The 121,896-nt window shown below is 37.9% G+C and overlaps 4 protein-coding genes across 4 annotated transcripts in view; 2 read left to right on the forward strand and 2 right to left on the reverse strand.

The window, feature by feature from the left end:
- Nucleotides 1-8,877, forward strand: part of LOC134534104 (uncharacterized) — a 15,974-nt gene extending 7,097 nt beyond the window's left edge. Inside the window, exons 2-3 of the mRNA XM_063372155.1 lie at nt 2,536-2,660; nt 5,102-8,877. Coding sequence (XP_063228225.1) covers nt 2,536-2,660; nt 5,102-5,216 — 240 coding nt within the window. The 3' untranslated portion in view covers nt 5,217-8,877. The remainder of the gene's footprint in view (nt 1-2,535; nt 2,661-5,101) is intronic.
- Nucleotides 8,878-12,238: 3,361 nt separating this feature from the next.
- On the reverse strand, nt 12,239-32,700 carry LOC134534103 (heme transporter FLVCR2-like). The gene is made up of 7 exons (XM_063372154.1): nt 31,916-32,700; nt 30,496-30,720; nt 27,465-27,606; nt 25,115-25,329; nt 22,902-23,005; nt 18,519-18,629; nt 12,239-14,691 (listed from the first exon to the last, which is right to left on the reverse strand). The coding sequence occupies exons 1-7, from the start codon at nt 32,198-32,200 to the stop codon at nt 14,421-14,423; spliced, it is 1,353 nt and encodes a 450-aa protein (XP_063228224.1). The 5' UTR covers nt 32,201-32,700; the 3' UTR covers nt 12,239-14,420.
- Nucleotides 32,701-40,711: 8,011 nt separating this feature from the next.
- On the forward strand, nt 40,712-57,371 carry LOC134534105 (enolase). The gene is made up of 9 exons (XM_063372156.1): nt 40,712-40,820; nt 43,845-43,938; nt 47,362-47,538; nt 47,974-48,128; nt 49,937-50,061; nt 51,715-51,952; nt 53,211-53,397; nt 55,139-55,372; nt 57,051-57,371. Exons 1-9 carry the CDS (start codon nt 40,729-40,731, stop codon nt 57,171-57,173), a joined length of 1,425 nt encoding a protein of 474 aa, XP_063228226.1. The 5' UTR covers nt 40,712-40,728; the 3' UTR covers nt 57,174-57,371.
- Nucleotides 57,372-64,070: 6,699 nt separating this feature from the next.
- On the reverse strand, nt 64,071-119,789 carry LOC134534570 (facilitated trehalose transporter Tret1-like). The gene is given in 7 exon segments (XM_063373052.1): nt 64,071-64,604; nt 64,606-64,938; nt 66,084-66,353; nt 69,338-69,546; nt 94,882-95,017; nt 95,965-96,136; nt 119,656-119,789. Coding segments are annotated over 7 exon segments (1,689 nt in total). The 5' UTR covers nt 119,691-119,789.
- Nucleotides 119,790-121,896: the final 2,107 nt, after the last annotated feature.

Consider the following 121,896-nt stretch of genomic DNA (forward strand, 5'->3'; position numbering starts at 1 on the left):
TGCTGCCATCTGTGCTGGGTGGCGTGAATCAAATTTTTACAAAGCCAATGGAAACTTTATAGTTTTAACTGTGTAATGAATATTTACAAGAGGGCCAATATATTAATAACAATCCTTGTCGAAAATTAGGTTCATAGCCGGGGTTTGGTAAATTTTCAAGTATTTTTCGCCTTTATCGGAGCCTTTTCTGTAGTTTATAATTTTGGTCTGCGAATGGAATGATTCGATACTAGACGGTAACTGCTCCGGCAGCGAATTCTAGCGGCGGGTGTGGAAATTACACGTGGTTCGCTCCCAGAAATGTAGTTGAAAATCTAATTTGCTTATATTCACCACGCTCGACATTATTTTAAAGAATTCTGCATCTCTTGCAGGCAAACACGTTACATTGGCAGCGTAATTTAATTTCAGCAGGTGTATAATATTTAGCTCTTATATTTGGGCATTTGAACTAGCGTTTAATTTGTTTTCCAGCATACTATCTATTTGATCGTCAACTCTATATCCCTATGTTTTCTTAAATTATTTGAAAGAGAAGGCGTGAATCGACGTATTGCCAGCTACAAAGACGTAAAATAAAAAAAAAATAATCAATCACAAAGGGAAAACTGATGTTGCCAACATATTTCACTGAAGTATAGACAGCTTTAAGCCTGTTTCGCGAGATATCGCTGACCTCTACTATAGTTACATAGTTACAAAGCATGTATTTTGTTTGTAGCGTACGATAGTTGTTTGGAATTCTAATGTGCCTCTCGCCACTATTTCATCTCCTTTTCTGTGGCAACACTGGTGCCGTTCAAACAGCCTCCTCATGTGTGTAAGAGGGGGGGGGGGGGCGGGTAAGGGGGGGGGGGGGGGTTCCACAGTCCATTGAAACAGCACTTTGTCCTGTCCCTTGACGTAAGTACGTAGCCTCGTGGCAGTCCGACGACACATGGCGCAGTCGTCTCGCTTGCTTTTTTTTTTTTTTTTTTTTAATTGGAAATATTTCGGTCTTGCAATGACAGCCGCCGCAGAAGCTTTTAAAACACAGACACAACGCCCGCCAGATACCAAACCACTATAGCACTTTCTTTTAAACGTCGTTTAGTTTATGGAGGTATTACTTATTCTATGACATGGGTGCATATTATGCTGGTCAGAACATATCGTAAGTTTATAAAGGTTAATAAGACTAATTTTAAATCAGCCGTTTTGCACACACACACACTCACACACACACACACTCACACACACACATATAATTGTTTTTAAGGGGTGATCTATGTTGTACCATTTTGATATCTTGCTTAGTTGAGCCAATTTTTCAAATACCTAACATGTAAAGTTAGCATAGTAGGCCTACACATTTTATGACTCGTGACGCTTGATTGAATAAATAATTCTAAGTATAAATAATAGCGAAAAATCAAAAATCGTTACATCCAAGACGGGAAGGCATAAGTTTGAAATGGCCGCGATCAGTGGCGGATACAGGAATTTTTTTTCGGGTGTGGGTTTGGGTTGTACTGGCGGTTGGAACGTACTCGCTAGTGATATGGAACATCTAACCTCGCTAACAAGCAAATTCGTGTATTCTCAAGCGTCACATAACTTATAATACGAAACGTAGACGTAACGTATAATTAATTAAAATAATTCCAAGCGTGATAAATATACATACATTATGTTTAAAGCTAAATTTATGGACGCGAATCACACGTAGTTTCCACACCCGCCGCTAGAATTCGCTGCCGGAGCAGCTACGTCGACTATCAAATAAATCATTTGATTAGCAGTCCGAAATTTTAAACTATGCAATGAAACGGTTCCGATAGAAGCGAAAAATACTGGATGAAACACTAAACTCCGGCTTTGTACCTGATTTTCAACAAGGACTCTTATTAAAAACTGCCCATCTTGTCAAAATTAATTAAAAAGTTAATACTGTAAAGTTTCCCTCTGAATATGTGAACTTAGGTTGCAGCACGCCGTGGTTGTTACACATTAACTTTTCTTGACTTCCGTCGCATTTAGGATATTACTCCCACCAACTACGCCTTATACCGAGAGCTAAGCTGTAAAAAAAAAAAAACTTATCACATAGTGTTAGTGTCAATAGTAATGCTAGCTTTTTTTTTGAAACACATGTTCAAATTTTGATTATTTTTTTATGGGCCTACGGAAGTAGCTGTAGGTGACGAGGCTTCTCACACAGTCTAGATCGCAGGTGTTGCAAGAGCTCACCTCAAGGGCGTCGCCAGCCGATGGCCTAGGGGGGGAGGGGGGGTCAAGTTGTGGGAAAAGTATGTATTTTTTTGCATTTGGCTACATTTTTTTGAATCTCTAGGGCTCTAGGGGGGGGGGGCAACTGCCCCCTACCCCCCCTGGCGACGCCCTTGGCTCACCTTGCATCACCCAAAATAACAGATTTCTTTCACTGCTATTTTGTAAAATTTTCCCTGACTTCGGGGGGAAGGGGGATATATATCCCCCCCCTCTACGTAGTGCCGGGCGCCGGGGCTGAGACGTGCTGTTGTCCCTTGTCCGCAGAGGTCGGTGGCAGACGTGTCCTCCAAGTCGGACACGGAGAGCCGGATGTGCTACAACAGCACCCCCTGCGGCTGGATGGTGTACGTGCCCTTCACCCGCCGCATCGACTACTTCATGAAGAACACGTGAGTGCCCAGCGCAGAGTTTCAAGGCTGTCGGGGATTCGATCCGTCAACCTTTGGATTGGTAGTCAGCGATGCTAACCGCACGGCCACGAGGCCATCTTGGAAAAAATATATTTTAAATTTCCCGTTCACCACCATAAAAAATATAAACATGGAGGCCGATGCGGCTTGTTTAAATACACCGCCTAGCACTATAAGAAATAAACATGGCGGACTACATACGGTTTTTGAAACTTCAACACAAAATTTTTATAAGCATATATACATCTGAAATTATTTTTCCAAGATGGCCTCGTGGCCGTGCGGTTTGCATCGCTGACTACCAGCCTCCACATGACGTCAACAACCATCTCAAGATTCCCTCCACGTGGCTCCTGGCAACGCCCACCCGGCCACGTGGTGCCACGCCCATCTCCTGCCACGCCCACCCGGACACGGCCTCAGACAACTACCTGTTTGATTGTTGACACTGTCCCAAAACGCCTACGCTCTCCCTACCTAGTTTCATGAAGTCGCCAGCGGACTTCAGACCACCAAAGAACTGCCGATTGTGCTATCAATACTGTTTCTATATACCCACGTTCTTTGGTAATTATTAAGGCTAGTGTACATTTTATTAAATGAGAATTAACAATAAGAATTAGGAATTAGTAATTAGTCCTGCCATAATACGAGTGCAATGGTTTATGATTGTCGTGCATTCTAATGACAGATTTCTAAGCAGTGTTATTTAATTTTGTTTTTTACCGTAGTGCGAGGCAAATATTTTGGTCTTCCGGCCCGAGAGACTAAAATGTTTTCCGCATGTTAGCATTGTGATTAAATGAAGAGGAGATGGGTTTGATTTGATTAGGTTTAACCACTACGAACACAGCATTATTATGGGGCCTACTAATGCTTAAAAGGTTGGGTGCGAGATATTTTTCACGTCCATTAACTAACTGGTTGCATTCAGTCTCATATAACATGTATTTTTATACTACGAAACTTTCCAACGTTCATCAAGAATTTCTGTTTATTTTTTTGTTTCAGTATGTTTTGATTTCAAAGGCGTTCATATTAGTGAGAGTAAACGATTGCCCCCCCCCCCCCCCCGGACTCTTAGTTACGACCTTTTTGGTAAGGAAGTTAGTGACATATCGACCACGTGGGGAACCTCATCGCACAACACGCCTCTAGCAGACTACCTTATAATAGTTACAATATTAAATCCTCTTACGCTTCAGAGTTTTTAGTATGTGACTCGATTTTTTTCCCCTAACCTAAATTAAAACTAAGTGTGTTTGGGAGGGGTCTGGGTTAGGGAAAGAATGTAAGTGCGTCTCAGGCCGAAGCCTATGCGCTCTAATCATGCAGGGTTTAAGCCATGCGGGAGAGGAAGCATGCATCATGTGCTAGGAGGGGGATTGGCCAGGCATGGCAGCGATTGGCGCCATGACTAACTACCCTCACTGACTATTCTAGACTAAAAACTAGATGAGTTGGGCCCAGGTAAAACCTTCATAGGGAAAACCCTGGGCACTTACATGCGGCATGCAAAAATTTCAAGCATTTTTGACAAGCAGGTTGATTACAGGAAACAGAAGGATGGTTCCGAAAGAAGAGTTGGGCAGAGTAGAAATAAACTACTAAGCAAGGGGCGGGAACTTGGACATTGCTGTCCGTTTTGGTTTGGATGGCGCTGGTTGTTTCGGGGGCGACATTTTGTCGTTTCCCGCCAGGCTGCCAGCCAGCCAGCCTATACCTAAATCTAGGTACTTTATTATTAGGTTGCTGCCTATATGCTTCGACCATGCCACGCATTGCCACACTGCAGGCCGCCTCCCTACGCAGTCGGAGTATGATTTGCCTGTTAACCAGGGGCTCTGCGCTGAATGGTATCCAGCCAGGTGCATTACTATTTGTATCATTCTTATTCTAACATGCCACGTATCGCCGCATTGCAGTAGTATGTAACTCAAATAAAGATAAAACAAAATGTAAATAAAAGTATTGTCTTGTAAGGGTATTTAATGCTCATTATATATTTTTTATATATATATTATGGGATTCATAACCATAATTTTTATTTTCATCGCTAACCATTTGTAACATACACACTAAATTAAAATTTTGTAATTGTATTTACCAATTATCGTTTTTTATTTACGTTTTGTCGAATCTTCGAAGATACCAGGATTCAAAATGGCGGTGTTCACATTAGTACAACCAACTGTCAATAGGTGGTGTTAGCAGTCAAAGTATTCGTATACCATGCGTCCTTTACTTTGTGGCTACATTTGCTAAGGGATTTAGGGATGTTTGCGCTATGGACGAATACCCATGGATTCAAAGATGCCTCTAATGACACCGAACGTCGACCAGACGTTTGAGTCATAATTCATTTATTAATTTCTATAAGCACGAATGTGATAGTTACTGCGATGTTCTTTTGTGTACAGGTGCGACTGCCCGAAAGGAAAGACTTGCCAGCAAGCGGAAGACGACCTGTCGGTCAGCGCGTACATCTACCGGTGCATGGACGCCGAGGCGTCCTCCAAGGCGACGGATTCGTGAGCCTGACCGCGCCCTCGCGCCTCATCAGCGAGAAATAAAGACCGGCAATGCCGCTCCGGCGTCAGCTGCTAAAGCTACCTTCTTCAGTGGCGGCGTAACCTCGACTCATTACAGACCTGCACTCAACGCCTTCCCGCCGTCGAACCTTACATCACAGCCAAACTACGAAATCGCGTATCTACTACACGCGATCGTCGCACTCTCCGCGAGGACAGAACGGGCTAGAAGTAGCAGCATTGTCCGCAAGATGGCAGCAGCGACTACGCCATAGCTCGAGATGCTCCTCCTATCTCTCGGTGAGAACGACAAGCTAGATCGATTTCTCTGCTATCTCTCGACGGTAACCAACTTCTTCGTGCTAGAGTTATCGCACAACAATGTACTTTTTTAGTGTGTAGTGGCCGTTGCTGTTATTTATCACGGTTATTTCATTCATATTTAAATATTTGCCAAGAATAGATGGATTCACAACATTCGTAGCGTACGTACGTATTCGTAGATTCCTTTTATGCAAACTTATGATCATGAACCTATAAATATATAAGAATTATTTCGGTAAACAAACACTCACACATAAGTATAATTCAAAATTTCCCTAATTACAAATTATATTTAAATAGACTTTGGAGCGGGGCCTTGCCTGGTGGGCATGAAATAGTTCCCAGAAAAAGTGGAAAATTTGAAAAATAAACTCTTGTAAAATAACGCTTGTAAGCCAACCTGGAACTTAAATTACGAAAATAGTTTTGTTAATTTATCTTTAAAAATGTAGCCTAGATATTCTTTGTTAATAAATTATTCCCGGGTTAGTTTTATAGTTGCTAATGATCAAATTCCTTTGCAATTGTGTCATATGAGGCAATACATTCTTTGAAATTTTTCTATAATTTAAACAATTAAAGTGTTATTTTTACCATTATAATGTCCATATTTTTCACAAAGAACAAGAACTAGATGAATAAAAATATGAACATAAATATCTGGCACGGGGCCCATATTAAAAAATTCTACTCAGATAATATTTTGAAACTGAAATAAATTTTAATCTATTCTTAAGTTATTTTGAATTAAAATCGCAAAAAGTTTGAAAATTGGTTTGAAAATTGCCTCTGCAGTCACTTTTTCAATCAATGGATGATAAGAACTGCATTTAAGATATTTGCGTGTGTGTTTCCTACCCATGAATGGCAGAATCAATACTTACATCACTATGTGTAGGTTGTGAATCCAGCTTCAATATAGAAATATTATCTTACATAAAGGTTCTCATCTAATATCAAACATTAAAGAAATTTACAAGTTGGTATCTTACCTTTCATGAAGGAGAAAAATAAATCTGAATCTCTTAAATAGTTATTGATTCTATTAACGTATACTCTGTGTGTTGTGTGAGCTAAATACTAAATACTCATATTGCCACAGTATTTATACATCAAACAAATCAAACTTCACACATGTTAAAAATAATTTGCATTGTAAAGTTATAGGTTATAAGTGCCATAATAAGTAGGATTAATTTAATGATATACATAATGTTTTTTACAGCATTTATTTTTTATGACAGCCACACAGTTCATTTATGGTTGGTTAGAAGGTTCCTTACTAAACTACTACCAATATAATAAACTAATTTTTTTTAGGGTTTGATCCAGAGATAATTACTCTATTTATATCATGGCTAGATAAAACACTGTGTGTACGTAGTGTTTTATGCCCATGCAACATTCAAAAACTAGTATGTGGATTTTACCATTACTCAACATACCTCCATTCAACACTTAAACAAATCTCCATGGTTAAAATTTGTCTGGATTATAAATTTATTAAATAACCAATTTCAATTGTTGTATAAGAAATTTTATTTGCAATTATTTGTACTAAATTTGTTTACTGCAAAGTTGTTGACAAGGAAAATATTTTACATAATTATTTATTTAGTTTGAGGTGAAAACGTATTGGCATCATTGGTTAGGCTAGAGTCTGCCCCCACACCTTCCACACTACATGTCATAATTCCTATTGTAAAAACTTAAAATGAATGACAATGTAGTTCAAGCACTATAAACCTTATCATTATAATGAATTATTGTATTTCACCAGACTAATTAAGTCTGATAGTGAAATAAGTAATAATTGTTTATAAGGATTATTCACTTAATTTTTTGTGACAAGTGATTTTGAGGATATTTAAGTTCTCCCCCCCCCCCCCCCACCCATAATCCAGTGATGATGAATGCTTTTGATTTCAACAATTACTTGGTAGAATTTTTAGTACTATTGATTGACTAATTTAAGAAGATCTAATATACAGGTCTTACCAAAAACATTATTATTGCCATATGGGATTTTTTTTTGTGTTTCTAGAAAAATGTCATTGATATTTCAAGTGATAGTATTTTATTTTGGTTAGTATACATGCTAATAGTTATTGGTATATTTAATTGCTAAAAAAACAATACTAACATAATCATTGTGGCAATTATCATCATCAGAAATATTATATTACACTGCAGAGGGAAAGGAAAATTTTATCTTATTGTTTGTAATGCCTTTGATAAAATATATTGTAAGTTCTACAGTATTTGTACACACATCAGTTGTGGTAATGGGTTAGTGTGTCAGAGAGGTAGTGAACTAAATATTTTACAGCTCTTTCACTGTTATAATAATTAAAATTTAATATTTTCAAAATAGGTGTGTATTTATGACTGTTATTTATTTAGTTTGAGCTACTGGTGCCAAACCCTGAATATTTTTAAACTTTTGTAAGAAATATTTTCATAACTGAAATCTTGAATATAGATTTTATCCTGTTGTTACAGTATTGAAGGAATGTACTTAAATATTTAAACATCACCTTAATTTGAACTGTTCAAGATATTTAAGCCTTTTTATGAGTGTAAATTTGTAAATAAAATTATTAATGATTTTATTTTTGTAAAATAAGCATTCACAATCATTGAGGTATGTAATGTTTTTTGTCTTATACAAACATTACTACATATAAGGCAGTAAAGTATAATTTTGAACACTTGTTATTTTGTCCTTGATGAGGCATAATTTATACAAACCATAATATTTATTGCTTAGTTGTTTTGAATTTGTATTCGATAGATTTAGTTTTTATTGTGTCAGTTTACAAGATTATGCATGTCATACTTATATAAAATTAATCATATCTTGTTTACAAAAATGTCTTGCTATAGTAAACGTTGTTTAATGTAGTCAAATGAAACTATTATTCATTAGTCTTTTTTATTGTTTTAAAATTAACATTTTCATCACTTTATTATTATTATTTTTTAAATTTACAGTTTTGCACAAGGGCATATCCAGATAAAAACAGAAGGGAAGGAAATTTTTTTGTAATTCAACAGAAAAAAGGGAATTTTTTTTTGGAACTGTATATTTATTTCATGTGGTTCCAGAGAGCCATATAATAATAAACAGTGGTTAATGATGTTTAAATTGATGTTAAAAAATTCTTTTTTGCAGCTTCTGGTTCCATGGTTTTCTTCAGAAAGGAGGGGTTAACTTCCCCCTCCCACTTTTTTTTCCCCTTCAGTGGATAAGTCCTTGACTTTTGTGTTATCAGATGTTCAAGAATCAGGTTTAAAGTTTTCAAAAATGTTGAAAATATCAATAAAAACAAACACCATAATCAGATTTGTTTAATTTTTTTTTAATTCCTACCCATATATATATATATTTATATATTTATTTATTTATTTATTTATTTATTTATTTATTTAAAGCCTCTGAATAAGAATCCTAGATGTGTACATACTGGACCATAATAACATGTTTCCAAAAGTATCTATTTTAGTGTAACTGCACTATAACAGTGGTCTGTGGGTGAAGTAGCCTAGAACTGTTGTTCATTGAGACTACAGATGGAATAGAAAAACTCCTGGCTCATAGATGACGGGATTGGGGATGTGTGAGGCAGTTAACCTGTAAGGCTATAGTGTTAACACTTTCGTAGTCTCTAGAGCACAGGCACGGATCTAGACTTTTGCTCGGGGGGCAGGGGGAAATTTTAAAAAAATGTTCTACTGTCCAGAATATCCATTCTGGTTTTGGAATTAGTGTGAGTGGAAAAATAAAATTGAGTTATTTCTTAAAGAGGAAGAAATTTTCTAAAAATTAGTCTTATTGCTTAATTTTATGCTGCAAATAGAGTTTTATGCACGGGTGCTGAGACCTATGCCATCGCCATCCTTGACATTAATAATTAAGAAAAAAAATTGAATTTATTTTGGAAGTAAAAAAATACCATACCTTATTTCTCCAGTTTAAGAACATTTTTAAAACCATTTTTCATTATAGTATTAGGCCATGGTTGATTGAGAAAAAGTTGAAATGTACATCTTTGCTGTGAATATTGCCAAGATATTAATTATTAAAGCTTAAAAATCTAGTTAATTCACTTATCAGCACTAGAAATAAATCAACATTTTTACTTTTTTTTTTAAAAAGCTAATACTCACACCTACTATTAATAGAAATGGTGATACCCAAAAATATATAACTTTTTTTAATATGATATAAACTTTAACTGGAAAATTTGCATTTTGGTGGATGTATATTGACTTTTGGTCAGAATATTTCCTAATCAAATAAGAGTACTTTTTCAGTAAAAGTAACTTAAGCCCTGTCTTGGGGGGGGGGGGGGGCACAATTGCAAACATGGCCCCCAATCCCCTGGGAACCATGGCTGATTGGGCTTGTGTTTACGCTGATGAAATGAAAATTACAAGACTATTGTTAAAATAATTTATAGGAAACCTTACAAGTAATTTAATATGCACACATCACATTTAGAGTAATGGCAACAGCAACATATAGTCTTTATTTGAATTGGAAATTTTTTTTGAAAATGAAACAGAAATGTTCATATTTTTTTAAATTTGTACATTTACAGCATTATCTCAGTACCTCCAATAGTTGAAGTTATTTGTAAATTGTTCCCTGACTAGCTTTCCAGTATTAACTGTGCACATTAATAAACAAATAAAAATATATATATAAAAAAATATTCAAACAAAATAAAGTCCAATTATTGATTATTCAATAATCTTCCATGGTTTTAAAAAAAAAAATTTGTTGAACGAAACATCTTTTCGAAAATTGTATTTCATATATGCAAAAATAACCTAAGCCATGTGTTGTACAAAGTTATAGTATCTTTCTTGTGGTATTACACACTGTTTCTTGGAAACTGGTTTTCAAAGGAATCTTTTAAAAGTAACAAGAATTTAAATTTTCTAAGTGGGGTTTGAAAAGCTGTAGACATTGAATAAATTGGCACGGGCCCGAAAAAATTATTTGACCCTGGGACTTTCGGTTTAGCTTGACAGTCCTGCTCTAGAGTGCCACTCAGCATACCTTAAGGCGAGCAAGCCTTCAAACCATCCCCAAAAATAGCACCTACTGACCAGAATTTGTTATTTTTTTATGTAAAAGAGTTGTAAATTGATGCTTTAAAATTGTACCTGTTTGTGGTTAAAAAAAAAGTTTTTAAAATATTACACTTTAAATTTTATAATTTCGGTTTTATTGTGTGTTAGGTTTTTAATTAACTCTTCATTATCCCCTTAATAACTTGTATTTGGCAAGATCTGTACCATCTGCACAACAAAATAACTTATTACGAAAGCGATAAAATCAATTTCCAAATGTAGGTATGTTTTAGTCCTGAGTGTCACTTGAATTAAGCATTAATATTTTTGGTAAAAACCACAATCTCTCAATGGAAAATTTTTGCAGATTTTGTTAGTTGACAGTTTGGAACAGAATCTGTAAAATATAATTTTATTCGATTGTTTTAATAATTTGTAACATATAAAACATATCCAATTTTGTAACACAAAATTTTATTATATTTCACTTGCCTACAACACTCTTCTCTTGGACCGTAGAGGGTTTAGAGCGGTGATTCCCTCCCGAATCCCCATCTTCAGTTCTTCCAAGGTGCGAGGATGATGGTTGAAAGCCTTTTCCTTGCGGTGAAGCCCAGTGGCGTAGCCAGGATTTGTGTATGGGGGGTGTTAAGAAGCATGCCCCCCCCCCCCCCCCTGTATTAAACCGGGGGTCCTCCCCCGGGAAAATTTGGATTTTAAGGTGTAAAATAGTGCTATTTTAGCAGTTTTCGGGACTTAAATTTAAATATTGAAATGGTAAAAATTTTATTAATTTTAATATGTAATTTGTTTGAGTGATGAATAAGAAATTAATTAAAGATTTGGTGCTAAGGGGGGGGGGGGGGTTTGAACCCCTAACCCTCCCCCCCTGGCTACGCCCCTGGTGAAGCCACGTGAAGAAGTCACAAATGCTTAGAGACCGGAAAAATTAGCGGGTTAAATGACCTCCAGGATAGACTCCAATATCCTCTGCACACTCGGGCAAATGCCAACTGTTCATTGGCTGCTGACTTGTGAGTCGTCTCGACTGGGTGGCCTGTGATTCGACACTTCTATGAGTGAGGGTCTCAAATCGGCCCTCAGTCATCCAGATGAACAGTGAACCAATGGCAGAAGCAGCACTAAGGTATAATTGTTTGAATTTTAGCATAGCACGAAATGAACCCGCGAATTTTTCAGGTCCCTACGAAATGCTCCAATGCAGTGAGCACGGGTCACCGCACGTTATCTTAGCCGCGTGGCCCTGTTGGATGCAGGTGTCTCCTATACCTGCTTCCTCACTCAATGTGCCGAAAAAGCTGTCGAAGAGTTCCGAAATCGTCTTATCTTTAAAAGATTTGTGCAATGGGAGTGCATGACTTGATGTAAGTTTTTGGACATACGCAATGGCGTATGTCCAAAAACTTACATCAAGTCGAAATCGTCTTCATCAATGCATCGCTGCCAGGGGCGGATACAGGATCGACTTCTGGGGGGGGGGGGGGGGGGCACTGAGAGTCTGGAATTATTCCCCCCCCCCCCCCCCCAAAAAAAACCGGCTACCGGTGAAGCTCCAACAAAAATTTCTTTTAATGTTTACGAGTAGCCATATAAATACCATTTACAGTTTTATAAAACTTATATGTTTAATAAAATGATAAAGACATCAATACATTATACAAGAGCAGTTTAATTCTTACACACAAATTTAATCTAGTCTTAGGGATAGTTTTATTTTATGCTTTCTGGCAAACACCTCAAGAACTTCCTCAGCTGTCTTCAAAGATACAAGATCTTGGTGTATGTGTTCGCTGCTGATGGTCACCATCTTCCTGATGTGATCTTCAGAACTTGATAAAAAAATTGTCCCAATAAAATAAAATAAGTGCACCTTTTTGTCCCACACTGTAGGTATGTTGAAGTTAAAGTCTTCCTCAATGTGAATAGGATTCCAAAATGAAAATTAAAAACTTTTAAATGATTCATGCAATGGGAAATTTTGATTTAATGCAGTTTTTTTGGACATACGCCGTTGCAGTTTTTCACTGTTTGTCATGGGAAAATTCTGAAAATCATAGATAAATAAAGAAATGAAGACAAAAATTTACAAAACACAAGACAATCAGCTGATGTCGGACAAACGGAACCAACAATGACACTAAACAAGTATTATGGACAACAGAACGACGACAGCACGAACAAAAAATGTTCAACATATAATATACAGCACAAGAATTCCTTGAGGAACTTAGTCATGGAAAAAATAATATAACACAGACGAACACAGTGGGGTAACAATGACGAGACAGATTAAATACAGGCAGACAACAAACCTGGACATCACAGCAAACATATGAACACAGCGATGAAGTTAAACAAGCATTATGGCCAACACAACGACGATAGCACTGATGAACACAGAAGATTTTCATTTAACAACATGCACTTCAGCACTATCATAACTTAGAATCATCATAACTTAGAAACACGCAACTTAGAACAGGCATAAATTAGAAAATTCTAATTTGTGTGTTTTTCTAAATTATGTGTTTCTAAGCTATGACAGCACCCCAGTCCAGGAAGAGCACTTTTTTCTTTCTTTTTTTTCCGAAAAAAAGCTTTCCAGATCAGCTTTATGTGTTCCGTAATTGGTTGAGTTTCTTTCAGTTGTCTTCGGTCGGCAGACGAATCACGGAAGAAAACACGCCTTTTGATTGGCCCGGCCAAATAAGGCGATGGCTGCTCTTGCAAATGGCTGCCAAATACGAGAACGAAAACTATGGCGCTGGCATTTTTTGTAATATACAAGCATACATGTTTTATATTGTTTATAGATACATTTATATACTATATCCTGTGTCATACATTCTTTTTGAGGTTTTTGGGTCCGTGCCATTTTGAAAATCTTGAGCATCATGAAATATTCAAAAACATAAGAATCCTTATGTTATACTTTATGTTATACTATTTACCATAAAAATATATTGGTATGGAAACAATTTAACTATGAGGTTTTGTATAGGTTTTAGGTTGCAGTAACAAACATACTTTATACTATATAAAAAACAATTAGAGGAGACATGATTCATTTGTTAAATATTTCTTTGTGACAATTTTCTTGGATAAATTGTATTAATATACACACAAACAAGCATATGTTTCTCAATAATTCGTCCATAACAGCTGTTTATCTTCATCACTGTGTTCATATATATGCAGTGTTGTCCAGGTTTTGCTGTCTGTGTGCATTCACTGTTACTGTTTGCATGAATAAATTCCTTCCACTGAATTCATTCTTGTGCTGTATGAAATTTAAGTTTGAATGTTTCGTCTGTGCTGTCGTCTGTCGTGCTGTCCGTAACACCTGTTTAGGATCGTCTTTGGGTTTATCTGTCTGACGTCAGCCGATTTAGGGTTGTTCTCTGTGGGATCGTGTTTTCATTTTTTTTTATTTCTTAGTTTATGCTTTCTTGAATTTTTTTTTCCTTCTTTTTTTTCCATGACGAACAGAGCAAAACTGCAATTGCGTGTGTCCAAAGAAATTGTACATTCTCTCATGAACAGTGGCGTAGCATGCGGGTGGCAAGGATGGCCTCCGCCAGGGGCACCGGAACGGAGGAGGGGGGGGGGGGCGCTGCCGCGACGGTTTCGCGGTTACTGAACCACCCCCCCCCCCCCTTCTGGTTTAATCCAAGAGGGGGGAGCCATTTACAAAGTCTGGCCAGGGGCGCCAGTCACCTTAGCTACGCCACTGCTCGTGAACAGAGGAAACTGGACGTGAGAGAGGTCGGGGGGCTGCCCCCTAGGCCTTGCCGGTGTTGGCGGCCACGCGGCGGTAGTCCCTGCGCAGGCACGCGGCGAAGACCGCGCCCAGGGCGAGGAGGGCAGTCACTAGCGCGCCGGCCGGCAGGTACCCCCACCGCTCCAGCGCCCGCGCGAACAGCACCGCCATGGCCACCCCCAGCAGGTTGCCCGGGACGATGGCGAGCCCCCCCGCTGTGCTCTCGGACTCGGGGTGCGTCACCTCGGCGCACAGCTCCAGCGCCACCGCCACGTAGCCGAACAGGAACAGCCTGCGGGTCGGAGTCCGGGCGGGACACACTCGCAACATACCTTACAAGGGGCCATCAGTGGCGTAGCCAGGATTTGTGTATGGGGGGGGGGGGGTGTTAAGAAACATGCCCCCCCCCCCCCGTATTAAAGCGGGGGGTCCGGGGGTCCTCCCCCGGAAAAAAAGTGCTATTTTAGCTGTTTTCGGTACTACTTAAATTTAAATATTGTAATGGTAAAAATTTAATTAATATTTATATATGAAATTTTTTGAGTGATGAATAAGAAATTTTATTAAAGATTTGGTGCTAAAAGGGGGAGGGGGGGTTGAACCCCTAAACCCCCCCCCCCCTGGCTACGCTCCTGACGGGCATAACTTGTAATCATCGAGAAAAATCCTCACAACCTAGAACTTTCATAAGTCAAAAGGATCATGACTTAGATACACACGTAGAAAATCACAACTTAAAAACACACAACTTAGAACTCTAATAATTTAGAAAAAAACATAACTTAGAAACACTCAATGACAAACCACATAAATTAGAAACATGCAACTCAGAAATATCATAACTTAGAAACACGCAACTTAGAACAGGCATAAGTTAAAAAATTCTTTCTTGTGTGTGTGTGTGTGTGTTTTTTTTAAATTATGTATTTTTTAAATACGATAACAACCCCATGTCCTGGTAGAGCACGTGTAGGACCATGTAATTTTTGTGCAAAAAGGTTTCAAGATCAGCTTCGTGTGTTTCGTAATTGGTTGAGTTTCTTTCAGGTGTATATGTCTACTGTCGGCAGACGAATCACGGAAGAAAACGTGTTCTTTGAATGGCCCGGCCAAATAAGGCGATGGCTGCTCTTGCAATTACAAGAAAAAAAACCACTGGTGCGGGCGTCTAATGAGCGTTCAGATTTTTCTTGAAAACATACCCGCCCCTAAGCATATGCTAGCGAAAGTGAGGCCAAAAAACTGTGACTATTGCCAGGTAATGATCGGATAGATTCTCTTCCCAATAAGGTGGTTATTATATCTACTCAATACTTTTTTTATGGATGAAAACCAGAAAATGGGTGTTTTGGATTTGGTGCAGTCAACTGTGCTCCTGTATATAAACCGATTTTATGCTCCACCTGTGGTCGTGAATGATTATTGACCCTAATTGCTAAAGAATGCTGAGTAGGGTCACCATAACCAGTGACGTAGCTGTAGTGTTATACATGGTAAGAGTGAAAGGCCGATAAATATATGTTTTGTACAGTCTACACAATATTATAACATTTCTTATAAATAATTTTGAAAATAAATAAATAAAACTACATAATTTAAGATTCAGCACACGATTGTTTCAATTAGGTTTCTATTCCATAAGGATGAACGGAGGGTTTTTGGTGAAATGGGATATCTCCCAGTTAAATGGAGAATCAGAAATTTTGAAAAATATAATAGCCCTTAGATGGCTATTTTAATGCATTTCTTACATCTCGAAAAGTCATTATCAAAACTAAGGTTTTCCCTAAATATTTTAAGTTATATATTTTAAAAACATTTTCACAAAAAAAAATTTTTTTTACAAACAATTGAACTGATTTCAAAAGTAAGTTGCAGCCGGTAGTATATTATTTTTGTTAGTCCTTCCGTTGTGAGTGATATAAAGGATAGGAGTGGAGAAGGGGGATTTATTTTCCTATAGAACCGCCAATAATGCAAGATGAACTGTATTTTTGGAAGACACGGTATCATAAATGTGAATTCTCTTTGCTACGAAAATGTCTTTTGTGTCTCTGCTATTCCGCAGGATGAACGAGAAAGTGTGGTGAAAATAATTTACCTACTTCCCTAGTTTATTTTATTTCTCATTGATAGAGATCCGCCGGTTATTTATTTATTGAGATGTATTCGAGTACAAGCTGCATTCTGGAAAGAAGTGTGAGAGAGTCTTCCATTACTCGACAGTGATTTGTAAACATCTAACTTGGAAACGAGAAAATTCATGTTGCAAATAAACTTATAATACTGTTACGATTTACCGCGGGTTCGTAAAGGATAACCCAATTGGAGATTTTATTACACTACACAGTTTTATTTATTGCCACTACTTATGTCACTTACAAAAATCTTCTAAGATGGCAAATAATTAATTACACTTAAAGAAAGGCCTATTCCCTAGTCACTCGTTCCACACACCTCGCTGGGCCGCACCTCTGGCGCAACTCTCGCCGCAGCACCCCTCGTGGGTCTCCGCCGCGGGACTCCGCCGCCGACGACGCACTTCCCCTTCGCCGAGGATCCGCTCGACTCCTCGCTCGCAACTTCACTCGGGACTCCGCCGCGCCCGCGACTCTTTCGCCCGGAAACTCCGCCGCGGGAAAACTCCCGACTCCACTGAACTCACTCACTCCCTGCCCTGGAATCTTCGTCCAATGACTTCGCCACTCTGCCGCACCCGCGGCACTATCGCCCGGAAACTCCGCCGCGGGAGAACTCCCGACTGAACACTCCGAACTGACTCCATGCCCTGACGTCCTCGGGCATATATATAGGCCCCGGCGCAATTCCAGAACTCACGAGAGCGGCCGGGGCCAGTCGCGTCATCGCGAGCCGTCCCGACGGCAGAAATCTCTCGAAACACGTGTCGGCGGCTGCCAGCTGTGAGGTGACAGATGTCTAGCTATCAGCGCCGCGCGGGGAGCGGAGGGATGGAGGGAGGGGAAGCGGTGACCCAGGTGCGCGCGGCACATCTCATGTTGCGGCGGCAGCCTGTCAGCCAGCTAGCGCTGCACCTGCGCGTGTCGCGGCTTTGCTCACGTTCGTAACAATACAAAACTTGAACACAAAATTTAAAGTATAATTCTTTAAAATAATTCCGAGCGTGATACATTCACCTAACAGTTAATACAATAAAGTTTCCGCACACTTTAGAAGTTATACTTCTATGGCATTACTAAAATATTAACCTGAAACATTTTTAATACATATTATAACACAAACAATATATGTTTTTATATTTGTTTTTGCTTAAAAAATTAAATCAGTCTGTAAATACTTTCTACAAACAATTCTCAACATTGTTGGTCTGATTCAACATTATTATTATATTGTTATATTATAATGTTATATTAAAAAGTAAAAAAAATAGTGATGAGATTAGAACCACGCCCCTATACGTTACCAAGCACGCGCATTACAGCTTTGCTATTAAGCCTCTTAATACGAAGGGGATTATTTATTGTAATCGTTGTAATGCCAGCTTTCTTAGTTATTTTAAAAATTGTGATCACTGTTTACTATGAATATTTTAGCTAGCCAAATATATTCTATGGTAGTTTCACTATCATAAAGTTTCATTTTGCACACCAATACGTTTGGTATGTCCTCTAATGTTTACGTGACTACATACGGGTTTATTTTCGTCCACGTGGGTCCGCCATCTTTGTGACACATTTCCGTTCAACGACTACCGTTCCATTTTCACGAAATGACTCCTGCTAAATGCTGTTTACGGAGAGCTAAGATGTTACACATCTAAAACTATCTTGGAAATCGAGGTAAAGACGCGTCGCTGCTCAACTTCTAAAGCCAAGATCGGTGATTAAACAATGGCTGCAAAAGTCTGAAAAGTTCTGTACGCTGAAAATATACTATCCATAGAAAATACATAGGTGAAAAATTATTTTCTAAAACTAAATATTGTGATGTATGAAATGTAGATATATTTTTAAAACATATTTAAAATCATTCACTGAGTAAGCGAACATACACTTTCACAACTAGCCTTCCATACTAAAGTTGACATAGTAATAAAACAAATTAAAAATACACATGATGAAGCGTGCGTGATGAACTCACCCGACCAATCCTGCCGATAAGTACACAAGAATGGCGTTCTTTGTCCAGAACACCACAGAGAATCCTGCGGTGGCCAACACCGACAGGATGTAAACGCCCAAAGATATCTCCCTGTGAGAGAAACATTCATTGTTGTTACGTCAGGTAAAGCACATTACTATTTTTCACCCCACTGGTTCGTAAGGTTTTGAAATTAATACAAAAATGTTCGTGAAAATAATCGCACTTATTTGTTTTCAGTTCAGTTGGATCCTTAAATCTTGAATCAAATTAATATATTTAGCCTGAAAAAAATTTCTTATGGATACTTATTACTCTATGTTATGTACCAATACCTAAAAGTTAATCTTAAAAGAAAACAAATTGGAATAAATTTCTCTAGTCAGCAAATCGATTTCACACATACGTAGCATAGGAAAAAAAAATCTTGGTAATCATTGTGAATGTGGGAAGAGGAAACTATATGAGATTTGCAGGAACTTTTACATTTTGGTTCTATAATGATTGCGAATACTTGAGCAAAATTTTACACCAATGATAATACACTCAGTGAACATATGTTGATTATATTTGTGGCGGAACAACAAATGCAAGGGAGGTATATTCGTGTTAAAATTTCAGAAGTAGCCCTTAAATAATAGTAATGATGATGAAATTATGAAAAAAATTATGGCATGTGAGACGAAGCCTTAGAGAATTAAATTTGTGGGGCCAGGGGAAGAGGGGTTTCCTAGAGTTCTAAAAGAAAGCCCACTAGCGCACTGAAACTTGTGAAAAATCCTGGTTTGACCCCACTGGGAACAGAACCCTCTTGGTGGAAGACGCATTATTTCACCATTTTTTTTTAAATAAATTATTTATTCGTTATTTTTACATTACCAACACGCCAAGAATCTAAGTGACTCATGTTTGACAAGTTTAATTATAATTTTAGTTCCTGAAACAATATTTGAGACTTACTTAGGCAAACACAAATCCACACCCATGCGCTACCAGTATTTTTTTTTGTTAATGGAACAGAAATATTTATGTAAAATTACAGATGTCTGTAAATTTGTACATTATTTGCAGTAATATTTGTTTCAGATTTTTACCCGGGCATTTATGCTTTGTGTTTTCCCAGTATCTCCAATACATAAAGTTATTTGTAAACCGTTGCCTGAATAGCTTTCCAGTATTAACTGCCAAATTAATAAGCATAATAAAATAAGTCCAATTATGGAATATTCTATATATTTTCGTGGTTTAAAAAGCTGATGCTCGTATGAAACATCAATTAAAATATTATGCGCCAATTTATGTAAGAAATACTCTTGAAAAACGTGTTCCGTACATCCAAAAATAACCATACCTAGCCATCTATTGTACAAAATTTACAATATCTTTGTTGTAGTATTACAAGGTATTTATTGGCAACTGGTTTCAAAGGAACCTTCTTTAAAAGTATAGAAATTTTTTAAGTGAAATTTTTTTGATGGGAGGGCTACAATTTTTCGAGCATTACGAAAATTCCTATCACATGACGGAAATAGTTTGGTACGTGGTGGAGGAACCAGTGGAGGAGGAGACGGCAGGGAAGAGGTGGAAATGACACAGAATACTTGCTCACTCGCATACTTGTACACTTGCATACTTGCACGATTGCATCCTACATAGTTGCATACTTGCACACTCACCAGGGCCGGAGTTAGAGGTCTGGAGGCCTCGGGGCAACAGAGGAGCGGAGGCCCCCTGGCCCCAAATTATTTTCCAAATAAAATGAACAATTTTTTTTTTCAGTCGAGTTTTCCAATAAATAATTTATTGTGAAATCAAGTAGATTCTCTTAGTATTTGAAAAACATACATAAATATAATCGGAGACAAGAATTATATTAAATTAAATTTTAGTGTAAATGAATATTTCTGTTAATATTTAACAATAATATGATAATGTATGTACAAAGTGCTGTAGGTAAAGGTAAAACAGCGAAAAAAGAATATCAAAGGATTTGTGGGGCCCTCCGTTTGTGGAGGCCCGGGGGCTTTCGCCCCGGTTGCCCTCCTCTAAATCCGGCCCTGACACTCACATACTTGTACACTTTCACAGTAGCATACTGCATACTTGCATAGTTTCGCAATAGCATAATTTATCACTTGCATAATACGAACATTTTTTTTATCTGTGATCCCAGCCGTAGAGCATTGTTTCCTATACTTAGTAATATAATAAGCAAGAAGTTTCACTTCTGTCACGCGTGGACACCGCGCACTTTTTTTCTGTGCCGGATTCGAACCCAGAACCCCTCGCACCTTAAAGTCGACGTGCATCGAACTGCGCTACGGAAGTCGACAGCCACGCTGTGGCCCATTTCTACAGGAGGGGGCTCCGGAACACAGTGGCGTGGGACGAAAAATTTGCAGATATTACTGCACTGAAGATAACCGTGGAGTTAAGCTGGGCTCATAACGATCCGTCGTGTCCGTCCGTCATCCGTCCGTCCACGAACGAGCTGAGCGATTCACAATTATCCGCAGGTACAGCGTAATATTTTTATGCTCGGATGCTGCTAACTTTTAAAGCTTATGTTTTTGAGGAAATTTATTATCTAGTTTTAACCGGTTTCACGTTCATTTACGCTAACGATAAAACATTCTAAAATATCGATTTAAATATATTTTCGAGATACCGTGCATTATTAATTAATTTTATACTCAACACAAATTTCGTTTCAAAATTCAATCATAAAACATGTTCATAAGCAAATGAAAAACATAATACTTAAGCAGCTTTGCAAATAAACAAACTAAAAAAAACCTTTTAAAATAAAAATACATGTTGTGTTTATACATTTCATCCGTCCGTCCGTCGAAATTTAAAGCTTGGCAAGGTTTATTGTACGGACGGTTTGAATTTTTCGGGCCATCCGATTGGCCACTGATTACGTGATTAACGGAAGGACGGGTGACGGACGGAAAAGACGGATCGTTGTGAGTCCATCTTAATAAATCCGCGTCCTGTGGGAACTCCTTAGACTGTAGTGTGTATTTAAATTGGCATTTACTTTCTCTTTTCAAACCACGATTTCTGCCAATAGTGCAGTCATTGTTTCGGTGTGCTCTGTTGCCAGATGTACTCATAGAGCGCAAAGGGTCCCGACACAATTTTGTAAAGTAATGAAAATTTGTGTAATAAATCGGAAAATGTGTATATTGTAAGGTAAAATTTGGAATAAGAATTGTAAAAACATTTACCTGGTGTATTTGGTAAAGAGCATCATCTGATACTTTCCATTTTATATTTCTAAGGAGATGTACCTAATTGAAAGATACCATCTTGGTTTCAGACATTTTTATATCTTTTAATTTTAAAATGTTTGGCTATTTCTGATACACACATACTTTGTAGGAATGCCTTTTTATTAATAGTGACTGAGTGTTTCATGTAGTTTCTCCGGTGAAATATTAATAAGCATTTAATTATTATTTTTGTCAGAATGACTACAACTGTAATAATATTGTCAATAGACACTATTTTATGGTATTAGAAAAATAAAAAAAAGTAAAACTAACAATTATACTAAAACTTATTACGACTAACAATTGTATACAAAATAAGACTTTTTAACTTTAAATATCTGGGCAGTGTTAATCTGGTACCAGAGTTCGTCATTTACTCTGTACTGCCGGTATTCCAAAACACATAATTAAGGATTTAGGTGTTGATTTTGCTACACCTGTAACCAACAGTATTCCAAGTCCACGATAGGACATGGCCATTCCCTTATTTGTAGGGCACAGATTTTGGTTTATATCCATTGCCGAACTGTTGCCCAAATTCCGCACGTGAGCAGAGCTCACTTTTTCGTTGGTTACATACAGATGGCGGACACCATTAATTGATATATATTCAATTTTGAAAATATAGGGTGGCATACAAAATGTATTGGTTTGCCAAATTTAACTTTATGATAGTGAAAATATTCTGTAATACATTTTGAACAATTTAATGGCCATAACAAGAAATAATCGCTACGTAAAAAGACCTTGAGAAAATTAGAACAATGTCATGTACTTAATACGATGGTGTTGCTATTTATATTATTTTTGATGTAAAAAGTGTTTCGATGGTTGCCAAAAGTCCGTTAGAAAGCATTGGAACCAGTTTCTAACCCCGTGCAGGACATCGTTTATTAAAGCTTGCCTTTTTCTGTTCCCTTACAGGGTGGAAACATTCTGGAATACGGTCCGCGAGTTAGGTTATGTTGCATCCCAACAAAAGGCAGTGCTTATTCGCTATCATACTAGAATGTCTTGGAATACCGCCCTAAGTGTGAAACATGCTACAGGCACGAATGTGTCCCTGGGAACATAACTGCGCCAGTAGACGGCGTCTTGAACTCACTTGTACTTGTGTGTCTTGTCCATGAGCACACCGAAGAGAATGCAGCCCACCAATGACGACAGGATTATCACGAGCCCCACTCTACCAGCGAACTGCTGCTCGTTCTGCGCACACACACACACAAATTGATTAAGTCCTTGCTACAATGAGACGGTACTTAAGTCCCCTGTCACACAGTCGAATGTTTGTCTTAAATATATTTTACAATAGAGTTGGTGGGGTAGTATTGGACGGAAAATGGAATAAAATATTCTCCATTAAAAATTTCTGTTCAGACAACTCTTAAATATGTTTTAAATCACACCAAACTGTCAAAGTTTATTTTTGGTCTGAGCTATCCCAAAAAAAAATTAAAATCTTAATTCTAAAATGCATTTTATAGAATCACTGTGATGGAAACGGATGTCATTTCCGTTTTCGTTAGGCACGATTTTGTTTGGCCGTTTGAGTCCAACATCCAACCTATTTTAGAACCCGTTCTAAATGCCTAATATTTTATGGAAACATAAGTCATCCAAATTGTTAAACAAACATGGCTGCACTAGTGATGTTTTCGGTGACATCATAATCTTATAACTTTATTTGATACAACATATTGGAAGGTGTTGGAAGTGGAAGTTTGACAGTGTGACAGGGCTTTAAGTACTCTCAAATATCTACATCGCCTTAATATAGAGAAAGCAACGTAAATGTCACACGATGAGAGTATTGTGATAGTAGCCGTAGCGAAACAACTTTCGATTGTAATTATCAAAGTATCTACAATTCAGGGGGAGAGTTAGGACGCGGATCGTCATCTTGGTTGAAACGAATTTTATGTCTTAGCAATTTTCTGTCATTTTATTTTCAAATTTTGGTCTCTTTAAAAAAGTTAATATAATTTTATGGATTGAAAGTTTACAGTGACTGGCTGCTGTAAGTAATTTCTCCTGCGAAATTATTGGCGTTTAGCATTGAATTCATTTTTGAGGATAACTATAACTGTAATAAAACTGCTAATATACATTTTGTCATGGCGTTTCAAAATCTCTTTTTACGATATGAAAACAAAATCTCTTAATACGTTATGAATAAATATCTTAATACAATATGATATGACATGATATGAACAAAACCAAATCTCTTAATACGATACGTAATCTGTTACCTCCTAAAATAATATGAATTTTTTTTGTCTTAATACTATATGGAAAAATTTATCCCTTAATATGATATGAAAACTGTTATCTCTTAATACGTTATAAAAACTTTTATCTCTTAATACAATATAAAAACTGTTGAAAGAAAACAATTTGTAATCTTTAGGTTCCTATCTCTCCATATAATTCAAACTTAATACTGTAGTAAAATCGGGCTGAAGTCAACACGGACAATACTGGAGCCAGCATAGACGATCCTAACGTTTGAAGTGGGATATTTCTTCGGATCAAAGTATGAAGAAAGCTGAAGTGAAGATTTAAAATGGCACAGAAAGTTTATATCCAATGTTATCCTAAATATATATATATATATATATATATATATATATATATATAAAAAATTGGTTGTCTGTAAAGTCGGTTTACGGACGATAGTTTAACGTGACGTCATAACAAAACATTGATGAAATGATTGCATACTTTTATGAATAAAATTGAATCAGTTTTATTGAATTATCACTGTTTTGTATGGATACAAAGAAGGAGTGGAATGAAATCTACAATTTAATTGATAAATTTACTTTTATTTGCACTCATTAATTCAAATATGTTTATTACTTTAACGAACAGATTATTTTAAATATAACTTTTACGCATATTTGCTATTTAACTTCTTCCAATCTGTGTTATTCTGTTAAGGATAGGACGATGATAAGGAAAAGTAGGAAACGAACGGGAGTGTTTCAAGTTTAAATGTGCCTCGAAAAAAGGTCGAATCGATGGTAGTTCCAATCGAGCGGAAGAGAGATAGATGCGGCGCAAGCGTACAATGAGCGTAACGGGACACAGCGTAACGGGACAATGTGCGTAACGGGACACTTTTTCCGTGCGTGCAGCCGGCGTTCATCGATTTATTAGACGTTTTCACGTCAAAAAAAAATTACAAGGGGGCGTGGTCTCAGGAGGGGAGGGGGTGACCTAGCTGTATATCCTACATGTGTTCCGGAATGTGCGTGATCTCCCTACTAACTTCTGACAGCCGCCAGGTGCGACGCGCGCTGGCGCGGGCCTCACCGGGAAGTGCAGCAGGACCACCGGGTTGAGCACCGTGCCCACGACGTTGAGCGCGCCGCCGCTGAGGCCGAACGCGGCGAGCACGAGGCGGTAGTTCCTGTTGGCCAGCAGCCGGCCCACGCCGCTGAAGAAGTCCCTCAGGGTGACAGGCACAGGCGCTGAGCGCTCCCGCGCCTGCATGGGGCTGGGCGGCAGCTCCGGCCGCTCCTTGAACACTGCCCGCACACGCGCCTGGTCACTGGTCAGGGGCGCGGTGCTATTTTTTTTTTCCTAACCTAACTAAAACTAAGTGTATTTTGTTTGGGAGGGGTCTGGGTTAGGGAAGACTCTAGGTGTGTCCCAGGCCGAAGCCCTTACGCCTAATAATGCTGGGTTTAAGCCATGCAGAAAGGGAGGCATGCATCGTGTGCTTTGCTCGGGGATTGGCCAGCCATGGCCGCAATTGGCGCCATGGCTAACTCCCCTATCTTAACTCTAGTCTAATTACTAGATAAGTTGGGCCCAGGTAAAACCTCCATAGACAGAGGGAAAACCCTGGACACTTTCATGCGAGATGCAAAAATATCATGCATTAATAACAGGCAGGTTGCGTACAGGAAAAGAAGGATGGTCCTGGAAGAAGAGTTGGACAGATAGAAAAAAATTCTACTAAGCAATTTGGGAGCTTGGACCTTTTGTCCGCATTAGGTTTGGGAACGGCACTATTTCATTTCTACGACCTAGGCAGCTCACAACCGTTTTTTTTTCTCTCTCCCCACTCTGGGAGTGGGCTGTGGGGGCTGTGGGGGCTGTGAGGGGAAGTAAAAACAAAATGGCGCGCACTGAAATGCTCAAGCCAATAAGGTAAATGTTAAAGAAAAAATAAAAATAAAAATATCAACAAAAGTTATATAATAAAGCGTATTTTCGAGTAGTTCCATGTGAGAAAGTATCAGGGGACCAGAAGTCACAGAAAGGTAGTTAAAGCGCCCCTCTAACCAGGGTTGTTTTCGCGGGCAGTGGCCGAGGCTGCAGCTGTGTTCGCACCGCGGGGTCCCAGCCACTTTCCCCCTTCAAAGAAGTCACAACCCGTAATAGGGTGTTCCTAAACTTCCCACCACTGCTGCTCTAATAATACAGGATAATCTGCACAGGTCGTGCATCTGCGAACCGACCGGTGGGAACCAAGCGGGCCCAGATATGTAGGAGGAATGAGGCCACTAAGAAAACCTGTTCGGTTGAAAAATGCCAACATCAAAAATTATTTTTTAAATATGAGGAACACATAAAAAAAAAGACTTTAACATAATAACGTAAATAAAAAAGAATATTCACGAACAATCTTAGTTCAGAATTTATGGACAGGTGTATTAACAGATTGGCATATTAATTATAATGGCAAAATATTAACAAAATATAAATAATTTTAACATATTTTTTTATTGTTCCATATTAAAAAAATTTAAAAAATCTTAAACATTATACGATTAATATTTTAAAAGACGAACGACCACCAAAAAAAAGTTTCAAACAATTACTTTCGACAAGTGAACGACTTTCAGGTTGTTAGCTTGCCTCTAAATACTGCTAAGTTCTAGGATTTCCAAAGAAAATAAGAGCGTTAGTTCTGGCATTGAGTATTGCCACTCTTCATCTTCCTTGCTTTGTGTGGTGAGACGGGATGATAAGCACGACGCTCGCTGGTATTTTTAGCGCTGTGTCGCCTCCAAAGGCAAGGAAGGCTCTGAACATAGGACAACTATTATTTACCATGACATTACATGGCGGAGAAATGAAGACAAAGGCATAGTGCAAGTCCATCGAGTGAATTTCAAGAACCTCTGTTTTTAAAAATGATTCTCAAACGCGCGTTTTTTTTTTTTTTTTTTTTTGCCATTTTCACATAAACAAGTGTATTTGCGACATGAGAGATAACACGAGGTCACCGAGGTCAGATGTCGCACATCACTGAGGTGGGTAGGGTGGTGGTTTGGGCAGGGGCGTATCCAGGGGGGCGGGGGGTGTTTAGGGGTTCAAACACCCCCCCCCCCCTTAGCAACAAATCTTTAATTAATTTCTTATTTCATCACTCAAACAAATTTCATATTAAAATTAATAAAAATTTTACAATTACAATATTTAAATTCAAGTACCGAAAACTGCTAAAATAGCACTATTTTACACCTTAAAATCCAAATTTTTCCCGGGGGAGGACCCCAGGACCCCCCGCTTTAATACTACGGGGGGGGGGGGGGGGCATTCTTCTTAACACCCCCCCATACACAAATCCTGGCTACGCCACTGGGTTTGGGAGGGGAAGGGAGGGGAGGGGGACTGCGTCACCCGCCCTCGGAAGAGAGCCAGCACTCACGGAGGATGATGAGCACCAGCACTAGTGTGGACACCGCCGCCGTGGCGACCAGCATCCTCCTGAGGTCCCGCCCGATGGCGGCCGGGTCCTCGTGTGACCTCACCACCACGGGCGGCAGCAGGAAGCCCAGCGCGGCCCCCACCTGCGAGCGCAAGAGACAGGGCGTGTTCCGACGACTCCTGCGTCGTCAGTGGCGGGCCCAGGGCCAGCGCGTCCGTACAGGCGAACCAGGCGACCGCCTAGGGCGCCAAGTAGCCGGGGGGCGGCGCAGCACGACACATAACAGCTCATATCATATTATTAACGATTATTGAAACTAGATGAAAATGGTTTTTTTTTTGTAACAGTTTGGAATGTTTATATTGATATAAGTAATTATTTAAAGTCCCCGGTGAGCTGTTTATGATTTGTAATAAGTAAAAAAAAAAGTAAAAAAAAAAAACACAAGCCTGCTTACATTTGATTGTTGACAAAATCTTAGGCTTAGGCTTACGTGATGTATTTTGAGGCGAGGAAAATTTTTTTTTTGTGGTGTTTGGCCGGGGGGAGGGGGGAGGGGGGGTGTGCATTAAGGTTTTTCGCCTAAGGCGCCAATTGACCTTGCACCGGCCCTGTGGGCGGCCCCAGGCCCGAGCAAGCCGGGCGACCGCCTGCTCTTGCGCTGCACCGACGCATTTGAACATCGTTTATTCGGATTTCAACAACGCTGAATTCATATCTATTGTTATTATTTTTTTGTACTTCCGACACATAAATAAATTAGCAAAAAACCATCGTTAGAATTTTAAGTTCATTGTTGGCTTGAAAATGTTGAAGGGTGGGGAGGGAGGAAGAGAGGGGGTAGGAAGGGGAATAAGGAGAGGGAGGGGAAAGTAGAATTGGGGAGGGGAAAGGAGGGGAAGGAATGCTGAACAGTGTCGAACTGCTTCAATTTAAAGAGTTTATTTTTCAAATACATCTTCGTTCCCACTTTTTTTCTGAGGGCTTTTATAAACATCAAAAAAGGGGAGGGGAGCCTTTGGTGAAGCGACACTCCCAAATACTAGAGCCCCGCAAAGTCTATAGGGCCCACCTCTGGATACAGCACATTCAAGGATTGAAGTTGCTAGGCTTGTAATTATTTATGGCCGCGTCGAACGCGAAGATATTTCAACGACGTTTCGGTCAACCTCACAGTCGCCATATTCAAGGTACTGGAGTGCTTTTAAATGCCACCCCGATGATGGCGACTGCAAGGTCGACCGAAACATCATTTGACTCGGCTAGAACCCACAAGCCAACCAACCTCAGACAATGGCCGCGTAAACCTGCGATCCTTATTAAATTGTCGCACTTTTCAACGAAGAATGCGCTTTAAAAAAATTAAAGATGACTGTAACATCGTGGGAAAAACGCCATATTTTGACACCCAAATTCTGTGACATGACGTAAACAGTACACACTGAAAGTTTTTACTTCAAATGTATCAGATTTAGAATTTTTTGTTTTCTCTTGAAGATTACTCTTGTGAGTTTATGTCCAAATTTGTTACTAAACTCTTTACCCTTAAACTAACAAAGACATTCGTAAATGTATGAAGATTCCTGGTTACATATTTTAACTAGCACACTTTCTAAATTTAAGATGAACATTTGTAACACTAAGTAGGCTAAACATCTTGTAATTTTCCTTTACCTACTGGTTATTACGAATTCAGAGTGAAAGTATAGTAAGTGTCATATAACTTGTCTCAAATTTTGACAGTCCTTGAAAGTCTGACCAATGATCGACATATCCTTCTCCCAGTGTTGTTCTGGCAACAATGTTTGTAAACAATTACATGTCGTCAGTATTAGGATATAAACACCATGCAATGCTTTGCAAATGGCAGTTGGGAAATGGATACTACTGGTAATACTTCTGAGAACAGTCGAATTTGAGACACGTTAAACGACTCAGAGTTAAGGCCACACACATACCCCAGTGTCAAAAATATAATGTGGCTGTACGCTGTTGAAAATTTTCACTTAACAAAAAAAAAATAAACACTGGTTACAAATTATACAGGTATAGTTAATGTTAGACGTAAATTAAGGTGTACTGAGTTTACTGGATTTGAACATGAAGCCACAAGAATCATACTGGAATAATAACAAGGCCTTCAAAATCTTCCTGTTTACAATGGAACGCGCAACGGGGGTCGTAATCCAGCGTGGTTTGTACAAAGAGACAGTTTTCTGGAACGGAAAATAACTCTTCTTTTGTTTTAGGGGTGTACTTGGTTGAACATTTCGAAAATTACTTTAATTTTTTAACAGTGTATGAACAAACTTTCGGTGTCCATAAACCAATTTTTTTCTCTTTAATTTGGTTTATACATCAAGTTGACAAAGATACCATTAGAGATGGCGACACATCTACGAGACAATTCAGGAACGCCAGGTAAGTAATTGGCCCTGACCTGTTGTATTTAATTAACCATCCCATGATTCGAACCAGTTTCCTCCCGAATGCGATTCCAGCGTTTAATCGCTGTTCCAACCCTCGCTTTTCAAATGAGTCTGTTAACACAAGGACAAGAATTACTGCCGTTCTTCATCTGCCCATCGTCCCTCCTCTGGCACAGGCCGTTATACCGCATGATCTAATACTAAAAATATCAATAATTGTGATTGATTATAAAATAAAAAAAACGTGCACAACAAGCCAATTTTGAAAACTCGGCCAAAAAAAAATTTTGGTCCAAATCAAATTAAGATGTTTACAAACGGTATTGGCAGAACAACCTGGCAAAAGTGTATGTTGATCATTATAGGTACAAGGTACTGCTCAAGGGCGTCGCCATGGGGGGGGGGGGGGGGGTAGGGGGGTAGTTTCCCCCCCTTAGTGTCTTAGAGATATAAAATAATGTAGCCAAATCCAAAACAATTCATACTTTTCCCAAAAACTTGCCCCCCCCCCCCCCTCCCCAGGCCATCGTCTGGCCATCGGCTGGCGACGCCCTTGGTAGGCCTGCTGCTCCGGGAACGAGTCGCGCGGCACGGAAGCTGACCTGGTTGCCGAAGACGCCGACGGCGCAGGCCGTGGACAACTGGTCGGCTCCGAACCACGTGGCGGCGACGCGCGCCGGGGCGCCGAGGACGAAGACCTGCGCGGTGCCCACCATGGTCTGCCCCAGCAGCGCCAGCGGGAAGCGCGCAGAGTCCACGGCGACCACCTTGAGGCAGGCTCCGCAGGCCATCAGGAGCCCGCCCATCTCCATGCACCACCGCATGCCCTGCGCCCGCGAGGGGGGGTCACTTTCCCTCCGACCGCACGCACTCCCGACGGGCCGTCGACAGTGGTCCAACATGTCGCAGCCATGTCATTAATGAAATAGTTTTGCAACAGCTACTAGATTGGTGGTGGTGTATAACTAAGTTTTCAATTTATTTTACCGCGATGAACCTGCAGCCGAAGTTAGGCGGTCGAATTCAGACTCATCATGTATAAGCTTCTTGTTATCAGCGATTTGTAAGAATAAAGGCAAATATTCATAATTTAAAATTTTGCCAAATTATAGGTTTCTGAAACTAGGAAACACAAACAAAATTGTTTCTAGGCCTTGTTTGTATATATATATAATTAGTCAAATCTTTATTGGTTAAAATAGTCAATCTATAATTAGTCAAAAATTGGAGATGGTATGCGAAGTCGTGACATAATGCATGTTTTTTCCCCCCTGAAGATGCTTTGTTAACGCTTTTTAGCAATTAAAAAATAGTTCATATACCAGTTTAAAAAAAAATTAAACCTATGCAAAATTAGTGGCATGCCCTTTTCTCTTTTACTAAGTAAACAACAACATGTTATCGCATTTGGTTTAAAAAATTAGAAAGGAAGCCACATTCAGCACTGTTAGGGATGTATACCCGCCAAATCCTAAAAAAAATCTATCGTTCCCACCAACAAATGGAAATAATATGAAAGCAAAAGTGGTTATAATCTCTCCCCCTTACCAAAATGAATTTCTACGCATGTTCTTGTCGGCGTGTCTATTATTTCCTGTACTCGCATCACGACCACCCCGACACAGGGCCGGCGCGTCCATATAGGCGAACTAGGCAACCGCCTAGGACGCCAAGTAGCTGGGGGCAGCGCAGCACGACACACAACAGCTGATATCATATGTTTAACGATTATTGAAACTAGATGAAAATGTATTTTTGTAACAGTTTGGAATGTGTATATTGATATAAGTAATTATTTAAAGTCCACGGTGACCTGTTTATGATTTGTAATAAGTAAAAAAGTAAAAAAAAAAACAACACAAGACTGCTTACATTTGATTGTTGAAAAAATCTTAGGCTTACGTGATGTATTTTGAGGCAAGGAAAAAATTTTTTTGGGTGTTCGAGGGGGGGGGGGGGGTAATAAATCGCTTAGGGCACCAATTTACCTTGCACCGGCCCTGCGTCCGACAGAATGCTCACCATCTTGTCGAGCAGGAAGCAGCCGGGGACCATCAGCACCGACACGGAGACCATGTAGACCAAGGACGTCCACTCCACGTGCGCCTGAGGGACGCCGTAGTAGCGGGCCACCAGGTCGCCGACGATGGTGTACTGCACCCACTGGAAGGTCGTCGTCAGGCAGGTAGCCGAGAACAGCCCGAGGATGAGCCACCTCCTGGGGTACACCCTGATGGAGACGACGTCCGGAGACGCCGAGTCCTCCGGGTGCGATCCTGGCACCTCCTTGTACTCCACCTTCTCCATCGCTGAACCCTCCTGGAAGGTTATCCCCTAGTTGTTTCCCGTCCCGACCGAATGAATTGTTCCTTCTCGTAAAGTCCTCAGGCTTTCACGTCCATCGTCTCACTCGATAACAACATGCACCGGGACGTCGAAGATTATCTTCTTCCAACTTTTACGCAGCAAAAAAACCCTCGAGCCAAGGCAATTCGATTCAAGACGATACTTTACCCACTTACAGCTATAAACGTCAGTCTGGAGTGGTTTGGTATCCTAACACCGAAAGCGTTGGTTTGTGACGTCAAATCGCCAAGACCCACCAACCGCTCTTCGGTAGCTGGAATGTAATGTTCGTCGATGACTCAGAACATTTGGGCCTAGGCGAATAAGAGTTCTCTTCCTTCTCCACACATCCCAAACTCAGCCAAGTCGGTACGAACCAAACACCGCGGCGAGAAGCGGTTGGTTCGTTGTCTGCTCGCGAGTGGAGCTCCGTTTTCTGGCACTTCACAGCCGGCGCATAAGCCGCAGAAGTTGTGCTCGCGAAGAAAGGCTAATCCCAGAGCACACAGTGTTTGCCGAGCTGCCATTGTTCGTCGGCCTTCAGAGTGCTGTGTTTGCTTGCGACCATGCGGTCTAGCAGCTGACTATTTGCGTAATTAGCGATTCATAGGCGCGTTTTGACGTGCGCTCGGTAACATTTATCATTCCAGATGAAAATAACTTTCGTTCCCTTCAAGTGCTGTTGCTGATCACAGATCTGACTAACAAGGAGTGAAGAGTTAGTACGGAATATATATATTTTTAGGGAAATTCACTGGTCTGGCGTTTGCTTGGAATGAGGATGGTTAGCGTTACTAGAATTCCTCTTTTGCCAGGACATGTCCTTTTTTGTAGCCTCGTTCCTATTCCAGGAGAGGTTTTCAAGAAACTAGCAACGGTTCTCGTTTTACAAAGAAACTAATAAAATTCCTTTCGGCACAGCTTACAGCCGTAGGTATATTACGAAGTACCTATTCATTCTGGAAATATTTTGGAAAATTCTATAAACTTATGGAACATTTTTAAACTTAATATACATAACATATTTATGTTCTTAATATTACAAAAAGTATCGATTAAATATTTGCTCATTTTCCATGCAGCGAAAATATTACGAATATGTTTTAACTCAATTTATCCAGCATTGAATAACTTATTACAAATTTCATATTATATGCCAAATAAAGTAATTGTATAATTTTTTGACCTTAAAACACTATTTTTTTTATCCCTTGCACTAATAAATGGTCGTATAAAAATTTGCTTTGCACTAAGGTTTAAGATAATATTAAGATGGTTTAAAATAAATTCAAACAAATTTTATACAAACAAAGTTTTTACTGTAATAATTAGTTTCATCAAAAATTGTTTTAGCTAAATTTCTAGATGAAGTTTAGGATTTATACAATAAAATATAACGGATTTGATAGTATTATTTATTTTAAAAACTAATGATTATTTTTTTAACTTTCAAACCTTGTTATTTCCACCCCTTGTAGTAAGGTTGGTTAGTCAATATTAAGAAAAATAAACAAAATTAAGAATGGATTCGATAGTGTTCGTGGTAGGGAAGTTTGATTAATTTTCTTATTCTAGCCCCAAGTTTTTTCAACCCCTTGCAATAATGGTTTATATTATCAAAAAATTTTTTTCAAATTATATATATGTATATGTGTATATATATACATATATATACACACATATAAACTTTTGAGTTGGCGATGGTTTAGGGGTCTAGGGACCATGAAACCAAAAATTTCGTTCAGAAGTCATTTGGTTTGTATTGCTTTAGTTTTTTTTTCTTATTTTCTATTCAATTTGTTTTAAAATAATTCCCTGCAGTGTACATTCTGAATAACTACTATCAATGAAAAGTTTTTTTGCTAATATGTGGAGAAAAATGCAGAGTATAAAATTCTTAACATTTTACATTGTTGGAAAAAGTGCGGTCACTTTTTTTTTTTTAATCAGTTGCATTTGAGTGTTCTCGATTTGTGTGTTACTCTCCTGACAACTTTAGGATGGAACAACATGCTCTAAAACTATCCACACATTTTTTAATATTTAGCTTTAGCAACTACTCCGGCATATCTGAGATGATATCAAGGGCGTATCAACGAGTTTGCCCTTATCTTCTGAAGCGGAAAAAGAGGAAGGGGAGGATTTTTTATATTTCTACCAGTTGATTAAAAAAAAAAACGAATTACGAAATAGAGACAATACGTCATCTATGAGAAGTCATAAGACCCTTCCCCCATGAAAAAGGTCGAATAACGAAAAATGTTCCATTTTGAACAGGATGTGTCCTAGAATAAGATACGTCCTATATAAACGATTTATTTCCAGTAATTAACAGCGTGATTGCCTGCAGTCATTTAATGCCATTGAAGCACACATTCAGGTAGCTGGCTACTAGGGCGAATCAATAGTGCTGTTTTCGTCATTCTGCGTATCCTATTTTAAGTAGCAAATCTTAACTAAGTGGCGAATCTGTAACGAAGAAAAAGTTTTTAAAAAGTTTCGTAAATTTCAAATTTAGTATATTTAAAAATTCGTAAATTTCACTTTTGGTATATTCGAAAATTAAATATTAACAGTGCTTAAGAGCTTAAAAGTCCGTTTCTTATACAGGCAAGGGCACATCTACGATGGCCATGAGGGAGGCTGTTCCTATCTGAAGTGGTAAAACAAGGAAAAAAATTGCAACTAATCCTTACATACTATTCTTTTTTTTTTAATAAATGATAAGTCTTTATTTGGTTAATGTTTGTTATTATATGGCACCTTGGACCCGCCTCCCGCATGAAATACAAAAAATTCCTCTACTTCTGTTATGAGTTGTTTACGCCCTTTGTATAAAATTAACGAAATGTTTTAAAAATCATATTACTTTCTAATCTAAAGAGTGATTAATTTTTGTATTCAAATATGTATTGAAATTTTTTTTCGAAGTTCGTTTTTGAATTATGTTTTTCAAGTCATTTGCCGCACATTTCACATATTATTTGTAGACGGCGCCTTAGTACAGAAGTAAAGTGACCTTAACAATAAGTCTGCAATCAGCAGATAATAAAAAAATATCTTATTAATTATTACTACAGCAGCTGCCAAAAACAGTCGCAAAAATACGATTTAAGTTTCAAAACATGCAGACGATCAGACACTTATAATTACACTAGCCAAGTGCAAGTTATATTCTTGAACAGAGATTTTATTACAAATTCATTTAATTTAAGCAATGGAGTTTACTATATTATGTCTTATATTAAATACCTACACCAATTTAAATTTAGCTAAAAAAATAGTTAAGTTATGAAGGACTTCTCATAGCATTAAATTAAATTTTGTATTTAATGAGCTCTAAAAAGTCCCTGCATTCCTAGAAAGAAGAAAAATTTGAGAACTCTTTAAGAAAAAAATTTACAAACTTATAAGATAAAAGTAATATGCAGGTACGTTCTTTAAATGATTAATACAATGGGAAATTTTGATTTAAAACAATTTTTTGGACATATGCCATTGAAGTTTTGCACTGTTTATCATTGAAAAAATTCATAAATGTGAAACAAGAAAAACAAAATAAAAAATAAACCGACAGAAAATAAGCCTAAATCAGCTTATATCAAACAGATAAAACCAACGATGTACCTAAACAGGTATTATGGACAACACAGCAGCGACAGCACAGACAAACACATTCAAACTTAAATATCAGACAGCACAATAATTCCGTGGAAACAATTATTACAGCACAGACAAACACAGCGGAGCAATCACCATATTGCCAGCAGCATTGAAGTAGTTTTCCATAATATATATCATCCGAATCCGTTTTCATCACCTCCGTGGTAGGTCCTTCTCAGCTGGTCGCTTAACTAGTTCTTTAGCCCTCTTACGAGAGGTTTTTGCTTTTATGTTTTTCTGTGAGTTTTGCTTGATACAGACATGAGGTGTGGCCTGGACATCATATCATTAGAGACTTAGCCACCAGGCTGTACAGCTTCGCCCGAACAGGACGACATACTGGCCAACTGTGTAACCAAACTTTCTGACAAGTCACTTCCCCGGAAATTAGCAGCAGGTGTTTTACTTTCCACATTGAGGACCTCTTTCAGAGGCCCTTTCCCATTTTTCACACCCGATGGTTTTTTATTCAGAATCATTGGGCAATGTTTGTGTAAACTTGTGTAACTTCATTCTTTGCTCGTATAACATACTCTAGGGGCCCTCTGCCTGGAGCACTGGGTGCATCTAACTTAGTGTAATTCACCCATGTAACGGACTTTAGAACTATCTGTCATGTACTTCAACAGCCATGATCATGATCATGTGCCAAATCTTCGATGGACCACATCACTAGTATAAAGCCCGTGTAAACTGGTGTAACAGTTATTCTCGTCCGTGTAAAATTGCCAATCGTTCATAGTATGTCGGGACGAGCTCCAGCTTTCACACATGGCAGACTATGCATCAAGAGAGCACGATTTACAGGGGAGTGTTCTTACCAACATTGCAACCTTTTCTTTCATTGATAAGTTATGGGCATCCTAAGGGGTCGAATCCTCGGGGAATCTCTGTTGTACCCATCATCCGCCGCCTCTAGCAACATGGTCAACCACCCCCCTGAGAACTTACGTGAACTAGCGCACTGTAAAACCTGCTTATTGATGCAGGGCATACTCTAACTTTCTACAACATCTCACGGAGGTAGGCGAGATGATGCCAAAATATACATACTTATAGGTTTGATCTGCCATCACCTGCAGTCTGGGTTCGAGACCCAGGGTGGACCTAGTGAGAGCTGGCGTGAAAGAGGCTCGACTTTCTTCCGGGAGGGTGCCAGGCTAGCTCTTGTGGATAAATGCTGAAGTTTTGTGGTTCATCGGCCCCAGCGAGGCCCACTCGGAGGCTGAGGTATAATTAGCAGTTAAAATACACACTAGACACTCTGCTTCTTAGGTCAAGCTGAAAAGGTCTCTGAATGATAGAAGCATTTGGAACACAGGTGGGTTTATTGCTGTTTAAGCTGGCTGCAGTACACAGTGTAGGCATGTCATGTCCACCAGTTTGGCCTCGGCTGTTATGATAGCGCAAGCCCCAAGTGTGCCACCCATCCTACGCAATCTATGGGGAGGAAAGTTAATTCGCCACCCGCCCCTAGATGGCAGACAATGGATAATGTAAATTAAGGAAACTTTGTCAACCTGCCAGCATAATTCAGGACAAATATGTAAATACCCAGTGTTGTAACAAGAAGCCTTTGAATTATACAAGTGAATTTAAATATTATTGTAATTCTACTATGTATGCACAGGAATGGTACAGGTGTGCCCACCCTGATGAATATGTACATGCATTGTATATTTACTCTGGCTGAGCTAAGCCAGGCGGAAAGCTCTCCCCTGTAATTTCTGGGGAAATGAAATTGGCATAATACTTGAACAGTATTATTTAGATAGTGACCTCCCTGGAGGACCACTCCTACTCCTACCTCCTCTGGTAGGCAGCGACTTTTCTGTAGGACCGCTCCTACTCCTACCTCCTCTGGTAGGCAGCGACCTCTCTGGGGGACCGCTCCTACCTCTCCCTGCTCTGGGGCAGCGACCCCTGCTCGGGGACCGCTCCCGCTCCTCCACTCTGCCCCTCCATGCTAAAAAGGGCCGGCCGCAAACGCTCTCGCCAGCAGGGACGACCCCGGAAGAAGACATCGGAGGAGCTGCTGAAGCCATACGAGCTGGGCTACTTCACTGGGCCAGAGGAACCCAGCCCTAACTACCATCCCGAATCCCTTGGACAATACTCCCCTGTTCCCTACTCCCCAGGGCACTCGCCCTCTGCTCAATTCCTGTTCCCTCATCCCCCTACCCCAGTCTCACCCACCGGCTCTCCTGTGCGTCCCCTCATCCCCATCGAAGTTCCTCCTCTCCCCGACCGCCGCCCCCCGAAGCCCTATACGGCCGGTGACAGCCCGCGGCCGCAGCCCACCTCGGCCAGACTTGCTGCACGACTGCAAGAGTCTTCGGCCCAGACGCCTGATCGCGTCAATCATCGGGGGTTTTTACCCCCACCTGAACCACTCCAGGGTTCCCCGCAGAAGCCCGGGACAAGTCAGGCATTACACCGACAGGACAACAAAGCACTTACAAACTAAAATAGGCAAGTTAAATGATATGTTAAACGAAATAATTCACTAATCGAACACAATGCAGTTCAAGTTACACATTTGCATTACACCGTAAGAGTGGTGGCTGGCAAAGATACAAATACATTGGACGACACAGAAAACTATTTGTTAATATTTACGTGACGTTATTGAGAGTTAAAATATGCACTCTAAACTTTACATTACTTGAGATGAAACTTGGTGGCAGTCTTGCAAGTACCGTTAAATTGATGGAATAACAATAGACTCTAGCCAGCTGTGGTTAGCCGCGAATTTATATTAGTAACTACAAAATATGTTGATGTTGGCAGACGTGTGCTCGACTGTTAAATAAAATGGTGGGCTGGAGTCGGCCAGCACCGTAATTTCTGGACCACAATGTGGAAGGATCACACAGTCAGTGAAGTTAATGATGGCCAGGTTAAGCCCTACACCATAAATGTTAAGAATGAAACAACTTTAATTCAGAGGTGCCCACCCCCCCCCCAAACACTATGACTCACCCCCCCCCCCCAACCTAATGATGCGCCCCCCCCCGAAATTTTTATGCCATTTTCTCAATGATTTACTCAATGATTTTATAATATTATACTTTTTTAGTATTATATTTTATCAAATTTTGCATTAATTAAAACTGATTTTCTAATAATAATAATAATAATAATAATTTTGGTCATATCAGGTAATATTTCCATCCTGAACCGACAGATGCCAAACTGCTTTTGTTGAGGAAAGTGCGGGGTTGCCAATTTGATTTACAAGATCCCTTTCAATTATCAAAGCACCAGAAACGTATTTTCACATTAGAAGCTAAAATTATGTAAATAATATATTCATTTTTCTTGTCTTTTAAACCCCCCCCCCCCCCCTGAAATTTTAATGACGCAGTCTGCGTCGTTACCCCCCCCTTGTGGGCACCCCTGTTTAATTACCAGAAGTACTGAAGTCCGTGAGAACAACAGTGACAGCACCCTGTGGGACGATGCATTCGCCCCAAACCGTGGTCTGTTGAAGACTAAAGACTGCAGCGAGGTGGTGTTAGCGAGCGAGGGGGGAACAGAGCCGCTCCCGCCAAACCAAGTAAAAGGAACTAAAACTAATTTTACGTGAAACTTAATAACTAGACACTTCACAAATTCCTCGAATAAAAAATATAATGACCAATTAAGTTGCTGAATGCCAAAAAATGTGTTATTAAATATAATATTAAATATTACTAGTCAAGTTTGAGGCTGTCAGTGTTTGCTTTGAACTGATCCGTAAATATATTTAAAATGGGTTTCAAATTAAGATGGTGTGAACAGCTTAACTATGTATTAATGTTGGTACTAGGCATAAGTGAAAACTCTGGCGTTCACAGAATAGGGTGCCCTTAAGGGATAATTCACTTGTATGATGTATTATCCCTTGTGTGCACTAAAGGGTTTGATACACATTGCACGGGCGCACATGGAAATTAAAGAATAATTAACAACAGATGGCCGGTTACCACTACACTGGTTACTTCTCTTCAATGTCGGCATAGTTGTATCTTTGACTCGGGGAGAGGGCTGGGGTAAGTTCCGCCAATGGTGTCTGGTATTGGCGGGTTGGGGACCGGGATTTCCTGTCGCAGGAGTTACGACGTAAGATCTTTCTTGTCAGAAGATAGCATGCAGTGACGTTATTATATAAAATCACTCTTTACCACTCTATCACAACATTTTAACTACCAAAACGAAGTGGAAATAGTGCTAATCAACGTTTATTGCTGTTTCATGAAATTAATTAGAATTTCTATGATTAGACACATGCTCAGCTATAATATGCAGAGCTTTCAATTTATACCAAAATGAAAATACTAAAATTCAACCAATGTTTTGAGTGTCCCAGCCGACCTCAGTAGCGTAGTCGGATGCACACCGGCTTCCGGTGCGAGGGGTTCTGGGTTCGAGTCCTGGGTAAGGCATGGGTGTTAATTTACATTAAGAGATTTGATTGCTACGATATGATAAAGATTCGAATAATATAGTTTTGGTTGTGGGTGAAAGCCGTTAACCACACAAACAATTTTAAAAAAATTAAAAAAATATTTGAGTGTCCCCGTGTATCGCCAACATGGCGCAAACCATCAATTAGATTAAATACATATTCACGCAGTATATATGTAACCAAGTATGCATTTTATACATTTCTATATTCTGAAACAATTTTCATGCGTTTTACAATGTATACGAACATTTGAAGCAAACAATTAATGAATGGGCCGCAATAAATTCTCGAAATCGCTTCAGAAGAATACTGTTCTGCTGGAACACGGCCAGTATCGTATGCGATGGTAAGATCGATAGTAGTTTTCAATCCAATAATGCTATTCGTCCTTTCTGCTTTCAGAAGGTCATTCAGGTCGGGAGTTTTCTGCAGGAGCCAGCAGAAGTTAATTTGTTGCAGGTTATACAGGTAACTATTATAAATTATTTTAGCCTGTTATTTTAGTGTGACTAGCTTTTCTAAGCATTTTTGTATTTTTAAATTGTAAGTTATTGAACACTGAAAAATTACAATTTTTATTATGACATACAATTTAGAGGGAGGTACTTAACCGGCTTACAATAAATAATTGTTTGCGTACGTTATTGTTGTAAGAACGCTTTTTCAAAATTGATTCAGTGGTAAGTTTTCATTTAAGTTTTCCATTGATAACTTAAAATTTTACTATTTAGCCTATTGCTAATAACATTATTTCTTACCTGGAGGAGTAGGGTGGGGTTAAGAGGTACTAATTTAAGTATTTAACAAGGATTTATCATTTTTTATTTAGTTCATCGTACGTAACCCTAACTTCTTGCTTTCACTTAGACATTAGTAACCCGAACTTAATGCTTTCATTTAGACATTAGTAAACCCGAGGTGATTGAAAAAAAATTAAGTAGACTTATTTTTTTGATTTGGTTTGGTTTTCTTCGGTTGGCTAGGTTTTTAATGTTCAGGTGGTCTCTACATAAGGTTAGGTTCAATACAGGGACTTTTTAGAATGGAAAGAAAAAATTGGAAAACATGGCTTTCACACACTATACATGTCCCAAAATTTACCCTGAAGGGATATTTTGTAAATTCCTACTGGTTCGTTAAAAATAATATTTTTAATGATTACATTACGATACCTGTGTTTTCACATTGCCGTCGCCATTCATTGTTTGCCTGCGATCATGTGTGTCTTTGTTTAGCAAAACTGTGGCCAGCTATGGAGAATTTAAAAAAAAACTCTAATTTTTCCATTTCATATGTTGAATTTCAGCCATGGATCCTGAAGGTTGGATACTGATAGCATGATCCTGTTGTCTTGATCCTGTGGTACATGATGCTTGCTGTTTTAATTTATTACATCAGAAGTTCCTGTACTTAAAAAAAATACAAATGAATTACGATCATAAGTCAATTAAAAAGGATTTTTTTTTTAACCTACAGTCATATTTCTTTCATATGCAGTATCTTCCGACATACTAAACTAAAACAGCAAGCATCTTGAACCACAGAATCAAGCCAATAAGATCATCCCATCAGGATCTTTCAACGTACTGAATTTAAACAGCAAACGTATGTACCACAGGATCAAGCCAACAGAATTATGCCATCTAGATCAAGCCTTCAGGATCCAGGGGTAAACTGGGATATGTGAAAGAAACACCAGCCATATGAAACACAATATACGATGGCTGTGATCAAAGAATTCCTTGGAAATAACTCTGCAAAATTCAATGTGTCAGCTACTTCAGTGCACAGCATGTATTCCTCACAGAAAATGAACGACGTTAACAATTCTATTCAAATTTTAGGCTTCCATTAAACTAATTCGTTACGTGACTGAAAATAGAATGTACTTTAAATGCAATGTAACAAAACAAACGTTTTGTAACACAATTACTTATTCTAATAAAACAATTATGAAATATAAACATTAAAAATCCCTTACAATTGCAATACAGTCATTGTTTAAACAAATTTCATTATTACTGCAATAGCATGAATACGCTGGTTTGTAATGTCAGCTTTAAACTGTTATTTTTTCACAAACCAGTAAGAATTAAGAAACCATCCGTTCAGGGCAAATTTAGGGATGTGTGTAGTGTGTGAAAACCATGATTTCCCATTTTTTTTCTTTCCATTCTAAAAAGCCCCTATATATGGTTATATGGTTTTGTAGAATAATTAATAAATATATTTTAAAAATCCAAATGACATGCAAAGGTCTTGCTTAAAATTGCACTATTAATAAAAATCATATCCTTGTATGAATGTGCTACTTTAAAATAATTGTGCTGTATTTAATGAAATAATATAAATGTTGCAATGCCTCTTTACTCAATGATTAGGAAGAATATAAAAATATTCATTTTAAATTTTTGTTTTTCATTTGTTTCCAAGTGCAACTGTTCAATATTTATCCCATCATGCTATGTAAATTTAGAAAAATTAAATTGTTCACATGATAAAACTGTTGTATCACACTCCCCCGGTAGAAAATAACTGTTATTTCCTGGAGTAGATGTTCTTCTCAAAAATATTTCCTATTTTAAGTACTGCTTGTGTCGAAAAATGTTATTTTAAATATCGCTAACCCCATGCGTATAGAATATTTTACATAGGTAATTTTAAGATTAGTACCTATAGTCTGTGAATTACTGATTTCCAATTTGATATATGAGTCTCCATAAAAATGGTGAAAGTGGTGATTAATGTATTTTATTGATTTGTACAAATGACATATGATGCTACAGTTACAGTATACGTTCCACGTCTCCCTTCCATGTCGACACACAAGGAGAGTCACTCCAACCAATTTTGGCGAACATGTGGCAATGTCCCTCCAGGCCTGTTACAGTTTCATGACAGTGTCTTCCAGTTCTTGCATTGATGACGGAACCTGCCCTTTTGAATTTCTTGATAAGTTTTGCCACGGCATCATGGGCTATTCGTGTTCTGAGTGTACGGGCTACGTGACCGGTGGTACCACTCCCAGAGGACAAAATAATGTCGATCCATTCTTCCTTAGTTAGTGGCATCTCTTTTCAATTGGTTCACCATCCTGAAAACCAAAAAGAAATTAGTCACTGCTTGCACCATTTGTGTGGAGACTAGTGACTCTCCTGTACTATGGTCCTTAAAAAGTCCTTCATTTTTATTATCTCTTATGGCAGTTAAAGACAAACACCAGTAGTGTGAAGTCTCATATCAAGTTGAATAGAATTTTGAATATTTTCTGTGTTGATTAATTGTTACAAATTTCGAGACTCAATGTTTAGCACCTTCCAATTTCATTACAAATTCTGCTTCCCCCCCCCCCTCCCCCACCCCCTTTTTATTAAATTGTAAGACTGAAACCTTGCATGCTATGATCATTTACTTAATAATTCGTTAAATAATTTTTTCCCCACTGAACATTTAAATTATAATTAGGTATTGCTTTTATTACATTTGTTTTAGAAATCTATTTTCAACTCATAATACATCCAAAATGCCGCTGCAGAAGATGTTTGCACGTATGATATTTGATTCTCGAGGAAATCCCACTGTTGAGGTAAGTTAATACTTTTGAAATGCATATTTACATAGTTTATTTGGCTTCTAAACCAAAGAATTTTAATATATATATTGAGATCGGCCTACAGTGTTTTGGTATATTGTAAAATTGGCACATCTTTGTTGAGAATCTGGAGTGTGAATATAACATGAAGGATCTCATGATTGAATTTTTCATGAATATTCTGTCATTAAAAGTGCGGTCGTTTTATTTTTGTGGTAAAAGCCTAAAAATTGAGGAACTGGAAAATTACAAGGCTTTTGAATGTAAAATTATAACAATATTGGAGACAATTCATAGACCGAACATTTGGGGCGATGGAAGACTACCATACTGGAAGAGTACCATAATGGAAGTATTCCGCCTGGGCTCTTCGAAAAAGGCAGAAAACTACCATAACGGAAATCTGCCATAAGTTCCAAGGACGAGGCGGAATCCTACCATATTTCCTTACACACAACATGGAATGAGTACAGCTGCTTTGCTCTCGAAGTAATGTATAGAATACGTCGCTAGGTAGCAGTGTTTCTTAGCTGTTTCATAGGTTAACTTAAAGGGCTACAGATAGCGCTTCTGACGGTTACTTTCTGTAGTTCCAGTCATAAATCAACTCGACAGATCGCGCATAAATAGAATTAAGTGTTTCCAAAAATGGGTTATAGGAAGCAGTACTGTATACTTACAACAGCGATCTGTAAAAATAAAAATATGGTAGTTCTCCATATGGCACATTTCATCCTGTTTTGACGGGGGGGCGACGGAAGACTGCCATACTGGAAGATTGCCATATTCGAAGAATTCCGCCTGGGGGTGCTGGAAAACTACCATAAGTTAAAATGTTACCATACAGTCCTAATACTTGAATGACATGAGTAAATTATGTCTATTATCTTAGAAAGAATTTGTATAAATAAGCAGCATACAAAGTCTTGTGATTCTAATTAATTTTTTAACTCTAGGTCACTAGTTGAAATGAAATGCAATCTAGTGACCGAAAATCACAATTCCCTGACAACCGACGATTAAGTAAGTAAAATATTGCATTATTTATATCATATGTTTAAATGCCTTGACATATTATCACCATCTGTAGTCATCTATAGTACTGAGGTGGCAGTTCAATTGAGTTTATTTCATGTAATGTCTATCAAAAGAACAATAAAATAAACTTAAACATTAATGATTTCACAAAAATGATTTTTTTACATTACTATTTCATTAATAATACCCACATTGTTTCTGATGGGCTGTTGGGGTTCACATTTCATGGGCTGACTTCACTTCTACCTTCTTAATGGCTGTGGTGTTTTTGCCATGTTGGGGCTGTTACAGGGCATTGTGATTCCAACATTATGTTTTTAGCATGTGCTGTGAAAACCATTAGAAGAGTATTTTAACTTATAGATGTACAGAAAAAACAATTGCCATTACGAATAGATAAAAACAAACACAGCATTTCCGACCTGTGAATTCTGAATATTTGTTATACGTTACTTGAGAACGATTTACGTTAGCTGTTTAAGTTTTATCGACAAAATAGTTGTGAAATTAGACCTATATTTTAACTGCCTCAATGACTAAGAAATCATTCATAAATACTGTAATGATCTGGTTAAGTGAAAACATTTTAGAATATTAATTTATGAGTGCCTTGAAATCATTTTTGTGTATGTTTACCAGGGGAATAGCCTATTTCCTATATTATTTTTCCTCTTATTCTGAAATGCTTGCTTGTCTGTAAACAGATTAATTAGCGAGGTCAATGCAGACGGCCAAACACAACGCCACAGTAGAGCGACAACGTGAAAGGAATTAGCCATGATCTACAGTAAGGAAGCATCCTACCAATTTTCTATAAAAAAATCGGTGGGGCTGTATGGAGACTCACGGCCGTTGTTTTCACGTGAAACTTCTGTGTCAGCGAGTCGCTTCTAGTGTAATAGTTAAAAATAAAAACAATAAAAACGAAATATTAACTACGTACTAAAACTTTTTATTCAAAACAGACACCGAATGGTTCCTTACTATTCATTTCAAAAATATTCGACGAAAATTCTGTTTGACATAGGCCTGTGATATGATAAATGAGATACTGAAAGCATAATTTAAAAATTAATGTTTTTTGGTGAATGTACAATCTGTATTGCCCAGTGTTGTCAGTTCTCTATACACAATCACACTAATCACCGCGCTATCACCTCTGAGTCGTGAGCTACACTGAACAGAATTTTTTTTCCTAACCTAAATTAAAACTAAGTGTATTTGAGAGGTCTATGTAAGGAAGACTTGTGCGTCTCAGGCCGAAACCTATATAGTTAGGAAAATGTTAAAAGCCAGGTGATACAGACCTATTCGTCAAAATTTTTCTGGTACCCATATGTATCGCTGTTATTTTTAAGACGTTTCAGGTCAAAATGATATGACAATTACCAGCCGGTAATTGAACCTTTGTTTGCTGGAATACTAATATAGTGTCTTACGACTCGGTCCACAAACTTCGATCATGTATCTTTTCTCATCTTCAGATTGCCTTGTAGTGATTGATTATGCTACAGGCGAGAGTGTACAATCATTGCATAACAGTACAAATACATAGTTTGACTAGAGTACTCCATGTAGGCTATCATCACATGTCTTGAAAAATTATTGACATCTAATATTATAAGTACAACTATCAAAAATTACTGTTTCCAAAATTTTAATTCACGTCTTTTGAGTATATCGTGTACTAGTGCGTGTAACTACATGTGATTTTGTTTACACATTTAACCATGGGTGTAGCCAAGAAAATGTAAAATGTGGAAGGGGAGGGCAGAAGCCAGTCCCTTCACCGGAAACTATTTTACAAAGATAATGCTTGAAAATACATTTTTTGGCTAATTGACGATCCCTTAAAGTGCTTTTCGAAACTCCTGCCGTTGTAATTTTTGTAAAATAAAATTCTTTGTCTCTGGATAAATCTGGCAAACCTACCTTCCCCCCCCCCTCCCCCTCTCATCTTTTTACTACGCTCTTGACACTTAATTGTTACAGAAACAGGTTCCTCTTTTGAATAAGTCTCTTTCTGCACTCATGCATGTGCCTTTGCTAACAGAAGTGTAAACAAATATACTTACACACGTAAAACAAACAAAACACAAATCTGTTTTAAAGATAGTCAATATCTTAAGTGAATTTCAAAAAAATGGTGTATTAAAATACTAGCTCTTTTCATTCTGTCAGATAAAAAAAAAGTTATCTTTAAAAAGTAAAAAACATAATGTGCTATTATAAAATCCACGGCAGACAATGCCAAATATACGTATCCTTGTGTGAGATGATACCCTGGCCGCAGTGCTGCTCCGGGGCTGATTGCCCGACCGAGGGTTCCAGGCCGAGGTAAGGTCGGAGAGGCGTGCGAGGTGCAGTGCTGCCCCGCAGGTGGACCTCGTGACGGACCTGGGCCTGTTCCGCGCGGCCGTGCCCTCCGGCGCCAGCACCGGGGTCCACGAGGCCCTGGAGCTGCGCGACAACCAGAAGGAGCACTACCACGGCAAGGGGGTCCAGAAGGCCGTCGACAACATCAACCAGATCATCTGTCCCGCGCTGCTGAAGGAGGTAATGTTCCGCAACTTCACTACTGGTAGGGACCAGGGGCGTAGCCCGGGGGGTGTTTTAGGGGTTCAAACCCCCCCCCCCCCCCCAGCACCAAATCTTTAATTAATTTCTTATTCATCACTCAAATAAATTCCATATTAAAATTAATAAAAAAATTTTACCATTACAATATTTAAATTTAAGTACCGAAAACTGTGCTAAAATAGCACTATTTTACACCTTAAAATCCAAATTTTCCCGGGGGAGGACCCCCTGACCCCCCCCCCCCCCCCACTTTAATAGGGATGGTGTGTGGGGGGGGGGGCGGAATGCTTCTTACCCCCCCATACACAAATCCTGGCTACGCCACTGGTAGGGACTGGAACAAATTAAAAGGTTCAATGACGACGTATGAATGAATGAGGAACATAACACACGTGCGTGTATTTCCTCCAGACGTTCGAAGCGCACCAGCAAGAGGAGATCGATGAGTTCCTTCTGAAGCTGGACGGCACCGAGAACAAGTCCAAGCTGGGGGCGAATGCGATCCTCGGCGTGTCTCTTGCTGTGTGCAAGGCTGGAGCCGCGAAGAAGGGCGTGCCTCTGTACAAGTGAGTGACCACCCCACTCACGGAACGGTCCCTGGGGACGTGGTGGCTACCCAACCGGAAATTCCCGGATACCTTGATCGAGCTGTGAATTTATTTTTATTTTTTTTGCTGCTGGGTAATGTTTGAGAAACCCATTAAATTTTTGAAGCCACTTGGAGTTATCTCTGTCTAGCAAAATGGAAATCTTAGTTGGAAAACTACATACCTACTCAGCCTACAAACTGCTTTACTTGTGTCACATTTGACTGCTGTGTTGTATCTCACTAGATACCTATATTAGTATTTTGCTTTTGTTAAAATTATTTATAAGTGATATATTTGTGCTTGAGACACTTTGTATATACCTTAAAAATATGTTCAGGAGAAATTTATTATATTTTGATTGTATATTTATAGTTGATTTGAATGTAATGTTTGATAGATTTGATGAAATGACTTAGAAAAAACCATGAAAACTTGGCAGAAACCTGGAATTTTATTTTGCCAGCAGGGTGGCTACTCTGGTCCCAAATGCAAACTCATTTTGGAGTACATGGGCCTGTTCAGTGTTGTGGTGTGCAGCTTTGTAGTTTATTGGTAGTTTTTGCTTATAAATAGTTGGATTAGGGGGAAAAAATTTAATGGCATCAATAGAAAGTATGATTTAATATTAAAATCAAGGAATTGAAGAATTCTGTATTTTTTAGAGTTTGTGAATAAACAATTTATGTATTTTAAGTTTTCAGAGAGAAGAGTTACCAATGAGTTACTATAATTGGGTATGATCAAAATAGTGTAGACAATAATACAAAAGACGGGGCACAAAAAAAATAAAAAAAAATAAAAAAATAGTTCATTCAATGTTCCGACTACATGGTGGCCTTCATCAGGAGTAGAGATAAATGTACGTTTACACGTCCACATATATGTGTTCGAAAATTTTTGAATTACCTCTGTTTTGTGAGTTTATATATCCTGTCGCTCTTTGGGGTAATGTCTACTACAGTAATAGGTCTTTGGTCCAATGTAACCGCTCGCATTCAGACATTTTCGGGTTACCTTGGCTGCCGAGTCGTAGTTCTGCACTACTGGCTTTTTTGGCTGAGTTTATTGTTACCATCCATTTTAATTTTAGTTCAGCTCAGTGTTCCCTGTTGACTAACTTTTTTTTTTTTTTTTTCATCTTTTACATTTGGTTTTCCTGTTACAATTGTTTAGATATTCAATAATAAGATAAAATTGCTGAACCTGCTGGATTAAAGACTTTGCATTGTTTTGTAATGTTACATCGTTAATGCCATGCAAATCATACGTTCTTTTTGCTCCTTTCCTCTGCATTTTTAACTTCACTGTCAGGTTGCCTTCTGATTAGTAAATTATAGTATTTTTTTTTTCTTTTTTTGTTGTCAAAATAACTATCACACTGTTAATTGTGCTAATGTTAAACATGCATGAATTTATAACAGATGTGTATGTCATAAAAATATTATTTTTTTAAAGTCTGTACAAACTAAATTTAAAAAATTCTGAAACTGTTATTTTTTAAAGGTGTGTGCATATTATTTTCCAAGTGTATACACATAACAGTTAGTATATATATTTTTTGGATATGTAAATTGTAAATATTACAATGAACCATGTAGGTTACAAATGGCTTATTCCATAGCTGTTTGGTAGCTACCATAATTAAAGGCTCAACAGAATGTATGACGAAGTAAGTAAAAAAATAATAATTAAACACTGGCATCAATATGTAAGCCAGTGTTGTTGACTGATGAGCGCAGCTGTCGTGTTTGGAAACAGTTTGTGTATGGTCTTGGTTTGCCCAGGCACATCGCGGACTTGGCCAAGAACCCCAACATCGTTCTGCCGGTGCCGGCCTTCAACGTCATCAACGGCGGCTCCCACGCGGGCAACAAGCTGGCCATGCAGGAGTTCATGATCCTGCCCACCGGTGGGTTGAGAGTCGCCTTGACGGTCATTCCGTTTTACTGTCGTTACTATAGATTTGTCAATGTATCTCTTGCATATCCGCGCTCAGGAAACAACACCGCCAACGTGACTGAAAGCAAATTTGTCAGGAGAGCTTGATAACTTTTATGCCATGCTGGAACTGAATGATAGCCGGTATTAGAAAAAAAGACCATTCTGTTGGATTTTCATTGAATTCACTTTGTGAGAAGACACTAAAAGCTTGCGTTTCCATGGAGAAAAAAAAAAAACTAAATTTAAAATAAAAATTTAAAATAAACTCACTTAGGCAGTGTCGTTTATAAGCGATGATATTATGTTTCATCACTTGGGACAAGATTATATGATGAACTGCGATGAAACCGAAATGCAAGTTATTACACCATTTAGCACCGAAGTGCAGATTAAATCATGCAATCTACAAGCAGTTTGACAAAACTTGACTGAAATTACGAAATGCTGCTGAGGTAAAATGCAATTGAGTGCAGCCTGTTGTTTTGTCTGCGAGATGAGAAAATCTGTGACAAAAATGGTGAACATGATATGTATGTTTGTGTATTAACTGAAGTGCTGGTAAGTCTTGCATAACAGATATTAATTAGAATAATTTAATTATACAAGCACATGTGTTCCAGGCGAACTGAAAAGTATGAATATAAGGTGAGTGAAGTCATTGAAATTGTACAACACTGACTGGGTTATTTCTTTCTAAAGTGTGAAAAATTTATTTATTATTTTGTTCAACAGTTTTTAAAACTGTTAAAAAATGTGTTTGAGTTATGTGGCATTTTATAAAGGATATTTCTACAAATCATCAAATAAATGCTTTTTTTGATTATTATTTTAAAATATTATATCTGAAAACAATCATTTATTAAAAAAATTAGCTAAAATAGCATTTATGTTGGAAATTAGCAAAAAATAGTGTGTAAAGTGTAAATTAGCATCTATAGCAAGATGCTAAATTTTTCGGGCCCCTATACTTAGGTATTGTAATGTAAGCTTTAAGATGTCATTTTTTCATAAACCAGTAGGAATTACGAAACCATCCCTTGGGAGTAAATTTACGGACGTGTGTTGTGTGTGAAAACCACATTTTCCAAGTTTTTTTTTCTGTTCTAATAAGCAGCGACTTCTGATAATTACCCAATAACACATGTATATTTTGTTAGGCCATCTGTGTCCATATGTTATTACAAACATTCTCACTTGGCAGTGAAACTAATGATGACCTGTTTACTCCCATGTTTTTGGGTATCCGATGTGCCAAGTACCTAGCTGCAGGTAGGTGGGCCATTTAGTTTAAATTGTTGTGTCTCATTCGAACCAGCTTCAAATAAAAGCAGACACCTTAGTTGAAATAGGTATGATGCTGTAGGAATTTTTATACTTCATTAGTTTGTAGGAAGTAAACTAAAACAATTAAATGATATTTTTACCAACGTATTAATTTCCCCATTTACCGTTATTTTACGCTATGAATAGTGTGTTTTCCTTTTTTCTTGGTATGCATGTGTTCAGAGGTTGTTAAGGTCTAGCGCCTAAGCATTGTTGATTGTGTGGTGGTAAATGTTCAGAGGTTGTTGAGCGTTAGCACCGTAGTGGTGTTGATGGTATGGTGGTTTGTGTTGCGTAGGTGCCACCTCTTTCACGGAGGCAATGAAGATGGGCAGCGAGGTATACCACCACTTGAAGAAGGTGATCAAGGACCGGTTCGGCCTGGACGCGACTGCGGTCGGGGACGAAGGCGGCTTTGCCCCCAACATCCTGAACAACAAGGATGCCCTGGAGCTGATCATGGAGGCCATTTCAAAGGGCGGCTACACCGGCAAGATTGAAATCGGGATGGATGTGGCTGCGTCGGAGTTCTACAAGCAAGTGGGCTAGGAATACAGGATTACTGTTGAGCCGGGTGGTGCATTGATAGGGCTCGGGACTTGCACTCCCAAGGACCGAGGTTCGAATCCTGGACCCTTAATTATGATGCACAGTTTTTCAATGTTTTCTCGAAACCACTCCAGACGAATGCTGGGATGGTTCCGTGGTGTTGATGATTGTCGATCCCTTTCCTAAAATTCTTGGTCTTTGCAATTGTGTGTTACCTTCTATAATGACATCGCTGTTGCACGATTTTCAGCAGGAAAAGTTACAGAACTACTAGAAACAGCTACTAATTATATGTGTTCAAATGCAACTCATTTTCATAGCACAAAAAAATAATTGTTCTGCATAATTGTAGTACGAAGAATTTAGAATTGCAAAAAAATCTGATTCTATAAAATTGATCTTTTTATTTTATTATTTCAAGACATCCTTTACTAGCACCAAAAAAATTCTGAAATAGTTTTTAATTTCACATTTTGTTACTGGCATAAAGATTATTCATTATCAGTTCCAGCTGTGGATCATATAATGGAAGATTATCTGTAACTTTTTTTTTTGCAGATACTACAGATATTTCTTTCCAATAGTACAATATCGACCAATTTTAGCCAACTCCTCGTTTTTCATTAGCATTTATAGTTGTTGAATATTCTTATTTGCCAATATCCAGTCAACTTTCGATTCTACGACCCTTCACAGTTGCTGGGTTGTTATTGCCATTCGGACCGATTTTGACTCATTCTAAACTTTCAAAACCTAAATTACTTCTCTCACTTGTAAGCTTTTTTTTAATCTTTCCTAGCATGAAAATAACTCTGCTGAATTGAATTTCTTTAAATAAGTCAGTGTCGTTAAAGAAAAATAACATGCTATAAGTTCAAAAGAGTCTAAATTGGTTGTGCCTTGCTTGTTTTAATGAATGTGAGCAAAGTAAGTTTTCATTGGGTTCTTGCCATAAAAAACAAAGGATTTGTTATATAAATGCTTTCTTTGACAGTAAGAAACAAAATCTTTTTTAAAGTACTATGTATCTTTATTCAGAAGAATTTTTTAAAAAAATATTATATTCAATTAATAAATTGTCCTACTATTCATAAGCTCCTAAACATTCCTAATAAATCTTTCAACAGTGTGGGTTCAAATGCTTTAGTAGGCCAATGCAGTGAATATAGCATGTATATTAATTTTTTGATTTTCCGAGTTTTTTACTGTGTTATGATTAACCTTTTGGTAATGCTTTGTTTTCAGGAATGGCTTGTATGACCTGGACTTCAAGAATCCCAATAGCGACAAAAGTGCATTCCTGACACCTGAGAAGCTGTCTGGCCTATATCTTGACTTTGTCAAGGAGTTTCCTCTTGTCTCCATTGAGGATCCGTTTGACCAAGACGATTGGGATTCCTGGACTAATCTGACTGCTGGCACCAAGATTCAGGTGAGCTGAGTTGAGTCGAGCAATATTATCAAATTAATATAATGTTGCAAATTATTGCTACTCTATATTATCCAAACATACTAGAAGTGCCGGTCTTTTGAAAAAATGTTAGAAAATATCTAACTTTTTTTAAAAGCCTAAAGAAAATTAAGTTCAAAGATGCAATTGGCTGTTTGGACGAATCACGGAGTGACGTAAAAGAATCTACTTTGAAGAAAAACTGAAAAAAAAACATAACTCTGAGAAATGATACCACGGGACTAACTGAAAACAGACAAATTACAGTAGAATCTCGTTATAGCGAGCACGGTAATAGCGAGAACACGGCTATAACGAGGTATTTTTGAGGAATTTACGGCGTGATCGCTTGAAGCGCGCTTTTGTTATTTGTCTGCTTTATCTCCACCCCTCACGCTCGCCACGAGACATCTTGCCATTGACGCCTCTCACATTCTTCAGCCTTGCAGTTACCACCTAAGTGCGTGGCTTTAAAAATAGAATCCCATCCTTTCTTTCTTTCTTTTATCAAATTTCCGTTAGTTATCTGTGCCGTCTGCCGTGTGTAGACAAAGTTTGAGATTGGAACAGAAACAACGTAAGAAAGTATTTTTTACAAATTAGAAATATGTTTTTGTTTTTATAATTGCGTATTTTCACGTTTTTTGATTATCTTAAAAGAGATAATATTAAAAAGCCGCTCTAATGAGATTTAATTGTTTCTTGGTTAACAAAAACTATTAATTATCAAATATTGTTAGTTGTTTATATTCTATTTATTATTATTTACGCGACGGCATACTGTACGCGTACGCAATACGACTGAATTCGTTGCTGCAACATAACATAGCATGTTATGCGGTATCAGAAGTAACGAGTAACGTAACGATAGTAACTAGTAACATACGGGTACACATTTTTTCGTTACTTTTACACCTCTAGTAGGCACTACCGTATTTATTTCCGAATCGCTAGGGCAGTTTTCTTGTAACTTTTATTTCGGTCAGTTGTTGGGGTATCTGTCCGGGAAAGGGGTGGTGATGGTTTGAGTTTAATCCCAAATTTATTTTCTAAAAAAGTTGACAGGTTTCTTTAAATGAAAAAATTATAGTTTTCCAGCGACTATTTCGTTTGAGGCATACGTGCGTTGCCGCAGCCGCACTCCTGCTTTTTTGTAAGGAATTAAATCGTCGCGCTACACTAGCACCACCTGTTAGCAACATCCGAAACCAACATGGCCGCCAGCAGACTGCCCGCGTCGACAATAGATAGCAGGACAATGCTGCGTCGTCCGCGGGCTGAGATGCTATACTTACGTGGCGTGGTAGGGTATTCTGGTTATTTTGACGCAATCGGTGATCGCATCCGTATCGTTTTAAAGAGAATTCACACATCTGCTCACATAAATTAAGATTTCGTTAATATAACCTGTTATTTTCCAATTATACAGGTTTAAACACGATTTTTATGCTATTTTCGGTTAATTTTAATTTTTGGGGGCCAAAATTTGTCCAATTCGGTTGTAGCGAGGACAAGGTTATAGCGAGGATCAAACCCGGAACCGTGACACCTCGCTATAACGGGACTCTAGTGTACTTGTTATATCCATGTTGTCGGAGTTTTTGCTTACCTGAGGTTGCAGTGGTCTAAAACTGGATTATTTGGGACTTCACTGTATTACTGTTTCATATATTTTGTCCCAAGGGAATCCCCAGGTGCTGGAGTGTTGCCGGTGTGCTTGCAGATCGTCGGTGACGATCTGACGGTGACCAACCCGAAGCGCATCCAGACGGCGGTGGACAAGAAGGCGTGCAACTGCCTGCTGCTGAAGGTGAACCAGATCGGCACGGTGACGGAGTCTATCTGCGCGCACCAGCTGGCCAAGGCCAACGGCTGGGGCACCATGGTGTCCCACCGGTCGGGCGAGACGGAGGACGTCTTCATCGCGGACCTGGTCGTGGGGCTGGGCACGGGCCAGGTGGGCGCTGGTCACTTCTGTCGATCCTGTTTTTTTATTCCGATCAAATTAAAAAAAATTGTTCATGGACGCCAAAATATTTTTTCCAGTTCTCGTAGACTCCTGGTTGTGGTGTGTCCAGGGTATCTGACAGTGGTCAGGGTAAACCAGGACGTATTGGCGGAAAACGTTCACCTAAATACCGGGTTTCACATGCCAAGATGATTATTTATATTTCTTGTCATTGACTTTCTTTAGGGACTTTACAGTAAATTCAACGCTATAGTGCTCTTGCATATTATTTTTAGTTATAAATTTCCTCAACAAATGTCCTCTTTGAACTAGGCAACTTATGGGGATGGTGGAGGCTAGATTTTCTGTATTTCTTTCAAAAAATGGCAAAATAGGTAGTTTTTTTTTAATTTGTCAGGAAATTTCAAGCAACTGTGTGTATAAAAAGAGAAATTTATACAGTTTTATGTATATTAATTTAAAGAATATTTATTTTCATTCACTTGGCCATAATCTTTAATGTATCATTTTAAAGTTTGATAATGTATGTTGCTTTTGTTTGTTAAACAGTGTACCTTACTTGAGAAAACATTTTATAGTCATTTCTCTAGTTGGTTGAAATGTTTTTAAGCTATTAAATTATCAAAAAATAATGAGACAAGGAAAACAACTTAGATTGGCACAGGAAAAGCTCCCTTGTTGTCACTAGGCCTGTGCAATGTCTGTATTTTTGGGTTCCGGTTTCTTTTTCTTTTAAAATACATTATCTGGAGCCAAATTTTTAAATATTAATTTTCTGTCCGGGGTTTTTTTTTTTTGTTTCTGTTACTTTGTAATGTTGAGTGGGAAAAGTTATCTCATTCTTTATGACTTCCAATGTAATAACTCCATGAGAAAAATATGCCATATAATGTAGTTTATCTGTCACATTGAACTGGAAAGATGGGGTTCCCTGTGTGATCTCTGGTTTAAGACAAAAAATTTGTTTAAAAAATCTGCTGAAACCAATATTGCATCTTTAAGTTCCTCTGATAAATGGGTAGTACTGATTTTTTTTTTGTGTGTGTGTGTGGGGGGGGGAAGAGTGTGTGTTTGTTTGTTTGTTTGTTTGTTTGTGGGTATAAAATTAATATTTGTGAATGTTGGCATGTTATATCCCAACTGCTATGTAAACAAAACATGCAAGCAATCATTGCATTATAAAACAAAGCATTTTTGAATTTTAAACTATTAAAACAAATTAATTAGAATTGTAAGAAAAATATATATAAATAAATGCTTATAATGCTGAACCATAAAATGAGACTACATCTTTACTGTCAGGATCTACATGCCAGCAGCAATATTTAATATTTTTTTTAGGTTAGCTTAAAAATTTAGTTTTAGGGTAGTGAAAAGAGTGTTATTCTCTTTTCTGTGTAATTGAATTGTTTTCAATAACAAAGTAATGACCCAGCAAACCTCATTCATATTTTTAGTTTAGTACTTAGGAAAAACATTTTTTTTTTCTTTTATAAGAACTAAAGCCGGAACATAGAATCGAGGTTCTTGGTGTAAAACCGAACTGACCCATACAAACCAGAACTGCAGGGTCCTAGTAATTGCTGGAATGAGTGATACTGCAGTGGCATTGTTCCGTAGGCGAGTGGCTGGAATATAATACCAATACGTTGTTTGTTATCTCCAGATCAAGACGGGTGCACCGTGCCGATCCGAGCGACTGTGCAAGTACAACCAGATTCTTCGCATAGAGGAGGAACTGGGGGCGGCTGCGAAGTTTGCGGGCAAGAACTTCCGCAAACCTGTCTAAATAGTGCAGACCGCATCCCTCTCCTTGCATCACGTGCACCCTGAAGCTGCAGTAGGATCAAATGCTCCACATTGTTAATTTAGCTGGCAGGCTTCAAGGAAATGTTCCAGAATGACACAAAGACCCCTTCCTGAAAATTAAATGCCTGGTGGTACGCATGTATATCCACTTAATAGAATTAAACCTGTTGGAACCTTTTGTGATTCTGTCATTAATTAGGCGAATAGCAAAATCCTTAATGGAGCTCTGTTTATATGGTGGCAATGTAATTGAAGATAGCTGTATGTATAGTGTGTAAAAACTATAATTAGAATGTCTTGCATAAGCATTTATATTATAATTTTAACTTGACTCCCTTATCTGTTGCTTGTAACAAAGTAATTCACAAGAGCAATTACAACACATGGGTAGCAAACTTGTTTAGCCTATACATACATAAAAGCATTGTTAATGTATTTATTGCACATTTAAATGGGAAAAAGTTTCTTGTAGTTAAGATGTTTAGTGCAATGAATTCTAAAAAAAAATTACTAAGATAAATGTATTCTGTTGAAATACACTATAATGTTTGTGAGAAAAACTTTGAAAAACTTTGCTTTTTGAACGTTGTAAAGAAAGTTATGACCAGAAGGTACCTTCAAATGGAAAATATTGATATTTACGTGTAAAATACTCTAGAATGTAGGTAATTCCATCGATAAAAAGAATATGTTCTTGAAAGGAAGGTTGAAAATAAAGTGGTTTTGTCAGGTTGGTTGTTTGTATTCCAAGGGAATTACTTACAGTGGAGTTATGCTTAAATAGTGGACCGGTAGAACGTTGAATAAGCAAAAATGTCTCGTAAGAGGGAGGTTTTAAGAAAGTCTATTGTACATCAAACTGTTTTATAATTTTATGCATAGCAAACTTGGTAATCATGAAACAACCCGAATAATTACTTAAAAACGGATTAGATTTTTAAATTATAGTCGTGTGAGAGTCATGAGCACAAAAAATATAGTATCCCTCCCCTTTTTACTCACCCTTTTCCCGCAACTTGTCGCCAGTTGACTTTTTTTTTTTTGTGTAGTGGGATGTCGGTTAATAAAAGGAATGTCGAATAAGCAAATTTTGGATGAACATTTAGTGATTTGTTAAATACTTTTGTAGAAGTATTTTTGTGTCATTATCTGATTTTCTACAATACTAACGGCAGTAACAATCATGTCCCATCAGTGCATGGGCTTAGTACTCAATAATTCACTTTTGCATTGAGGTAGGCATAGTATCCATGAGAATGACTAATGTGATTCCTAACGTATGAAACACAAGAACCCTTTTTATGTTAATTCATTCATTTATTCATTGTCATTCAAATTGTAACCAAAGCTGCATTGGTTTTAGCACTTTATGAACTTAACCTTGCTTTTGAGCTGCCCTGCTAGGAAAACCTAACTGAAACGTGATAAATATTTGTAATGCACTCTTCCCTTTTACTTGACCAAAAAGACAAGATGTTAGGCAAAATTGCAGGTAAATACATGCAAGATTAATAAATTATATTGTTTCCATACTTCTGAGTGACTACATTTTCATAGTACAGTGAAACCTCATTAATAAAAACCCAATTAATATCAAACACTTATAAAGTGTTTATGTAGTCCCTAGAAATTATATAGGCATTTTAATGCTAAGCAGTTAAATATAAAATATGGTTACAGTGCAATACAAAGAAAGATGTCATACAGGGAAACAGTGGCATAGCACAGAAATACTAGTTAATACATGATATAGCACTGAAATGCAAATTTATCATGGAACTAGCTGCCCGACCCGGCTTCGCACGGCTATACTAATGAAAAAAAATTAAGCCATATTTCCCATTTACAGTAATGGTAAATAAAAAAAAATTCAGTGAAAATTTATTACAATGCTGTATAATGTACCGGAGAGAAAATGAATAGCACCGATGGTTTCCCGACTCGTGCACGCAACGTACAACTGATGTACCCGTACTTCGCTACGGCAGTCTACAGGCAGATCACTCTTGCGCCGCTCATTATACATGCCCCTCCTTGTGGGTACGCCACTGCCGCGCGATGCCCGTTGCCATGGAGACTCGGAAGGCATGAACAATGCAAAATCCTATTCTCATGCATATAAAGTACCCACTGTTGCCTGGTTTTAACCACCCATGGGATCTAATTATCGTAAAATTTCATCCTGCTTAACATAAGGAACATTACTGTGAAGTTATAAGTCTGTAAAATATGTATACTTGAAAAAAAGGGCAATAAAAAAAACAAATTAAACACAGAGAGGAAAAAAACAATATGTAGTTTAGGTTTGCGATTTAAAGTAATAACAAGTATTTAAATACTAATTGAACTCTTATGAGGGTACTGATTGCTTCGTTGTTAATATCACACGGGTGTTTTTTACTTGTATGGGAAAATTAAGAATGATAAGGCATCTAGTGCGTGGCAACAATGTTAATAGGCAATAGGAAATAAACTTCTAGCGCCTGCGGCATTGTAAACACACACTTCGTACGTGTACTGCATGTTGTATCTAACCCCCTCCAACGCATTTGATTCTAAATTGGACTTTTAGTAAGGATCCCTAATGTTATTGATAATATAATATATCAATAAATGTACTATCCAACACTGAAAGAATTTTTCAAATTGGACCAGTGGTTCCTGAGATTAGCGCGTTCAAACAAACAAACTCTTCAGCTTTATAATATTAGTATAGATTAAGCACCATTTAACCATAACTTAATTCAAATCATAAAAATATAAAATCTTTCTTAAGGTTTGAAATTCAAGGAATGTCATTATTTCCGGACAACAAATTGTACCAAAGTAAGATTATAAGAAAATTTTTTTTATTGCGCATCTGTTATTGAGTTAATTTGTTATAATAAATGCTTCCCAATTTATTTAAAATATATATATATATATATATATATATATATATATATATATATATATATATATATATATATATATATATATAAATTTTACATATATTTTGGTGAAGTATTATTACAAAACAGCTTTTATTAAAATTAAAATAAACCAAAATCCTCTGTTTTAAAAATAAAATAGAACTAAAGTAAAACCATATAATCTTGTCTCTCAATGTGGCAGTCAGTCATGGCACAGTCATAACAGTATTGCACATCATATCAGTAATAATGTTAGGGGCCAGAAAAATTAACACCATGCTGAAGGTGCTATTTATTTGCTAATTTATACTTTTATTGCTAATTTTGCTCATTTTCAACCTAAATATATAAAATTAGCAAAAAAGAAGCATATATATTTATATATGCCTGTTTATATGTAAATAGCTTAACTTTTTAAAACTACTAAATTTAAAGCAAAATAAGCATTTAAATTTAACTTATAAAGGCAGTGACAGAAACCTTTTTTTACAAAAACAAAAGTGTAAGTTTTCAAACATTATTTTCTTTTTTAACATTTTGAATATGTAATCTAAGGTTTAAATAAGGTGCATGTTCAAGGAAATTTCACAACAATAAGTAGAGACACGAGTATATGATAATGCGCGATAAAAAGAAATAACACCGAAAACCGCTTGAAAACACAAAATAAAACAAAATTGTGCGAAATCCACGATATGTCACGAAATCTCGTCTATCCTGATTATTTACGATTTTATTTCCATTCTGTAAGGACAATTCGCTATCTTCAGCACAAACAAATATTTCTGACAGTAACTAGCAGCCATATATATTATATGCGATGGTGATTCATTGAAGATTTTAAATGAAGTCTCGGAATTAACATAATATTTTTAATACAATGTAATCTTGTGTACCGTAATAATTTAAGATGTTGATAACTATGATACAATGGCCACCGTTCACTTTCTGTAAATACAAAAATAACAAACGTCCAAAAAATGTTTTTCTAAGATTACTTTTTTAATAATTAAAATATTGCACACTAAAGTGCATTGCTTTTACTGTTTATTTAAAATAAAGTACGAAGGGTACGAAAATAAAATTAACCCTGCTTAACGTAACGATTGTAAATAATAAATAGTACATGTTTATGTTGGTATTAATTTTCACGTACGTATGTTGGTATTCGGTATGCATTTGTATTCGCATCTATTCTCCATTGTTTTGATCTTTCCAGCACGGTAAGTTTTTGCGAATTAAGAGGTTAAATTCTTCCTATGTGATTAAAATTTTTTGATAATGCCTAAAACGAAGGTTTCTGCCAGTAACCGATCGAAAGAATTTTCAAGCGAAGGATTTTATGTCAGTGATAACATTTTAATGTGCAAATTCTGTAACTGCAGGCTATACTACGAGAGACGCGATACGCTTGTGAAACATGTCACTAGTGAGAAACATAAGCGTTTGAGGCAAAACTCATCGGTTAAATGACAAGTTTCCATAGTAGAATGCGAAAACTTAGCGAAAAAGGTAAAGGACGACAAAGAAGAGTTTTTATTAAAAACGACAGAAGCTTTTGTCTGCCAACGTGCCAGTGGAGAAGCTGGATCATCCAAAACTACGGGAGTGGTTCAAGGAGTTTGTGAAGGGTGGTGGTGATCTCCCAACCGCCGACTGGCTTCGCAAAAGATACATACCAGTAGTAGCAGATAAAAAACAAGAAGACATTAAAACGGCAGTAAAAGATAAACCTATTGTAATTTTGTGTGACGAGACCACTGACAGAGGGGGGTGTTATGTTTTCAACATCATATTTAAAACACTAGAACCATCCACAGCACAGTCAGTATTTCTCGCTGCATCTGTTGTGCTGGACTTTGCAGACTCATCATCTTGTGCCCATGCAGTTATTGACGTTATTCAAAAGTATGAGGTGCAGTATAAACAAATTGTAGCATTTGTATCTGATTCGGCACGGTACATGAGAAAATGTGCCACAACACTGCAGGGTCTGTTTGGGGATCATTTACTCTATGTTCAGTGTTGGGCACACAAAATGCATTTGGTTGGAGTTGTGTGGCAGACTAACATGGAGGAACTTAGGTAATAATGTTGTGGTGAAAGTGAAAAAAAGCTTTCCTCAACACAAGAAAGCGCAAACACCAGTACATTGAATTTCTAAAGGCAAAATATCCATCAAATGTTTCGAAGCACAAGTTATTTCCTCAGCCGGTAATAACTCGATGGAATACTTGGTTTGAGTCTGTTGACTACATTAATGAGCATTTGCATGACATTGAGTTTCTGGACAAAATCAGTAATGAAAACAGTGGAGTTAAATTTTTGAAAGAAATGACACTAGAAGAGATAAAAGTGACAGAACTACAAGCTTTATTTGTGTTGCAAAATTGTGCATCTTTAGTCGATTTGCTTACCCTTCTGTAAGGATCATCCTACCCCACAGCACATGTTCTCTCATCAAAACGACATCAAAACAAAATTTAATCTTTTGAGTGTTGGTGTATTTTCCTCCAATGCGAATGAAAAATTATCTGAACTTGCACAGTGAAACAGCAGAATGTGAAACAGTGCCTAAAGTTGACTTCACTTAAATGTGAAATGAAACTGGGTGAGCTTATTGACAATGATCCTTGTCTAAGAGAGTTTAATTTCATTAATTTGCTGTTCAACCCAAGAAATGTGAGTAGGGTTAGCATAGAAGATGCAAACCTACAGAAGTCTCTGCATAACTTGCCTTCTGTTTCCCATCTTCCCATTGATACATTCATACATGGCTATGTTGCTTTCAAAAAAATAATTGAGGATAAACTTTCATTGCCAGAAACAAGCCAAATTGATGTTGCAAAAGTACTTTGCTCCCTTAAAGGGGACTACAGTGAATTTGCTCAAGCCAGTTAAAGGGCAATCTGGTTCCCAACATCAAATGTTGATGCAGAATGTTCATTTTTCAGGTACTCACTGGTAGTTAGTCTCACACCAGAAAATGCGGAAAATTTAACTATGATAGCATTTCAATAAAACTGTCTTAATAGTAACTTTGGAAGTGCTTAATTGTGTAATTTTGTAGTGTATGTGATTGTAATTAAGTCGTGAAAATTTTAGTAGTTATTTAAGTTTGAATTTATGAACTTGCAAATGAACTTAATTGTAATTAGATCATGAGGTTTTAGTGTTTATTAATATTTGTTTTAATAAATTTGCATGTCGTACAGAAAAGTAAGAAAATTTTGCCGTGGGTATTTTGAGCAAAAAATTAAAACCATGTAACACCGAAATCTTTTTTTACACCGAAATTTGTCTTATAATATCACCATAAAATCTTGTCTCCAACAATAAGGCAATAGATGCTAATTTATAAAATTCTGATTTGGGGAAAATAGATACTAATTTTTCCAGTTCCTAATAATTCAATGGATAATTATGAAATTGATAAAAAATACATTTGGATTTAGTGAAATATTAACTAGTAACAAAACCATGTAGTTCAGATGTTAACTTCTGAATGGTAACTTACACTTGATAAATATGGAGTTTTACGAGGGAAAATTCAATTCAAATTATTAGTACTTTCCCCTCCCTAGTCATGTACGTGAGCTTCTCGTTCCACTATTTGTGTTATGAAATTGAATCTGCAGATGCATTTTAATAAGTATTTTTATTAAAATAGGTGGTACAGTTACATAAATTCATATAAATAGCAAACATTCTTTGTCATAAATAAGTCACTACAAAATACACTACACAAATGACTAGTAGATTCTACTTTTCTCTCATAGTTGACTATAATACACAAATGGTAAGTACTGTCCTATACAGACACTAGATAATTCTGTTGGGTAATCCTGTTTTGGTTCTTGCACTGGATGTAGATTGTGCGAAGAAAAATAAATATTTTTAATTTACGATACTTGAACGGTAACAGCAGGTTGAAGGCACAAAAGCGATTTTCCATCATCGATGTGCTAACATACTGCCGCAGCTTTAGCAGGTTTTCCTTTCTGTGGCGGCCTCCACAGGATGTTGTCCTGCCTGAAGTAGTACTCAACCTCCTGCAGCGTCTTGTTTCGCGTCTCGGGCAGGAACAGGTAGAGGAACACGGTGGTGAGTGCCGTGCACGCGCTGAAGAACCAGAAAAGGCCGTGGCCGCCCATGCTGCGCGACATGGCGGGGAACACCTTGGCCATGCCGAAAAGGCACAGGTTGAAGAGCATGAAGATGACTCCGCCGGCAGAGCCGCGCACGGACGCCGGCAGCAGCTCCCCGATGCACACGCCCGGGAGGATGAAGAAGCCGACCGTGTTGGCGGCCACGAACACCTGCAGAAGAACGGCGACCACCCAGGGGGACGGCTCGCCAGAGAGCAGCACGCCCAGCGCGAGGGCCGTCATCGCGGAGGCGCAGCCGGACGCCAGCGCCAGCGGCCGGCGCCCCACGCTGAACATCAGCCCCGAAGCCAGGCACACGAAGGCCAGGCGGACGATCGCCGTCAGCACGGCCGTGGCGAACGGGTCGAAGGGTGGCGGCTCGTCCCCCGCCGCCGGGCCCGGCCTTCGACACCAGGTCGACGGCATAGAAGATGACCATGTAGGTGCCGCAGACGGCCTGCGACAGCCCGAACGCCAGCACGATGAGGAAGGGCTTGAGGTTGTGCGGCTCCAGGTAGGCTCCGAGCGCGCGCGGCCTCGCAATCGTGTTCTTGATGCTGGAGAGGATCTTCTGGCTGCCCAGGAGTCCGATGCTGTTCTGGCTGCTCGCGATGTTGTGTAGGCTTGAGCGGCGGCCATTATCCGGTGGCAACTGTCGCAACAGCTCGGCCAGTTCTTGTTTCACCTGCAAACACATGCTTGTGCTGAGTGCCTTTAACTACTTCAAAATGTTAAAAATGGTAAGCTGTAATAGCAAATTTTTACTGTAACTAGCATTAATTTAACAATTGAAGGATAGTATTATATTTAAAACCTAAGAAATATAGTGTATTTAGAAAACCTGGTGACAAATTAGACGTTAACTTTGTCACTTGTGTGTAAAGAACGATGTATGCTAGTTACAAAAAAAAAAAACGGCACTTAACAGCTTCTCTCATTCACTACACACACTCACACTCACACTCAACACACACACACACACACACTCACACTCACAATCTACGATCTTAATGGAAGCCTTAGATTAATTTTACTCCAATCAGTCTCTAACATAAATCTGAAGTGGGAAGTATTAGTTTTTTTCCTTCATGATTTTAGATGTCGCTTCATCCATTCTACATTTATTCTCTTAAGTGAGTGAAAATAAATTAAGAACCAGAGGATAAAAATTAATATTTTAAAAACTATTTACGTATTATTTGTGCAAGAATCCTAACCCCACATAACTAATTTTACAAATCCAAAGATGCATGAACGCCACGGGATGTGCACTCATTAGAGAGATGCTTGAACAACGTTTTGTTTGTGTGCACGGCCGTAAGAGCGCTAGTGTGCTCACTGCTCAATCTTTGTTTACGATCCGTTGCCAAGGCTCATTTGTAATGGCGGCAATTTTTCTTTCGTATTTTTGTTTAGGACTTTAGGTTATTTGCTTGCTACTTGCTTATTGCTTCGTAGGTGGAAACTGGAAATTATCTGGCGTTTATTTATTCAATTATTTAGTGGCCATATTTTCATTGAGGTATATTGTTAAATTGAGTATAAAATTACATATTAAGTAAAATAAAATGCCGCCACGTGTACGAAAATGCTAGCTTGTGACATAGGTGGTTTTAGCATAAATAGCTACTTAGGTCATTCTTCCACCAATGTTTATACAAATTATTACTGTGCACGGCCACAAAAGTGCTGCAAATAGCGTTCTAGCTGTTATTCAGAGAGTGGCCTTTCTATCCCTCCCTCTCTTTTCTATGATGAACGCAGATTAATAGGGGGTGTGGCTTGTAGTAAGTGAATCTTAAGTTTTCTCTCTGGAGAGAGCGGAGAGACCTTTGTGGCATCGCCGCCGCGCAGCGTCAGCAGCGCCCGCCGCGCGCCCTCCACGCGGCCGCGCCGCGCCAGCCACACGGGGCTCTCGGGCAGGAAGCAGAAGACGAGCAGCGCGAGCAGGGGCACGGCGGTGGCGAGCCAGGACGCCAGGCGCCACGGCAGGCTGGCGCCCAGCGCGTACACCAGCAGGATGCCCAGCGAGTAGCTGATGAAGGGCGTGCCCGACAGCATGCCTCGTACCCGCGGCTCCGCCACCTCGCCCAGGATTATCTGCGTCCGTGGCACACACACACACATGGGGGTGAAGATAACTAAGAGACGCCATATTGGTTTCAACACGATATATGTAAAGACGCCATATTGGTTTCAACACGATATATGTAATAACCATTTCTTAATGTTAAATATAGGAAATATGAGTTATGAAACTTCAGGCCATTCCACTAATTTATAAACTGTTGTGCACCCTTTGGGGCATCATAGCATAGCCATCCAAGGTGTGCTCCCCAGCCTCGTTGTGTATCCTTTGTCCGCCATTTTGAGACAGGCATCACGCAGAGCAGCTTTTGCTTCGGAGTGAGGTTAGTTTTGTAGACCACGAAGGTTTTCCACACCTGCCAGGTTGACAAGTGTTGGATAAAACCCAGACACTTTTTTTTTTAACTCTTTACTGTTATTTTATCTACTACATGCAGTAAGGTAAGAGTGCAACACTTCAGAGCGTACAGGTATTAACTGCCATCATCTTGGTATCGTAAAAGTAAGAGAGAGACATCTATTTTGCTGTTGGCCAAAAAACTTAAATATAATTATGATTTTTAAATTTTTTGTTCATTCAATGGTAAAAGCTTTTTTATTTTTAAATTATAATTTGTAATTATACACGTAGTTGGTTGTAAGGTGGTTTTGAAAAATGATAAATATAAAAAACCATTTTAATCTAATCACTAAAGGCGTGTTCCACTTATGTAGCTGTATTTCAAAAGTTACTCTACTGTTATACTTCCATTTACTATTTTATACACATCTCTATGGTGTAGGCTAATACTTGTGCTTAATGATATGCGTCTCCAAGGTATACCTACATATCACTTGGGCGTTAAACGATAATGAAGTCAGTGATGAGCGTAACTATAAATCTGATTATACAGGAATGAAAACTTTTGAGTAATTTTGAGAAGCATATTTAAATATAGCATGCATTCAGAAAATTTCAGACATTATTGCAAAACTATTACATGGTTTCCGTACATCAAAGTTAAATTACGAAACAACTTATCTGAATATTATGCTAAATGGATTCCTACCCATTTCAATATAGAAATGAAGAATGTGACGGCCAACCATAAATTTATATCGATGTCCACATGTAGTATCATATATCATCCCAGCCGAAAAAAAATTGTGCCCACGTAGTCCACGCACGATAGAAGTGAAACGTCTTGCTTTTTAGGTATAGATAGAGATAAATTATTTTCATTTTTGATCAAACTACATATCCAAATAAAAATGAATGCTAGTTACAAAATTTATTGCACTAATCAATAACTCTTCCACACGAATAAATAAATATTAGATTCTTTAAATGAAATAAACTAAATATGGCATCATCAGTCAGCCGTTACGAAAGCTAAGGAGTAGACAAACACAAGCAGCGTTACGAGAATTCCGTAGCATCACTGCTGTGCCATTTCTACCTCTCCCCTGCTGTCTTCCCCTCAGGCTGTTATAACCAGCATATAGCATGCTCTGCTAAGTACCTATCCGCCCCCCCCCCCCTCCTCCACCACCTTGACATCTTCCTATTCGACCGCATGCAAAACAGTGCAAAACTGCAATGGCGTATATCCAAGAAATTTTACTAAACTACTAAGCGTAAATGTTGGAGTTCTAAAGGTGTACTATATTCCCTGAGATTTTAGTGTAACAATCAATTTTCTTCAAATTCAATTCCAAAGATAAGTTCCACTTGTAGTCGAGCCCTCCTCGTTCACAGAATGCCCGCCATGGCCCTGGAAGGTCATCCATTGGCGTAGCTGTGTTCATAAAGTTGGGGGGGGGGGGGGGGGACAAATAATGATTTTGATGTCATGTAAACCCATTCCCCTGTTACTAAGACGGGGGGTCCAGGGGTCCTCCACCGGAAAATTTTGGTTTTAAAAGTACAAAATAGCACTTTTTAAGCAGTTTTTGTATCTAACCAATGGATACATCGATGTTAAAATTATTATTGTTTCTTTAAGATAAAATTTGATGAGTGAAGAAATTACAAATAAAGTTGGGCAGAATAATATTATAAAATAAAAATATCACGGTCTAGAAAGTTGGGGGGGACAGTCCCCTCCACCCAAAAAGTTCAGGGGGACACGTCTCCCCTGCCCCCCCCCCCCGGTTCCTACGCCCCTGTGGAAGGTGCTGGAAGGTCTAGGAGGAGGGGGAACCACACATAACTTAGAAACACATAACTTGTAACAGCCATAAGTTAGAACGATCATAACTTAGAAACACACAACACAGAACAACATAACTTGGAACTATCACAACTTATAACAGGCATAACTTATAAGTAGGGGCACCTGTATTTCATGATTTCATTTCATGTCAAGGTATTTCACAAAACACTGTAGCTTCTTCTAAGAGTCATGGCAAATTGTGAGGGTGCAGCAGTACAAGTGACCACATTCTCATTGGCCCCGTAAAGAGCGGGACGACACCTCTCTCCGACCTCAGCCAATAACCAAGGGCGTAGGAACCGGGGGGGGGGGGGTGACAGGGGAGACGTGTCCCCCTGAACTTTTTGGGTGGAGGGGACTGTCCCCCCCAACTTTCTAGACCGTGATATTTTTATTTTATAATATTATTCTGCCCAACTTTATTTGTAATTTCTTCACTCTTCAAATTTTATCTTAAAGAAACAATAATAATTTTAACATCGATGTATCCATTGGTTAGATACAAAAACTGCTTAAAAAGCACTATTTTGCACTTTTAAAACCAAAATTTTCCGGTGGACGACCCCCAGACTCCCCATCTTAGTAAGAGGGAAAAGGGTTTACATGACATCAAAATCATTATTTGCCCCCCCCCCCCAACTTTATGAACACAGCTACGCCAATGCCAATAACCACGGGAGAAAAGCTACAGTGTTTTTTGAAATACCTTGACACGAAATGTGTTCGCGAAATACAGGTGCCCCACGTATAAGATTGTATCTTGTGCGTCTCTGAGTTGCGACAGAGGTACCTGGGAGGTACCTGGGCGGGCGCGGCCGTCAGCCCCACGGAGAAGCCGCAGACGACGCGCGCGGCGATGACGGCGGCGTGCGAGCGGGCCAGCGCCATGACGACCCAGCCGGCGGCGTAGGGCAGCGCGGCCGCCTGCAGCGCCAGCCGGCGCCCGAAGCGGTCGGCGACCAGCCCGCTCAGCAGCGAGCCGACGGGCGTGGCGGCCGAGTGGATGCTGGCTGCGACAACAAGATGGCGCCTCGTTCCGGGCTCCCGCAGAGTTAAGCTGGGTTTACGATTTATTTCCTTAAGAATTATAACTTAACATCGAGCACACGACTAAGTCAAAACTACATTTTCCAGTTTATGATTGACATAGAAGTCGTTAGTTCTAACCAATCACAGCACAAAACACATGGTCGGCCATTGTTCGAAACGGAGAATCAGGTTTGAAATAGGTTATTTACAAATGGGATATCTATTTTTCGAAATGGATGATGATTACAAATGACAAATATACGAATTCTAACCCGAAATACTGCCTCGCTCGGTCCAATAATAAGACATAAACATCCGGTTGAAAGGTTCCGGTTTGTTGTGATTGGTCGCTTCCCTTAAGTCTTAACGAAAAATATAAAATATAACCATTTCTGTTAAGTCTTAAGTCATCATATGGTTCGCACACGACCCGTCAAAATTCACACACGACAATCATAAACCATTCCACTAGTTTACATAGAGTCATCTGGTAAGTATCCGACTAAGTCTTAAGTCTTAATTCTTAATTTTCAATTTTAAACCCACCTTAACACACAACAACGAACGCAGAACGGAGACGGACTCAATGTCGCCAACACGACAACACGGGGAAACTCTGGCCAATTAACACTTTTACTGCGCTGCTTTCCGGAAGCCTTCTTTTCACAAACGAGAGAGTCAAAACCTGAAGTTCATGCTTTTTTTCCGTATCTTTTATGTAGCTATCCTATCCAAGGACGTCGGAACGTTTTCTTGAGTGGGAGGGCGAAAAGATGTATCACACTTACCACCGTCCTAAAATGGGGGGTCCGGGGGCCCTCCCCCGGAAAAATTTGGAATTTTAGATGCAAAATTGTGCTTATTTAATGAGTTTCCGAACCAAAATATTAAATATACCATTCCAAGAATTTGATGACGTAGTATGTATTAAATATGGATTAAAATATCGTGGGTAATGGGTGACAAATAACCTAACCCATGTGATCTACCCCTTAGCTTCGGTCTTGGAATTTAATGTCAATAGATATTGGGCTTCATGTAGAGCTGTTTTAGTGGTCAATGCGACGGCAAGTAGAGGTCAAACCAGTTAATGCAGATGAATGAGATTTTTACACATTATTGAGGAAAGGCATAATGACTGATCCCAGTTGTCAGAATGTGGTTAATGTTGTTATTAATAAGCAAAATTAATTAGTAAAAAGGTTTATATTAGCGCAAATTTGACAACTTGCATAAAATAAAGTAATCGGAATTACAAAAACGTAAAAAACTGAACGATTTATATGCAACATTCTTTTATAGTTTATGATTTTTGGAAATAATTAAATTCATACAATTGCGAATTACTTGCACACGCGTAAGTCACTGCACATTCTTGTTTGAGTCGAAAATTTGCCACTTCACTGTTTGGAGATAGGACACTTTTATTCCATCCCTTCGGCAAAACTCGAGCGCTGTAGATAATCCTCGCCATTAGAGTGGTTGGGTTCCGGCTGTTATGTGCGCCTTGTTGACGAATGTGGAGAAGGGGTGTATAGGAAGGTCTGGTTTTCGATAACACATGTCTTGTCGGGTTATTCTGCATTTCTCTTGTCATTGCATTCGCGTCCACCTCATTTACATTATTCTTAGAGTATTCTTTGCACATATATATTTTATAGTACCGTTTATTTACAAATATTTAACTGGATTGTGGATATACAATTAATAATTTTTAGTTGCTTTTAGGTTACTTTGCATACATATTATTTTCAACCAAATAATAATAGTTGTATAAATATTAAATGAACTAAATATACCGTGGGATATTACTTTGCAAGGCATTTATTGGGGGATAAGTTTTACAGATTTTGCAGTTCCAACACTAAAAGCACAGCACAAAATACGAATAATTACACACAACTGTAGAGCTGATTTGTAAACAAAATACATAAGTTACAATAGTTTACCTCGCGGTTACATACAAATTGATAATATACATAAAAATATTACCTACAAGTTTTCAAAGCTATCATGTTGTTTCATTACGTAGCATATAAAAGTATATCTTGTTTGTATCCAATTTAACACTAAAATGTATTTTATATAATGTATATTTCATGAATAGTAGTTACTGAAGTAAAAATAAAATACACAATATAAACTATTCATAACATAATTTATTCTTGCTTTTAGCATTCTCAGATGTAGTTTCTGCAATTGGCGTACTTTCTTCACTCTTTGTGCTTTCCTTTAACCTTAAATCGAGGTAAAAAAAAACACATGTTTTTATTAATAACACTGCCTGAAGCTATACACTGAAAACGACCCATGAATACTATAACTAATTTGTGTACTTACTTATTTTTCTCTCTCCAATTTGCTAGATTTTTACCTCTATTCCGTTTTATTCGCACAGACAAATGTAATTTACCACAAGCATTACCTTTTACAAAACGTGCGTTTGTTTTTGCCATTTATAAATGAACATCCATTCATATATCTCGAGCTAACACAGCGACAGCAAGGAAAACTAAGTCCGACTGCCTCGTACCCCTTTCGGTCCTTATCGTGGGACTGAGAAGTGTCGCCTATCGCGAGCAATATCGGTCTAACGTACAATATCAGGCGCAAATGTTACGCTTCAAGCAGCTGGAATTTCTAGTAGCTATTTATCCCACTCTTAACGTGTGAACATTGGTAGCTTGAACATATTATTTCTAATCAATGTGATCACCAATGCAGCGTTTGTAACTATTGGTTGAGAAAAATACTACTAGCACCAAACATTTATTCTGGGGAAAAGGAGGGGGGCGAAATGCTACTCTCGCCCCCCCCCCCCTGCATGCATAACAGCACGGGGGCGACTCGCCCCTGCTGCCCCCCCCCCCCCCCCCCTGTTCCGACGTCCCTGATCCTATCCAAATCAACCGTCCACAATGTTATAAAGTATTTTAAATGTAGCAACCTAATTGACCATTAGTATCCTTTCATCAAAACCGCCATATTTATTTACAATGAACCAAAAAAAACAACCGAAGATGCACGGTCGGGCTTTTGGCTCTCTCGTCTGTGAAAATAAGGATTTCCCGTTGCTGTGTGCCACTCCACGCCGCTAGATGCCACTACTGTGGACTACTTTCACGCACTTCAGAACGTAGGTACATTCCACGCCGCCAGGTTCGCTAGCATAAAATAGCCTCGCGTATTTCTTACCAGTTTCCCGTATTGTCCGATTGTCCCTATTAAAGTATTGGCCCGTAAGGATTAGATCGGCAATGGTGAGCTCTTTCATTTTCATTACTCCGCATGACCAATAGAAGCCGAGTATTTGTCTGCGGTGGTAGAAATGGAGTATTTGTCTGCGGTGGTAGAAATGCCTTTAATACTTCTTTTTTAAGTACAAGGATATCTAGTGTTTTAGTATTACTTTGTCACGTATTTTTATTCTTTATGTAAATTCTGCCCGTGCTATTATGACTTCGAAGCATAACATACATATTTTTCAATTAAATATATATTTTGTTACCATGAAATGCGATCTCATCGGTTGCCATTTGTTACGTTTGCGCGCATTGCGGAAGCGAAGCGGCAGACGCGATAGTGAAATGTTCCGGAAGATACGTTTCCGTTTACGTGATCCGGCTCCGTTTCCTGGCCATTGTAACCAGAGCCTTAAGAGTAAGCGACTGGTCGGAGGCGGAAGGAGGAAATGACAAAATCGTGGAGGAGCCACGGAGGCCACGAAATAGACTTGCAAACAGTTACAGAATCTTTTCATAGAGGGCACTGTCGTAGCTGGGTAGCTGCTGTCAATCAAGCAGGATTAGCTGCCGCCACTGTGTCTAGCTGGAGCGGTTGGGGCAGGGTTGGGCCGTTATGAAGAACAAAACAGGAAAGGTTGGGGAGGGGGAAGCGAACTCGTCCTGCGACGTAGCTGGGCTGTGTAAGGCTCAAGGAGTGTGTTTGCGCGTCCGCTATTTCTGATCTGTCAAACTCAACTCGCCATAAATCAAAAACCATTTAGTCAAACGACGTCCAAATTTTTCAGTATAATTGTGAACTGTTTTGCCAACAATAATATCCGTTAATCTTCTTAATGTAAATAATTTCATTTAAATATATATAATAAACCTACGAGGCCTTAGAAAAGCTAACCGTGACTTGATGTATCTGATTTTTCATTGCGAAGTATTTTAAATAAAGAAAAGAGAATTTTTTCTGCGTGCATAATATTGCTAAATTTATAGAAATAAAAATTGTATAAGTTTCAAAATCTGTTTTAAAATGCTGTAATTTAAAACAAAAATATTGCTGAACACATTTTATAGTTAGGTCTTTTGTTGCAGCCGATTTGGATAGAATTTCAAAGAAAATATACATGTTATAAGGCACGTCATCAGCAAAACGAAGAAGCAAATTTTGTTATTTGGTTTCAATTTGTATAATATTAATATATGTCTTCCAGGTAATGTAAAACACCTAACAACATTTGAATCGTTAAGTGCAGAATGTAAGTTAGCCACTTTATGCATTAACTTTTTCAAAGTGAATTTACTAATTTTCCAATTAAATTTGTTTTTATTGTGTTTATCATAATGCATTAGGAAACATCTATTTAAAAAAAGTCAAAAGATATATTTCGAAGATAATATATTAAAAGTTTGTATTGATATTAGATACCTTTTGAAACATATTAATTTGGAATTGGTAACTTGTTGACACTGGATGATTCATTTATGTAACTATCTCGTGTGCATCTGTAAATAGATATAAACAATCTATTTCAACAAAGCCTACAGGCGTACGTAGATTTCAAAGTGAAAGTGATTTGAAGATTTTTACAAACTCCTGGAACATTTTAAAAACTTAATGTACATAACATCCTATTATAGATATTTTACCCAATATTAAAAAATGTCCGACTAAACATTTTCTTGCATTCCAGACAGCGAAACTATTTTTAATGTTTTTTCACAACTCAATACATTCAGCATTTAATGTCTAAACGAATTTAATATTGTACCTACTAAGTAGTTATGTAATTGTTTTCAACCTTCAAACACTACTTTTCATCCTTGCCACTAATACGTAGTCGTACACAAATATCCTTTGGACAAAGGTTTAAGGTAATATTAAAAAAAGGTAATAAAAATAAAATTCGATTAAATTGATACTTATTAAGGTTAGGTATTGCTTTTTATAATCCCAACTTCGGTTTTTATTGTTCTTTTTATCAACAATTATTTCAGCTTGACGTTTTAGGAAAAGTTTCTAAAGTTTTATAAAAATATTTGTTAAAAAAGTAATAACATTTTTATATTTCTATCGTTTTTATTCCCACCCCACGCAGTAATGGTTTGTAACATAAAATTTAGAAAAATATTTGCAACACTAAAAATGTAAACAAAAACAAAAATTAATTCCATAGAGTACATGATAAAGAGCTTTTAATTATTCTCATATTCCATACCAAAGTTTTCAAAACCCCTTGCAGCAATGGTTTGTATCATAGAGGTAATATGGGTAGAGAGAGCGTGACGTCACAAATGCGTGTTCAACACGGTTGGCTCGAAAAACACGTGACTTAAGGACGGTTGCTGAGAAGAGTCTAGCGACAGCAACTACCTTCCTGCAACTGCCGCACCGCTAACGCTCGTTCCGGGGCCGGCTGCCGCATCGCTCACGCTCGTTCCGGGGCCGGCGGCACGATCATATATGTCATCTGAAACTTCCATTCGTTAAATATGGCCTCGTGGCTGAACGCTTAGTATCTTTTTCAGTTTTCCGAAGGATGAAAACCGTAGAAGGTTGTGGGAAATCAAAGTAAGACGACAAGATTTCAAAGCAACTTCGGCGACAAAAATATGTTCCAAACATTTCGAAGAGGAGTGCTTCGATATAGTGAAGTTTGGTGGTACATGGCTAAAGAACACTGCTGTTCCCACAATTTTCGATTTCCCTCCGCATTTGCTTACCACTCTAAACCCGAGGAAACCAGTCAAACAGTTGTGTTGTAGAGGAATGTCACGACACTAATGGAAAGAGAAGTAAACAAGGTTATGTCCGAGATACGACAAAGGCGACATACTCGTCCGAAACGTATGTGTCAACAGAGGCAGAAGGTAAAGAAATACATCACTTAACAAAGTTATAATCATATTTCACCTAAATGTGCAACAAAGTATTGCATCCACTTGGTGTGTAATCATTTCGGCTAGTGATCTCCGGATAGTTAATTGAATGCATCATTGTTATACATTGATATAATATGCAACACAATGTTGTAACCTAGCTATTCTATTTTAGTAAGTTATAGGCCTACACAAAGCAATATTTTTTTATATTTATTTTTATTAAATTCCTAAATAAATTTGGAGTACAAGTCTCATTGGATGTAAAATAAGTCAATAATAATAATAAAATTTTATATATATAACATCAAATAGGTAAGACAGATAAGTAAAAGATACAACATACAAAACAATATAAGAGTATACCTAAAGATGTAAAGGATAAATTAGTACAAATGTACATAAAAGAGTAATAATTATATAAATAAACAGACACGAACAGATCCTTTGAGAACTCCATGGTAAATGATCCGAGTATTAGAAGTTGAATTTGTTCATGTCATGTTATCTTTTGTAATTACACTTTGTATTCTAGAATTAAGGTAAGATTTAAGTAAATTTTTGAAATTATTTCTTATTCTATAGTATTCCAGTTTTTAAATAAGGATTTCATGATTTACACAATAAAGCCTTAGGTAGGTCATAAAAATTTTAATAACATCTTAATGATTATTTAGAGCTAAGATTTCCGTGGTTAGTTTAAATATTGCATTATCAGTAGATTTATTCTTTTCAAAGCCTAATTAAGACACAGTTAAAGTATTATAATGCATTATAGGTTTTAAAAGTCTGGTGGACTCAAGGAACAAATGTGTTACAATTTAAAAACAAAGAACATACATTTACAAATTTTTGGTACATTAATTAAATTAACCTTAAAATAAATATATTCCTTCTTAAGTAACTGTGTAACTACTTTGCAGATTTTTTCGATTAACAAGTTTTTTCCAGCCATGTTTGGTAAAGTATTTTCTCTCAAATTCCAATACATCCACCAAACCAACATTACTATAACTAGGTACCACAAATTAATTTAACTTACTGTTTTTGTTTAACTTCGTTATTGACATGTGACTCAAATTTCAGTTGGTGCTGATGTAGGATACCCACTACTACTACATCCTTGGTTTAAGTGAGCCTTGGAAGTTGCAGTTGTAAATTTCTGAGGGCATTTTAACTTTCATTATGAATTTACACCTAGAGTAAATACCATACTATGCTTATCAATTAGTATTACATCCACAATTGATACAGTGAAAATGTTTAACAAAACTGGTGCACTATTGATATTTTATTGATGACTTTCTTTATGAGTAGGCTTATGATAGTAGTGTTTTAATGCACACACGTTAGCCTATACTGATTTCATAGAGTGTGACTTGATATGTTTTGTAGAATTATGCATAAAAAAATTTCTATCTGTGGCACGCAATTGGGTTGTGGACTGCCTGGTTGCCATCCCCTCTTCTCCCACTATATCCTCCTTCACAGTACATTATCCTTTATTATGTCCACTAATGGCGTTCTAAACTTGTGTGCTAAATTCATGATTATCATTATATAATAAATTCTATCTGTCCTTGCTACAATGAATGAAAATTAGTCAATTTAACCCCTGTAATGTTTTACTAGATGGTGTCAACTATCATATAAAAAAATTTATTTAATTTATGTCACTTCTGTGTAGTGTCTGTTTTGTGTTATTTGATCGAGATGTGAGTTTTGTGTTCAAATTGTGTGTTGAATATTTTTTCATTAGTTGTGCTCTCAACAGGTGGCACCAGTTATGTTTCTCCAAGATACCAATACATTGGTGACTTAAATGAACAGGATATTCAGTCTCCGAGGAAGGCCAAGAAGTTTCTTGCTATTGTGAAAAATGGACTAAAGAACCACAGAAATAAGTGTAATGCACTGAGGATGAGAAAAAAAGACTTGTGAAGAAGTTTATAATTAAAACCACTACGAAATTGCAATGCATTAAGCACTAGCCTTTACATTAATCAGTAAGTTCGGTCTAAAGTCATAATATAACTTTTGCATCACAGTAATGCAACAGTTACACAAAGCAATATTATTTTATTTATTTGTATTACTTTCCATAAATCTATTTGTAGTACAAGTCTCACTAGATGTAGAATAAATCAATTATAAAATTATGCACAATTCATACAAAACTAATTCACAGATTCACACACACAATACAAGGCATAAACAAAACGTACACGTGGAAATGGTGAACTGCGCTATCACATCTATTCAAGGGCGCCCATAGGATGAAAAAGGGGGGGGGGGGGGTGAGCAGACCTTCAAAAAGTGCCAAAAATTACTAAAATTTGCCAAAAATCTTCAAAAACACCTAATTTTTTTTCTTTTCCTGAAAGCTATGGTGAGGGGGGCATGGCCCTCGCCTGACCATAGGTATGGGCGCCCTTGTATTTATTACAGTGCATTTTAAAGGAGCAAAATTATTCAATAACCTATCGCAGAACATTAAGGAAATAAAAATTTTTCAACAATTTAAAAAAAAAGTTTTTAACTTGCTACTTCAAGAATGCTACTACTCCACAGCAGACTATCTAAATAGAACAACCTTAACTTCCACTTTATACCTACTTTATTTTTGATTATTTATAAATACAATTTCAATGTTTACGAGATACAGTACACTCCCGATTATCCGCGAAATTAAGTGGCGGGGCCACAGCGGATAGTGAAAATCGCGGATAATCCGCAAAAGAGCCGAAAAAGGGAAACAAAAAAGGAAATATTAATTTCAACTTAATATATTAAAAATTTATTTACAGTAAAAGTTACAATTTACAGAAAAAATTATAAAATAATGCTAAAATTGTAGTATTTAACTGAATAATTAACATACAATAAATTTCACTGATGTAAACATAAAAGTGCTCGGTACTTACTTCGTAACAAGGATACAGTACATACTGTACGTACTCAGACACTTCATTAGACATTAAAAAGCACAACTCTTAAAATTTACAACTTTTTGGAAAAAAAAATCAGTCAGTTGCTTTTGTATCTTGCTTTGGAAACATCTTTTCTTAATTCTTGATTGAATTTCCGCAACATAAGTTTTTCAGCCAACTGCGCATCGTCGTCTTGTTCCTCTAAATAGTGAAGCAGTCCGACGATGTGTTGCAAAGCCGCTTCGTGAGTCATCTGCGCCTTCGCACTGGGCACATCTGTTGCGTTTTACTGTATACTGCACACAATACACTCGTCAGTAGAGTTCAAATTTGCTCACTTGTAATAAAATACAGATTTACATATGTACTGTATTTTTTTCGTAGCATGCGCGGATAATAGGGAGTTTACTGTAATTCGTAATTCATATCTTGTACAATATTTGTCTCTACTGTATTACTACTTTAACTTTATGCATGTAGTTATGTTAAGATATGTTTTAATTGTATTGTAAAATATGTAATTGTAACTGTACTACTACTGTTTAAATTGTAGGGCCTAACTGTATACAATTGTATTATTGTATCAAGCCTATACTTCTACTTGTATTAATGTTTCTGCAACCATTTTGTGTTAAACTTGTGTCAACTGTCAAATTTAAAATTTTATCTTTAGAAGCTGTATATGTACCTGTAACACCAGTTTTATTATTTTTTTCCCATGTCTGGATTTTTGGTATTTTTAACTTTTACTGTTTGTATGTTAAATTATATTTCTTGATGTGTCCTATACCATTTGTGCAAATGTCTGTATGTTCAGATGGACGAAAATAAATAAATAAGTTAACAATAAATTATTTTTATATATACACACACACACACAACACATCAGGTAAGACAGAGTTTCATTTGTATATGAAAAGTAGATTTTTAAGATCTTACTATATTTCACAAAGTCTTGATTTTATTTGAAGAGTTGTTAATGTTTTTACTTTTTCATTTTAATTTATATATTTATTTTTTTTTAATTTTTACTATATTTTTTATAATAAATTTTATCTTCAAGGAGACCCGTATTTCTAGATTTTAGATATGTCTCTTTTAACTTGACAAGATTTAGCTATACCCTTTGTTAACCTTGGACAGTGATGTAACCGGGGGGGGGGGGGGAGGTGTTACGGAACCCCCCCCCCCCTTTTTCCCTTCAGGGTTTTAAAACAATAAGAGCCAGTGAAATCAAAATAAGAAAATTATAAGCAATACACAAGGTTACACAGGGATTAATTTGAAAGTATTATTGTAATCCTCATAGCGGCCTACAACAATGCATCCCTCCCCCCTCTTCCCACACAAATCCAAAATATAAAATGTTTATCTGTCTTTTCTCTAGCAAAATCACTACTTTAATTTATGTGTGTAAGTAATGGACTTCTATAAGTGAATTGTTTCCTAAGATGTTAGTGTGACAGAGTTTTATTTAACTCAATGAAAAATATGTAAACAAAACTTAACCCACCCACCCCCCTTTTCATGAAAAACTGGACCCCCCTCCCATTTCACAAAATGGGACACCCCCCCCCCCCTTTCACAAAATCCTGGCTACGGCCCTGCCATGCATTTTGATATATAGATTTTTTGGGAGTACTACAGTATTTTATGGGGCAACAAGCATTGAAATGAAATAATAAAATCTTTTGAAAATTGTTATAAAGTTGTAAGAATCAGATTCAAACATTAAAGGCTCCCAAGATTTTGACTAAAGAAAATTATAGTAATTTAAGAGAGCTGTCATATATTTGTTTATATCTAACTTTTGTTATAGACTTATTTACATTACTTAAATTATAATTTATGCTCAAAACCTGTGGATCATGTTCAGACTGACCATTTAAAATAGCCCCTGTACTAAATGAATGATAATTTTTAGTTATTCTTAAATATATTACCAATAGCTGTTGCTGTTGAGAATGTTATTCTATTTGGAAAATTACCACATTGATCATACTGTACGTTAAGAAAAGAAAATTTAGCAATTTTTTTGTGAGTACTTTCCACCATATAATTCACATTAAATCACCTCACAAAATAAAATAAAAGTTAACTGAAAAAAAAATTACATTTATTTGCCAGTAACCCTGCTAGGTGCTCCCAGCTATCCCTCACAGAGAGGTGGGTGACAGCACCTCTAACATTTTGATTAATTAAATTAAGAGTAATATTATTTAACTTATCTTAGGAACTATTTATTTTACTCATAATTTCAAAATTATAATCAAAAGTGGTTTCTATTTGAATTTTTTTTGTAGAATCAAACTAGTTACTCACTAACCTATTTAAAAGTTATATTTTTTTGTATAGTATGTATTACAATTTAACAACAAAGAACACATGTACGTTTACAAGTTTTTTGGAACAATCATTAAATTATCATTAAAATAAAGAGGAACATCATCTTCCTTCTTAAGTAACTGTTTAACTACATTGCTGAATTTTTCACTCAAGTCTTTTCCAGCCTTATTTAGAGAAAATCCATGTTTGGTAAAATATTTTCTCTGAATAGCACATCTAACACTCCCAAAGGTATAAATACTCTCATTTAATGATCAGCGAACGCCTACAGAATCGTTACGTTCATGCTTTTGTAATTACGAATCTGAAACAAACTTTGAATTCCCGCGCAAATTATCCTTAAGTCACGTGATAGGTGTTGACCACACAGTTATACATGTCATGGTATAGTGAACGCTCCCTCTACCTATTATACCTCTATGGTTTGTATTATCAAGAATGTTCTTAGACAAAATGTTTTGGATGAATATTATAAGATTTAAGCACAGTTTGAACGGATTTTATGGTATGCCTAAGAAGGGAACTGTAATTTTTTTTAATTATACCACTCTTTTTTCAGTCCCTTGCAGCAATTTTTGTGTAATCAAAATTTTTTCTACACATAAGTTTAAGATTAGAATTATTAAATTAATACAAAAATCGTACGGATCCAAAGTTGTGCCCTTGCTATGATTTTTTTTCCTTCTCCAACTCTTGTTTTTAAACCCCTTGCAATATTGGCTCGTCTCGTAAAAAATAATTTTAGAACAAAATTATAAGTTTTACAAAAAATTTGAACTGATTTGATAGTGTTTCTTCTAAGGGAGTAATGGTTTTTTATAACTAACCCATATTTATATAACCCCTTTAAAACAGTTCGTCTAATCAAAAAATATTTTAGACTAAATTTTTAGATCAAAATTAAAAGATTAACAAAACATTTGAACGGATTTGGTAGTGTTTCTACTAAGGGCGCTTTATGAATTATTTTTAATAATTCGCCCTTATTTTTTGACCCCTTTCAGGAAACGTTTCTCTAATCCAAAAATGTTTTAGACAAACGTTTGAGATAAAAATTATAACAATAATACAAAAATTCATAGATCCGAAGTTGTGCCTACATTGGGAGCTATGATTTTTTTATTGTCCTCAAACCCTTGTTTTATCAACCCCCTGCAGTTATGGTTGGTCGTATAAAAAATAGCTAAGACCAAAATTCAAATTTTAATACGTTCAAACGAATATGATATTTCTCATATTATGGGAGTTATAGCGATTTTTCTGGTTTTAGGAAAACCTTCCCCAATTCTACCACTTTGGTCAGATATTGTCTATTAACGAACTTGATCGAAAATTTCCACTGTCAGAACTTATTTATCAGTTTAGAAGTGATTGGTAAAAAATTGCGGCAGTTATCGTATCCACAAATTGTATTTGAGGTCTATGGACCATGAAACGAAAAACTATATAAAAATTTCCCATAATTCACACCGTGGGTTCGGCTACAAAAGGTAGCATTTACTTGAAATTTACCTAATAACAATCAGTGTAGATCGTGTCAGTAGTAATAAATATGCTGTGAATAAAAATTTCGTGAAAAGTTGCGTATAGAATTAGGATTAAAAGTAATACGTACTACATAAAATATAAAAATTCATTCTAAAGGTAAAATTGTTTATTCGTCTAGCTCTGCAAATTATGCGTAAACAGTTTTGGGGGAGCATTGTTTGAATCCTATTTTAAATAATAATATTACTCAAAATAAATTATTAAAAGTTTACGTTTGTTTCGTTTTCCATTAAATCTTAAAACATCGACAAATGTGCATTTGAAAAAAGAAGGGGAGGAAAGTATTTTCAGTACATAGTTGTAAGTTTGTATTGTAAAAGTAAATACGCAAGAAAGACATTTTAACTGAATCTGTTTGTAAACACCAAACTGAATTTTTCTTATGTGTGGTTGGCATGAAATTGGCGAAGAAACATGTTAAGCAAAGATGTAACTCGTTGGATCACATATTGTAGAACCAAATGTATTGTTATCATTAGTTTTGCATGGATTTATCACAAAATTACATAAATTAAATATGATATATTTGTTAAGTAACATAACAAGTATGCTGACAATATTTAAATGTTCTCGTCGTATTGTTTTAAATGGAAAATTACCATGTTAGGTTTAGCCATTGTTTTAATTTAAAATCGTAATTTTTCAGAGTACACCATCGTGCCAGTTATCAATTGTAATATATTGACATAGTTTGACATAGTCTGTAGTCTTGTTGTAAACGAAATACGTTAAAAAAAGTTTCTGGGCATAAAATTTCATAAACTGAATTCAATTTCTGTGTTATAATAAGGACATGATAAAGAAAGATAAAAAAACGCAAAGGTCTCGTTGGGACCTCAGCTTATCATCCTTAATTAAAGTAGTAAAGTAACATACCAAAAATCGGTGTGTAAATAAATGCATTTTTGTTGTCAATTCCATTTGATTTTTTCTAGTGTTTTAGTTGCAGAGCAAATCGAAAACAAAACATCATCATTTCAATAGTCAGTCTGCTAGCAAAAATCTCCCAATTGTAAATATACGTGGTAAATTATGATATTGTATTAACACAAATAATACAAATAATTTGTAACAAAACGTATAATTAATGATGTGGTAGTTAAATTGCGTGAATGAGCCTATGGTGAACCTAGCATCCAACCAAAACGTGGTCAGTACACACTTCGAACTTTCTTGTACGAAAATGTGTACCTTTAAATATTTCGAATGCATATTTGGAAGTTGTGTTTGAACCAGTTGGAGTTTATTCGCTCAATATTAATTGTTTAGGCATAAGGTAAAATAATGAAGGCAAAAATGGAAATATAGTTGTTAAGAGGACTACGTCATTATTTTAGCGACATGATGCAAAACAGGCAATATTTCTTCGAAAGGCGATCCGAGATTTTTTGCATTCTGACGTTGCCGGGGATCTCCCGTTTCCCCCGCCCTTCTCATTCCGTCGCTTCTGCATCCTTCAGGGCATGCAGATGACAACGGGCGCCCAGTTACAAGTCTGCCCTCGGGGTATGAGACTCGAGTACCCTACTCATAAAATTTTTATTTATTCATCCACTTAGACATCATTATTTTCAAATTACTTTGTTACTTTTGCTGTTTACATCGTTTCACCTTTAATCGTCCCTGTGGCAAGTTATATCATATATTTGCGAATATAAAATAGGTACTACGTTTAGTTTTTAAAATTACTTTTACGAGATGTAAAGAAGTAGGCCTACACTCGTTCATGGGATAGACTATATACCATTTGAAGCCAAAAGCTTGTAACGGCATGAGTTTAGGTGTGTGTGTGTGTGTATATATATATATACACACATACTTTTATATATATATAATTACGAACATTCCCTTGATATTGTAATGCAAAGGTGTAGAACTAACATGAATAAACCAAAGAAATACTACCACTTACGCAAGTTATTAAACAATGAATTCAACTCTAATTTTTATGAGTGCTGTTGATAACGTTCCAACGATCACAATATGTGATAACCTGTGATCACGTTAACAGTGTCTCTTCTCTTACACACATTTATATATTGTCTTCGCAAACCCAACGTCTTTCAGAAATGATAAAAACTTTACGTCCATTATAGAACGCACAGTGCGGCATATTAACGAGGAGTGATAATGGACAAAATCTAATCTGCCATGTTCCTGGCAGCGTAGTGGCTCTAGATTGTTACTTATTCAACTATATGCCCTCACCACTGACCTACACGGTAAACCTTCCCACTCTTTGTACCATGGCTGTTACCCTGATGATGGAGATTATAATTTATGGCGAAAGAGTAGCAAGATTAACAACATTAACACTGCTTTAATCTTTAAGTTGAGTCACTTCAATACATTACGTAAACAGCATTGTAATAATATAACTTTATCATGTCACAAAAATTAAAAAATATAAGAACTAGTGGAACACTAGCTTTTTTGAACTGAAATAAAATTGGTAAATAAGCATTTTAAGAACTTTTGTCTTTAACTTCCGTTACGTAATTCTCCATGATGCTTTCAAATGCTTGTTTCAGAAAAGTTTTAATTTACAATACAGTACTGTGCAGATTTAAATTCAGTCAGACATCTCGGTCTGTTTTAATTTGCACACTACCGTTATCATATTAATGAACGGCCAGACAGAACTATGAAAGCATCCGTTGCAGTCAGTGCTGCAAGTGATTGGTCCAGTAGACTGTGAGTTCTGCATATGTATTTAAATCTAATTTTGTCAACTTATTGAAGGGAGGTGAATTATTTTATTGTGACAGTGAATAAGTGCAATATTGCAAGTATAAGTTCAAGGCAAGGAAATGGTAAACACTGCCAGGGCCGCTGAGAGAATTTGTAGGCCCCTGGACAGCTGGGGTAGTAGGCCCCCTTCCTTTTTTTTTTCCATACCACTACTACGTACTACTTATACCATAAATATATATGGTATCATAAAATTGCATCCTTCATTTGAACATACATAACGATTTCCTAGTTACGCAAAAAAAAAAAAGAGAGCATTTGCATGTATTATCTCAGTGCACTTTTACATTGTTAATCCCATCAATATACAAATAATATTTAATTTTGATGTATATTCTGCTAAAATAATCTTAAATGGTAATCAGAAATTGCATTATCATATGAGTGTTTAAAATACGTAAGTTTAATAATTTATTCTAAATATAAATATTATTAAAAAATTTAAGTAATAAAAAATTTTATTATTTCGAAAATATGAAACACATTGAACCACGTTCATTACATTGAAAAATTTGTAATACATATTGATAATTTATACAAATTAATTTAATACCCTTAGTTCGATGTAAAATCATAAATGACGTGCATTTTAAATAACAATTATATATATTTTACATCCTACTAAAACACAATTAAAATGTTATATACTATATAAAATTGTCTAAATTTAATAACACTGCAAAATGTTTTACGACAGAACAGTCATTACTTCATATCGAAACACTACATTCAGAATAATCATACACTGTAGTATATTATTTAAAATTTTAAAAATATAATGCATTTAAAAGGATTATGCTACTCAATAATATTGATTTACAAACAATTAAATAGTTCAGAAGTAATCACAACAAATCTGTTTTCCGTGCCTTTTTCAAAGCAAAATCGTTAATTACATCGTCGTAGTTCAATGACCGAGCGAGATCAGACTCTAAGGCAAGCAAGGTGAGCCCACTAATCCTTTCCTGAGACATGGATGAGCGATGTACATTTTTTATTTCCTTCATTTTGCTGAAGGACCTTTCGCTTCGGCAACTGTCACGGGAATTGTGCAGAACACTCGAACAGCGATACACACGTTTTGAAATAAACTATCCAATTTTAATCTCCATAGTGTGTTTAAAAGCTTGATTTGTTTCAACTGGTTTGGACCAATATTTGAAACATTGATTGATTTGAGATGTTTCATTTCATTAGATATCTCCATGAAACCCCCTCCAGCCAGGGCCCATCACCGCATTCTTTACTTCAGAAGGGGTAGTCTAAATGGCATTGACCCCAAGAGGAGGGGGTGTACTGGACCAAGCAAACCTATTGTGCTCGTACCTGGCGTTCCCATTTTGGTGTGAACTGAATGTTACACAGGAACACATAAAACACACACACACACACATATATATATATATATATATATACACACACACATATAGTACAAGATGTTTTAATAGCAGGGGAAAAATGTTTTTCCAGCCATTTATTTTCCACTTCCCAGCCGGGCGCCCGGGCCCCTAAGGCTACCGGGCCCCTGGGCATTTGCCCCTTTTGCCCCCCCCCCCCCCCTCTGGCGGCCCTGAACACTGCATCAAAACACAATCACAATAACACGAAATGGTTAATCGGGACACGACTAAGCTTCGAGGTGGGGCTAATAGTACAATATAAACCAACTTAGCAGCTTGGTACGCTGTTGATAATATGTAACATTGATAATATTTACTCAGTCACTGAACTGTTTATTAGTGCTACATTCGTTTAGTCACAAACTATTTATTGGTTGCCGCAAAAAAAAATCTGTTCCCACGAAATGTATTTTCCTCAATATAATAACGGTAATGCAAAGGGGCCGATTTATAATTATGCTGCTTTTCAAAAATGTTCTGTGGTTATATCATTTCTTGAAAACTCATGCCAGTTTTGCGCATCTGGCGAGACAGCTACAGGAATACGAAATTGTATGATCGATGCTATAGGACTTATTATAACAAAGCGTGGGCGAACCGAGCATTCAGACTAATACTATGGACAACACCACGACAGCACTAACAAACACAGAAGTTTTTCAATGACAGTAGTTACGACGTTTCGGGAACTGACATCTGTTCCCGCCATCAGGCACAAACAGACTGTTTGTGCCTGATGTTATTGAAAAACTTCTGTGTTCGTTAGTGCTGTCGTCGTTGTATTGTTCACAGAATTTATTATTTTCATCGTTGTCTTTATGTGTTTGCTGCGTTGTCCAGCTTTTCTGTCTGCTTGCATCCAATCTGTCTCACTGTATATCCACTGTGTTCGTCTGTGTTTAATACATTATTTTTAATAAGTTCCTTTCACGGAATTCTTGTGCTCTCTAGTTTTTTTTAGGTTAAACATTTTGTGTGTGATGTTTTCGTTGTTTTGTCCATATTTATTTTTATTTTCCTTGCTGGTTCAGACTGTGTTCGAATACATCTGACTCGGTCTTGTTTATCTTTTAAGTTATTTTTTTTCTGCTGTTAATATTTTATTTATTTATTTGGTTTTCGGAGGTTTTTAGATGACTAACAGTTCAAAACATAAATGGCGTTGTCCAAAATAATTAACTAAATCGTGGTTGTTATAGTAGTATTACAACCAGGCACTATAAGACACTCACATCCGCGCTTATTGTATATTGTAATTTTTATGCCATTGTAAAACAAACTTTTTTGTTTTGTACATTTTATGCTAATTCTGTTAAATATTTTCGTTTTGGTGCTTACTGTTCATTTGTTCTGGGGTATGTTTAGTTAGCAGTGTATAGATTAATATAGAGAAAAATGTTTTGTGGTTCGAATCTTCATGGAGACGCGGTTTCTTTAAAGTTAACTAGGGTCTATTTTCTTTAAAATTCCACTAACGTATTTTTAGTAAATAACCAGATATATAAAAAAGTTTTAATTGTAATTTTTGTAATTTAAATTGTTGTAGTATTATTTGAAAGCAGTGTACTTCGCCAGTGTTCAGGCCATATGCACTTATTTCAGATGAAAACCAAGATAAAAAATTTTTCCAAATAAATGACAAACTGTCGTTGAAATTAATAGTGTAGTTAGGATGATTATATAAAACAATAGAGACTTCAGTAACACGTGCATTACAACTATGCCATAATAACAACTTCCATGACATCACGTGTGTGATATTAATTTTACGAAAATACAGCAGTACGCATTCAGAAATGTTAATAAATTTAACTAAAATACAAGTTGTATACTAAAATAGTTGCAGCAAAGTCTTAGCATCGTTAACGAAGTGCCTATTTAGTTACGAGCAGTTTTCTGGGCAAGGGAGTTTAAGTATATACCTACTTATTTATGAAACAGCTATGCAAGTAATGATTAGGCCCGTTTGACCGTGACACGCAAACGTATACGTATCACGAAAAGGGAAACGTAAGACCCTTTAAGTGCGTTCTACATTCACACGTAAGTGTACACATATTCGCATCCGCAAGCGTAAGAGAGATGGAGAAATGGGCAATGCCGAACTCTTGTGCATACGTTCTTCCATGCAGCTAATAGCAATGCACTATTTTATCACTACGTATACCATGTACATGTCCATTTTATTCTTGTTTTTGAATATTAGGGTCCGCGGTGGTCGATGGGTCAGACCCCTCGCTTCCCACCAAAGCGATCTGGGTTCGATCCCAGCGGGGCAGAAGCCCGGAATTTCGCACGTAGGAATCGTTCCGATTTCGTGGTTGGCAGGGTTTCTCGGGGATCTCCCGTTTCCACCGCCCCACTCATTCAAGCGCTTCGCCATTGCAGGGCTTCATTGCTTTCATCCCTTAGGGCACGCAGATGTCTACAGGCGCCCAATAACAAGTCTGCACTCGGGGTACGATACCCTACCCTTAGGTACCTTCCCCATACGATATTTATGTATTTGCTAGTTATTTCCGCTTTATTATTTAAGACGTAATTTTTTCTGTCTGGAATATCAAAAAAGTCTAGTTTGGTGTACACCTCTCTTTCGGGAATACCAGTTTTGAACGGCGAAAAAAGGCTGGGTAATGATAATGGCTCAAGTGAAAAAAAAAAATGTCAATAAACAAACAGAAGCATATTTGCGGCACACTTTTAACGAATGGAAATATTTAGTTTTAGAGCTAGATTATCGCGAAATTCCAACAAGTAATGCCTTCGGCATGTCGGTTAGTCTACATACATCGTGACTTTAAAACCGGTGGATGTAGAAATGATTTTATGAAATCTAGGTTGTTTACCTTGTTTGTTATGTGCTGATTCAGACAATTTTATGTTTTTATACAGTGTGATATATAAAACTTATTTATTTAAAACCAAAAGTGACATTTCAGTACATTGATAAATTTACCGTGAAATACAGACAAGCTAATTGTTTAAGTTTTATCAAAACGAAGCCGAATGTGTTGTGTATAAATGCATTCCGAGATGTAAAAATTACAGTAAGTGATTAATCATACATTACCGTACGTGTGGTACGATATTTGACATATACATATTTAAGTGCCCAAACGCGCGAGAGTAACAAGCACCTAATCAGTTACGTGAATATGAGATGCAGTGATATGCAATACAACCAGTCACGAAATCTATTCGCGAAATTCAGACGTCTCTAATTATAAGCCGTTTGACTAGTTAAATGCATCAAACAGAAGTCATCATGCACAATTCAACGTAAACTAAACATAAAAACCGATGCATGTTTAAAATTTCACGTTTGATCTTGTTTACAATGATGTTGCTGACGTCAGTATTTTTTACGCTTATTGGCGCAAGTTTTGTTATTTTTCTGTGAAATCCGTACTCTGTAGAACGAGCTGACGGAGTACCGTAAATGGTCGTCTTGCGTTTACGAGATGCGTTTCCGTTTGATTACGTTCCGTGTCATTACAAAACGGGCTTTAATGATAACAAGGTTTACTGTCACTGGCCATGAAGGCGTACTGAGAGTAGGGAGGCAGACGTGTGAGATAAACAAAATTGTAAGTGAACAGGGAAAAATAAGGTAACGTTAATAAAAATTAATTATAAATAATTCAATATGATTACTAATTATCTCTTTGAACATAGAAGCTGTTGATGCAAGTTTCTTTCAGCTGGCACAAGGAACTTGAACGACAGCACTGATACACTCTGCACTTCCATGGTTCAGTGGTCAGAAAGAGGCAGGTAACAAGGCACTGCCCCCTTTCCTGATCTTGAAGAGAGATAAGCGGCTTAGCGCGGTCTCGCCAGACCCCACTACAAGCAGGTAGTACCCAAGACTGGTGGGTAGTCTTGTGTAGTACCTGGTTCAGGGAAGTTCCCGCTGCTCAATCCATAGCAGCACTGTTCAGGGCTCTTCAGCGCGTATTATTTTTAAACGGCTGCGTGTAAAATTCGAAAAACAACGCGAAATTGGACTTTTAACTAACCTTCGATTAGAGTTTCCAGGCAGTGCACAGACATATGTTAGGTATCAAACGATGCAGTATTCTTTCTACTGTATAATAGTTTAACTTACATTTTGATTCGTCGAATACGAACTTATGTGGAAATAGTTTCACAGACGTCTGCACTCGCTACGTGTGAAAAATTGGTAATATTAACTGATCTTCGTTTGGCTTTCCCAGATATAGCTCTGACGTATTTTAGCCTTAAAAAATATCCATGGTGCTTTGACTCTATAAGGGCTTCATCCCATCTCTCTACAATATGTTAGTAACGTGTAAGAGGCGATTTCATAAAAGACTGCACTTCTGCATTATGCAGATATTTATAATTTAATTATTTTATGATAGAATTTATGCACCTATTAACACGAAATTTTATTTTAGTAAACAAGAAGGTTACATGCATATATAGTCAACGCGTCAGACACGAGACTTTTTAAAATTCTGTATAAAACTGCTTTAAATTATTAAAACTTAATGTTTAATATCTCAATTAAAATGTTATGAAAAATTTCGAAACTACGTACAGACAACAACAGTAGCTAAATAAAACTTTTGACAAAATTTCATTCCAATCTGCAGAAAAAAATTTTACTATCGCTCACTCTTAAGAGTGAACAATGCAGGGCTGGAAAATGTATCCGAATCGAATACGTAAAGAATGACTGATCTCGAGGTAAACACAGAGCAGAAACTGGCGACCGCACGACGTGAGACCGGCCGATAAAGACGAGCAGCTTGTTTCTGTTTTGGTAAAACTATTGTGTTCGTTTCGTCTTTTCGTTTTGTCGTGTTTTTGTCTCGTTTCAACTGTTGTGCTGAATTATTTTGGGTTCAATATTTTTGTGCTGTCCTCATTTGTGGGAGTTATTTATCGTTCTATTCTGTTTTGGAAAACTATTGTGTTTGTTTCGTCTTTTCGTTTTGTCGTGTTTTTGTTTCGTTTCAACCGTTGTGCTTAATTTTTTTGGGTTCAATATTTCTGTGTCGTCATCATTTGTGGGTTTTTTCGTTATCTTAGTACATTTTGTTTTTCTTTGTTTTGTTGACCATATTCTGTTACGGAATATTTTGTGGTGTTTATATCCTTGTTGACAACAGCGATTTTTTGCTTAATTTTGTGTTTTTTTTGTCTTTTTTTGGGTTTTATTTATTTATTTATCTTTTATTTTTATTATTATTATTTTTTTAGTTTTTCTTCAACAGAAAAAGTTTCTTAGCAATGGCGTATGTCCAAAAACTTACATCAAGTCACGAGCAGGTGAAAGCCCTCAGACAATAGCAATGGCGAGTAGTTGTGAACGGCCAACAGGGCGCGCGGGGCAGAGTCCTTGGACTCGACCACGGCCTCGGGGTCGTCTCTTCCGGGCCGTGTGTTGTGCCCCGTCACGGGGGGGGGGGGGGGGAGGTCACTGACCCCCCCGTGCCGCACGGCAATTGTCGTCGCTGCGGTGCCAAGTGAGGCGATTAGGCCGCGATCCACTTGGCCTGGATTGCCCGGCCTAGGGCACGGGGTGCCGGCGACAGTGTGGTTAGTGACCCCCTCCACTCAGTCCCATTACCCCCACCCACACTCCCACTCCAGCTCGCTGGGTGTTCTGCGTCCATGTTCACACACACACACACACACACACACTATATATATCTCGTAAACGGAAACGTATCGCCCGGAACATTTCACTATCGCGTCTGACGCTTCCGCAATGCGCGCAAACGTAACAAATGGCAACCAATGAGATTTTTTTTTCTTTCAAGGTTACGAAATATTGATTTGACTAAATATATATGTATATATATGTATATATATGCTTCGAGATAACAGCACGGGCAGAATTTACGAAAATAATAAAAAAAATCACGACAAAATAATAAATGAACGCTAATATTCTTGTCCTGAAAAAAAAAATATGTGCTTATAAGATAAACATATTTGGCTACCACCGCAGCCAAGTACTCGGCTTCTATTGGTCGCGCGGACCAACATAAACGGAAGAGCTCAGCATTGCCCGAGCTAATCCGTACGCGTGTCCTTGTAGGAACTCCGTTCCGTGAGATCCATCACCGTTTACGTGATCCGTCTCCTCTTCCGTGTCAATGTGGAACGGGCCTAAGAAAAGCGGTTGAAAGAATTAGCCACAGAGGCATAAAAGCATTGTTCTTTCATTCCAAATTGATGGGCAGTGATTATTTTTTTTTTTTTAAACGGTTGTTTAAAATACTGTATTATTCAACATGAAGTTTATTATTGGGAGATGACATGTTGTGACTAAGTTGAAGTCATTTGATTAGTCACCATCGCAATGTTGCAACACTTAAAACATTGCGGAAGTGGTTCTTGATCACTTGTAAAAAAAATTGGTTGTCTGTAAAGTCGGTTTACGGACGATGGTTTAACGTGACAACGTCATAACAAAACATTGATGAAATGATTGCATACTTTTATGAATAAAATTTAATCATTTTTATTGAATTATCACTATTTTGTGTGGATACAAAGAAGGAGTGAAATGAAATTTACAATTTAATTGATAAATTTACTTTTATTTGCACTCATTAATTCAAATATGTTTATTACTTTAACGAAGAGATTATTTTAACTATAACTTTTATACTTGTTTGCTATTTAACTTCTTCCAATCTGTGTTATTCTGTTAAGGATAGGACGATGATAGGAAAAGTAGGAAACGAATGGGAGTGTTTCAAATTTAATGGGCCTCGAAAAAGTCAAATCAATGGTTGTTCCAATCGAGTGGAAGAGAGATAGATGCGGCGCAAGCGTACAATGAGCGTAAAGGGACACAGCGTAACGGGAAAATGTACGTAACGGGACACAGTGCAACGGGACAATGTGCGTAACGGGACACTTTTTCGTGCGTGCAGCCGGCGTTCATCGATTTATTAGACGTTGTTACGTCAAAAAAAAAATACATGGCTGGGGTTGTGACGTTTCCGATGACGTCATAACCCTCCAACATTGTTGGACCAAGCATATTGGAAAGGCGGAGTTGCTGGGCTTCTGGGCTGCAGGCGCGTTGTTGGCAACTGCTACCCTGACGATGGCAGACCGCGAGGTCCACCGGAACGTCGGTGAAATCCTCGTCTTCGACGCGGGCCATAGCCCAGAAGCCAAGCGACTACAGACAACGGCCGCGGTACTGGAAGGCGTCGGAAGCCAAAGTTTCGATGGCTCCTATGCTGCATTGCAATTTTTTTTTTGTAAAACGGAACAGAAATGGTCACGTAAAATTACGGATATTTGTAAATTTGTACATTTTTCACGAAAAACAACTATGTCGCTACAAAAAAAAAGTGTTCGCAGTTACACCGGGTTCGAATTATGTTTGAAACACACATAAAATAAAATATAAAATTGTGCACCAATTTGCTGTAAAGAAATACCCAGCGTTACCTCGAGAGAGAGAAAAACAAACATGTTTCATATGTGCACAGAATAATCATAGACACGTGATCGTAAACGGAAGAGCTCAGCAGTACGCGTGCCCTTGTAGGAACTCTTGTTCCGTGAGCTCCATCACACCGTTTACGTGATCCGTCTCCGTTTACGTTGTCAAAGTAGAACGGGCCTATGAACAGCGGTCGAAAGAACTAGCCACGGAGGCAATAAAAGCATTGTTCTTTCACTCCCAGTTGATGGACAGTGATTCTTGCGGCACTGCAAGCAACAATGCTGGAAAGAGTTTTACCTTTGAATATATATATATATATATATATATATATATATATATATATATATATATATATATATATATACATACATATACTGTATAGAAGTCGCGAGTGGATAGGATTTACTCTACGTTTTTCAGGAGCGTATGATGAGCAGCTTGGGAACTTCACCGCTGCAGGGCGCTGTCGTAACGCCCTGTATCGTCTTAGTTGTTATTTACACGTTAGAGCGCAGCACTGTCGCCCGCTGTCATTCCCCCGCACCACCCCTCACCCAACATTCACTGCAGCTCAAGGTCGTTCAGCGGGAGGGGGAAGGTGTGTTTGAAGAGTTCGGCACTTGTCCGCTAGGGACCACCACAAGTCGAGATGCCCTAGAGATGGTGGCGATTTCGGCGGTGAATTAACCAACTACCCCAAAACCGTATTAGAAATTTTAACCTGGGCTGGCGACTTCCACACAGTATATATATATTCGAAGGTTTGACGGGAGGGAATGCGCACCTATCCACGACGCCATGTCGTCGTCCGTGGGCAGGCTGGAGCCGGGCGCCTGCAGCTGCGGCAGCAGCACCGCGGAGAAGCCGATGGGGAAGCCGGCAGCCACCCCGAGCAGGAACACCCCGCCCGCCACCAGCAGCTGCGCACAAACACCCGGACACCGTCAGCCGTCCGCACGGCGGCCCCAGCTCTGCATCGGCACGTCTCCCGGAACACTCCCCCCCCCCCCCCCGCATTGACCTAGAGATATATAGACTGCTAGTGGGAGGCCATCTTTGATTCCAATTGAATTTGACAGAAATGGTGGGCAAACAGTGCTTTGTTAGCAGACGACGTACGTTGACAGCAGAAAAAGTGGCAGTGTACCAAGTTAATTATGAAATTGCATTGAATCCGAAATATATAACAGTAAAGAGACAACTAAAACTCGCAATGAACGAATACGACTACAATAATAACAAACCCAAGCAAATCATTTAAAAGTGGTTATTATTCCATTGCAGTCCATTATTTTAAATTAATAGTACCGATACTTAGTGATGAGATAAATTCCATGTACTGTATCAAATTACCTACACGAAATACATATATATATTTTTAATAGGTTCAATAACTGATCTACATATTGGTCACAAACGTTGGGTCGAAGAAGGGTTAACTATTTTCTAGCGCATTTAATGTCTTACCTACACATCGCATTACGATGAAACTGTATTTAAAATTGTATTTCACTCGTTCCATTTTTAAGTAATACCCACAAAAACTGTAAAATTGCGAAAAACCTACATTTTTAGGGAATTTACTAGCAACTTGGATCTTTCTCCCATAAGAACCAGTGCTTTTACAGCTATGTTTTGCCCACCATTCTGTCAAAACAGCTGTCTGTCTCTCTCGCTCGGATTGTAGTTCCCCAGTATGCCGTCGACAGCAGCAATTGGCGCTGAAAGCAGTGTGATAAGCAGTCTATATATCTCTAGGTCGTTGCTCCCCCCTCTCTCCCTCCCTCTCTATATCTCTCGTCCGCCGCTTCCACACGTGACAAATGTCACCCGATGGGATCAATTGAGGTTGTGCGGGGCTCGTCACCTGCGCGCGCAACGCCTTGGCCTCGTGCGGCGAGCAGTCCTCGTCGGCCGCCTCCGAGGGGCGGTCCCCCGCCCCCAGGACTGGCGGCGGCGGCAGCAGAGGGTCTTCCTTGGCCGCCTCCGGCCTCGCCGCGCCGCCGCCGTGCTCCAGCATCGGGTCCGCCTCCAGCGACCTGGAACAAGCCATCCGTGGTCGCGCACCGTCACAAGCCAGTTACCCTGTGTTCGTGATCTGACCTACCGGTTATTCGGACATATCGCTTTCCGAAAAGAAAAAGTGACGGGGGATACATTCATGCGTATAATTTCGAGATTCTTTTGCTATTGTAGATGTATTCTGTAAATACTCAATGATCACACGCATTATTTTCTCGCTAGAAAATGCAACAAAAATAAACGTAGGAATGGTGTTAAGAGTATGTCCGTTGTATACAAGCAGTTGTGCTTTTTTTTTTTGTGTGTGTATTTTTTTTTTATGAAAGCTTATGTTGATTGTGTCACGGTCTCAAGGCTTCAAAAACGTTGGTTGTCCCTGCCGTTTTACATTCTTTAACCATACAGAGAGGTACGGAAATTTCGTGGATTCATTGGTCTCGAGCTAGAACGCAAATATTCATATTCTCGCACAACATTGTTCATGATTGGACCACAGTTATTTGGACACGCCCCTCTGCGACCGTGAGCCAACGATGACCAGCTAGGAGAGAAGTAAGCAAATCAGGTAGTGTCAACTAACAGCAAAAAAAAAGTTTTCACTTAGAAATCAGCTAATGGAAAAGCAAACGTTAGTACAGCAAAGAAAAAAAAAACTATGTATAAGAGCCTGACGCCAATCAAATTCGCAAAATTTCTGGATATCTGATCATAACGAAGTAAAGAAAAAAAGTTTCTTTACAATTGAAGGGTTTGCAGTAACATTTATGTCTATCCACTTTCGAAGGTTTTTGGGAAAACAATGAAAACATTTTTTTTCAAAGTTCATAGTTATTAGTTTGATGATTGTGAAACTCGTGTTGTAATAAAAGAATGGAGTACAGTGAGATACATCTGGCATACTCCAAACGATAGAACGATTTTTTTTATATACACCAATTAATAAAAGACGTAGACCACCCCATGGAAACACTTTAGACCATAGGTCTTATATGTTTTCAACTTATTTTTCCCGTGATGAACCTGCACTTGTAGTCTCCCACAAGTCACGAGGTTCGCGATGTCACTGTACTGAAGTCGCTTCCGACAGCGCGGTAAGCAGACGAAGCGCAGGGTCAAATCACGCGAGCCAATGAATGCCCGACAGCTCGTCAGGAGCGGGTCAACTGCGCGCCGCAAGTGTCAAGGACCGCGCAGAGGGTCTGGGGTTCCCGGGGGACCCTGGCCTTTGTCGCCGGGACATCGCCGATAAGCGACGGCTCCTGTCTCCGAGGAACAGATCCGGGAGTCGCCCCCCGCTCGCTCGCCGGCCGTGAGCACGCCAGCTTCGCGAACATTCCAGGACTTTCGATGACCTCCGAGAACTTTCAGGAACCTTCTATGACCTTCGAGAACCTTCGGGAATCTTCGATGATCTTCGAGAACTTTCGGGGACATTCGAGTGTAAGTCGGTGGTCGTCTCTCGGGGCGTGCGCATCTCTCTCGCGGGCTGTTGGCTGGGAGTTCCCTGCGACCTATTGGTAGGGACAGGTACTTTTCGCGATCGCGAATCACCGTCGTTATTTCGCGAATTTGGCCCTTTTTTTACGAAAATGCGAATTTTGCGATTTTCCACTGTTTCGTCGCGAATTTGGTCAAAATTTCGTTATTTGAAGCTTAAATTGCCACAAACCCATATAATTTTGATATAATTCATCTTCCGTTCGTAACACCAGCGCACCAATAAAAAATAAAACAATAAAACACTACATAAAAATACATTTCACCGTACCGGCAACATTACTAGGCAAAACTAGGTAAACAATTTATTTTCTCCAACCATAACCACAAAAACCACATTCTGTGGCAATAAATCACGGCGAGGTTAACGATCACAGATGACGGTAATCCAGGACCATTTATATTTTGCATTTTAACATTACAAGCTTCAACATTTGTTTCTCGTGCCATGAAGTTATCAAAACAAAACGCGTTTCTCAATAAACGTGTTACCAACGTAGCAGTACGAGAATGCGAGAAAGAACATGAACGTTTACGAACAATCGATTGTTGTTTAATCATACAATCAAGCGTGTTCGGTAGATAAAAACGATACCGCGTTCAGTTTGCGTAAATTTTGATATCAACGAAAATTACAAGTGTTTTTTCTTCATAATTTACTTAACCATAAAATACTTTAGGCAATTTTAAATTGCAACAAACAAATTGATGGATGTATGTGATTTTTTTTCTTCGGTTGTTAGGTTACTGCACATGCGTGCATTTATTATTATTCGGTGGCTATTCGTTGCGGTAACAGAACGAAGTATGACATAAACGCACTAGATAGGGCCTAAGAATTTTCTTCTGATGGTCTCTATTCGACAGATAAGGCAGTTTTATTTTGTAAATACTGTAATTGCAGAGTCAGTTGGGACCGTAGAGACTCAATTGGGGGACGCACCACAACGCCGAAATACCACAATGCCAAACGTACAATAACGCCGAATGCCAAATTGACCACAACGCCGGCACGCTAGAAAACTGCTGTGTACCACAACGCCGAATTACATAAAAGCCGAAAAATGTCATTCCAGGACTTCCACAAAGGTTAGATTAGGTTAGGTTTGACTAGGTTATGTTAGGATAAGCTAGGTTAAGTATGGTTAGGTTATATTACGCTAGGTTAGGTAAGGTTAGGTTTGATTGTGGTATTTCGGCATTAAGGTACATTTAAGAAACACACACAAATTCATTCAGTTGTTATTTCAGCGTTATGGTACACAGCAGTTTCCTAGCTGTCGGCGTTGTGGTCAATTTTGACATTCGGCGTGATGGTATTCTGCATTATTTTACGTTTGGCGTTGTGGTATTTCGGCATTGTGGTAACAACCCCTCAATTGTTAAGCACATAAGCAGTGAAAAGCACAAAAAGTTACGCATTTCTTCCCCCGCTACTGTAGCACTGCAGCATACTAGTGGTGGTTGTGCGCAGCAAGCAAAAAAAAAAAAAAAAAAAAATTAAGTGCATCATTTTGCTATGAAGACCACTGAGGTGTTCCTCAAAGCAAACATCCTACTTCATAAACTTCAGGACCCCAGTATTTTAAGCTGGATGAAGAAATATGTTGAAGTTTTGTATTTATGCCTACATCAATATCTGTAATCATGGAGTGGCTTAAATTTAGAAGCTCTCAAAACCAAACCCAATTTAAGCTATTTGGAAATGGGCATTTTAAAACTAACCTAAGCTAAACTTACCAAATATAAAATAAGACTCACCTAAACCAACCAAACCTAAAACTAAAGAAACCTAACTTTTTGGCCTAGCATACTAACTGAGTTAGGAATATATTTTATTGACAAAACTTCCCTCTAAACCCAAAAGTTTTGACATTCTGGAAGAGTAGCTACTTTTTAAGTTTGAAGGGTTTTTCACTTCTAAATATTAGTTCTAAACATTTTGATTATTCATTACTGAATTCATTTAACTTTTTCTTAAAAAAGGTACGCGTAGATACATTTCGCCGCTTTTTTTTCCTCACCGCTTTTGGCATTTTTTCTCACCGCTTTTGGCATTTTTGCTCACCGCTTTTCACTAATTTTACTCACCGAAAAGTTCCTGTCCCTACCTATTGGGTAACCGAAGGCTGGCAGTGCGTGTGGTTTTGTGTGCGTGCTGGGGGCGGCCTAGCAGCGCCAACTGCTACCGACCGCGTCCCGCGGGTGGCGGATACGGGAGCCCAGCCCGAGAGTTGCAATCTCGCTGGGGTGGCTGTGAATAACCAATAGCAGTCCGCGGACCAATGGCCGGCCTGTGGAGTCGTTATTACGCAAGGTTAGTAGAGGGAGGTTGCCTCGGTCCCGTAAGCGCTGTGTAGCCAGCCGGCCGAGGGTGGGTGACGTCACTAGCAGTCCCGCAGCTGCCGGCCTGCCCGTTATCTGTCTGCCGCGTCCGGCCACAGCAGCAAGTGTCGCGTCTTAAAATAAACTCATAGATCGAACACGTTGTTAACACTATTACAACGACCCTTCCATAATTGTTCCATTATATTTATACTCGGTCTAATACTGATATGGCTGCCATTATTATAAATATTACCCCCCCTCCCCACCAAAAAAAACGTAATAAAGTAAGTTAACACGCGAAAAACAGATTCCATTAATATGATAAGCACAAAAATTATTTTGTACATAAAAAACCATTTCACATCACTGATGATTGTGAGTACCTTGCAAGAAATACACCAAAAAAAACAAGCATATGTGGAAACAATAAAATATCTCGGTACTCACCAAACATTGCAACCGTTACATATTTGGTTAGCTCATTGATCGTCCGTAGTTTCCGATGTCGGATTATTTCTTTACTCTTGGAAAATAAAAATTTAAAATTAAAAAAAAAATTCATTTAGCATTAAGTTTTTGAGAGATTGCTTTAACACACGTGTAACTTAAAAAAATTGTTTAGTTGATAATGCAAGATATAAATAAAAATTTGGTCATCCTGATCAAAACTAGACCTAATAAAATATTCCGAATGTCACTTTAGAAGTCCGCTATTTAATGCAGCATACAAATTCAGGTCTTAAATGCCTAAGTACTTCATGTAACAATTTTTTTGTATTTTTTAATTTTTTTCCTCCCGTCGTCTGACATGGCACCAGAAGTTCTCTTGGTAGATTTTCGGGATTCTTCTGAAAGACACTTCATCCTTATGAATGTTCTTTGAAGAACAAAGGCTCTGATAATTTTCTTTGGAATATTATTTAAGGAAGGAGCAATCTTATCCACCAATTTCGTCACGACGCCTGGGCCTTTTAGAAGTTCTTTACCATGATAATTTTGGAATTCACACTCAAGCTGCTTTGCTTGACGTAACCATAGTTCAGACGGTATACACAATCCCCCATAAGACAGATGCTTGACCCACGATGATTCAGTTGGTATTAGAGTATTCGCCTCATTGCTACTTTCTAAATAGGAGAACTCTGATTTGAGTTTTTTTGCCACCCAACCACAAAGGTATTCAAAAGCATTTTCTTCTAAATCGGTAGAAAATTTAAATTCTGTTTGTGTTGCAATGATATCATCCGCAGTTACGTTTCCTTCAGACTTGCCTTCTTCTTTAAGAAAATTTGTTTTTGATTTTTCAGTTTCACTTACTGAATCAAAAAGACCGCTAAGTTTAAGCACTTTGCTTGCCACAAATTCCGTGTCATCTGAAGCAGCGGTCGTATTTGTGTTCGTCCGTAGCACACCTTGGTTTTTCCCTAAAATTATCATCCTCAGGCGGTATAGTGCATCTAAAGGCGTGGGATGATCGTTTAATCCTCCACGGGTGCGAATCTGCGAAAACAAATTTTCAATAATATCTTGATTAATACGATGGGTCAATATGTAACTAATACCATGTGTCAGTTTTAGATCTCTGTAAAGAAGCTGTAATGATTTCGTAGACACAATGACACCTTTCTGGAAAAGTTGCATAGTTTTTTTCCCGCAGCAACGCAATTTACTTATTGTTTCAATCATTTTGTTTAAAATTTCGTCTTGAGCAGTTAATTCTTGGCCGTATGCTTTTCGGGATGGTTCGCCAATATTACGGGGTATATAACAGTTCATGGTGTCAAACCATTGGTCACACAGGAGAATAAAGTCTGCAGTTGCTTGTGCCACATTCTTGTCCATTCCGGGCATTTTAGTTTTCAAAGCGATAGCAGTGGTTCGTGACAATAATTCACTTGCTTTCCTTACATTCTGCCGCTGCGTTTTTTCCACCGATATATGTGTCTTTGTTAGTTTGTGGCATATTTTGAGATCTGAGGATTCTTCTGCATTTATAAGGGCTTCGACTGGTCCTTTATTAATGTGTATGTTACCAGGTAAATTGAACCCTGTATCCAAAAACCAATTCCTGATGAGTTTCAAAAGATGTGGCGGATCAGCAAACACATAAATTTTCTCGGTTTCTAAACTAGGTTGGTTAAAAAATGTCTTGTCTGTACTAATTCCCATTTCCTTCCATAGGCCTACATTTCCTCCCCCAAGATCACTTACTATGGCTTTCACCACGTATCCTGCACCACGAAGCTTATCAATAATTGACAGAAGAATATCTTTCGTCATTTTTGTGTCAAAATTTATGTAAAGTGGCTGCTTCCATTTAGAAAACAAGCCTCGAGCCATTACAACTTGCATGTATGAAAAAGGTCCGACAACTTCATCTTTTTTCACATCGTATTCCAGAGTTCTCTTTACTTTAACTTCGTCAAATTGCAGGACTGCTATGCGTTCTTTATCAATCAGTTTTGATCCGGCAACTTCAAGATACTGAAACATGTGCTGAAGTAGGCCCTCACGCATTTCCAAAGATGATGCCCACCTCTGAAGCGTGGATATACCTGGCAAAGGGATATTCATTTTTTTCTTCAGAAAAAGATAGCAACGTACCTTAATGTGAACGCCAAAGATATTTCTTCATTAGTCCACCTCACATGTTTCCTTATTCCAAGAAGCAACCCTATTTGATTTTTCGTAAACAACGACGACAGCACTTGGAAACATTTTTTTGATTCTTTAGAATCTTTTACATTCTTTCCCTTCAGGTTATTATTTTCTTTCTTTAATTTTTTAATATTTTTGGCGTCTGAGAGAAGTTTATTTTCTAAAAGTAATATTTTATGTTTCAGAATTTCATTTTCTTTTTTCAGATTTTCTTCTTTATTTTCAACCTTATTTCTAGCGTTGAGGCTGCTAGATTCAATTACACTTATTTCTTGCGGTTCTTTTATCAGCTCTGTTGCAATTATTTTGTTCTGTCTTGAATTGTACCGAGAATTACGTTCTACAGAATTTGTATCCTCCCGGTGAATATGATCCTTAGACAACAATTTTAGAGATGGTACAGCAGATTTCTTCAAAACTTTCTTCGGTTCAGTTTTTAACAGTTCAGCCTGTACATCTCTTTCATAGTCCTCGACCATAAAATGATCTGAACAAACATAAGACGTATCAGGATTGAATTTATCTTGTCGTTTGCAGTGTTGCACCCATTGGCTTTTGAACACAATTTCTTTTGGAAATCTGTGGTATATGACGTTTTTTGTTTTTTCACGACGATTTTTACAAACAGCTACAGCACACCCAGTCCCGGGCATTTTACCACACAGCAAACTAGTATTGAAGCTGCATTAATGTTATAAAATATTCGTTCAAACGCCGAACACTGCACAAGTTGACGTTTATCAGGCTAGGAAATAAAACTCTAAACACACACGCGAGGTACACATAAAGTAGTTGAATTCGTCGTGCACATGAAGATGAAACTAGAAGTACGCGTGTCATGAGATCGCCTCTATGACAGTGCGTCCAGTTTTGTCGGGACGGAAAGATAAATTTGTGAAAGCGAGCGCGTCTTGACTGGGGGACGGGACGGGAGCAAGGTCGAGGCGGTGGACTGCACGTGACGTCACTTCGCTGCCTGCGCAGAAAGATGCGCGCGCGTCTGAGGCAACCTCCCCTTCTACTAACCTTGGTTATTACGGCTATCGGGGTGAAAGGTAGCCTGAATGCAGCTCGGCGCGTGGCAGGAAGCAGCTTCGTCGGCGAAGGCACCGCAGGGGAGCTCGATGTGCTGAAAAAATGCGAAGTGTAGACGAACTGCGGGCTGGAACTTGCGGAGCTGTGAACTGCTGCGCGCGCAACGGAATTGAAATGCATCGGAACTCTGAAGGAAGACATCAGGAACCTCCAGCTGGGGCTGCTGTAGGTGTGGCAGCAGTAGCCTCGAGCGGCGCGACCTTCAACCGTCTCGGGGATTTTGGGTGGCGAGGTTGGTTCCCTCCCCCCACCCTGGCTTGAAAAGTACTGCTGTTGACCTGAAGAAGGAAGATGAAGATGGCGCAACGTCAGGCTGCCTTTCGCTCCGAGAGCCAGCAGTTCGAGCCGGTTTACTGGCTCGTCTGCCCACTTCTGATTTAACTGTGGCTGCCTGGGCAGCTGTGGCTGGGCTGACGTGAAGTCGCCCGCCCCTGGTGGTGCATGCGCCCCTGGCTAATAATAACCCAGGAGCTCCCAACTTAAATGCGGGCCGCAAGGCCCAAGCTCCCAATTCCACCAAGGTTGATTTTTCAGCCCCTCCAACTCTTCTTACCTGGACCCTTCTTCCTCTTGTCCAGTAGTTACCTGCTTGCGTAATGCATGTTAATTGATCCCCGCATGAACCGGCCCAGGGTTTTCCCTGTGTCTATGCAGGTTTTACCTGGGTCACATTAGCTAGCTTTAAGCGACCAATGGGGCGTCAGTCATGGCGCCAATCGCAGCCATGGCTGGCCAGTAAACCCCAATAAGCACACGATGCACGCGCCCTTGTCCTGCATGGTTAAAAACCCGCATGGTAGAGTGTATAGGCTTCGGCCTGAGACACACTTAGGTCCTCCCCTAACCTGGACCCTCCCCTACACACTTAGATTAACTTAGGCTAGGAAAAAAAAAATTTTTAATCGAGTGTAACACGGGGAGAACTTCATCCATGCCATCCTCGTATCCTGTACACTCCTACGATATTATGTAATGCATGCCCTTGCATCCCGCATGTCTGTGCCCAGGGTTTTCCCTGTGTCTATGCAGGTCTTACCTAAGATAGTTTTAAGATAGTGGAGTTAATAACGGCGCTAATTGTTGCCATTGCTGGTCAATCCCCGAACAAAGCACATGATGCATGCGACCCTCTCCCTGCATGGCTAATCCCAGCATGACTAGGCGTATAGGCTTCGGCCTGAGACGCACCTAGGTCCCTCCCTAGCCCGGACCCCTCCTACTGAGTACACTTACTCAATGTTAGGTAAAATAAAATCAACGAGATGGATCGAATATAGAACGAAGATGTCAGAGGAGTCCAGATGGAGCATGTACTATCGAAAGTGAAGCCAAGCAGTCTAAATAATAACAAATAAGCGACAGGCTATCTCCTCTTCCCAGAATGGCGGTTTTAAGATTAACTCAATTATTTCTTATGAAAATAAATACAAATATTTCCAATACGACATAACAGCTAGGTATATCCTCTTCCTCTCTGTAATCTCTATAATCCGGCTATATGCTACCATCGTGATAAAAATATAGAGCTAATTATTTTGCGATGGTGCCAAGATAGGCCTATCCGTTTCTGTAAGAACATTCGCGTATTCATTTCACAATAGTTTAAAATTAAAATAAGTATACCTCCGTGCTGATTACGTAGTCAAAGCACCGTGAGCCAATGAACAGGTGGGATTTTATCGAGTCTGGAGAGGACTGTGTAGTTGTCTTGATATTATTACACCAGTGTTTTTTCCTTATTAAAAAAGTCGAACAAAAATCATGTGTCTGTTGGAATATCAGATATAAACAAATGATAAGTGCTATACACTGTAGATTTTTGTACGTTCACAAGAAAATCCCTTGGAAATTCAGTTGTCAACGATATCACTTGTAAAACTACAAGGCAGAGCTTTGTATCATTTGTTATTTTACAAAGCTCTGCCTTGCAGTTTTACACGTGATACCGTTGGCAGCTGAGTTTCCAGGATTTTCCTTGTAAAAGTACAACAATTTTTGCAGTGTAGTCTATAATAATCATCGAGAGATCCTGAATTGAACTACGGTCGGCTGCATTGCACGTGTTTTTTTCCTCCTAAGTTGCTTTTCATCGCCATTTCGGGAAAATTCCTCTCAACTATCAACTTTCCCATCTCACTGCCCATGACCAGATACCCTATCATTAGGACCATGTATTTGTCGCGAAAAGATTTTCATACCAGCTGTGTGTTTTAGTTAGATTTCGAAGAAAGACTACCGATTGTTGATGTTACCATGATGCAACTTCCGGAAAATCTTGACATAGTTTTTCGTTTCATGGTCCATACATCGCAAAGCCACCTTCAACTATATATATATATATATATATATATATATATATAACATATTTATGGAAACGATAATTTACGTGATTTTGCACGAATTACTTCCAAAAGATTATAAACTAAAGTGATGGAAAACCTCAGTCGAATTCGATCGGGAACAATCTGACCAAAGGTGTTGAATAAGTGAAAGTTAAAAAAAAAAATTAAAAATACAAATCGTTATAACTCCCATAATATGATAAGGATCACATATTTATGAAGTTAATTTATCTCGTTAGAGTAACAAAAATAATTGATAAAATAAATTTTTGATATGACCAACCATAACTGCAAGGGGTGGAATAAAAGAAAGGTTGGATGACTAAATAATCATAACGCCATTAGCAGGTACACCATATAAATCCGTTCAAATTATTCGTAATTCTTATAAATATTGTCTGAAAACATTTTTGATAATAAGGTAGCAAGGGGCTGAAAAACACGGGGTTGAAATCCAATAATATTTTTTAATTTATGTATCATGTACTCTATCAAATAATCCGTTCGTATTTATTGTAAAACTTCTAAATGTGACCAACTATCATCTGAAATAATTGTTTATACGACCAACCATTACTGCAAGAGGTGTAAAAAACAGGGGTTGAAGGACAAAAAGAATCATCTTTTAGTAGATAACCGTTATAATTTATTGTAAAGATCCTAAACATTATCTAAAATGTTTGGCTGAAACTATTTTAGATGATAAGAATTATTACTGGAAAGGGTTGAAAAATTAGGGGGTTAAATATAAAAATTAAAAACTTCCTTAATACGCACACTATCAAATTAGTTCAAAATTATTTTTAACCTTCTAAAAATGATCTTAAACCTTGGTCCAAAAAATTCTTTATACGACCACGTATTAGTGCAGGGGATTACATTTTGTGTTTGCAGGTCGAAAAAAAATTCGTAACTACCTTATTAGGCTTAGCATGATATTAGTTCTAAGTTGTTCAATGCTGAATGCATTGAATTAAAAACATTCGAAACATTTTCATCGCGTGGAATATGAGTAAATGTTTGATCAATCATTTTGGAATGTTGGGGAACGTATAGTTCCAGAAGTTTCTAGAAGTTATTAATTTTTTGAAACATTACAGACTGCCGCTCCGCAAGCTTAGTTCTCGGCAAGCTTACCAGAGACAACACACTTGCAATAACCTAGTCCAGTGAGGCCGAGTCATCCACAGAAATGCTCTCTCACGCTGACAAGCAAACATCTGACCCAGACCTCAAGCTGCCGGTTTTAGCAAGATAAGCTGAAGTCTGTAGCCAGTGCTGAAAATTTCCACAGAAATAAAACACAAGTAAGACACACACGGATTGTTGAGTTGCCGGAAAATCGCTACTGCTGACCACACTAACGCGTGAATCACGTGCTACAAGGGGCAAGGTACAGATTCCGAGACCTGGAAGGTGTGTCCATGCCTTTAACCAACTACGTTACTGAGCAACAACAGAAAGAAAAAAAAAACAACAGAAAAATATATAATATTATAAAAATATACACCATTAAATTTGTAGACCTACATATTGTTTTTTTTAAATTTATATAAAATAAAATTAAAATTAATATATTTCACTTTGACTCATGCGTTTTATTGTTTAAATTTATTTTTGTTAGTTGCACTTTTTCAAAAGCAGTAAAAAATATTGCAAAATATATTTTTTAAAAAGAAAAATATTGTGATTCTGCACTTTATATTTTATCAATAGAAGCAGTTTTCGTAATTATGTCTTGGTTCAGAAACTAAAAATATAAGTACTGTTATTATTAAAAGAACATAAAAATTACAGTAAAATAATTACTATTTCATTTATACTAATTTTTGGTTTAATTCTGATCAATAAAACCATTTTCAAAGATTTTTGCTTTTCCAATAATCGAACAGTCAAATTTTGGAACTAGTTGAATGTTTAATTTCAATAATTTTCCAATTTAAAATTAAATAAAAAGCCATATAAAATACGGAAGTAATTTTTTACAAAATAAAGCACAGTATAAAAAAAAATGAATTGCCTTTTGAACTTGTACATTCAAAACTTTAATCTTATCACCGGTGTATATTGTGAAATTTTCGATTACTCACGTGTTCCTATCTAATCACGAATGATAAAAGTGTGGCTGGATGAAGTTATAGCATTGAAATATTATATACATTAAACACACACACACACACCAACAAACACAAAAGTAGATATCTGTGGTATCCTGCTGAATACGGGTACATACAGATTTTTAACAGAAAAAGTTTTTTCATAAATCAAAATACATTTCTTTATTGATGTCACGTTTCAACTATTTTTTTTTTGTATCCGACCTTCACATTTAAATTTATTTAAGCAATACAGTGTCGACATTATGGCAAAAATTATTACACAGAGACTCTGCTAACTCGAAAATTAGGTTTACTTGTGATTTAAATACGTAAGATATACAGTGTGTGTCTGGATTCGACCGACAAAATACGGATGCAGGTTCTTCACAACAAAATAAGTTAAAAACCTCTATACGACTTATTGTCTAGCGTGCTTCCCAAGGTTAGTACCTGCATGTCTTTGAATTAGGGACTGAACAACTTTTAAAAATTTTTAAATAATAGAGAAACTATTTAAGATAGAACATTAAACGACTGAATTATGTTTAAGTGAATTAAGTTCTACAATCACAGGAAATTTTGTCGGTGTAGCAAAATTATTACATTGAAATAATTGAGGGTAGTACCTACTCATTGCGAAGGCGCGTCGTTTTGCCTAAAATCGTTTTGCCTAATCGTGTTTCCCCACCTTCGTTTTGCCTAAAGTCGTTTTGCCTAAATTCGTTTTGCCTAAAGTCGTTTTGCCTAAAAGTCATTTTGCCTAAAGTCATTTTGTCTAAAGTCATTTCGCCTAAAGTCATTTCGCCTAAAGTCATTTTGCCTAAAGTCATTTTGCCTAAATAACATTTTAGGCTAAATGAATTTAGGCAAAACGACGTTTACTCGTAATTGCCACAAAAATATTTAGAAAATAAAGATTTTTAGCCCCGATTAGTTCAATGAAATAATTTTGCTACAATGATTAAATTCGTTGTGGTTTGTAGTAAGAAATTCCGAGAGAGGTAAAGTATATTCCGAGTTTACTTATTACAAACAAAAAAAAACATATTAACACCCTTTGTTTGTAACATGAGTATATATGTACACATGTGAGGAGGTACAACAATATGCCACGCCCACCACGTCTGGTCCAGTACAATATGATTGATTGCACTCAAAACGACGACACATTAGAATTTCTCTCGCGGCGAGGTGAGTTTGACGGGATTTTTACTGCTTGTTGCGACCTGACTGTTTATTCCACTCGTGCGGCGGCCAGCAGGGACGTAGTCAGGGTGAGGTCTGTGTGTGTGTGCGTGTGGGGGGGGGGGGGGCGGCTACAGAGTACATTTTATATTGAGGCTGTTAAATATTGTGTTAATTTTAAATATACGTAATTAAAATGTGGGGAAAATATTGTGTGCATAGCAAAAAGTAAATTAATAAATTAAGTAATGTACAGTATTTTACTATGAGTATCTTCTCCTTTTAAAAATTAAGATCGTAAAAAAAAACTTTTGTTTTGTAAGTTATCAGTTACGTGGGAACAGGTAAACATTTTAATTCGTGAAACGGTATGTTGTATTGGACTCTTGAGGGGGGGGGGGGGGGGATCATTCTCTTTTAAAAGATTTTTCATTGTAAAAATAATTACACCGAAACAATTCCTTAGCATAACATGATTTGATTTTTTTTCTCTCTCCAGATTAAGGATCCGACAATAAGTAAGCCATTTCGTTTTGTAAAATTTTTATCTTTAATTTTTTTTTGGTAGGTACCTAATTCAAGTCGAGAAATTACCTTGGTTTATCACCGCAGGATAGGTGTTCAACCTGGATTTTACCTGCCCTCAATATAAATGGTAGCTACCTACAATTTTCCAGTATGTTACATAATTCAATTTGTACTCTTTCTGGGTTTCAGACGGTCCCACGCTGGAGTCCCTAAAAACTTTCACCCAAATCTTTAAAAAAAATCTGGTTTTATATATATATATATATAGATATATATATATATATCCTCCCCCTTTTCCTTTAACAACGAGTTTAAGACGACGCGACGTGACGTATCAAACAGTCACGTCCATATACGTTCTCACGCGGACCACTGAAGCCACTTCAAATGCACGATAACGGACAACGTGGAAAGAGCACTGCTACACCTCCTCTTGAACTCCAGGTGATCAACGGGGCGCCCCACGGACTCCGTTTATCTGCCCGCGGAGATCGTCGGTTCTCCCCCTTGCGCTTGACCTTGCGATAACCAGGTCACACGACTGCCGACCGATTGGCTGACCCGAGCGCATCCAGATCCACGTGGCCGGCACGTTGCAATCAATCGGCGCTCTTCCTTTCTTGCGCGCGGCCGGACGGTGTGAATAACGGTCACGCACGGGGTCCGGCGAAGACAATGAGAAAATTATAGCAACTTAACTATAAAGAGTACAGAGCTATTACTTTGGTAGTACTACTGTATCATCAATAGACCACAAATAATGGGGCAAATATTTCGAACTATAATTTTTTTTTGACGTGACGTCTAATAAATCGATGAACCCAGTTGCACGCACGAAAAAGCGTCCCGTTACGCACATTGTCCCGTTACGTCGTGTCCCGTTACGCTCATTGTACGCTTACGCCGCATCTATCTATCTTCCACTCGATTGGAACAACCATCGATTTGACTTTTTCGAGGCACATTAAACTTGAAACACTCCCATTCGTTTCCTACTCTTCCTATCATCGTCCTATCCTTAACAGAATAACACAGATTGGAAGAAGTTAAATAGCAAACATGTATAAAAGTAACAGTTAAAATAACCTCTTCGTTAAAGTAATAAACACATTTGAATTAATGAGTACAAATAAAAGTAAATTTATCAATTAAATTGAAAAGTTCATTTCACTACTTCTTTGTATCCATACAAAATAGTGATAATTCAATAAAAATGATTCCATTTTATTCATAAAAGTATGCAATCATTATTCATCAATGTTTTGTTATGACGTCGCGTTAAACTATCGTCCGTAAACCGACTTTACAGACAACCAATTTTTTTTAATTTAACAAAACTCCCTAGTGGATCCTGCCAGTAGTCATATGTATGCTTGTCTCAAAAATCAAGCCGTACGCATGTCTTAGCACGCGCCTTGGAACTTGGCACAAAGACACTACCGGGTATCAGATATGAAAAAAAATCGCTAATCCTGAAGATCCTGGTAAGGTTAATGGGACAAACTATTTAAATTATTGCATTGTCATCGGTCCTTGGATAAGTGTACAAATATTCAAATTAATCCAACGTTTTGAATGGGGTGAAAATCGCGTTCAAAGATTCCGTTACATAGATACACACAGGCGAAGCTAATAAAAGGGTGTTAAAAAAATAATTTCCTCCTCATTATAACCCTACCTGCCTCGTACATAGAAGCGGCCGTAGTATAACAAAGTAGTTCCTTTTTGCTGTTCCACCTTCCGTAGTTTACATTTATGTAATCAACATCAAGGCAGAAAATAAAATCCCATATTTGAATAAATAACCCGTCAATGTTGTAAATGTAACGATTCACCGCACACAACGCGTCGCTTGGTCACGATACACGACACTAACTAGCAGTCACCTATTCGCAACGCTATCCTGAAGGTAGGTAGTTAACAGCTACTCTGAAGATGACGACTGCAAGTTCGACCGAAACGTCGGTGATATCGGCGCGGCTAGAACCTAGCCATTCAGGACGCGTTCGCTTCGGCAATGAATTGCTGTGATTGGTGCTCTTACAGTAGACATGTACCTGAAAGAAACTCACCCAGTCACGAAACACAGACGATGCTACAGTGTTTGAACTCTCATATAGCCTCGAAATCGTTTCGCGAAATATGCATGCCCCTACCAATTGTTATTTCACAGGAGAAACTATTTGTAGCAATCGATCACTTTAATTACAAAGCATTCCGTTAAATTACGTGCTATTCTCAAACGTAGCCAAAATGTTTAATATAAAATTAAAAAAAAAACCCCTTTGTTGACAAAAATTATTGAAATTAAGGTGGCGTCTTTCAGTTACGTCTCCTTAGAAGTAAAACATGAATTTCATCAGATGATGCTCTTGAAAGACAGAAAGAAAATGTATTTACAAAATTCTATATCCAACATTTCTTTTATAAAATACATTGTTTCAGATGCATTAAAATATATATTTAAGTTACACAGTTGTGTGTAAAACGTTTTGCGGTCTATGGCGTAAATCTGGCAACAGAACACAAATTCACAAGGACAGCGCTAACATTGTGAAAAGAGTAAATGCCCACTTAAAAGCATACTGCGAACTAAGGATGAGCCACACTATGCCATAGCATATATCTGGGGACATATTTTACAACAAAAAATGTCTTTGCAATGCTTGTATAGTAAACCATCCATAAGAATTATCCCGAAGAAAAAAAACCGACCTGGCGAGTGAGACCAAGGTTTTAAAAGACGTCACAGTCATAAACTGTCCGCCCCTTTTTACAATTTATTGGGAAAGTTAAGCAGCGTTAACAATTTCACGCTTCCTTCGACGGCCTTGAAGCTGACACCCTTGATTCACGGTTTAGAATCCCGTGTGGTTTCCTCTTTCACGCCATTGTGATACTTCAGCCACATGTCGAAACTTGGCATCGCTGTAGGCCTAATGGCACGCGTACCATTGTTGATCACGTGCAACTGTGAAATAATCGTTAGGAAAAAAAAAACTATGCAACAGCTACTCTTACAGCGATATAGCCGAAAGCATTACACGAAAAAAAAAAAAAGCAAACAGTAATTTCAGGCATTAATGCAGTTCAACAAAAGTTTATACCATGGTCAAAATAGTTATAGCTAGATAGTTCACGTAATGTAAGATCAAATTAAATTATGACGTGGTCATTTTTAAGATCAACCTTGAACTGCTTTCACATGGCAGAAACGTTTGTTTCTGCAAAAATTACATGTCAATGTTGCAATTGCCATTGTTTTGCGGTATAATCAGTCCAGATTCTTCAAACGACATAATTTTATTTGAACACGGTTCGATAGCATTTTAACCACAAATAGAATTATATTTTCTTATCAAATGAATGCTTTGTCGACTTTGAGATCTTAATAAAAGAACATGAACTATACAGCATCGCAAGTAACAGAAAGGTAAAATAAACATTGAAATCAGAGTTCGTTCTCGATTGGAGAAGAGGACGCTGTTGGAGGGGGGAAGGGGCGTACGTAGGTTTTCGCTTCTTGTGAACAGTTACGATTGCTATCGTTGGCCGGATGGGGTTTTCTCGAGATGCTCCCACGAAGCCCACGAAATGCACTCCGTCACCGCTCCACATACCTCAACCTCATTTCGCATGCCTCATCTCGAAAGTCTGCACGTCACAACGAACCTTGCAAACACCAAAAGTCTCCACATAAAAAACCAACCTTGCCAACATCTAAAGTCTCCACGTCCCAACCAACCTCTTTAAAACACCAAAAGTCTCCACTCACAACCAACCTTGCCAACACCAAACGTCTCCACATCACAACTAACCTTTCAAACACATAAAGTCTCCACGTCACAACCAACCTTTCAAACACCAAAAACTCCACGTCACAACCAACCTTGGAAACACCTAAAGCCTTCACGTCACAACCAACCTTGCAAACACCGGTGGAAAAAAAGGTTTTGAGGCAACTAGAAAAAAAATTGCCAATACTCACTATTTCCAATATTTCTTTTTTGGCGATAACTAAGTAGTTTTGTATTGTAGGCTACACGAATAAGTTTATTAGTAGTAGCAGGATTTTACTATTGATATTAAATTGGGTTGGTTGAGACTAAAATATGGTCTAAGTAGTTTTGTATTGTAGGCTACACGAATAAGTTTATTAGTAGTAGCAGGATTTTACTATTGATATTAAATTGGGTTGGTTGAGACTAAAATATGGTCTAGTTTTCTCCGCAAAATATTAGGTAGAGAGTATATTGACAATATATTTTTTTTAAACCACGAAACCTTTTTTAGTGCATTTTTTAAACTTCTCTTTAAATTTCCAATTGTTGGAAACAACACCAAATAAGTAAATCTGTTTGCAGAACTGTTGAAACATACATCAATTCAGTCTGCGGAATCCTACGATTTATCTCGATGACTACAATGCACTGATTTAGATGTGATTTCCCTCTGATCTACAAGTCAGCAACAGCTCATCGACTAAATTGTCTGTAAATAACATTTCACTAGTTAAAATCACCGATTATTTTTAAAATGTCAAAAGAAAACACTCTAGAAAACAAACCTGCAGTGAATTTTGGTAATTTTTTTTCTACTGTAGAAATGTTATTTTCATTGCAATGCACAATGCAGCTTGTATTTGAAAGCGATAGTACTAAACATTGATGAATAACACGTAGTCTAAATTATATATAAAAAAAATCTTTTTCGGTCTCCGTTGATGATCATTCCCACAATCACACCGTAATTTTTTTTTGTAAATGGAAAAGTAATATTAATGAATACTAGGATTTTTATAAATTTGTACATTTATATGAAACAAAACTGTATCACTGACAAAATAGTGTTCGCAATAATACTGGGTCCGTATTCTTACCCGGGCATTTATGCCTTGAGCTTTAGTAGTTGAAGTTAATTGTAAATAGTTCCCTGGACAGCTTTCCAGTATTAACTGCGTACGTAATAAGCATAATAGAACAAATAAAGGTCCAATTATTGAATATTCGATTATTTTTCCTATGGTTTAAAGAAATTATGCTTGAATGAATCATCAATTGAAATATAAAATAATGCGCTAATTTTCGTACGAAATTCTCAGTATTATTTTGAAAAATGTATTTCATATATGCCAAAATAACCATAGCCATGTGTTGCACAAATATACAATACCTTTACTGAAGTATTACAAACTACTTCTTGGCAACTGGTTTCCAAAGATAGCTTTTGTAAACGTACAGAATATTTTGTTTCTGTACAGCGTGCGATTTAGAGTTTGGAAGTCCCATCGATGGAGAAAGAAATTTTAGAGAAATAGGAAATGCCCTCCATGGCAAAATGCTAGAGTGAGTACAATTATAAATTTTAACTGCGTTCTCATTGGATCATGACAAGCCCCGAAAGAGACACCAATAAAAAAAGATACTACAAAATTCAAATAACCAAATCACGAAATATACGAGTACAGAATTATTTGTGTAAAGATTTTGTAGAGTTCTTAGAAATATGTATCATAAAATAACGCAAATTTCGCAAGCCTCTGTAGTAAATAAACGAAAATTTAGGTCGATGGTTCGTCTTTAGCCTTTTTTAAAATCAAAGCTAAAGTATTTGTCTCAGCTAAATTATTTCGGACCGCCCAAAGTCGTACAGATACAGCCACACATCCTTCAAACATTACAATAACCTTTTTTTCCCACAAGGATTTGTCTGTCATAATTTTGCCTGATGACAAAATAATAAAAGTATAAAATAAATACTGGCATTTTAATATTATTTTCTTCACATGCCAACCATTATTTTTCAAAGATTATAAAAATAAATATACGAAAGTAATAGTTATAGCTACAAAAACATGACAAATGTAGGTAAAATAATTTCGTCATTGACACCACAATTAGGATGACAAAATCATTTTACAAGGATAAATACGCTGATTTTATTTTTAAAGTTTAATTTACATCGGTTTATTGATGCATGAAGCGAATATAGGAGAGATATCTTGCATCGGTTATAGAATGCATCGAAACTGGTGAGCAGTCACGAGATGCACCAGACGTCTATCTTTGAAGCAGTCCGCCTCGTACTTGCGACGGTAGCCTACAACTCATGTAGTTTCGGTTCCCTACCACGTTCGTGCAACTTCGGATTTCTCTCAAAAATTGAAATTAAAAAAAAATCGAAGGGTTAGGTTAGGTTAGGTCAGTCAAAACATGCTTGAACTTCTGATTTAACGGTTGAAGTGGCGTTAATACCAAAACGCAAAACTTCGGAAATCTTCGGAAATTCTTGCAGGGAACCGAAACTAGGTGAGTTGTAGGCTTCCCTACTTGCGAAGGTTGGAATCAGAACGGCTCCATGGTCGGCCGATTTCACTTTTATTTTCCCTGTTTTTCTATTGTTCTGTCAAAAATATGGACATTAACGAGGGAAAAAAAAATTTTTTTTCGCTATCACTATTTAAAGCGCTGATCAATGGCTTTTTAAATTCGTGATATCGTATTAGAAAAACTTTTAAATGCTTTATTGCCTCCTATAATGACGCGATCTTACCAGAATTCAATCGTAATTCCTACTAATATTAAACATGTGATTGTTTGTTCTTATTCTCCGCACCAACGGAGCAACGGTTCGACATGATTTTTTCCAAATAGATAGTTTATGGGTCTATGAGTGACACAGACTCCATATAATTATGAAACTTCATCTCCAAGGGAATGAAAAAGGGATCAATTAAGTTTTATAATAGTAAATCATAGGAAGTAGGTCATGCACACATAAGCAGTGAGTTTGTGCCATTTCTCTATGTCCGCCACACGGTCATATAGTGAGGTTTGGCAACTTTCTATCCTTCTCCTTGGCGAAACCCATACACTTAGTGAAGCTCGCGGCTGCTAGCGAACTAAAGGCGCTAAAAACAGTTTAGTTTAGAACCGTGTCAATAGATGGCGTGCCTTGAATTTGTACTGCGCTATCGTTTGTGCGTCCGTCACGTCTTGCACAGGGGTTACCTGCCTTCCCACAAAATGAAGCTGAAGGTTTTGCTGAAGCGTAGCCTTGATGATCCGAGATTGTGTATCAATGGGACCTTAAAATTAAAATTTCCCGTTTTTCAAGTGTATGTCCTACAGACTTGAAACTCGGTAATAATGTTCCTTAAATTATGTGTTTAGCCCGGGCGACGCCGGTTACTTCAGCTAGTAATTTATAAAACTAGCCAGAGTATAATTAGAAAAAAGTATTAACATTTTGAAAGAAAAATTAGCAAAACCATCTTTGAAATTGAATTTTTAGATTTGCTTAACAATGTTGTTTGAAAGACGTTATTTTTAAAATATTTTCCATCTTAAAACTATTATGTCCCCGTAAAAGTAAACGTCCCAGTTCCGCTTCTGGACTTGCATTGCAATTGAACGTTTCGGTGGACGAGACTTTGTCGCGGGCGGCTAGTGGCTCGCGGGCCGCGGGTTGGAGACCGCTGGTCAGGTAATTCCCAAAACATCGCTGCATATTTTACAGCGCTATTATACACGATGGTAATGAGCGAAAGGTCGAAGGTAAAATCTGGCGAACCTTGTTTTTCAAGACGGTGAAGACGACATTACGTTAAGGGAAAGTGACTGCAACTAAAAATTCAAAATTTTTGTAGTTGATCAAAATCAGTGGAATGACACTCCAAACATTCCAAAACTACTCCACTAAATCCGTTGTTAAAATAACTAAATGTCACTGATTTGACAGTGGTTTATTACTGATTCCCCAGTGAATTATACTCTTTAAACGCTGATTCGTAGCCAGTAATAACTCGTTTGCAGAGTCTTCAGTTATTATACTTGCTGTTGTTCAAATAACAGATTTTTACTAATAGTGTGTGCCTACACGTGTGTATGTGTGTGTGTGTTCGTGTTAGTCCTGCTTCAAACATCTTGCTCTAGGGATTTTCACTGTACTAAAATAAAATATTCCACTTGACTCATATCCACAGAATGCAAACACAGTTTATCAACAAATGTAACATTGTTAAAAATGTATTGTTATAAAAAATTTTCCCAGTAAAAATCATATGAGCCAAATCCCTAGTTTTCAAATTTTATTTCATGGCTTTTTAAATACAGATTATAAAACTATAGTATGAATAAAAACGTATCTGGCAGACATACATATATATGGTATGTTATTGAAGCCTTACATTACATAAATTTTATTGATTATGTATTTTAATTAAAAATTAATACAAAAGTATATTAACGTCTATTATTTTCAAGACTAGTAAACAAAAATTGATCAAGAATTTGAACCGTAGGTTGTGTCTCATGAACACTTTATAAATAAAAAATAACAAAAGCAATTTGCAACACTAAATTGTCCTAACCAGAAATTAATGTTCCTTTGAACTAGTCTGATAAAGAACTAAATGACAACCCAAGGAATGTTAAATTACGTTTTCAATTATTTCTTACAGAAATTTATTATGGTTATTTATTTGAAGATCTTCAGTTGGTCGCACGGAGAAACGTTAACGGAAGAGCTCAGTATTGCCGAGCTAATCCGTACGAGTCCTTCTCCGTCTGCGCGCTATTGTAGTTCCGTCTCAGTTTACGTGTCATTGTAGACCGGGCCTTATTTCACGGGTGCTACGTTGATCCTCAATTCTGTGAAGGGAATAAAAGTTTAGTGATCTAATCTGACAATAGCAAGTGTGAACAGTGGCGCGATGATGTGTTGGGAGAGCCCAACCTACCAAAAACTGAAGTTCAACGTCAACAATTATTGAGGTTAGAAACTGTTACTACAGTAGTTATGTTTTGTTAAGCTATGGTTTCATTTGTTTTTTCTACGGCAATGCACACGTAGAGCCACACTGACGACGTAAAATGTTGTAGAGTATTATTAGTCTAAACAATTATGACAATAAAAAAATAAACTTGAAATAAGAAAATGACACGCTAATATGTATACAACTGAAACAAAATAATGTTTTACGTTCACCGTCTTGGATTTAAACCGTTGCTTACAAAGTCTCGAGGATTAATAAGAAACACAACCCGCCTGTCGATTCGTAATCATCAAATTCGGCGCGTGTTTCAGTAGAGCGTGTAGAGTACCGCAAGTTTCTGCGATTGTTGGTAATCAACGCGCTGGAGTGTTCGGCAAACCACCGGTGGGTTGGAGTGAAAAAAAAAAAAGGGGGGGGGAGAGGCAAGACGTTGGGATTCGAACAGGAGTCCTCTGGAATGCGAGTTGGAGGCCTTTGAGTTGACCAGTTCGTTCGCGTAAATATCAGATGATGAGTTAGGCCGGGCACACACGGAATCAGACGCGACGTGAACAGGTTAGCATAGTCTTCTCTTAACACCGTAGGCTATTTCCGTTACGTCATTTCACATTTCTTCCCACATTCTTGAAATAAAATTGATGTCGTGATACTCCTTCACGGATTATATAAAATAGGTCTTTCTTGTACTAAACATACTAATCAAGCCAGCTCCATTTTGAAAAAAAAAATCAGTTAAAATTCTTTACAAGTGAATATATACTAAAAATTAAAGCAACGATGAAAAACAGTACTAGTAAGCTATAAACACACTACCATAGAGTAAATAAACTTAAATATGACTTAAACAAATTTTGTTTGTACTCGCGCATGCCCAGAACACTGCAGCCATCAAACAGTCTACTCGCGACAGTTTTGTCTCGTCGAGCCGCGTGCGATTCTGTGTGGGCGAAAATTCACGGAAGTTAATTAATTACTATCAGACAAAACGTCGCGTCGTGCCTGGCCGTAGACGTGCAGCTGTAACTCACCCGTCGCGTTCTTCGTTGGCGGCGTCGGTCCCCATTTCTCTCGTGAAAAAACTTCGCCCTTCGATGTATCGATCCTCAGCGCTATCGACCAGCTCCTGCAAGTAGCACCGCGCGGTCCGCTGCACCGGCGAACAGTGACGCGTGTCGCTCGCGAGACGCCGCGTGCGCGCTCGGGAAACACCCGACCATCCTTCGGCAATGTCCGGCCGCGGTCGTAGCCGCAGGCTTCCGAAAAGGCCGGTGGAGCAGCGCTCCCCTCTCCCCCCCCCCCTTTCTTGTTCATGCGGACCCGCAGTTCCCCCTTCACCGCAATCATCCGCTACAGAACAGCTAGCTGCTGTCCTTCCACTTCCTAGTCTCCGGATAAACAGAAGACAGTGCAACGGTTTTCTTACGCTTGCTCTTCTCACCTGCGCAAAAAAAAAAGAATATCACAGCACAGACAAATACTGGGCTGACAACAACGAGCCAGTTCTAACAAGAACCTAATGTACGGACTAACACAGCGACAGACAGACCATAGAGTAAGTAAAGGAGACAGACGACCCCAACAATGATACAAAACAAATATTCTGGACAGCACAACGACCACGGCACAGACGAACACAGAAGGCTTCCTAACACAAACAGTTGCGACGTTTCGGTAACTTGAAATATATTACAATGGCCTCGTTGTTGTCAGCCCACTTTTTATCCGTGCTGTGATATTATTTTTTAACCAACTATTTCATTCCTGTTATGTGTTTAACATTTGACATCGGCTGATTTTTTCCGCTTGTTTTCTGTGTGCTTGTGTATTCATTCATCTTTCTCGTTCATTCTTGTATTTTATCTATGGCATACCGTTAAAACCAGACGTGCAGCTTTTAAATCAAGCTAGCCTACTTAAAATATTATTCAAAGAACATTAAAACACATTTATTAAATTGATGAAACCAAATTATTAGTAAAAAACCACGATTTCATGGAATCATACTAATTGGGCGACTGGAACTCCAAGCCAGCTTGAGTACAGTCTCTGTGCTCATAAAAATGAGTCATTCCGGGGTGTATTGGGATCTAAACCACGATCTTCATACACACGAGCGTGACAGCGCTAAGGCACGTTATACAATAGCACGGACATGGAGACGGATCACGTACGCATTAAGCTCGGCAATGCTGAGATCTTCCGTTTTGCGTTGCTCCATGTGACCGATAGAAGCTGAGTATTTATTTGACTGCGGTGATAGCCAAGTTTGTTTATGTTCGAAATACGTTAAAAAATGTTTTCTTTAAGCACGAGCATATTTAGTGTTCTATTATTACTTTGTCGTTTTTATTCATTATGTATGTAAATTCTTACCGTTCTATGGATATCAAGCATAATACAGTCAAACCTCAAAATATACAAACCTGAAGGAACCATAATTTTGTCACTTAGCAATAATGAGGTTAGTATTAAAAAAATAAAAAAAAATTAAATCACAAAATTTATTATATTTCTAAATCAAATTTAAATAATTTTAAACTTGCACAATTTTATGCCACACAAAAATACTTCTTTTAGGGATTGCGAAATACAATTTTAGGAGTTAGGATGGCTACACCTGTGGCTCAGAAAAATATTTCGTACTGTATTACGCTTCAAAGGCTGTAAGGCAAGAATATAGCGGAGGTTTACAAATTACCTACAGAACGACTAACAACCAACATTTTCAAAGAATAACATTTCTAAGCGTTTTCCCCTGACCAACAACGAGCCAAAGCAATTGTATCAGTATTTTTACATATGAAACTTCACACTGATTCTTTACATTATTCTGGCAAATTTGTATTAACAATTCTTTACTACATTTAACTGTTTATCCTTGAAATAATAACAACTTTGTATTACGTAATCATACTTTTGTATTTAACATATTACTTTGCACTATAATCATATGCAATTTCTAGAGACTGTGAAAACACTTTGTATTAATAAGAGTGTTTATTAACAGGGTTTTCATTAATGAGGCTTTACTGTATATATATATTTTTTTAAATTAAATTAACATTTCGTAACCTCGAAGTGCGATCTCACTGGTCGCCATTTGTTACGTTTCCTTGCATTGTGGAAGCAGCAGACGCGATAGTGAAGTGTTTCGGGAGATCATCCGTCTCCGGTTACGTGATCCGTGTCTCCGTTTCCCGTGCCATTGCAGAACAACCCCCTTCCCCCCTTGGCGACCCACTTCACACGGCCGTGACCTTGGGTCAACC

The sequence above is a fragment of the Bacillus rossius genome, chromosome 7, assembly GCF_032445375.1.
Source record: "Bacillus rossius redtenbacheri isolate Brsri chromosome 7, Brsri_v3, whole genome shotgun sequence".
Classification (NCBI taxonomy): domain Eukaryota; kingdom Metazoa; phylum Arthropoda; class Insecta; order Phasmatodea; family Bacillidae; genus Bacillus; species Bacillus rossius.

Excerpts from the sequence above, each read along its gene's own strand:
- LOC134534103 (XM_063372154.1), bottom strand. The coding sequence starts at position 32,200 with ATGGAGAAGGTGGAGTACAAGGAGGTGCCAGGATCGCACCCGGAGGAC. Across the intron at positions 25,330-27,464 it reads GCTGGTGCTCATCATCCTCC|TGTTCAAGGAGCGGCCGGAG; the intron begins GTGAGTGCTGGC and ends GTGTGCGGGCAG. Across the intron at positions 14,692-18,518 it reads TTATCGGCAGGATTGGTCGG|GCTGTTCCTGTTCGGCTACG; the intron begins GTGAGTTCATCA and ends TCCGACCCGCAG.
- LOC134534105 (XM_063372156.1), top strand. The coding sequence starts at position 40,729 with ATGCTATTCGTCCTTTCTGCTTTCAGAAGGTCATTCAGGTCGGGAGTT. Across the intron at positions 40,821-43,844 it reads ATTTGTTGCAGGTTATACAG|AAATCTATTTTCAACTCATA; the intron begins GTAACTATTATA and ends CATTTGTTTTAG. Across the intron at positions 43,939-47,361 it reads GAGGAAATCCCACTGTTGAG|GTGGACCTCGTGACGGACCT; the intron begins GTAAGTTAATAC and ends GCTGCCCCGCAG.